The sequence below is a fragment of the Seriola dumerili genome, unplaced genomic scaffold, assembly GCF_002260705.1.
Source record: "Seriola dumerili isolate Sdu_G_001 unplaced genomic scaffold, Sdu_1.0 BDQW01000216.1, whole genome shotgun sequence".
NCBI lineage: Eukaryota > Metazoa > Chordata > Actinopteri > Carangiformes > Carangidae > Seriola > Seriola dumerili.
In genome coordinates this window covers 3404160-3548338 of record NW_019174471.1, presented here as the reverse complement: position 1 = coordinate 3548338, position 144179 = coordinate 3404160, and the positions used below count along the sequence as shown (strand labels likewise).

At 41.5% G+C, this 144179-nt stretch overlaps 6 protein-coding genes across 12 annotated transcripts in view; 2 read left to right on the top strand and 4 right to left on the bottom strand.

Moving 5' to 3' along the window:
* Nucleotides 1–64851: 64851 nt before the first annotated feature.
* On the top strand, nucleotides 64852–67522 carry fzd8 (frizzled class receptor 8). The gene has a single exon (XM_022754054.1). It carries the CDS (start codon nucleotides 65281–65283, stop codon nucleotides 67024–67026), a length of 1746 nt encoding a protein of 581 aa, XP_022609775.1. The 5' UTR covers nucleotides 64852–65280; the 3' UTR covers nucleotides 67027–67522.
* Nucleotides 67523–74278: 6756 nt separating this feature from the next.
* LOC111228224 (cytochrome P450 2F2-like) lies at nucleotides 74279–78743 on the bottom strand. Of its 3 annotated transcripts, none has more exons than XM_022754051.1 (11): nucleotides 78582–78743; nucleotides 77861–78020; nucleotides 77602–77768; nucleotides 77335–77436; nucleotides 76204–76272; nucleotides 75927–76031; nucleotides 75694–75832; nucleotides 75478–75563; nucleotides 75024–75125; nucleotides 74742–74883; nucleotides 74279–74654 (listed from the first exon to the last, which is right to left on the bottom strand). In XM_022754051.1, the coding sequence occupies exons 1-11, from the start codon at nucleotides 78741–78743 to the stop codon at nucleotides 74449–74451; spliced, it is 1440 nt and encodes a 479-aa protein (XP_022609772.1). In that variant the 3' UTR covers nucleotides 74279–74448. The 3 variants fall into 3 exon arrangements, with proteins under 3 accessions (XP_022609772.1, XP_022609770.1, XP_022609773.1); XM_022754049.1 differs by having other exon boundaries at nucleotides 77335–77495; nucleotides 77616–77768; XM_022754052.1 differs by lacking the exon at nucleotides 75024–75125 and having other exon boundaries at nucleotides 77335–77495; nucleotides 77616–77768.
* Nucleotides 78744–81863: 3120 nt separating this feature from the next.
* Nucleotides 81864–83365, bottom strand: gjd4 (gap junction protein delta 4). Its single transcript, XM_022754142.1, has 2 exons — nucleotides 83302–83365; nucleotides 81864–83086 (listed from the first exon to the last, which is right to left on the bottom strand). The coding sequence occupies exons 1-2, from the start codon at nucleotides 83363–83365 to the stop codon at nucleotides 81864–81866; spliced, it is 1287 nt and encodes a 428-aa protein (XP_022609863.1).
* A 4547-nt stretch (nucleotides 83366–87912) lies between these two features.
* ccny (cyclin Y) lies at nucleotides 87913–126120 on the bottom strand. 4 transcript variants are annotated; one of them, XM_022754088.1, is made up of 12 exons: nucleotides 125441–126120; nucleotides 105516–105590; nucleotides 104114–104134; nucleotides 102558–102592; nucleotides 102395–102418; nucleotides 101333–101433; nucleotides 101142–101177; nucleotides 100251–100308; nucleotides 99717–99836; nucleotides 96246–96412; nucleotides 93053–93215; nucleotides 87913–91460 (listed from the first exon to the last, which is right to left on the bottom strand). In XM_022754088.1, exons 1-12 carry the CDS (start codon nucleotides 125592–125594, stop codon nucleotides 91344–91346), a joined length of 1071 nt encoding a protein of 356 aa, XP_022609809.1. In that variant the 5' UTR covers nucleotides 125595–126120; the 3' UTR covers nucleotides 87913–91343. The 4 variants fall into 4 exon arrangements, with proteins under 4 accessions (XP_022609809.1, XP_022609811.1, XP_022609810.1 ...); XM_022754090.1 differs by lacking the exon at nucleotides 102395–102418; XM_022754089.1 differs by lacking the exon at nucleotides 104114–104134.
* A 2357-nt stretch (nucleotides 126121–128477) lies between these two features.
* On the bottom strand, nucleotides 128478–133412 carry LOC111228228 (cAMP-responsive element modulator-like). Its single transcript, XM_022754057.1, has 3 exons — nucleotides 133309–133412; nucleotides 131145–131289; nucleotides 128478–129803 (listed from the first exon to the last, which is right to left on the bottom strand). The coding sequence occupies exons 1-3, from the start codon at nucleotides 133337–133339 to the stop codon at nucleotides 129659–129661; spliced, it is 321 nt and encodes a 106-aa protein (XP_022609778.1). The 5' UTR covers nucleotides 133340–133412; the 3' UTR covers nucleotides 128478–129658.
* Nucleotides 133413–137790: 4378 nt separating this feature from the next.
* The window catches only part of cul2 (cullin 2), a 13483-nt gene continuing 7094 nt past the window's right edge, over nucleotides 137791–144179 (top strand). The window contains exons 1-8 of one of the 2 annotated variants that reach the window (XM_022754055.1): nucleotides 137791–137871; nucleotides 138976–139112; nucleotides 139482–139584; nucleotides 139703–139797; nucleotides 141566–141671; nucleotides 141859–141941; nucleotides 142275–142371; nucleotides 142592–142702. In XM_022754055.1, coding sequence (XP_022609776.1) covers nucleotides 138994–139112; nucleotides 139482–139584; nucleotides 139703–139797; nucleotides 141566–141671; nucleotides 141859–141941; nucleotides 142275–142371; nucleotides 142592–142702 — 714 coding nt within the window. In that variant the 5' untranslated portion in view covers nucleotides 137791–137871; nucleotides 138976–138993. Of the gene's footprint in view, nucleotides 137872–138975; nucleotides 139113–139481; nucleotides 139585–139702; nucleotides 139798–141565; nucleotides 141672–141858; nucleotides 141942–142274; nucleotides 142372–142591; nucleotides 142703–144179 lie in introns of those variants that run through there. The other variant, XM_022754056.1, reaches the window with a different exon arrangement.

Sequence of the window (144179 nt, the reverse complement as noted above, 5' to 3'; positions counted from 1 at the left end):
CATGCAGACTACTTAGGGGGCTTTTTGGGCAACAGTAATGGACTGTATAGTTAAAGTTTAAAGGTTATAGTTGTCATTGCAAAATGTGCCAATTTTAGGGGCAATCAGGGGGGTCCTTTTCTCCTATGGAGCCCCAAACATTTGCCTGGGTTGCCTCTCCTGAAGGTGTGCCTCTGCGGTGATGAAAAAGTATGTTACGATTAGCAAATGGCTAATAGCATCAACCACACAGCATCAACCACACAACTAACTTCCGTTCCAATGTATGTTGTTCATATGTGTGTTGGATGTTATGAACCATTTTTAGTTTCTGCCCACACAGACAGTGAATAATTGAAACTGCCAGTACTGACATTGTCAGTCAAAACTTGAGAACACAGATGTAAGGAGAGCTATAACTGCAAAAAGATGAAAAAAAAAAAATAATAAATTTCTGTTTGGCAAGTATCAAAATTGAATCTTAATGTCAGTTTTACCTGAACAAATACTACCAGGTCCTTTTTTACATGTCTTCATAAGAAACCAAACATGAAGCTGCTGGAACCAAACAGGAACAGTGTGAGCGACAAATGAAAGGTCAGCCTCTCATCTTGGGATAACTGTTTTTCTAGCTCTTATTTAGTCAAGGTGAGCCCACAAGCACCTCTCAGATGTAATTCTTAGAGCTATTGATTTTCTAATTACGTACAGCCACAAGGATTTCCATGAACTGCTCCGAGACCAGTTGTCTAGAGAACCTTCAGATGCTGCGCCTGGCCCTGGAAACAAACCTTGGGAAAGTGTTTGTGGGAGGGTTAATGAATTTAGATCAGTGTTTGCCGCAAACACAGCCCCACTATCCATTTCAGCGGCCTTGGAGTTGGCGGGCCCGATGTTAGAGTTGGGTCATCTCCGAGACAATGCAGCTGATTAGGATGGCAAACACCAGAGACGGTGGAGCAGTGTCTCGCAGCCAGAGACTGGCTAAATGCTAAGCCACAGTCCACACTAACAAAGCCAAGAAGCACTGGTAAAACAGAGAAAAGCAGATAAAGGCTTGAAGGAACATGATTCCCCATATGGTTTACTCTGCAACTGAATTAGATTAGAGTAGATGTTAGCATAGCACAAGGAAAACTACTATGAAGAGCAGGTGACAATTCAAAACTTTCATTGCTCAAACCTGTCTTAACAAAAATGGAACGATCATTCCATAAATGTTTGATTTACTAATGCTGAAATTTTTGTCTAGTAAATCTCAATACAAATGACTGTAAAAATCGAACCATCCTGCAATAATGATTTGTCCTCTAGGGGTTAACTGATTTAAAAAAAAAACACCTGATTGATTGTATTACTACATGCCCGGCCAACCTTAATCCAATGAACAGTGTTTAAAGGGTTTGTGTTTAAGTTTTCTCTGCTGCCGATCGTGGCCGGTAGTAGCGATTGTTGCTTGACAAGAGCTTCAGCCGTCGTTGTGTTTATAACACAAGAGGTTATAATACACCCTCTGAGCAGCGCTACGTCTTCAGGGCAGATTGGAGTCGCTATCAGATGGTGAAGAATTGGGCCGTTGCTAGCAAGCATGCTAACTACAGTAGAAGAAAAGACATGATAGACACAAGAGTTAACATTGCCATTGCTTTCCAGCACTGGAGACAGCTCTTAGCGAGTAAAGGCTGGTAAGTAAACAGATGTTAAACAGTTCAAGTCCAGTGAATAACATTAAATGGTACAAAGGTTAAAAGTAAACTTCCTACCAGTCATGTAAATTGAGAAACCTGGGTTCTTTCATCAATTTACAGGATGGTTTTTTTTACACAAACACTTGTGGACAAAGAAACATGAAAGCAAAGATCGTCACCTGTAGTTATGAGACTGGCCTCACAAGAAAAAAGATCTGTCTTTAGTTCAAATACCTACATGGATTGTATGGACTTGCATTAACAAGGAAATTATGAAAAGGGAAACATTTTGGATTTTGAAAAATATTGTTTTGTTGGAGGGTCAGATTTCCGCTGCATACAGTTTATTGAAATATGAAGGCAAAGGCATCTACTATATGAGGACCAGTTGAACAAATGAAAACATCTTTTAAAGTGAATTTACTACACAGCAATGCACAGTTAATGTGGAGATTATTCCTTCATGAAAGGTTAAAACAAATAAAAATGGCTTCTCCCGGGGCTGTAGCACTGGCTGAGGCTAAAATGTGAGCTCACTTTCACACACTCACAGATGTACTGGGGTATTGATGCAAGATAGTGACTGACGTCTAGATAGCGTGAACTCAGCCAGTTATTTGAAACACATTGCACAGTGCGAGTCGTCTGAGGGGTAAAACCCATCGCTGACAGATCACATTTCACAGCTGGGAGCCAAGACGGAGATATTAGACAGCGTCCTGGCTGAGGGAAAAGCTTTTAAAATGTATCAGTTTATAAAGACAATCAAAGGTGATGAATCATAACTACATGTCTGTTCTGGGACCAAAAACGCCAACATTTTCTTCCATGTTCAGATTCCTCCCTGTAACTCTGAGAAACTTACTTGTCATGCACAGGTCTGTCCCTGTTTGAGAGCAGAGTCACTGCACATTTACACTGGGATAAATAGCATTTCCTGGGGAGTAAGCCAGCTCTCATTGGAGATGCAAGTTTGAGCAGGGATGGCAATTTGTGCCCATCATGCAACACTAATTTATAATGACACCCCTGGAAACGCTGCTTCTCGTTTCATTTGCAATGCTAACTTGCCTCCAGACCACACTAACATGGCTCAACAGTCGAATACGGAGGGGGCTAATTGCGCAGAGGTGGCCAGTAGCAACATGAGAGCCTATAATTGGAGGACACGCTCAGTGTGTGTGAAGAACCATTTGCATATCACATCCACTGTCTCTGTGAGGTGATGGAACATTATTAGCTGGAAAACTCGCAGTGTCCACGGTCAGAGCTTCCTGCATTTATATATTTTTGCCTTACATTTTCTGTGTCGGTCTGCCTGTCCAGATCACTCTGTCCAACTCCTCCTTGTGTGACTTTCTCTTTCTAAACTTGAATTGATCAAGGAGATGCACACACCTCCCCTTTAGTTGTGTCTTCCCCATAAGAAGTGCGGGAGGACAAACGGAGCCAGGAGATTATCATAATGATGCAGGGCTGCTTTGCATGATGCTTTTTGCCATGATGTTTTGTGATATTAAAATGGTTCCAAATGTTCTGAAAAAAAGTCATGTCTGCTGCAACTACCATATTTAATATGAAAATTAAAAAAAAAAAGATGTGGATTTGTTGCTAATTAGTGTGTGACATGGTGCTTGTGGGGATATGGGCGACAGCGACTCACCACCCTACACATGGGCATGGACACTGACTGAGAGCTGGTAGTCTGAGTACATTTACTTGAGTATCTATACTTGACTTGAGTATTTTTTTGGAAACTTATGACTCTTTCTCCACTACATTTCCATAAAGCACTCATTACTTTGAAGCAGATATTTTTCTTTTTTCTTTTTTTTCATTTTCTTGTGTTAATCGCTGGAGAATAAAACATGTTGTGTTTTCTTCGTTTCCGAACAGCTTTGAAATTGGCAGTGGGAAGTCTGACGATGGCTACGTTAGATTCAGATAAGAAGATTCTTCACCAGATCATTCAAGGCCTTATCTTTTAGTTTGCTGTGTTTACTATGACCAAACTTTATGCCAACAGGTTCAACAGTAAGTCAGCGCATTCAGTTGGTTGTTTCTGTAAATGTGGAACAATACAACAGTGAGATGACATTAAAAAATATACTTTTGAATACTTAAGTATTTTTAGAGCAAGTACTTTACTTTAACTCAAGCAAAAATTTGACTGAACAACTTTCACTTGTATTGGAGTAATATTTCACCAGGAGTATCTTGGACTCAAGGAATGGAGCTATGTACTGTTCAGAGCGCTAACATGAGCAGCTACTGTCAGACTCTTATTTCCTCACAGGGAAGTCTTTGGTGCTGTTGCACATTTATTGCACTTTGTGGGAGAGTCACTGTGCTGTAGCTGAGCTGACATTATATACCAAATATATGACTTCATGTGCAGTGCAAAATATAAATAACTACATCAGACTTAGAGTGGATTTACTCGGATAGGAAGTTGCACAATGAAGGCCAAAAAGAGCAGCATCATTACTTGGCTTTTAAAAGAAGAGGACAAACTTTCCCTTCTCCGTGTGAGCAGTCCCCCTTTAGACCTTATGGGGCTTGTTAGGGGAGACCATACACCTAGGAGCAGCAGAGTTGTCCAAGCCTCCTCCCTGCAGAACAATGAGCCTGTTGTGCTTCCCTCCGTCGTGAGGAGAAGTCCTGGGAGACTGCAGAAGCAGCTGTGGTGGGATCCTGGGACAAGGGCTAGGACTCGGGGAGGAGGAGTGCAGCAGAGGGTTTATTTGGGGAGGGGTGTGAGGTTATGGAGTGTAGAAGGCCTGTGTGTTGTGGGAACCCCCGATCTCCCCCCCACCCACCCCCCACCCCCTGTCCAATCTTTTCTGACTTCAGAAAAGGCCAATGCGACAGAACTGCCATTTGCAATGCAGATCATGTCCAGGAGGAAGGAAAAAAGAAGCTGGGAATCAATGGTCCTGTATCAATCTGCTGACTGCTAATGTTCTCCACAATCTGATTCTTGACCCCTTCCCTGCCGTCCCTCAGACAAACCACCATTGTCCCACAGGGCCCCACCTTTCTCTCTCCACTCTATTGCGTGGCCAAAGATGCCACATTAGGCGAGGAAAATCCACAACTCGAGATTTCTTTGAGGAGAGACGCAGTAACTGTCATTTAGAAATGTGTTTAGCAGGTTTGGGGCCACAGCATAATGGGCTGAAAAGAGAAAAGAGTGAGAAGGGGGAGGGTGGAAAAGCAGGGGAACCAGTCAGTGTTTGGCGAACACAACATTTAACCCTTGTGGTCATTGTCATAATATCCCAATTTGTGTCACAAATCTGGTTAGAGTGATACGGTAAATCAGGAAAAGAAAAGGAGAGTGTCAGGTGACAGCGCTCGGAGACAAAGAGGAGGACGTTTGAAATCTCACGCTCGACACTCATCATACCTGGACCAAGAATCCACCTCATTATTTTTACATGAAGCTGAACTAACAGCTTTATCACATCAACCTGTTAAATAAACACACCAATTAGCAAATCAGAGCATCCCCTTTTTCTTTCATCTCCAACTAGTGATAACTTCACAAAGATGTTTTACTTTTGATGGAACATTTGAGCGCTGCTCTCATTATACCCTCGGTAGAATATATTTCAATTTGCAGAGTTGATTACATATCATTCAAGCATGATAAGCAAGTATAGTGAGAGTATTTTCTCTTTCGATTGCTACACAGCATGATAAATTTTGTTTCATCTCGCTAGATGTAATATATTATCACTCTGACTCCCCCAGAAAAACTTGGAGAGATAATCAGCCCCTGCATATTCCCTAATGCATCCAGATGCTAACAAGCCCACATGAAATGCAGCGCACGGTGTCGCTCTCAGCTGTTCTGGCCAAACAGACGGAAATGCATACAATTAGCAAACCTGCGACTCTTATGGAAAGCATCCCAGCTATTTCTAGCCATTAGTGATTTGGTTTGAAGCAGCAAACTGCTTCCAAGCCCTTGACCTCGGGGTTGGAGAGGGGGGGGGGGTGAACAGAATAGAATACCAGCGGGGGAGTAAATTGGCCGAGATGCGATTCTGAAGCCAAAAGTTCAGCATGTGCAGGGCGGTTGGCTTCAGACTATTCATTATGTTGCAAGGCTGAGATGGAGGGTCGTCCTGTGGCACCTTGGCTCTCATTTGGAGGAGAACAGCTGAAGAAAAGGACCACATATGGATGCACTGACCCCTCAACCCGCTCAGGGACTGGCTCGAGACTTAAAAATCATAATATTGCCCCAAGGTAATGAGAGAACTAGCAGCATTTAGTTGTTTGGTTCTGGTTTCCTGTCAACTGCACATGTGGATGACATTTTACTCTCTGGAAGAGGTTTCATGGCACCGTTTTAGGCATGGACTCATTTGTATTCCCTCTGTGTTCACAGTTTGGACAAAAATGAGAGCAGGAAGTTGATTGTATGTATTATAAGGGCATGTTCAACTCATCTACTTTTACACATCCTCATAGTGCATATGCATGATTTCTGGCCAGGCTGCTCCTGCATAAAAATGCTATAGCGTGGATTAGCTACCACTGAATGGTATGATTTAGAAGCCAATCTGTCAGTTCTCCCTGTCCATGAGAAGCCTGTTCAGTCCTGTTGCCTGCTGTTTATTTATGAGCAGGTCTAGGCCCAGCGTTTTTAATCATTCATGAAACTTCGACGGGCCGCAAAAAGTCAGCACCACGCTGGATCCTTATTCCAACCAATGGTATGGGTGAAAAAAAAAAAACAGGCAATTTTCTCTGAGATTGTAAAATGAAAATAGATCGGAGAAATAGGAAGAAAATCCATAAGCGACAGTCAGGGATTCATAGTGAGCTGTGTCAGTGTTATTGTCTCATTTTGTTTGGATTTATTACTTTGCTCTTAAGCACGAACGGGGATTGCTAATGATTGGCATGCTCATGTAATCTCCCATGTCTGATAATTCAACCTCCAATTATTCATCTATTCAGCTTGACCTGGTGTTTTCCCTTTGAGATAACCAATCAAATAACACAACTCGTTACTTCCAGAGCAGGGATTCTGCAATCTCCTGCCACTCGCTCCAACAGCAATACAGTTCCCAAACCCTAACTCCATTCTCATTAATAAGTGAAAATAAATTAAAAGGGTGGGGGGAGCCAAATAAATTGAAATGGTCCTTAGAGGTCAGTGGCAAAAATCGCCGTTGTAAATCAAGGAGTTGAAAAGTTCAAATTAAAATTGTTGACATATTTACCACTGGGCCCAAAGCAGTCAGATATTAAAAGTGGAAGGGAGAAAATAATAACTTGATTAACAGGAAATAATGTGGTCTTTTTATAAACTAATGTGCTTGACCTCAGTGCAAGCGTCTGGAACCAGGCTTGGAAATTTTCTTACGAAAGAGTCGAAGACAGAGCGGGTCACTGCTGGAGACCTTTTTTTTTGGCAAATGGAGGTTTTGTAGAAGGATTGGGGGGGGGGGGCTGTGTTAAGGACTGTGTGCATTTGTGAGAGCGAGAAAGAGAGAGAGAGAGAGAGTGTGTGTTTGTATGTGTGTGTGTTGGGGTCATCTAAGCTCTCCTGGATCTGTTTAAACAGTGTGAAGATCATAAACCTATAAACCCACACAATTAGCCTCTATTAAGACACTAGCAAATACTTCATAAATCAGCTTCTTCGCTGACAGCTGATGTCAGTGAGAGCAATCACACCTGCTCAGTGTTCTTTGTGGTATCATCCCTCAGGTTAGAGATTTTGGTGGATGATCGTCATTAGGATCCATCCTCTGGGGACATGAATGCACCACATTTAAAGGGGCTTTTTGTAAGTTTTCTCTGCTGGCGAACATGGTGTCTTTGTCTAGAGGTTAGAAAATGCTACGTCTTCAAGGCAGACTGGAAGCTGCAGCGAGTCACTATCAGTAATTGACGAGGCGGGCCGGAGCTAGCTGGTCAGCATGCTAACTTCAGGAGAAGAAAAGACGTGATAGAGACATAGAGTTAGAGCTAAGTTTGACGCTGAACTCGCAACATTTCCTCTAGACTGCTAAATAACCAGCTGTTAATTTAATGCTAACGCTGGCTGTGTAGAGATAGAATAACTTTCAAATAGCTCCTTTAATTGCAATCCAGCTAATAGTTGGTGAGATATTTCATTCTGGACTGAACAGACTGACACACCAACAGACAATGCCATCCTGCTAACATTGCAAAAATAAAAAATACTGATCGAGGTGATACGCATGGACTCAATTCTGCAAAATTCAAGCCTCTTAGCTGTAATTATTTGCTCTGAGCTAAATGAGAAAATTATTAAAAACCTATCAACCATTAGACTCACTACTTTACATCAATAGTTTTATCTTGTTTTATTTGGCTGTAAATGGTGTTTTACTCACCTGCCCAAACAAAGCCAACGGAAGGAATGCGATTAATAAATTAAAGCTCTGCTCCAAACGTGTTTAGTATGAACTTGTCCTAAAATGTGTGAGTTGACCTGTCAGTTGCACTCTGAGTTCTCATTATGCATGTTTCACTCCTGAAATGCTCCATGTTGTGCGTGGATGTGTGTATATGTGAGTCCCTGCTTGAGTGCGATGTAATCATGAGCAAATTCTTCAGCCTTGTTTCCGCCACTTGATGACAAGATTTGACAAATGTTGAGGCACAGCTGCACACAGAAGTGCTGCAGCTCTGTTTGGAAATATTTCTGCCGCGGCTGTGCCAGCATCCCAGGATTAGGCCTAAGGAAGGCTGCATTACTCTGGAGATGGAACATCTGTGTTTCTGAAGGGCAATCCACGAGATACCCACCGGTCTTGGAGGAGAGATGAGCTCCACCACTAGCCATTTCAAAAGGTTAGCCAATTTGCCTTAAACCAAATGGAGCCGATGGCCTCATGCTGCACTGTGTATTCACCAAACGCTGTGGTGATTGGTGTGCAAACAAATTCCGCTGACTGAAATAGAACAGCGCACAATAGGTATAAGAAGCCAGAAAATACATGTAAATTAGCCTGAAACTTTACCTAAGAGTGTTGTGAAGCAGCTGACTAAGATTGATGAGCAGCAATAAATTACTGTACATTAAAGCTTTGGGAAACCCTGATGGTAAAAGTCTCAAAAATCAGTATGAAGTCCAAGTATGAAGTCAACACAAAAGGTGGACGCAGTATAACATTAGGAAAAAAGTGTCCATTTACATTTCAAGAGTTGCCCGAAATGAGCGTGCATAACAGCATGAAAACATCAGTTCAGTGAAAACGCCTTGATCTTAGTGGGACAACAAGCGCCCAACAGGAGAAAAGATGGATTGGGGACTCAGAGGGTCACCACTGTTTGTGTGTTTGCTTTTGGTGTTTGCAGAGAAGGCCTCTTTTTTTTTTTTTTTTTTTTACGATGCCATCTGCGCCTCAGCAAGAAAGGCCTGCATTGTCTGTACATGCAAGCCCCTTGTGAATGATCACTGCGTTGAGGCGTTAATGACAATACCATTTGAACTTCCCACACGGCTTTTCTTTCATGGTTTAAAGTTCTACTCCGTGCGCCAAGGAAAACAAGAGCGTAATGGACATTTTCTGGCTGAGCAATTATGTGAAACGAGACTGCCCTCGTGTTTTGTTTGTGATGGTTTTTGTGGTGGAGCAAACGCTGGTCAGGCTGAGTAAAGTGCAAAAGTTCAGTGTGCTGGACGCTGGATTGAACTGGACCTCGGCACACTGATATTTACATGTAGGATTCTGGGAAAGTCAGTTTCAACAATGACAGTGCTTGTGTTAAACAGGAACCCATCATTGTTTGTGAGTAATTGAAGCAAGAGTCATTGCACACTTGACAAATTAGGGGGATGACATTGAATGTAAAACTAGTTTTAGCAACTTTGACCTCATTTATTTCTTGTGATGCCAATAGGAAGTAGGATTTCCCACCTTACAATGCCTCTGGGACTTATATCTATATAGCATTTTCTGGCAGATGAACAATCAGTAGAGACATCAGAGACTGTTAGACCCTGTAATGGATCATTATTACAGGAAAGGACACAGTAAAATGATGACGTTGCCGTACATGAAAGTCCATCCAAATTAAAAAGCCCTTTTCTTGGAGGGAGGGAGAGGGCCGTCCCAGATGTCACCATGTCTTCCATGTCACTCCTTGTTTTGTCTTTTCACAAATAAAAAAAATGGAATGGATCATTACAATCACAGAGACTGATTTACAGTACAGGATGCCAGCCAACCCTGGGGGGGGGGGGCGGCGTGAAAAGAGAAAACTTTGTGGTTCAGAGGTCAAGCACATCTCATCAAACAGCTGACGACTCACCATGTAAACTTTTCCATATTGCAAGTCATCCGCAGCTGCACGCTCTCAGCACTCCAAATATGCTGGCTCTGCATCCAGCCCCTCACACAATAACTGTCATTCCCACTGGTTAATCACATCAATTTGTGTTGCCGTGGCTGTATAGTTGTTGTTGTTGTTGTTGTTTTGCTGTTTCCTGAGCATGCCCAGAGGAGGTGTTCTCTTGAGCAGCCACAAACAGGGGTCCTTCTCTTTCTGCGGGGTTGATGCAGGCAGCTCATTAGCCGCCTCTCTCCTCATCCTCTAAACAGCTTGGTTTGCATAACCAAATAGAAAGTGAAGGTGTTCTAGGCAGGAAAGGGATGATGGGATTCCGACTCACTTCCTGATTGGCATTTTTCTGCCAGGGCCTCTGCGTTGTAGATGGGGAGAATAACAAGTATCCCCCCCACCCACCCCCCACCCCCCCACAAAGAAAATACATTTGTCTACAGTGCTTAGGCCCTGGATTCAACTAAAACACACTCTCTGCTGCTGTTCCTGCTGTGGTTGCATTTGCTATGAATTTATTAACTGCATTTATGCACAGCTTCTACTTTTGTTGGTAAAATCAGTAAGCAAGCAGCGTTCATCATTTACCAACATGATATAACAGTGTAGTTAGCGAAGTGTTACACTAATTCAGCAAGGCTAATGAGATGATGATGCAAGTCAGAGACGACGCTAAAGGAAAAAATACAAAGGTGGGTAAAGCTCTGCACTTCACTTGATTATCATAGGGAAAACAACCACTCCAGATGATGGTGCTTGGAGTGAGGTACAGTATGAATTAACATGTATGTCATGCTGAAAATTGGGTTATGGAAGCTCTAAGGCGACTGCAGAAAGAAACAGCTAGAATTAAGGGGAGCACTGGGTGGCTGATGAACAGGGCTGTAACCCAGATTATAGAAATATTGAAGTCATGTCCAAGTCCAAGTCCCCCTGCGCCAAGAAATTATTTGATTTGTCATATCATTAAAATGATTTGTATTTTGTAAAATTTGTAAATTTGTTATATTTATACAAATATTCTGTTCGAAGCTTTTTGTCAAGATAACATTTTGGTGAGAAAATACTGAATCCTTTCAGTTTATGTTTTTTATTTTTTTATTTTTGGCTTTAATGACCTGTAATGTGAAAGGTTCACTGGCAGTGACAAACAAACTGAGAATTATACAACTCTGCAGTTCCCTTTAGCTCTGCTGAGTGTTTTAGTTTCCTTCAGCTAACTGTTGGTTTTATGGACCACAGCTTTACTGTCTTACTGCCCCTGTTTTTTTTGCAAAAAGGACAGTTGCCAGTTATTTCATAATGTTTTAGAAGGAACCAAATTAATGGACAAGAATGATCAATTACTGCTGCTTTAAGAAGAATAAGACATTATGAATAAATCAGCTCTCAGCTTCCTCAGTGATAGCTAGCACCCTGCTGCTGAAATATATTTGAGACACTGAATCCTACCAGCAGTTGACCTTGACCTTTGACCTCGCTGTGGAATGCAAAAGAACAAAAAAAGTAGAGTATCATGTCCTCATCATTTACATATTGCACACATTGAAAAATAAATAAATACATAAATAAAGAGCTCAGTTTTTAAAATTTTATTGTGTACAGGGTTAAAATACAGTATGTTTCAGCTACCAGGTATCAATGCATCAAACTTTTGTGTCATATATTCATTTATCTATTCATCAATTCATTTACTTGTTTATTTATGTCTTATTTTAATGTTGAGCATATTATATAAATAGTTCCAAACTACAATATAAAAAGTTCAACATGTTTCAGAAACTGTGAGCACAAGTCCAATGTAAAGTTGGACTTCAGCCGCCTCACTTTCAGGTCCTCACCAGGACACGAGACACATGACCTCCAAAAATATATTTCTTTCTCATTGACAATTTCATGAAGTATCGAGGGGGGCAGATGTTGAGTAGCAGGAAAATTAGCATGAGGCTCCATCAGAGGCAGAGAGAGAGCATGGTATGGCTTTCTGACGGAGAGGAAATGAGCTGAGAGGATAACCTGGGCCATGGCTGGCCTTTGGTTGGCAAACGTGAAGGAGAAGGAATTCCAGGCCTGGAAAAAGTCATAACTCCAGAACGAGTGTGAATGTATGGATCCTTTAGAGTCTTGGCAGACCTTTTCAAAGTAAACGAGGTCACTGTGGCTGCTTTGTCCAATTTTCCGGAGGTTTTCAAAGACCAACTTCCTGTGTAAATTACGTTCCATGTTAAAAGGGGTTTTTTTTCTACCCACAGTTAACATGAGAAGTGTTGATTTTACATGAAAGTCCTCTCTACCTGTGTGCGCATGAGTCCATTTCACAGAGTTTTGATTTAAGTAAATATTTGGATTATAAAGAGGGGCTTCAGATTACATGCTGATCATTTTGTCACAAGCTCCCCTTCCTCAAACCAGGTCCCCATTAAAATCAACACATTTATATGGTGGCAGCTAGCATTTAGAAACACACTTCTCTGTAAAATTTGCACACTATTTTAGCATTAATTCGAGGTGCTGTGAGACATAAAGGAATCAGAAACTGAGAAAGTGAAGAAAATAAAAACACTTTTGAAGTTAATCATGCAAGAAGGTTGTCAAAGATGTGTTGCGGCAAGACCCCAGGCGAGACCAGAAACATCTTTTAATCTGCTCTGGGGACATGTAAACAGTCATTAAGACGGTGGGAACGCTATTCATTCCTTTCAGCTGCCTGATAGATGCGGGACGCCTTGCCAATGTCTACACAAGCAGAGCACCAATGCAAAACCGTCGTCACTTTCAAGAAAAAAAAAAAAGAAAAAAAAAAAAAAATTGGGAGCTCATGTGAAGAACTTTGTGCGCACCTTTGCGATTGACACGCATACACACAACACAACACACACATCTATTCAGGACTGTGTGCAAAGTGAAGGGATCCACTCAGGCTGATGATAATGTAGTTTTTCTTCTCTGGAGTTTTCTATGGCAGATGTGCTAGCGCTGTAAAAGCGGAAGGGATGCATTGGGGGCTTGTTAATTAGCAGAGTGTTTTGAAAGGCCTCGCGTCCCGCCTTGGCTGGCAGGTTGGCAGCACCTGATTAGTAGGGAATAGCGAAGCGCTGAGACGACGCTCTAGTTCCCCAAAATAAAGAGGAAAATCTCACTCACTCTCTCAAACGTACACACGCACACACACACACACACACACACACACACTCTGGGGGCCCATATGCTGGCCTCATTTTTTCCTCGGCTTCACCTGACAAATTGCATTCACATTGTAAAAAGCGCAGACACTGAAGAGGGAATACATGTGTCTAAAGCTTCTCTTTGAACTGGAAATGCGAAGGAGATCATTAGACATACAACATTGTTTTCTGATGTGAAACGTGTTCCATGGAAAAGGCTGCAAATTACCTCACATGATGATGATATAAGCAGATGTAAAGTTTACAAAGTTTCAGAACTTGTCCGTCTGGTTGAAGTGAAATATAGTTTGATGTTTTGGTTGTTTTTTTGGCACCCAGTGACCTTCATTCCTACACTTCTTACACATACATTATTCCTGAATGACTGTCCTTGCATAGGCCTATGAAACAGACATGTGCTTATCAGTAGACAGCCAAACAGGCAGGTTGTGTTCATGGTGTTTATAGAAGTGGCTGAACCCCTCAATCTCTGAACGACAGCATTTCAGCGAAGGCTGAAATTACATCTCTGCGAGGATACACATTATCGTCTCTGTGGATCCACACAGAGAGAGAGAGAGGGAAGTTATGGGTAACTGTAGGTTGCAGATGCTCACAGGGAAGCCTATGTACACACCTCCCAAATCTCAATAATGCATCAGACAGGGTTGTGTCAAACAAGCTGATTGATTGATGCCATTTCCTGTCAGGAGGTGTGTTCGAAAAGAAATAAAAGCTGTATTCTTGTTCCATAAAAATAGAAAACAAGCTAATGTGAACTTCTCTGAAGGATCCATAAATTCATACACGCTGTCTTGTTCTATAAAGAGCAGAAGAAATGCAGGAGAAAAAACTGTAAATGCGCATATGTGATGTGCTGTGTTTGGCAGATGCTAACTACCGTGTGGTAGACTAGTAGTGGGGTCCTCATACAGACATTATGAGGTCCCCCAGGGGTCTATGATTTCAGCATATTTGTGTTTGCAGGCCATGTTGTTATCCGCCTGGTGCCCTCAGTGTCAGGACCACCATGGGTCCTTCCCCCTGGGGAATACCACTGATCAGGGCCTCAACCAGTGAAGCTCATTTCATGATTCCATCTCTTGAGGTCAAACAGGACCAAGTCAATTTAAGAGTTTGTGGATTTAGTTTTTTTTCTGGTCTTGGTTTGACATTCAAATGTTCGGATAGTGAAGTTTTGTTGTGTTGATTCTTTGAAATAAGTCTCTTAAAATCTATTTTGAAGCACTCTCCCCACAGAAGAGTGAGGAGATCCCTGCCAACTCCTGGTATAGAGACCTCTGACCTTTCAGTTCATGAAGTACCAGGAATGAAAGAAGAATAAAACATAGATAAAGTAGGTAGAGACATACACGCGGGCAGCCGTGACAAAAAGAGTTGGGTGTTCCTCAGTCAGGCCTTGACAGGAAGCATAATCTGGAAGATGGGCCACCAAGTTACCATGCAGCCAGCCAGATGGGGACCCCAAATCTGGGGTGGTACAGGTTACCAGGACCTCCCTTCCACTGGTCCCGAGTCCAACTAATGGACATCTGTCACAGTCCCACAACAGCAGACCCAGCCACTGTCAGAGCCGTAATGAAATATGTATGAAACAAGGATGTTTAGCACTCGGCCCTCCGCTGCTAATCAATGATTCGATCCAGGGCGCCCAACGCAGAATACATTTATTATACATTATCTTTTCATGCAGTCAATTTTATGCATTCTGATTCCACCTCCAGACATACAGCATTGAAATGAGGCAAAGCTGAGATTGTGTTTAAAATTTAAAGTGGTCCCATTGCCCCGAGCTACATGCCCTGCTCAGTGTCGTGCACGCGAGATTGTTGGAAAGTGAGACATTTCTTCCCTCGCACTGCTCTCTCCCTCTGAGCATCTGCTGCAACAATTGCACAGCCGGTCCGTCCTCAAAAAAACAGCAAACATATTTGTGGCACAAAGTCATGTCACTTAAGTTTTTCTTTCTAATTAAGTGCAGGAAAAAAAAGAAAAAAGGTGTCCTGCGCGGTGAGCCTGAGCTAAGTGACCTGAACAGGAGTTAGCAACAGCAGCCAAGGGCAAAGCTGGCTAATGTAAACCAAATCCTGTACCTGGGGAGCACAGCCTATTCAGGCTAATCCACTAGCCTGGAGGCTGCTGCTTTAATAGGGGCACTGTGGACCTAGTCATTGTCCTCTCTACTCAAGGTGCAACATGTTAGCCCCACTGAGCTCCAAAAGCCCCCCCTATCTGAATATTTATCTAAGGCATATGGGAGGGGGGGGGGGAGCTGGAGGAGGGAGGAGAAAGGAAGAGAGATTTGTGTCTGTCTGTGTCTTCCTCCAATGTGCCAAAAATTGATGATTTGCTATTTTTAAGGCAACAACTCGTAGCCGACAAAAAGGAAGAAAAGTGCATTTCACATGCGAGGCTTGTAAAACAGCCCAAGATGCTTTGACTCGAGGTTAGCGCGACAACAATGCAAAACGCGGAATATAAATAGACTGAAGGGAACGAGGATCTAGTGGATTGCAGCGGTTGTATTATCAAAACGCACCTTTCTCCGCAGGCCTGTCATTTGGCACCAGCCACCGAGGGAGCAATAGCAGCTGTCAGCAGCAGCTCTTTACATATCTATCCTCCCAATACATCTCATTGGATTCAATTCATTTTACCTCAGGCATTTTTGTCAGTCCTCTTTTCAGATTCTTCCATTATGTGTGTGTGTGTGTGTGTGTGTGTGTGTGTGTATGTGGGCTACGTGCACATACCTACAGTATGCTCGCAATTTTCTATTTGTTCTTAGTGTGTTTGTATGCAGGTGCGTGTGTGTGTGTGTGTGTGTGTGTGTGTGTGTGTGTGTGTGCGTGTGTGAGCGTGTGCGAGTGCAAAGCAAAGTAGTATTTACACACACGTTTACCCCCTCTGCCATGGGAGCCCGGAGTACGCCAGGGGCTGCTGGGGTTACACAGCAGGGGTGGAAGCCTGTGAAGGGCTGCCTCAGTAAACCCACTGATTATCTGTACCATTAATTCACACCTCCTTGACCTTGCCTCTCAATCTATACTCCAGCAGTCATCTCAAGTGGCACAGTAGAGGTGGCCAGGCTCACATATCCTAATCCAGGGCTGGTACAGGCCACAGTACCAACGCGCCGATGTTTTGTTTTTTTCTTTCTCTCTTCTTTTCTGCCCTCATCTCATTTTTAAGCCGTTGTCCCTGTTGACTCGGGCACCAGAATCACTCTTTTCAATATTTATCAACTACATCCATTGACACTGATGACTTCAATGTACCAAAAGGAGCGCTTTTCCTGTGATTTTCATTTTGCGACATTTTATTAAGAAGCAGCATTTCTCTCAGAGGCAAGTGAAGGAGACTTTTTAGAACTGCTTTAAGGGTGTGGGGGGGTGGGGGGTGGTGGTGGTGGGGGAGTAATCACTCTAAATGTAAATTAAGATTTGCTAAACGTAAGCGATGTTCCATTCTGTATCCTTTGTGAGGTAAAAACTCCTCAGGATCTGTGTGTCCGCAGTTATGGCTGAAATATAGGGGTCAGTTTCATAATTAACCCCTTATACTTTTTTAAGAGGAGGGATGGTAGAGGTGGGACATCTACTACTAATGTACTTTATTGCAGGTGAGTTATTTTTCTTATTACTTTATTTCTTACTTGAGGAAAAATTATTGAAACTCCTCACACAATTTCTAGTTGAGGAAAAGAGGGAAGGGAAATTTAAATAAAGTGTGTATCTGCTGATTATTAGTGAGCACTGACTCGTGTCCCAACGGTTTACTTCTGTTGCTACCGCTCATCAGCATCAGAGCCGTGTCACCCTTTGATGGCTCAGTTTTGGTGGGGTAGGGGTGTGGGAGTCAGCGTCAAGCTGGGTTCAGAGGTTAATTGTCAGTATTTTGGTTTGTTACTCCATGTGTAGCTTCCATCCACTTTGATTCCCCCCCTTCAGCTTTTGACTGGCGTGGAAACGCTTCACGCCGATCGCATTTGGTGCTCATTAACAGTCATAATGTGAGGGAGGCTGCCGTCGTATCGACAATGGTATGTGCATCACTTACAGCTGCCCCTCCTTCACTCCCTTCCATCCTGCAGCTCTCTCTCCACCTCGCCGTGGTGGACGACGGGCAGGCAGGCAGGCAGGCAGGCAGGCAGGCAGGCTGGCTGGCTGGCTGGCTGGCTGGCTGTCTGGCAGGCAGGCAGGCTGGTGGGCGGGCGAGGCCGGGAGCTCTCGGCAGGTGATGAAAATGCATTCTCCGGGCTTAATTGAAGGTAGAGCTGTCATGTTCCACGCAGACAGCCACATGTAATTATTCCAGTCTACCAGGCTTCAGTTTGCCTGTCAGCTACCTGCCTGGGTTGCCTGCTGCTGCTGCTAGAGGGTGTGTAGAAACAGAGCAAGGGAGGGGTAGATAGAAGGGGGTGGGGGTAGTGGAGGAGAAAAAGGAAAAAGTGTGTTTCTGTGTGTGCTCGGCCTGGCTGGGGAGTTTCACTGGAGGGATGCATAAAAAGCAGTGATCTTCCAATTTGTCTCTGCTGCTCGTCCTTTCTCTCTCCCTCTATCTTTAACTCTCTTTCTACCTACTTTTTCCTCTTGTGCCGGCACCCTCCAGTCAATCTTCTCTCTCTGTTTCTGTCTCCATATTTCCTCCTTCAGGAAGAGACAGAGAAAAGAAGAAGAGAAAAAAAATACAGAAAAGCAGAGGAAGAGTGAGCGACAGTAAATGTAGGCCCTCCACAGATAGCCCAGGCCGCTAAACATAGCCTGCTTGGTTCAACATCGACTTCAATTTGGGGAACCTCAGAGTATTTTGTTCCTCCATGTGGCAATTAGGATGTCAAATCAAACTGAGGAAGGCAAACAGCACAGCAAGCCTCCTCGCTGCTATTTCCAGACACCACATCTATGTCTCAAGCACACACACACACACACACACACACATGCACGCACATCTTTCTCTCTCACACAGCCATGCAGATCTCCGAAGGATTACACAAACTCTAGCTGCTCAGAAAGAACTTCTTTCTCCCTCACTGGACACACACACACATACACACAGTGTTATGGAAATGATCACATCCCTCAACAATGCCGAGTTCCTGACCCAGCGGTCCAAGGAGCCATAAATCGGGGTGTTTCAGCGAAGGCCTGACCCTTGACCCTTCCAACACCAGGCCTGTCCTTACTGTCAGTCAGGCCTTTATCTCCCTCTGACCTTTAAACATTACCCAGACAACAATGGGGGGGAAGCCAGAGCCCTCATCCCCAATCACACGCCTTTTTTTCCAACATTTCACACCATGACATCAGTGTGTGCTCTCAGCTTCAGGACAAATCGCAGTAGACTGTGGTGTCAGAAATACTCATATATCACTTTTAATATCAAAATCCATTACTTTACATTACTCAGTATTGTTTTGCTGATCTTACCTCAGCTATTGAAACAGTTGATCACAGGATCATCTGAACAGGCTGAGAGGCCTGTCAGGTTCTGCTCTGTGTTAGTTTATATTGTAGTTATCAGACAGTTCTCTGTGATAAAATGTCCCTCAAGGGTCCGTCCTTGGCACCTTTCCCCTCTTATTTATATGCTACTGATGGGCCTTTTGATTCAATTTTATTCCCTCACCTTGTTACCTTGACACAAATGACACAGATGTATTGTCTAAGTGTTATGATATCTGACCTAAAGGACTGAGTTTAGAATTCAATGTAAATTATTACCAGTCTCCTGTTTTGATGCACTTATATTTTCTTGCTTATCTTTTGCTTTTTTGTTGATGTAATTTGTCTTTTTCTTTTTTTTTTAATTCTCCATTATGTTTGGTACATTCCTATCTGAATGATATTTCCTTCTTTTAATGGGAAGCAATTTTAACTTTTGTTTAGAAAAGTGCCATATAAATCATTTTTTCCCTCCACCCAACTGGCAGCATTTCCATGACTGTGACATGTTCTTTCTGGTTTGTCAGCATTGTGTTTCTAAAGAGTGAACTGTCTGGCTTCCACGCTAACTGGACTGACAACCATCTAATGCAAGAAACGTGTAAGATTCCCCAACACAATATGTCAAATTTAATCAAATTCTCTGATGTCTCCTGTCTGATATACACCTCTCTAAATTCCATACTATTCCATGACTAGTGGGAAAACTGCATACAAGATAAATATTTAAGCCCTGGAGGTACTGTCAATTCAGCTCAGCACAGAACAAGAGACACACTCCTCTGGTTCATGGAGGTTTTCAAATGCACAACCACATGAAGGCACTGGCTGCTTTATTCACCAACTGTTTTCTTTTCATTTTCCCTTTTACCATCAAGCGTTCTAAATTATAATTTCTCTGATCTCATTCAAATGCATTTAATGGCAGACCAATAGGGTAAATGACAGCTTTTGAAAACACTTTGTGAATCAGTAACCAAAACCTCAATCTGGGTGTTTGCACTCGTGCACGTATTCCTGCACGTGCATGTGATCGCATGAATGTGTTGGTCCTGTGCCAACATGGGGCAGTGTGCGCTAAACAAGATAAGAGTTTTCTAAGAAGCTCACTAAATGGAACTTGGACCCCGCTGTTTGTCTGCACACAAGGCTGTCCAGAGGCTGGTAGACGCTGAGGAATTTGGGGCTGAGCAGGGCAGGACCACTGGGGGACATGGGACTCACTCTGGGTCACTGCTTCTGAGGTCACCGCCCCCTACCACCACCATTCCTCCCCTTTGTGTCCCCATTCAACCTACAATATGCCATTGGCAACAATATTCCTCTACACTGCAAACAAATCCACCCGCCCAGCTTAACAAGTCATTTAATCTGGTATAGAGCAGTGAAATCTTATTTTATCTGAAAAAAAGTAAAAAAAATCTGACCATGAGGGTGAGATAATTTCATTTGTTTCCAATGCAAATCTTCTTTTAGGAGTTGTAAATAGCATTGAATGTAATTCTTCTTGAAATAAATCCATGATGGTTTAATCATCAGCTGATGGTGAAAGTGTTTGGTCCTTGCAGGACAAAAGGACATTTCTGCAGTTGACATGCGTTATCCCCTATCTGACTCACGTTGAAATCCCCTGAAACCATGTTCTGTTCAGTTCAGGGACTGGGAGTGACCAAATGACTTCTAATGTAAAATGTTCATCTTAAAAGAACACACTAAGTTTGTCGTTCAGTAATGAGGATAGAACTGATCCCTGTGTTCCTCGTGGTTCCTGTCATATTGAGTGATAAATAAGATACTTGCACACAGCATTTAAATCACATGACTTAATGATTCACGATGAATAAAAAACATAATTCTATTGGGGTGGTAACACCCCACAAAAAGCAGCAGGTGTTTTTACTTTTTTACTTCAAATGGGATTATGAAAACTGAAGACAGGGGTTCGCACAAAAATGGGACCAAAAACAAAAAAAAACAAAAAAAACAAAAAAACGGGACAGTTCTAGTAAGGAACCCCCACACCCTCGCAACACACTCCACCTCTCAGTCCCCTAAACACACACACACACACACACACACACACACACATAAGTGCCATAACTTCTTGTTATGCATGCAGGATGCACTGAGGCACACCTGTGTTAAGTGTCCCCTTAACAAGCAGAAGACTTCAATATGACTAACGACGCTCATGGCCTGAAATAACACCACAAGCAGAAACAAACGACAGTAAATAAAAACTCCACCAGTAACTCTGACCCAGATAATAATTTTGTGGAACATAAATTCTTTTTTGTTTGTTGAACATGACAAGAAAAGAAGAAAATGAGTAATGAGCAAAATATCACTGGTCTTAAATGAACAGTTAAGCACTAAAATAAATCAATTTTGGGGAAGAGGACCTTGCAAGAAAAACAAAAAAAAAACAGACAAGACAGTTTTCACATATTTCAATATTTTTTGTATTGCCATTTATTTTATGTATTATTTTAACTGTACAAAAACATATTCATTATGCACCACCTTCATTTCTTATGGAAACATAAGAAGTGCCAACTCTCACAGAAAAACAAACCATTTCACTGGGAGGTTATTTAATTAAAAATCTATTTCATCTAAATTTGATCAATTGTCATCATAAAATTGCTGTTTTTTTTTTTTTAGATCAATCACCTTCGCTTTAGAGATATATCACTATGGAGATAATGTTTCTTAGCATAACATCAATCAGCACAATGCTGTTAGAATGGAGTGGAGTTTAGTGTGTCTGATGTTTCCCTTTAAAAATGTGGGACTTGATTTTTTTTATTTGATTAAAGTTGATTTACTATGAAAGCATGTGTCTCAGATTTTTACTCATTGAATGGATTTGAATTGTAGTAATGTTAGGGCTAAGGTAACATATAAAAAAACTGTAGGCAGCTTAAACAGCCTTCTCTCCTCTTGTTTTTCTCTTAAGCGCATTGTAGTGTAGTCCACTGATTACGGGGTGGTTGCTGTTGGAGGATATCTGCCGCTGCTGAGCAGCCTCCTCCCAATGTGATGACAAGCTCCAGAGAAACCCTTCACACAGCTGGAAGCTCGAGGGGCCCCCAGACTTCAGAGGAGTGCGCCTGGCCCCTTCGACACAAACCACGCCAATGTACAGTTTTGTCTCTTTGCTCCTCTCCCTCCCATTCCCTCCCTCTTCCCCTCCTTATCTGCCTTTTTCCCCTCCCTTCTCACTCTGCCTGTTTTTTTTCCTACTCCACTTTGACACGCCTTCTCTCTAGAAGTCTTTAGCAGCTCATTTGATGTCTGTTTTCACAGCAGAGCAAACAGTTCATTTATGGAATTAAAAGCAGAGCTGTATTTCGGTATCTGCAATGTACACTTCATGAGCTATGACTTGTTTGAGTGTGGCCATTTCAACATTAATGTACACATGATCATCTGATCTACAAATGACACAAAGGAATCATATGGATCCAGCCTGATTAGTAGTTTTCAGGTATGGCAGTGTCGGTCTGGTGGTGGGTGCGTCCACCGCTTCTGTCCAGATCAAAACATCTCAACTACTATTGGATGGATTGTCATGAATCATCCTAGAGGATGAAGTCCTCTGACATAGGTGATCCCCTTTTTTTTATCACATTTTTGGTTTTGAGTGAAATATCTCCACAATTCCTGGACCTGGATTTTTGTCCACGATATTTAACCTCTGCTTTTCTCTCTCTCTCTCTCTCTCTCTCTGGTGTTCATGTTTGTCCTTGTCTCTCTCTCCTTCTGTGGGTTTGTGGTGGAGTTTTGCCTCTTGTGTGTTTGCATAGTCTTTCCTCTTTCCAGATCTCCATAGCAGAGAGGAGTTCTTGTGGCTCTCGTCGTCTGGCTGTTTCCCCGTACCTGGAAGCTGTGTGACATCCTCCTGGATCCAAAGTCCTCTTATATGTTCACAATTTCGCCATAATTCGCCATATCGTCCATACTGTAATTTTGTTATGTTGTTTTTTTTTCTTTAACACACAAGTATTGCGTCTCTGTACATTGTTGAAGAGGGATCTCTTCTCTGGTGCTTCTCTTCCTGAGGATTCTTCCATTCTTTCCCATTAAAGGGTTTTTTGTGTGATTCAAGGGTCTAAGGACAGAGGGTGTGTGCTGTGCAGATTGTAAAGCCCCTTGAGGCAAGATAGTGATATATAAATAAAATTGACTTGATATGACTTGATTGAGCTGTTTACTTACCAGTCTAGAAGAATCGTTAAGAGTTTAGCATCAAACTTCTTTCCTTTACTCACCGAGAGCTGTCTCCAACGGTGGAAAGCAACAGCAATGTTACCTCTTGTCTCTATCACGTCTTTTCTTCTACTGAAGTTACCACGGTAACTAGCTAGCCCTGATAGACTCACTGTAGCTTCCAATCTGCCCTGAAGATGCTCAGAGGGCATATCTTAACCTCTTGTCTTGTAAACACAACGATAGCTGAAGCTCTTGACGAGCGACAATCACCACCACCCGCTCTCGGCAAGAAACCACGTTCGGTGTCAGAGAAAACTTACAAATAGCCACTAAAAAAATAGCAATCTCAACATACACAGCAAGGTTTTCTGTAATGCTCTCTAATGCAAACAAATGTTAGCGAATGACACAGTCTCAACAAAGTCTGAAAATCATAATCTTCACAAATGTAGAGTTTTGTATTGTAGGGTTGTTGTATTATATTAGGTGCATTATAAGGTGTTCTTGTTATTTTGATTAAAGAAACAGTTCACTGAGAGAACTGATGAAACGCCCAAGTGGCTTTGAAAAACTATTAAGTCCATTACAAGTCAGAGTTTTTTTTTTCACATTCAGAACTTTGAAAGTTTCACATATCAGCTAAATTATTAATTCATCAAATGTCTAATCAAAGTTCACATGTACTATGATTGTCATCATGCTCCTGAGAGATAGTAGTAGTTTCTTCTGCCATCATATTTTCCATTTGAATTAAGTGAAATGGAAACATTAGTTATACTCCCTTTTAATCAGGGCAACTTGGAGTGTTGAAGCAGAGTGTCTACAAGCAGAACAAAAGTCACTTCTTCCCTGTAAATAAGCTGCAAATCTAGGCCAGCCACCACCAAGACCCAGCATTGGCCCTTGGGCTCACTTAAGGAAGGCCTGTAAAAACCATGACTGATTTACATCCCCGCTGCCTGGGCTTCTGCAGAGCAGCGCCGACCCCCGTCCCACTGTGGGTGCTTCAGAGGGGTGGGCTGTGAGGGCACAAGAACCACAGAGGGGAGGGGGGCCGAGAGAGCAATAGAGAGAGAGAGAGGCCAAGAGAGAATAAAAGTGTAGAAAAGAAAAGAAGGAGAGGAAAGAAAGGGTGGGGGCATAAGAGGGGGGAGAGGTCACAGGGGCAGTGCAGGGCGCTCCCAATCAGCGCTGTGTAAACAGGCCTCCTCCTGGAGTGGACAGGTTGCAGGGGGGAGTCCTCCACGGGCCACTGGGACTGTCAGCAGAGCAGATAACTGATGGCAGGAATGTGGCATTTGTTCTTAAAAAGAGGGAGAGCGGGAGGGAGGGAGGGAAAGGGGAGGAGTTCAACTAGTGGCAGAAAGAGGGGGCCACCAATTAACATCTACTTGATGCATTCATACAACCGGGCCTCTGGCTCCTTAAGCCCTGCAGCTGCATTTCTGCTGGCAGGCAGCTCCCTGCTTCCCCGGCCCCCGTACGTTTACACACAGATCCCCTTAACTACACAACGGCACCGGCCTCAGGTCCACGGTTGTACAGTGCTTACATTGTCAGACGGTTCAGTCATTACTCTGTAGACTCGTGGTCATCTGGTGAGTTCTTAACAGGACTTGAATTCTGAAAACTCATGGGAAAGTTTCCAGTTTTTATATCCTCAAGAATTTGTGAGCTGCAGTTTTGCTTGTAACATATGAACAGGCAGCTGGCAGTGTTTTTGTTGACACTCCAGCTAAACTCTTTGGTAAGCCCTTTTACCTGTAACTGCCTTTTAGTCTCATATTGCATTACATCACAACATGTTCTGTCATTTTCCTAACCACCACCACCGCCCCCGTCTGTCTGTGTCCTCTTCATTCTGCATGAAGATTGTGGTTAGGTAGACTGACATCAATTTAGGAGTTAAGCTGCAGCGATGGGATTAATGTGATCCACAAGTCAAGTCCTGTCTGCAGCCTCTGTGTGTGTCCTGTCTGCCTGAGATGGGTGTTCATCTCCCTCTGATCCCAAAACAGTTATTAGCCTGTCCTGCCATCAGGAGCATATAGAATCGAGATCTGAGTCCACTGACCTCACATCTGCGCTCTAAAGAGAGGCAGAGCTCTCCCTGCGTGCCTCTGCAAATGAAGCCATGATCCCTGTCTTTGACCCTCCCTCTACCACCACCCGTCGCGGTGGCCTTTGAGGCCAAGTGAGGTGTAAACAAATCCAATATACGCTGCATTGTATGGCACCCCAAGGGTTCCAATGAAGTTACTCTAGAGGTACAAATCACTTCGGGTCACGGTTTGCTTGCTTTTTCTTGCTCTATTTCCCCAAGGCTTGCAGTTCCCCACGCTGAGCGCGCCACGCAGCCACCCACCGCTGCCATCATACAGGTTTATTTACATTTGGACGTCTTAGATTGATTGAATGGAGGCCTTTTTGGGATCGTACCTCCACAGGCCTGCTTAGTGTTCAAACCGGAGACCACCATGCACAGAGGGAAAGGTCCACACTTTCTGTTCCTTAAATCACAATGCCATCCTGTTACACAGAGTGAGGATGTTGGTCCTTAAGCTTTGCCATGTATCTGTGTCATCATAAACTCTGTCAGGAGTTACGACTCTGAGGCAGTGTACAGGATCGTGTCTCGTCAGTGTGACGGTTGCCCTGCTTTTTAAAGGCTTTTGCTTGAAATTTGAAGTAAGATTTCTTTGCATTTTCATATGTATCTTAATATCAACCTTTAGATGTTATTTTCCAAACATCTTAGTAAAACATAATCATGTGGCTCACAGTAAGTAATGTTTTTCAGCATGAATAGGTTATTTGGAATAAAGAGAAGCAAATCCTGGAGGGCACCATGAGCAGTGATCACTTTTGTTCTGAACAAACAAAGAAAATCTGATGAAAAAAGATTCAAACAATGATGGTATTGAGAGGTTGTCTTTGGAAATTTTAGGCTAAAAACACAATGATTGTAGTGCATTATCATTATACCTCCAACTAGCTGGTGTTGATTGTGAATGGTCAGGCAAGAATCAGAAATATAGATGTTTTAATGGTTTTCAAGAGCAGATGTCCACCTGCACTGCATTCCTATCAAGTCATTTTTGTAAATGGCTCCAGATTCCTGGCAGTTTTTCATGATTGCTTCACTTTTCAAGGACACGCAACTGCGCAGTGTTGTGTAAACAGGGGTGTGTAAATAAATGGGTGTGCAAACAGCACTGCGGGTCAGCAGGCCAGAGGACAACTATCCATTTCCTGGAGAATACCCTCCCCTGACCTGGCAGGCAGTTATCAGGTCACTCTAGGTTCAGCCTCCGGGAGTGGTCCACTGCCTTTCTGCACGTTACCTAAGGTATTAGAGAAGTACATAGGAATGTGAGACAACCCGGCATGTGAAAAAAAAAAATTACGACTGGCCAGTTTGAACTGGACAGCACGGACAGAGCTTACTGCTGTTATCTGCTGGTCTCTGACACTGGCTTTTGTAGGTTATCCAGTCTTTCATATGAGGCAGCTCACTAAACATATAATACACTGAAGCTATTGACAGTAATCTACCTTAGTATCGTGGTGAGTTTAGCATGTATAGAAGGAATGACAAAGGCAGTTTCAGTATCACTGGATGCCAACAAAAGCTCCTTTGTGTCCAGTTATGTTTCCATGAGCTGCTGCTCAAAACACAGGAGTGTTTTGGTGGAGTCCTCACTTCCACTGAGGACCTGTTGTGGGGTTGCACAGTTCAGTGGAGCAGTGGCAGGTTTATTTGTGTGTGAGCGAGAGAGACAGACATACAAGCATCTGCCTGTGTCTGAACACATGAATAAGAGATTGTGTCACGGGCCAGTGAATCAATTCACATAATATGATGTAGTGTAGTTGTAAGATGGCAGTTGCTCCAGATGCATACCACTTAAGTTCACTCTTAAGGTAATTGGATGTGACACGTCTGTGAGGCTAGTGACGACCAAGCTAATGTGAGCAGCAATGCAGTCTGACTCGTCAGCAGGACTGACACTGTTTAGTCAAGTCGCAGCCCGTGAATATTCCCCTTGAATTACAGACGCATGATTTACATCAGTGGTTCCCAACTGTTGTTTTGTCAAACGCAGCCCCTCGAAGCCCAGTTAGCTGAGCTCAAGTTCCCCTTCACTGACACCACCAATCATGTTCCAAAGATGTGCATTGCACCGATTTTACACTGAAAGATATTCAACATTGTTAATTATGTAACCATGATTTCTTGGTCAGTAGCGTTCTCCAGGGTCACTGGACTGTGGGAAACAATTTTCTTTAATCCGTCTTCTATAATCATCATCAATTTATTCAATTTATTCTGTTCTTTTAGAGGTAAATGTGCATCCCAAAGACTTGTCACATTTACACCTGTCCCCCTGTAAACAATGGCAGGTAGGAACCAAAAGTACTCCACATTAAAGGGGGTCCTAAATAAACAACGTGTAAAAATTTTACACTTACAATATAAAATAATAAAGTGCTGCAACTGATAATGAAATTATATAATAGACTCAATGAGGCAATATTAACTAATAATATAATAAACTAAAATAATATCGCACCACTTAATAAACAACACAAATTAATATGGTAAACACGGTGAACCGGCCATGTTTACGTTTGTATCTCTGCTATTTGTAGTGTAGTAGTTTCAACTATTTAATCATTCTGTTTAAATATTTTACTATTTATCCATGAGGCTACTTTTAGCAATCTTTGTTAACCATTTCTAAATTCAGTTGAAAAATGTTGACTCAATATGAGGATTTTTTTTTTTTTTTTTTAATCAAATCATAATTTCCATCTTAGTTAAATTACTCCACAATCTTTCCTGTGCACTAAATACTGTATATCTGTGGTGTTAGTATCTCTGGTTGGGAGTCATTTACGTCCAGCATTTGGCAGAGGTGAATTGAGATTAAAACATCAACCTTGTATGAATTAGTCACAGTTGAATGAATGGTTTCATTCCCAAAATTTCACATACTTTTAGCCTCATGGATCTGGATCCTAAGCTTTTAGGCCTAACCGTCAACTATGAGAGGCAGAGGGGATTTAATTAAGTTGGTCTTGGGAGATGTAATTAAGCAACATTGTGTAGCTGCTCTTCCCAGACCCAGTACGGCTATCGTAAGGAAGGTGGGTCTGCTCAGCACGTCCTGAGGCTAGCTAGCTAGCTGGTGCAATTACAGTGCTGTCTCACAGTATCAGGTATTTTAAGTATAATAGGGTTTGGCCTGGTTTCTCTTTGCCCCAGTTAAGGTTCCCTTTCTGCTCTGCCTAATTAGACAAAAAGCGTTCCCTCCTGTACTATAAGCCTTGTCATCCTAACGTTACTGAGGCTTTACTGAGGCTCTCATTGGACAGACGGAGAGCGTGTACATTTAGATCATTCACTGTACTGTACACTAGACATAGACGGGAAGACAGTGCAACACCTGTGCCTTTATTACTGATCAAAGTTGCACATTCATATTTTAACAAAGAGGGACCAGATCCAGCTTTGACAAAAGGGACCTTTGCGTATCAACAGATGCAGCTCTGTTCATTATCTATGTGGGAATGTCAGGACTCAGATCTGTTGAAATGCCATTTGCTGAACGCTGTCACACGCTCCAGCACACTCCACAAACTAATTAAACCAAATTGACAGGATTGTTCAAACCGGTTTGATTTGTTGTGCCCCCCCCCCCCCTCCCACCACACACACACACACAGACACACAGACACACACCACAGACTCTGCATTGGATCTTTTTACAAGCAGTACTGTCACTGGATTATTCAAAAAACTGTGTGTGTTTGCTTTTCGAGTGTAAGCCATTAATATTAACTATGGCAGGAGCAGGCTGTGTTTGTCTGAGCTTTGCTGTGGTTTGTTCACTATCTGTAAAACACAGAAGAGAGACGGAAAAACATAGTAGTATTTCTGCCTTTCAATCTCTACAGTACAGTAATACAATATGCTAAATGTAGATATTGTTTATTGTTTGTAATGACAGCACAGCAATGATTTCAATCACCTTAACATGATGCAATTTAAAGGGATTATATGAATAAGTTACATGTCAGACATTTAGCATAGCATAGATGTCTGAATCAAATACTCCTATTGGGGACATGCATTTTTAATAACATGTCAATGCTCATTGGTTTTTCATACCATTTACAGACCCACTGGGGTGCAAATTAACTTTCCAAATTAAACTTGCTTTCTGTGTTTTTGGATGAGAATATTTAAGTATGCTGTTGGATCTCCATGCTGACAGGGCCTGAGGAGATTATTTTTCCAAGAGCACAACCTCAGGGTGAGATGTTTATTGAAAAGTCCATGAAAAGGGCTCTCGCTTAAGGAGCCAAAACAGCCTCCAACACTTTACAAATGAAGCAGATAGTGATAACAATCTGCTGTTATATACAGAAGGACATTGAGATCATTATAATGTCAGAAGAATGGTTTGTTTTCTTGCAGGATTTGGAACTTTTCAATGTCAAAAAAGGACAGAGTAAAACCCAGATGTACTACCTCACGGCCTTTACTTATTTTTACGACTTGATGAGAGGATACAATATGTCTCTATCAAAATAACTCTCAAGCAATATTTCTGTGCAAGTCAAGTTTTCCAGACAAATCCCTGAGCATCCCAACACAAAGTGACATCAGCCTCTACCTCACAGACGCAAGGTTTCAGCTGTGGTCAGCTGTGTTTTCCACCACACTTTTGTCTGCAGCAGCTAATAAGACTCTTTCAGCCTCCTACCTGCAACTGATGGCTGAGATGCACTCCTCAATAATGCATTAGACAGGCAGGCCTGCACCCCTGGGTCTCCTCTGTCTCCCCCTCTCTCCCCCCCTCCCTAAGACATACAGTACAGCCAAATACAGTGATGATGTTGCCTCTGCAGCCTGACTCAAAGGTGAGTAAGGCCTATTGATTTGTGGACAGAAAGCACCACTTCTCATCTTCTCCCGGCCTGGCTGCGGAGAGAGGAGGTCAGAAGGGGGGAGGAGAGGGGAAGGAAAGAAAAATAGAAAAAGTTGAGGCGAGCAGAGAAGTGGCTGTTTCTCTAAGAAGCTACGTTTGTGGTCATCTTAACCTCTTGGGCATTCTGCAACAGAGAAAGTTTTAACCCTTGATATCTGAAATATTGTGATGTTGCCCAACAGTGTGCAGAGTTTTATTTCAGATATAGAAAGAGAAACTGTTTTTACTTATTTGACACAGATGACTCAGCATCACTGCAAATGCACAAAACATAATCAAATTAATGCACATCTTTACCGATCTGACAACACATGCACAAGATAAAGAAACATGCTGAAACTTTACACAACATAACCAAATACAGAAATGCGCTTGACTTTGACAAACCGTCACCGGTGTTGGAAAGTATCTGATTTAACATTCAGACTGTGTGAGTCAGATACTGTTGCAAATATTTGCCGCATAACCAAAGCAGTGGGTATTATATATGTTTATGCTATGGCAAATATCTGTACTGTACAGCACTGTTTCACATCAATTACCCCTGAAGTGACTCAAATTAGACCATGGGCCCCCCTTTGATAAGATTTTTGCTTTTAGGTGTTTTACTTACTTACGTGTTACTTATGGATGGAATTATAGTAATTTTTGCTTGGAACCCCCAGGAACCCCCTCAAGGACCCCTGGGGGTCCCCGAAAACCACATTGAGAACCAATGCTGTACAATATGCTGTGTACAGGCTAACACAGCCTGTATCACACTAAGTCACACAAACCGTGGGGACAACTTTCACGCCTGGGCATTTTTAGTGTCACCTGGAAACATTTTTTTGAAACACAAATTTTATTTGTATAGCCCAATATCACAAATCATACATTTGCTTCAATGGGCTTAACAATCTGTACAGCATTATGACACTCTCTTTGCATTTTAGAACTTAATCTCTGCATTTATGTGTCTGGTTGTTTGTATTTTCGTTTGGTTAGGCTGCATGTGTGTTGTTAAATTGGTGAAGACATGTCTCTTCTTTTGCTTCAGGGTGATGAACTCTCAGGACCACTGTAAATAACTGATTGAAGTTGATGTAATGTTTGGTATGTTACATGTTTTAAAACCAACTAATATAACTCTGGTTTAAATGCAGAATTTTACATACTCTACTTTTGTAAAATTGCCTGATAAACAGTCATGTTACTGAAATGAACCAGAGTGGAGTTGAGATAAAGAGCATTGTCTCCTCATTTGTCTCTGTCCACCGGTGGCTCTCTGAGTGGACTCGCCCATTGATGACTACACAATGCTTCCCTTCCCGCGCAACAAAGACTCCCTCAACCAGATGGCAAATTAGTGCCAATTGTTCAAAAACAATGTGGACGGCTGATGACAGACGCTCAGGGTGCGTGGCGGAGACAGCAGCAGGCCGTTGTTTGGACAGAAGATTTTTCCATTCAGACTTCTCCTGCACCGCACTCCCACACCGAGGGAGCGAGGAGCGACTGGGAATCATTATTTGGTACTCCAGGGGCCCCGGCCGTTTAACACACATCCGCTAAGTTCAGTCTGCTCCAATAGACACATGGACTTGTGATTTCTCTTTCAGTGTGTTAGTGGAAAACAGATGAGGTGCTGCTGATACACTCGCTCGGGCACAGTTTTGACAGCAAGCTCTTTTATTTTGCATATAATCTGTCCACACTCCGGGTCATTGAAGTAGCACCGACTTCAGAGCAATGCATTATCAGGCTGACAGCTGAAAGTATTAGTTAGTTCTTCGCTTCATTTTATCACAGCTTTTCACCAGTCAAGTGTGTTTTCATGAGAAGCTGCTCACAGATTTTAACATTGGATGGTTCAGACATTTTTTTTTTCCTGCTGTCTTGCTCCAACCAACCATGCGCAGTACTTACAACACTTCGCTGGAATGAAACAATGTGTGTTGTTTCTGGCCATTTCCAGAGGTCTCCTCGATGTTAATGACTTCAGCAATGGAGCTAGTGACACGTTTCTGACAGACTGGAGAATTTGTGCGAGCTGAGGAAAAGCTGGCAGACGTAGATTTCTATGATGAATTGCACCACTTGCTCACTGGCGTCTGGCTTTAAGAAAATAAAATCAGCCAGTTACTAATGCCCCGCAGAAGTTTCCAAAGTCTTTTTTTTTCCCTTAGTAAATTAAAATGTAAAAATGTATATGTTTGGGTTACAATGGCACAAGGGGAGTGAGATGAGGTAGTGGTGTTCAGGATTATATTTAGAGAGAAAAAAAAAACAGGAGCTCTGCTGAAAACCACAAAATGAAGAGGCCACAGCTTCTGTTCAAACAAGCATAACAAACCAGGACTTATTTTAGCCTGACTGGTGAGCAGTCCAGAGGACACACACTTCTGAGTGGACAGCTGCGGTATTTACCAGAAACCACAATCTATTACCATTAGATAATAAATCAAAAATAAAAGACAATGCCAAGAATAACAGCCATAAAATAGAAAAAGAATCACCCCATTACAACATAGCTCGCTTTGAGAGTGTGCAATTAGTTTTTATTTTATATGGCATGCTGTTCATACATCAGAACCGAAGAGGAAAAATTTATAAAGCAAAATAGGAGGCATAGGCAATCAGGGAAGACTGATCATAGAGGACTAGGGAGAGGGAGGTTGGCTCTTTCTTTTTTCTTTTTTTTTTTGGACTTTCGGGACACACTCCTAATCCTGTTTTCCTCAGCATTTGAAGCATCGTCCTCGGCTGGTTGTGAGGTGGATGTGCTGCTGTGGTTGAACAGTAAAAAGTAGAATGGTCCTGTCTTTGTCTCCTGTCTTATGTCATACGGTAACTAGTCAACCCTTGAGGAGTGAGTGGGAGTGTGTCATTCACCAAACCTACAGTCTAATATAACAAGGGTCCGCGGCCATGATAGCAGCTGCTGCTTTCATTTTAGAACAACAAAACCTCCTTTTGCTCTACTTTTGGAGTACTCAAGCACTATTCTGAAAACTATTGCTATGGTCGCATACTTTATATAGGCTAAATTAGCTACTTCGTGTTATTATTAAGCAGTTCATTGGCAAGTGAAACCAGATATGAACATATAGCTCCTTTTTAATTTGCTGAATAATCTGCTTTAGTGTTAATATTGTATTTTGATTTGATGTTACTGCCATGATAAAGGCCATCGCAGCCATTTTGCCGACAATTTCATGGCACATTCTTTTCACCGAGTGAGTATTGTCGCTATCAGAAATTTCCAATATCTCAAACTACAACTTTTCCCTTCCCAGCTGCCCATAATTACAGTCTCAATAACATGTGAATGCTGCATTTCAGCCAAATGCTAACATTATCCCAACATGATTATGCTAACATTTAGCAGATCATTTTAATCAGATTCACCATCTCAGTTTAGTATGTTTAGCATGCTAACATTTGTGAAATAAAAAGTACAGCTGACACTGAGACAAATGTCATGGGTTTGGGTCATGAACCAAACAACAACTGAAATTCTGAAGTGAAGTCAGAGGAAATGTTCGAGGATCACCAAAGACATTCAAATCTATCCTCTGTAAATCTGAAGGAAATGTCGTGGAAATGTCGAGGATTCCTGTGGGGGACATGAATATCTGTAGCAAAGTTCAATCTGCTGGTGTTACTAGTGAAAAGGCGGGCAGTCAGTGTCATTATGATTCATCTTCTGGTAACCAAGAATGTCTATACAAACTTTCATGCACATCCTTGTAGAAGATGTCAAGCTATAAGCTGAATAATTGAAAACTTTAACCTTATGGTGGTGCTCGAGGAAAAGGTCAGAGGATCAGCAAACTGATTAGAATTTATTCTGTAGAGACGTTGAATGACTGTAGCGAAGTTCATGACAATCTTTATGATAATTGTCAAGATGTTTCACACTGACTCCAAATGTAAACTTAAAAGTCATTCTCTGGGGACCACGAATGTCTGTACAAAATGTCATGGCAGTCCATCTCATTCTTGTCGACTGAGAGACTAATATTCCTCTGATCCATGCTACTAGTGTGGCTAAAAAACACCTATACAAGAGCGAAAAAAAAAAAAAATCAAGGTAACTTTAGCTCCTTGCTAATTCTTCCCTGAGACATTATTTATAAAGCCACATATTCAATGAACTCCTGCAATACCACAAGGGCAGGTTTACAATGTTTTTTGCCAGGTGCACAGTGGTGATGGTGGAGGGGGGGTGTCTTGAAGAAGAAAACATCGACTGTGTCTTCTCATTACTCATAGCGAGCCACTCTCAGCTTGAAAAATATCAATTCACCTTCCCTTTCATGTGAATCTGAGAAATGTCCCAATTAAACACAAACACCATAAATCAAAACACCTGTTAGTGACGATGCAAGATTTTCAAAGACGCTCTGAACTTCTTTGAACATCTCCCTCCACTCTCCATCTCCTCTTTTTAGAGCATTGATTTACAGCCCATGACTTCATATAAAACTTGATGAATAGAGGGGTTGTGGGTACAGAGAGATAGAATGTGTCATGTCTGCATCGACAGTGGAAAAAGAAAACCTCTAGGGTAGCGGAGGGGCCGACGTGTTTGGGCATGTCGACTTAAAAGCAGGTATACGGAGCCCCTCAGCACGTCCTGGCACTCCAGTTCCTGCCATTTGTTCTCCGTCTCTGGGATAAAAACCCGGCTGAAAGCACAGGATGTCGGATGTAGACAGCTCCCCTCGTTTTGGACACGTTTGTCTGCAATTACTGTCTGAGTTCTTGCTGGGGGGAACCTGTGAAGGTATCCCTGCTTCCTCTCCATTTTCTCTATCCCCTGTGCTTCTGCCACTTTACCTGTCTCACAGCCTGTGTCCTCAGTGATTTCACCTGTTGAGAAAAGTGAGCAGAGCCATAGGAGACCCCCACCCCTGCCTTCTTCCCTTTTCTTTCTGTCATTTCACCTCGAATCATCATTTGGAAATCTACCCCACAATTAAGTCATTTTCCAGGAATTCGGCTCCCTGGTGGTGAAACACTAGATGGAGCCACTCTGGTTGGGCCGTGCTAAGCCAGAGCGAGAGAGTGTATTTACTCTCCTCTTCCTCCAAAGTGTCATTTGTCATCTTCTTGGCAGACAAATGCAGCTCCGGAGGAAACAAGCGAAGGCCTCCTCACTAACAAAACCACCACCGTCACCAGAAGGAGCAGCAGCAGCAGTGAAAATAAATAGCTCACCTGTCCCAACACTTCCTTTAACCGAAGCAAGGCTAATTCCCCACTTGAATAAAGCAGCGGCGATCGGTTTACCACCAGCATCAGTCATCCCGTCTGACATCTGTAATGATAACAGAGTTAATGCTAAAGCCTCCCCGCCTCATCTCCCTCGTCCTCTTTACACGCAGATTAATTTCAGCTCCGGTTTGATCGACAGACACGTTGTCAAAACCTGCCCCACTATACAAGGTTACTGAGTCAAGGCTGGCATCAGGAATGTGCATGCACCTGCATGTGTGTATGTGTGTGTGTGTGTGTGTGTGTGTGTGTGTGTGTGTGTGTGTGTGTGTGTGTGTGTGTGTGTGTGTGTGTGTGTGTGTATGTGTGTGTGTGTGTGAGAGAGACTGTGCATGTGTGTCTCATTGCCTGCCTCCTCTACACCGTCTGCCAAAGCCACTTCCTTAAACATGTGAGACATAATCCTGTCATTGCTGCAGGGGAAATAGTCGAGGCCGGCAGGCAGGCAAGCCGGAGAGAGGGTGGAGAAGTATAGAGAGAGAGATGATAAATAGTCCAGGTTATATGTCCAGGTGCGGCTGTCTCCACCGCACACCTGTACCAAAGACATATTTAGAAATAAGCTAAATTATTCTTTCCAAAACCCGGTGTCTGCTGGAGCGAGGGTAGGTATATTTTTAAAGACACAAAGCCGCAGTAGCAGTGGATAGTGGATGTGGGTTTGAGGTGTTCCTGTCTTTTGGCAGAGTTTCTCTCTAAGTGGAAAAACACAGATGTCAACAAGCCTTTTCTGGAAGCACCCCGCTCCTTTTTCTCACTGACGTTGGTAACAATTTCAAAACCAGACTCAGACATAATTAGTCACCACAAGTGGCCGAAGTTAAAGGATAATTCTGTAATTCAGAATTTATTATAAGTTGAGTCTAATTTTGGTGGTTTTTTGACATGATTTATATCAGTTATGATAAAATTGTACTTATCAAAGTAACAGTAGAGATCTGATTGAAGACTGGACATTGCAACAACAATGTCCACCAAGACAAGAAATATGAGCCGTGCGATCAGTCATGCTGGAAGCAAGTGACCGGATTATTGTATATAAACCACTTTATTTGGATGCTCTGTGTTAATACAACTAATATTAAAAGCCTGTATACCTCAAAACACCTTTTCTCTTGTAGAAAATATGTAGGACATCCTTGTGCTCAGCCACCAAATATAAGGATTTCAATTACTCATTTCCTGTTTTGTTTAACTTGCTTTCAACTTTCATGCTAACATCATCATTCTATTTTTTATTTGCATGATCTATAAAAGCTGCAGCATGTTTACAGAAGTTCACTAGATCAGTTGTGGGGCTGGCTTAAGCTGTAGCATTAGCATCCTCCAGCATCATTTTACCCTCGCTGTCATAGCAACGATACATTCTCATTGGCTGTCTCACATTTTTCAGTACCAGTTTGTGGGTCAAATTAAAACATGTTCATCAAAGATAGTAATGTTATAGCTTAACATGTTGGTCTGTCCAGCAAAGACCGTGGTCAAATGATTTCTCATGATGAACTTACACATTTTCCCATCATCCATTTGCTGCATGGAAAAAACACAGTAATGTCAGGCTGTCAGTAAGTTTGTGTCCAAGACTGTGGTGTTTAAAATATTGAAAAGGTTGTTTGTGTTTCTGTGTTTTTTTCACTATTTTTAACAATATATAAAATATAAGGACTAAATTTTTTAATTACTTAGGTTAACACCTGCAAATACAGTATGAAAATTTGCTCTTGAAAACCACAAAAGGGCAAATTTATTACATATTATAGTTCTGAGAACTTTTTACCCCAATTGATATCATTTTAAAATCTTGATTTAAAGTTGAACACTAGAGTAACTCAGTGTGTGCATCAGTGCAAATGGCAAACAACAAGAGGTTTTTTTTGTGTGTGTGTGTGTGTGTGTGTGTGTGTGTGTGTGTGTGTGTGTGTGTGTGTGTGCGCTGTAGACATGTATCATTCTCTCTAGCAACAGCACAAAGTGAAAGCCTGTCCCCCTCCAAACAACACGGGGGAACCGACAGAGAGTGAACCGACAGGCTGGCAGGAAGAGTTAGAAGTTACCGTCCTTAAAATAAAGAAATCAGCCTCTCTACCCCATCTGCCACCGACACCAACCTCCTGTCTCCTCCGCCTCAGATCGTCTTAGCAACCTCTGCCTCCCTCGGTTTATGTGAGGGAGGGTTTCCTGGCCGACATGCATTAACCAAATCTAGTCTTCTCAGTTTGTTTTTTTGTTTGTTTTGTTTTTTTTTGCATGACATCACAGTGATGTGACATCACAAATCGGAGAATAAACTGAATTTGCCATAACTTTTATAATTTTACACAAGCAGGGTTGTGCCCATTAACAAAGAAATGTATGCTTGAGGTGCAGGGGGCTTGTGCTGGTGTTATTTATTGTAGTTTGTCCAAGTTTGATTGATTTACAAAACTCAGTTTCTTGACTTGAATTTACAATAAATAAATGCATTCAAATATTGATGCATATATGATTTGCATGATCCTGGTGTCTTTGGAAATGAAACAATACAGTTGTAACGGTTTGAATTTGCAGCTGACTGTTTCCTGCCAAACTTGCATTAGTTTCTATACTGTTTTTCCATCACTAAATCCAAATTCTGAGGTTTCTCCCTCTTGACAAAAGGGAGGAAAGCATTCCAGCACTTCTACCATGCAGCTGTAGTCCAACATTAACAAAGCCTTCCGAAGCATATATCACCCTGCCATGGAATTCAATCTTTCCCAGAGGTTCAAAAAACAAACCATATTCCCCCAACCAAGGCTAGAAGTAGCATCTGTCAATAAAGTATAAATGAAGGGCTTGATTATACAGCTGGCTGGCTGGGAGCCATCTCTCCGAAGACAGGAGAGGAGGAAGAGTGAAAGAAAAGAAGAAGAAAAGTAAGAATTTGGTTGTTTTACTTTGGCCCGGGCCCTTCCTCGCCCATGCAGCTGCTGTAAACGCACCAGTCAAAACAAATCTTGGATGCCAAGGGCTATTCTGCTTTCTGCACACACCCTGGCTACACCTATACACACAAACACAAACCTGTGTAGTATTTCTTCTCTGACTTCTCCACTCCCATGTATGCGCTCCGTGTGTTATCTCTCTGTGATAGTCTTTCTTAGCGTTGGATATCGTGTGAGGCCTGTGGCAGAGTACAACGTTGTTGACTCTGTGTGTGTCCATCCTCTTGTGTGCTGCAGATTGAATTTTCTCATGTCAATTCAAACACAAAATAATCCATTCGTGAGCCGCCATGTTTGGTTTAAGAGCCGATGGATGCAGCAGAAGGCTCTGGAATGTGAACAGAATGAGGGGGCCCTTCATTCAGATATATGTGGTTTGTCTTTAAAAAAATTACCTGTCTTCTGTGTATGAAAGCCATTTCGGGTCAATTGCACACTTCAGACCCGCCTGATGATGAAGTTTGAGAGCAAAACAGCAGCTAGAGATGATGCATAAAGCAGAGGCCAGCTGTAAAAATGTCTGTAAATACATAAATATACACAAACAGCTTTAGAGGAAACAAGACAGGTATGGTTTTATGCTGAAATGGCTCTTTTTTTGTCTCTCATGGGTGCTACTTGAAGACAGGCCTGGCAGGCCGCTCAAAGGCAGTGCATGTGTGTGTTTGTGTGGAAGATCCACAGCTCCTCACCCAGCGGAGCCAACTGCGCAAGCTGCATGAAGCGCTCCAACATCCCACCTAGCAAAATAAACTGGACGATTAAAAAACAACACACAGGCCCAGTTCCACTCAGGACCTACACCTAAACTTTTCCAGTGCCGCTTCCCCTCCGCTCTTCACCCCCACCAATGCCCTCTCTCCCCCACCCTCCTATCCACCTCCTTTCTTCTTTTTCACATGCTTTTACAGTGAGGTACGCTGAAAGCTCTCTTTGTTGCCACGGTCTGTGGCGTTTGAATGGTACCAAACAAGCGCCCAAGTGCACCGAGCCCCCAAGACGGTCACTGAATAGAATTCCTCCCCTGACTTCTCCCTGGCCGAGTGACAATGAGTGGGACCACTCCTTTCTAGTCAAGCCCGCACTAATGGCTAAGACAATATTTGCAGGAATGAGGGGGATTTAATTTGCATTCAGCCTGTCTCCATTTCTTTTCACAGGATTTGGGCCTGCTCAGTTCAACTGTGCCGCAGCCTGTGAAAGTACGCATTCTGCCGATTTCGCTTTGATTTTCTCTTTTACCCCCCTCCACCACCACCACCACCAAACTCCCCAACCCTGTCTTTTTTTTTTTTGAGGAGGGTAGGGGGGGTGGATCTTTCAAACACCACTTACAGCCCTGTGCTTGGTTTCTCTGATTCAAAACGGAAAAAGAAGAGAGAGAGGTGGAGTGGAGTTGGGGGGGGGGGGGGCTTGGGAAGGAACAGGTGGGGGTCAGAAAAGGAGAGGACAGCGTGTGTGTGTCAAACAGGAACAAAATGCTATCGTTGTGGCTACTGTGTATTGTTGTCTTAAATATTACACTCATCCTTGTTTTGTACCCTGTCACACTAATTGCATTGGTTTTCAGATTATCCTCAGGTGCAATACAGCTATATCACAGTCCCCGTGATCTTCGAGGGTCCACATTAAAGTGCAACTCGAAATGTGCAGATATAACAGCCTCTAGGATTAACTATAAAAGCTTTTTATCTTAAACTGATATTCAAAAGCTATTGTTACAGGTTCAAAATTAGCTCCAAGCTACAAAAATAATTTCTTGGCCGGCACCCGATTAAGTAAAGTAATTAGCAGAGTCGCTTTAAAAGGACGGTGCTTTAGATTACAAAAGAAAAATACAACAGGCAAAAACAGCCCCTAATGCTGACTGACAGCACAGAGAGTGGTGAGATGTCGTAAAACACCAAACTGTGTTTTTCCTCTAGGCTTTTTGAAGTCCTTTAAAGCAGGTTCTACACACACACACACACACACACACACACACATTAAGCTATGCACACAGTGCTAATTATCACGGCTACGTTTTTACCCATTTGATGCTGGAAATGAAAATGTTCCTGAGGATTGTTACCATAGAAATCGCCTTACTAAATGCCTGTCGCATCAATTGCCACCGTATAAGTGACTTTTTTGTTTTGCTGGCCGGCGAGAGGCTCAGCGCAGCGCAATAACAAAAGGACGGCGGAGCGCAACGTCAATTTGGGTATTAAAATGAGAGGGCCTGGAATGCAGCCATGAGCCGGCCATCTACTGACAGACCGTCAGATCGTTTGCATACTTAAAGCTGACAGTGAAATCTATATTTGGGATGCTGGGCTGTAAAGCAGTGATCTGCTGTGTGTTTACTTTGCTCACTGGCAGTGAAAGCAACAAACGAGCTGTTCAAATGTACTCACATTCAAGTCAGTTTTACCTGCATACATGTGATATTCAGTATACTATGTAAAGAGAACCTTAGTTAATTAAGGTTCTTAAAAGGTAAAATTAAGGTAATTAAAAAAAATTCCTCACTTCCTGATTAATTTGACCTTAAAAAAGAGTTTGACATTTTGAGAAATGCTGTCAGAGTTAGATAAGAAGATAAAAAACACTCTCATGTCTGTCGGTTAAATATTAAAGTGGAGCCAGGAAAAGGTTAGCTTAGCTTAGCATAAAGGATACTATGGGAATCAGCTAGTCTAGGTCCGTCCAAATATAAGCAAGACTAAGAGTCTACAGCCATGCTAACGGTCCTTTAAGGCTGTAGGGAAGCTTGCTGGTGCTTTGAGCTAAATGCTACTTTCAGCGAGCTAAAACCCGCTCACATCTGACTTTTGTCGTCAGTGGAAAGGTATGGAAAGGTAAAGGCATTCACTTCCGGGTCAACACGCGAATTTCCCCCTTTTCCGAGCTGTGAGGTCTTTCAGAGCACACACACTGTAGACAGACCTGACATCTGGCCAGCACGGTGCTGTTACACCAGAAACACCGCAGCTACACCGCGCTCGGGGATGAAAGAGTGAGCTGAGTTTCGAAAACACACAATCACAATCACAGGTCTCTCATGGAGCCTCCGACACTTACAGGAGCACCAACCTGAGGATGAGACACAACAGATTCATTTTACCAGTCTGTGTGTGTCCTCTGAGAAAAGTACAATCAGCTGGCAGTGTAAAAGAAGTCCATCATCTCCGTTTACCTACATTTTAAAAAAAAAACCTGATTATACCTGCTAATTTTGGTGTAAAAAGGGAATGTCATGCTGATGTTAGCAGTTCATTTAGACAGAGCCAAGCAAGCTGTTTCCCCGTTTCCCTTCCTGACTCCAGCTACTGTATATATTGAGGGGACGGACATGAAAATGGCACCAATCCTCTCAGTAAGAAAGTCTCCCAAAATGTCGACTTGCGATCTCACCAGGCTGAGCTGACCAAGCAAGTGTGAAAACATTTAAACCTACCTTTCCACCATACTGCATGGTGCTGGGTTTAGTTTGGTAGAAAAACACACAATCTCTTACAAGACAATGTTACTTTGACTCTAATTTGCCCTCTGAGGTTGCAACACTGACACTATTCCCACTTTTAAAGCACAGACAACAAAATGCTGGTGTTTTAAAGACATCTTTCAGAAAGAAAAATAAATGTAGCCTCTGTCAAGAGGTTTGTGCCTCTGGGAACATGAAATGGTAAACAGACGTTTGACAGGGCGGTTCACACACACACACACACACACATACACACACACACACCGCAATAAAGCAGTTTGTGTTCGTGTATTCTCTTTGAGATGTCTACGCAGGGCTCGATGTGGGGAGCTTTTGCATGTACGCAGCTGTGCCTGAAATTTGTCTTTTAGTCATAAATATTCAGTTGACAAAATGAATAATAATAGGGGTGGATACACAAAACAGGATGGGATTCTGTCTGACCCTGTGGATGACCCCTTCAAAATAATGACTGATGCTATTCAAATATTGAGTATCAGTCACTGGTAGAGGATGTGATAAAATCTCTCTCTCTTTTGTTTAAAATCTGTTTTGGTTTCATTTCGCTCTTCATTATGTCACTTATGAGTCACCTGCCCTCTGGAATTTTCATGCGACACTGTTAATTATGTTTTGTTTTTTTTCACCATGCAGAGAAAAGGTGTGTATCGGCATAATGTGGGGTGAATGTGAATGTTGTCCTCTCTGACTCCACAGTTTACTTCTAATCATTATTCTTCTTCAAATTGCCATGACTGAACTTTGATCAGCTCTCAAAGGCAAAAAACAAAACAAACAAATAAAAGAGAGGTAGGAAATGATGAGTGAACTTGGGTTGAGAAGCAGCGCAGCACATTACCACCAAACTCCAGCAAATAAAAAGGTACTTTTAGCCCAAATCCACCAGTTGTTTTCCCCCGACCCTCTCTACATTCTGGTCTGCAGGGTCAGCAGAGAGGGGAAAAAGGGGGAGCCATTCGCTGTCAAATCAAATCTGGTTGTCAGAATGCTTTGCCACACACACACAGGCACACACACACACACATACACATACCATCACCTCTCGCCTTCACAAAATAATGAAAAAAAAATCATGTACAACTTACAACAAAAACAAGGAGAGGCTGAGTGAGAGCCAGAGAGTTGGACTTGGTGAAGTGGGAGAGCAGAGCTGAAAGTAGGTGGTGAAGGGGGGTGGGGGGGGTGACATGGGCTGAAGTTTTGAAATGAGCATTGGTGTGTATGGGGGGGGGTGGGTTTGAGGAGAGAGGCTCACTCATATTGAATGAGTGCCGCGCTGGCTGTTTGCTGCCTGAGCCAGGTCTCGTATTGAGGGACCAGCTCCACCACCATTTTTTCGCCTGCGGTCATATTGACTCCAGCCAGGCTGCTGGGTCTGATATGACTGCAGGCTATGTGTGGGCCTGGCTGCCTGGCTGGTTTCACTGGTTTCTCCATGGACAGAAAGGGGGGTTGGAAGGTGGGAGAAACCCTGTGAGTGTGTTTAGTTTTCCACAGGGCAAATACTCACGCTCCCATCTACCAAATTAACGAGATGAAGTCCCAACGATAACGATTCTGACAACTTGTCTGTCTGCTATCTGCCTTACCGAAGTGAGAAGGAGCCACTAGTGTCTAGGAATTCCAATGAGCCCGGGCCGAGGACTGTTTGCATTGGTAATTGCATCCCCTGAAGCCATTTTAATGAATCCAAATTGCTAAGACCTCTATTCCTGTTCCACTAATCATGATAAGCTGATGTAGGCGGGCACTAGTTCATTATACTTGTACATTATAAAGAGCGAGAACTCAAAAAAATAACGTGTTTACTCAAAAACAGAAATAAAAAATCCATTACTGTAAAAAAAAAAAAGCCTCAACTTTTCACATTCCAATCCTTTCTTATACCCCTCTGTAGGGGGCTTGCCACAGGTGAAATCCTCCTGTGTAAGAGCTATACTTTAAACAATGACAGGTGTCCACCCTCAGTGCTGTAAAATCCTGCAAGTACGCACTATAACAGCTCTTTTGATTCATGGTTCTGCTCTGAGAATTTACTTGACGCTTTACAGCTTCCTGTCAATTCAAATTCTGAGGTGAATTATGATGACAGTTCTTTAAACAGCAAAGATCCTGTGTCTCCTTTTCTTTTTTTTTTTCTACACAGCAGCTCTGTTTAAAGGCCACGTGCTCCTGATTTTTAAAGTTGGTTTAACTGATTTGATTCACAGAAGAGAACGTCCGCACACATACACACACATAAATATGTCAAGGTTGCAGTGAGTAAATGTAAACTGAAATGTTTAGAATTGCAAATGGTGCATTAGGGTATTTCAAAGGGAGCCTGTGTTTGCTTGCATCACGTTCCAAACCCAGCCAGTGGCCAATCAGATAGGGAATACCCCCACTCATTTGCTTCTTGATCCCTCTCTCTCTCACACACACACACACACACACACACACACACACACACTGGAGTCCCCCAAAGAGGAAACATTAGCAGGCTCAAATGTGCTACTAGTGAGTATTTCCCTGGGTACCGGATGCTGGATGCAGGAAAGCCACTTTCATCTGCTGCTGTGTCCTCGTGATCATAGATGTCTCCGATTGGATCATCAAAGTGAGGATATGTCAACAAATGACAACATCTATCATCTCTGCTGGGGTGGAGATTAATGGGTTCATAAAGACATTTCTGGCACGGGCAGGAACAAATATTTGAGTTTTATGAATTATACAAGTGCAAAACCACAATCCAAGCATGAGGAAATTTAACACACAATTTAACACACAATTTCGGTAAATAAATGGAGCCATAATTTTTGCTTTCTTTGTGTGATAGCTGGAGTGGAGAGATGACAGGAAGAATAGTTACCAAAACAAACTCATGACGGCTATTTAGTGCAACGCCGGCACTTGTGATCGTATCAAGCAATCTTCATCAGCAGACAGACGACGTCCAGGGGATTTGAAAAGTTTTCATTTTTCTGAGCACTTTAAAGACTTCTCAAAGATCATTCTGGGCTTACACAGTCAGACTGAAAGATGGATTGAATCTAGGAGATATCATGTGACATGATTGAAAGCTCCAGAACAGCTACTCAACAGACCTTATGTTGATTTAATTTTTTCAACTATACTTTCAGGCCCAACTGTTAAGACGATACAGACAAGGAGCACTTTTACGGCAGACTCCAGCTACTGAGGAATATCATGTGATGGATTCAAAAGCTACAGAAACACCCACTAAATAGTTTTTTTGATGAAATTGTTTTAGCAAATATTTCTTTACTAAAAAAAATCTAGCCACTACACCTCTGACTAAATATATTTATGTGACAAAATATCACACTCATTTAGATAAAACATCAATGTAGTCTTCAGATAAGTAGATTACATTTGAAAACTGCTTAAAGGGATAAAGGGAGTTCACAATTTAAACTAGAAAAAACAAACACTCTCCATCTGCAGGTGCAAAGAAGGATCATGTTTAAAACTGAAACGGCTCCTCCAGTGTCCTCAGGTCGGTTTATTAGGCCAATAACTTTTTTTAATGTCTGCGGATGGCCACACAAAGTTTGATGGCGTTACATAAAACATGCCTCTTTGTGTAAAGTCACTCCTACTCCAATACTAATAGAAATATTTTTTAAAAAGTGTGAACAGTTCATCTTTGCCTGGTGATAAATCTTTCCTCAAAGTGCAGATATCTGTTAAAGACCAGCTAATTGTCAAACAAAGAGATGTAACTGTGATTCAGTGCAAAACAGTGTAATGACGTACAAGGCTGGACACAACATCATGCTGATTCCACTGTGTTCATTTGAAGGCTGCACTTTATACTGCTGTTGTATTGCATTGCATTCAATTTTAAGGGGTAATTCCAATATTTGTGGTGGGATAAAATAGTATAAAGCCACAGCACTATCAAGTAGTTTTCAAAATACACAAGCAGACTCCCCAAAGACCACTAACAGAAAAGTCTGTTGTTATGCAGATGCAAAGTTTTTCTCATTTGTTTGAATAGAATAATAACTTAGTGTATTGGTAATAATATTAAATGAAAAAATGTGTGCAAAGTGATTTTCACTCAGACACACTTACACACTTCAGGAAGAGTAGTGTGTTATTTTTAAGATGCATGTTTAGCATCTTTTACCATGTGGAGATGTGAATATCCGTCCATAGGTCATGTTTCTAAAGTGTCGACCAAGAGGCCACCAGTGTCCACTGTGTGAGAGAGTGACAGTTTGCTGGGGTGGTCTCAGCCCTGAGACAACGGCTCTATACCCCGGACATTGTCTCCAGCTTTGTAAGAAGGCCTCGCTGAATTAGCCTCTGCCACCTCTTGCAGCCCCCTCTGCTCCGCGAACCACCATGAATAGATCTCCATTGTTGCACCACATAATGTAACAATCTCAAAGTTTGACTCACGACCCAGACCTCGGCAAGGCGGCAGGCGACGTTCACACAGGGATGAGGAAGGCGACCGGGGATGTGAAGCTGCAGCGGTGGCCGGATTCAGCACAGGTTACCTCTGAAGACTGTTCTATCAACCTCCAATTAGACCTAATTGGATTGCTAGTCACCCCTTAAATTAGCTTGGCTAATAAGGTTTCCTGCTGTCAGATAACTGTGTGCAAAATAATGAATAAATTGTGTATTTGAGGTATGAAGCTCTGTTGTTTCACACTCGGAAAAGCTCAACAGAAATACCAATTAAGCGGAAGCCTGGGCATCAGAGTCAACAGGAGAGAAAGAGAAAGAGTGAGAGAGAGAGAGAAAGAAGAAAAGAGGGAGGCCAGGAAGCAACAACACACGACAAGGCAAAGACAAAACTAAAGGTAAAAGAATGTAATATTTGCCTACCTGAGACTGAATATTTAACGAAGCGCATGGTTAAAAAGTAACACAATGCTCAGGCATTGACATTCCTATTAATTTTTAACCAGCTGAGCAACATATTCAGTGGTGTGTTCTCTGGAATCGGTTTTGCATATAGAATTAGGGATGCAACATGAAAGCACAAATTTAAAAATTAATCACACATCCAAATGGACATGTTTCGCACAAATCATCTAATGTCTGTGTTATGGTGCAACAGTTACACTACACTGTTTATCAATAAACAGTCAGATGCTGTTTTGAGGGATGTCAGCTTATGCTGTGCATGTGTGTATGTGAATGTGTGCGAATGTGTGTGACCCAAGGGGCCAGTGAACCAGAAGATATTCCGGTGACCTCGAATGTCACACCGTCCCTCCCTGGTTAGATGTTTTGTTTCTGCACAGTGGAAACCTCCAGGGCTGAAAAATGAACCCAGCACAACTGTACACGAACAACTCGCTCCACCCACCTCTTTGCCCATTTTTGGATTAGCCGGGAGTTAGGTGGAGTCGGGCACTGCCAAGATGGCGACGGCAGAACAGCTCACTCAGAAAAACAGAAACCTATAAGTGATGTTTCAGGGGCTACATCCATCTTTATTTACAGGCTATGATTTCTACGCATGTTTGTGTTGTGTGATGTAAAATGCCTCAAGCAGATACAATGAGATACCTCAGTACACTGTCATAGGAGGCAGGTAACCCAGACATAGATGATTCAAGCGGCTAGAGAGAAATAGAAAGCTACAAAACAAATGTCAGGCAAAATTCATTATATGTTTAATTTTTCAGGACACATCTGCAGCAGTTGTGCGAAACTTTCTCTCCACTTCTTCTCAAAATTCTATACAGCAGTAATTCAGAGAAAGAGAAAATGGTCATGCATTTAACAAATATTGTATGTGGATATGGAGGCTTAATGCATGAGCTGCAGAAGCCCTGGAGCCCGCGAGGATGTGCCATGCAGCATAGCCTTTTCAATCAAATCAAATCTCCACGCACCGTGGCAGGAAACTTTGGCCCTCACTACGGAGGGAGAATGTCTTATCCTGATAATTACACTGGGATGTAGAGATTGCATTGCCACAGGGCTAAGATACTCCCATCACTAAAACTTCTCAGCAGTGCAGCAGGCACAATGAGCCTGAGAAGTCGCACCGTGTTTGATCCTCATAAAACGGGAGAAAATCAAGCACGGGCATGAAGTGCTGAAATCCTATTCAAGCTTTCAGCGCTTGAGAACGTGTGAGTTGGATGAACATACCAATGCATGAGAAGACACAGCTTTAATTTAACTAAAGACAAATGTGAAATCATTTGAAACTACTGAGAACAGAGGGGATTTTTGGCTTCTGTAAATGTGAATAAATTGCTGATGAACTGTTTTCAACGACATTAGAATTTTTTTTCACCTCTAATTGGGAGGCTAAAATAGCTGAAACTATGTTTGTACTTTGGAATAAGCACTTTTTTGTTTTTGCAAAGAACAGCCTTTGAAACAGAGCAGTGCAGGAGGTGTTGTGCAACATTAGGCAACTCTACATTGTCAACTACTACTACATACTCTGCTCCCTCTGTTAGTTTAGTGTTAGACTGTGCTCTGTGGAGGTGTTGACTGTGCCAGGTAATCTGTTCATACTGGGCAGAGGCATTAGCAAGACAATAGGTCATGTCTGCAGCGTCAAATGAAGCACTTTGTAAGCACTCCTGCTAATCATTTGTTTGCACTGGCAGTCAAACAATCACCAAACTGTGATGGTAACGGTGTGAATGAACTTATCCTTATCATCTTTTTTTTCTTTTCTTTTTTTTTTGAGTAACTGCTGGAGACATTTCAAGGATAGGTGTTTCAAAATGTTGGCTTCCTTAAAAAGAAGCCAAAATTTAAAGATAAGTGTTATCTCGGAAAATACACTTATTTACTTTCTTGCCAAGAGATAAATGAAAGGACTGAGGACTCTCATGTCTAAACACTAAATAAGAAGCTACAACCAGCAGCTGATTAGCTTAGCTTGGCAAAAAGCCTGGAAACAGGGGGAAAGGTTAAAAAAATGGGGGAGACTAGGGACGGTTGCAACAAGTCTTGTTTCTCCAATCAGAAACAGGCCAGAGTGATCACAGTGCACATGGTCAGTTAGACCCTCCCCCCGCCAGAAAGACAGAAGAAAACATCTGCTGTTGTGTTTTTTGAAGGTATTAGAGTAATTTTTCTCTGAGCTGTATTTCTGTCATACTGTCCTGACCTTCTGTACGAGTTAATCAAAACATACATTTATCGTTTTCCACGGTGAGCACCTTATGTTCTGTCATGGCTGATAGCATGGGGAAGGTTGCAACGTGTTATTGTAACTGTCCCCAAGCTAAGCAGCCACATCAAAACAGTTTGTTTCAACAATTTTAGTTCAAAAAGTAAATATATGCAGTTAATTAGTGAAATGTAATGTCTTTTTAATATGTTGCAACTGTCCCTGATGTGTGTTGCAACTGTGCAGAGGGTCGGAGTCAGTTGCAACATCTGAGTTCTTCCATTCAAATAAATATTGTGAATGATATGTAAGAGGAAATCATCTTTAAATTGTATTTGGCAGACAGATGTAAGTTCAGTTTATAAAAGTTTGGTTGGTCTAGTCCAAATAGTCTCTGAGTAACTGATAGGAACGTGTGGACGTTCATACTACAGTTGCAGTCTACATCCGTCTGGCATTTCAGGCATACACATTTTCCCGATCCACACTCGAATCCAGTTGATGGCAGTAATGTGCCACAACGTTGTTTGGCAACTGCTATAAAAATCTACAAATATCCTAGAAGAAGAGAGCAAAAGGAAGGAAAAAAGAGAAAATATAATGTGTGACCAGTTAAGAAGACAAGGAGAATTCACAAATTTAATACCATTTGGCTGCCTTTGTATTGTATTTGTTATGTGTCCAGTCCATGCGGTCTCAAATTTTGGGCTGCACGTGGATGTCCACATAGTTAGTTAATTTGCCTAGCCTGTCCGTGATACTCCAAGTCCCCAAGTCCATTTATTCCAAATAAAATTGTCAATCTTTAAAAACTTATCACAAATATTTAGTTTAGACAAGATATATCAGGCTTTGGATACGCACACTTGATAGTCGGAGATGTTCAGGGTTGATTTTGGTCTTTTCATGCAATTTGTTGACAATAAGAAATATAGAGTATATCATTAAACTTATCGTTCAGCAGAGATCCCATTATATCTGGCTTTTCCTGAGGCCTCAGTGTAAATGCAGCATCTGTCTGCCACACAAGCACACTGTGTTCACCCATAATGCAACTGCCTAATGAGGCATGGAGGCCAGGGTGTAGGTTATGGTAACCTGGGTCGTGGTCAGACCCTGGAACTGTGGACAAACAGGAGGACACATACAACAGGTGAGATGTGATACTGGCCCCATTCACTCTGAAAGGCCAGGAGAGAAGACACCACAGAGGCACTGAAACCTGACAATCTTTGACCCTGATGTCACTTCCTCTTTACTTAAAAGTTCAAATTTCTCCCACTTCCAATGTAAACCTCCAGTAACTAAACTGCTCTGGAATGATCTCACCCAAACCATTACTTCCTACTGTGTATCTTTGGGTTTCCTGAGAGGAAGGTTTGCCATTTCCCTTCCTGTCATGCCTCACTTTCCCACATAAACACCCAGGAGGAGGGAAAGAAAATATTACAGCTTAAAAGCAGTTAATATCTCCATTCACTTAAGCAAAAACCACATCTTCTGTCAGTTTAAACTCTCGGCTGCGGCTCTGCCTGCTCTGGATGCCTGCCTCGGTGTCAGATTAGGAGCGAGTTGTTCATGAATATACAGCTGGTTACCCTCATTTCGTAACATTAGTCCCTGTTTGGCTTAGAGCCAGTACAGTAGGGGTAAATAGAGTAAATACAGACAGGCCTTGCAGATGCTAATGTACTTAGCGTTAGCGGTAAACAAAATGAGATTACTGGGGAGGGAAGGCAAACTCCGAATTTGATTTACTCAGGCTTAGCGTAAACAGCTTGTCAAACTCCTGCTCTGCTGCTGTGAAAAGGCTGCAGAATGTGTATTTGACTAACAAGCACAGTAAGTGTTTCTTGCTATTCATAAAATTACTAAGGCAATTGTCACTGTAATTGGAAGTGAAGTGTGAAAAGAGAGTATGTAGGCACCTCGCCCCAAAATATTGTACACTTTTTCTCTTTTTTTTCTCTTTCATATTGTTTTTGTGTTTTGAGCGATAGGGGATTAAGGCAAATAGTTAGGAATCAATCTGTTCAGTTGTTATAATAATGGAATCTGCATAATGCTAAATGAAAACACATAAACAAGTTTAGCACAAAAGAATGTACAGCAGGGGGAGATCACCTAAATGTTAGTGTGTCCGCGTGTCTCCGCGACATTAACATAATCCACAGTATAATCCAGAGGCGGCAGCACGGGCCTCTCCATAACGAAGCAGATAACGAGCGCAAGACACCACTCCTTATGGGAATAAAACTCAGCTAAATGAGATGGAACCAGGCTTAGTGCTCTTATTATGTGATAAATAGGATTTTCCAAGTCAGAATTTTCTGGCAAGTAAAATTTTTCTTTAACACTTCCCTTTTTTTTATTTTTTTATTTTTTTATTCTGATGGCTACAGCAGTCATATTATTTCTCCCCTCTCACTGTGGGGAGAAAGTTTCTAGTGTCTCCCCACAAAAAAGGCAGGCTAATTGCATGTCAATAATTCAATGCTTAATTTTAATGACCAGGAGAGTTCATTTATTCTCCGTCTAGGCTGCCTGACGATGTGATTAATAGGGATGAAAGATAAAGCTTGCAGTGGGGAGAGGGGGAGAGAGGAGAGGGAGAAAGGCAAGGGGATAGATAATGTTGGGATCTTCTATTCTCTTCTTTTCCTCCACCCTTCCCAGATGGCAGAAAGGTCTCGCAGACTCCTGAGTCGACAGTTTGGAGGAGCGTTTGGGCTGCCGGGGCACATACCGAGCAGGAGGAAGTGGAGGTGGAGGAGGGCCGGCGGGGGGGCGGGGGGGGGGGGGGGGGGGGGCGTCTCTGAGCGAACTTGACGTCCATGAGAGCAGCCAATCAGGATTTTCTCATACAAAGCACTTTATGTGGATCCTAAGTGGCTCCAAGGTGTGGGGGAAAAAATGATTTCAAGTTTTGTTTAGTTTCGGTCAGGAAACCCACTGATGATTTTGCATAATCCTGAGCAGGATGCAACCTTTGTTTATGCTAAAAGCTGATGGTATTACAGGCACATTATTATAAACTGAGCAGTGAAGGTTTAGAAGTGGAGGAACCCCTCCTAAGGTTTCTCCCCCACCCGGATTGGATGAAGATGAAGGCATCGCAGACCACTCCTTACAATGGAAGCACTTCCTTTAGGCCTAATGGCCTCTGAGCCGCAGCTTTTGTCCCCTGATTAGCCAGCCTATTCAGGGCTCAGCCCCTTAATTGCGTAGCCTGTTTAGCTATCCAGCATTACAGTAAGAATTAATGAGACACAATTAATGCACCCAGGAAATCTCCCGTCCCAGCGACCACTCCGATCTGCAGAGAGACCTCAATGAATAAAACCTCCTTGAGTCTAGAATTCAACCTACTGTCAAAAAAAAAAAGTGGAGCACAAGGTTTTTTTTTCCCCCCACGCAGGAGAAAAAAATACATGTATTTATTCGAAGCTATCTCATAATTAGGCCCTAGAGTGAATGAGTGAGTGAGGGAGAGCAGCGGAGGAGATGGGAGAAGGAGAGAGAGGAGAGAGGGGTGGGGGTGGGAGAGAAAGCGGCATTCAATAGCAAAAAGGCCCATAGATACAAAAGGCAGAAGAATGACAGGCACAAGAGTGAAACCTGCTCGGAGAAATGAGGAGGAGGGAGAGCGGAAGAGGTGGATGAGGGGGGAGGGGAGGGGAGTGGAGAGGAGAGGTAGTCAGACCTACAGTTTGGCTCCAGTTAACGGTTCATCAGTGTGGCTTTGTCAGAAAATATGGAAGCAGCTCGGGGTGGGCAGCCCGGCCTATGCTAATGACATTTTGAAGAACCCCTTAAAATGAGACGGTGAGTTGTTGCTTGGAGCCAAACACATGCTGTTCAAACCAGGGGGAGAACTTTTTAGTTCATTATGTTTTATTTACAACTCTGACAGTTACGAAGTGGTCACAACCTTTTTTTTTCTTTATCAGTTTAGTTAAGTGGATTGGAGGGGAAATAACCTAGCGTCACGTATTGTAGAGGGGCTCATCCACCAATCAGAAGGTCGGTGGTTCGATCCCCAGCTCCTCCAGTCTACATGTTGAAGTGTCCTTGGGCAAGATACAGAACCCCAAATTGCCCCTGATGGCTGTTCTGTCAATGTATGCATGCATGTGTGTGTGTGTGTGTGAACATGTGTAAAAATAGGTGCAGTCTGTTTACCATTTACCAAATATCCTCAGTAGGTGTCTGTCATTAGTGAGTGAGTAGTGAGTAGTTTAATATCCATCTGTATCCCAGCATGCACTGGGCAGAACACAGGGGACCACTACGCAGAGACTGTGTGTCCATCACAGGCCTCATACAAACTGACAGATGTACATGTACTCATGTTCGTACCTCTGGGCAACTTAAAGATTTTCTCCTCTTGAGAGTGTAAGAAATGAGAGAAATCAGTTTCCCCAGCTTAAAGAGAACATGGACAAGATGCGACTGCAAATAGGCAGTGCTCTGACATCAAACATTGGGGTTCGGGTGATGAGTGGAATGATACATTTACCTTTAGCTAACCGTGACTAAAATCTCACCCAACTCTTATGCAAAGTTTTTCTTTTTTGAAGGAATAGTTCAGCATTTTGGGAAATGACCAGTTTGCTTTCATGCCAAGAGTTAGATGAGAGGATCAATAGCACTCTGATGTCTGTGCGCTGAATATGAAGCAACAGCAAGCAGCCGGTTATCTTAGCTTAGCATAAGGACTTGAAAGCTCAATTATTCAAGGAATTTATCTGTACAAAAACAATAAGTGTAAAAAAAGTGACAACCAAACTCCACAAAGTTACCACAATGGGCCAAGAAATACTCCGACACATACTATGCCCCCCTCTTAAAACCACATCTTGTCATTGTCACACTCGTACAGATTAATGAAGAATAAGACACAGCGTGTCAATTAGTGAGCTTTGGAGATTCTTGGTAGGCAGATTTTGTTACTTTCTGTTACTTTCCAGGAAAGCTGTTTCACTGGTTCCAGTCTTTATGCAAAGTTAGTCTAACCAGCTTTGTATTTACTGGACAGAGAGTGATATCCATCTTCTCATCTAACACTTGGCCAGAAACCAAAAGTGTGCATTCCTATTCTAACCTTCCCCAAACTTGTTTTATTTTTTTTGTCACCTAAGCTTTATCTAGCCTTGTTACATGAAAACCAGGTGAAAATTATATCTATTTATCGTGACATAATCCAGTTAAAAGGGAAAAATATATAACCTTATACGTGTCCAGAGCAAGTAATCTGTGTTTAGGATTTTATGATGCATTCAGATAATGGTGAAGCTTTCATTCACCCTTGTACAATCTTGCCAGATGTTAAAAAATCTACACTTTTTGAGTCCCTAAAGAAAAGCTTGTACACTGCATTTTACCCGTCCAAACTACACAAGATGAATGGACCAGCTCTGGTCCTGAGGTCCTGAATAAAGAGCTACAGCAGGAGTATTCCTAAAACCTGACATTCATGACTTTTGGGTTTGGAGGGAAACCAGAAAACCCAGTAAAAACAAAAAAAACACACAATACAGGAAGTACATGCTAACTCAAGAAGCCAGGACTGTTTATACTGTGACAGTATTGCTAATGGTAGAGTCATCAGCTCTGTAATTATAAGCACATCTGTTACAGCTGCTGTATCAGCTGCAGCTAGTCAGTCCCTCAGCAAGAGTGGACCCGTTAGGTAGATGAGATAAGGCTGAAAGGTTGAAATCTTCCAGCTGCAATTACCGTGGACGTCTCAGTCACTCATCCTCATTCCGTCTGTAGCACTTTGCTGAAGGGGTACTAATCAAATACAAAGCATATTGATTCCTCGCGCAGAGACGTGTGGTCCGCAAATGCAGTTTGGAGCGAGGGAGTGTATAGAGAGCTTTTCAAGTCCTCTTATGTGGTTTGTAAGTTCTGAATTTGCCCAAGATTAGTCTCCATAAAGAGGATTACTACTTTTGCATGTATTTTCAACACTGGTGTAGTCATTTCAGGAATGTTCAGTGGGGCTTTCAGAGCACTGTGTTTACTCACCTGTCAGTCTGTTTTTCCTTTTCCTCCACTGATTGTAATAACTGACACACACACACACACACACACACACACCTTACCGACCCTAAGCACTGAGTCTGGTGGCATTGACTGTGCTAGTACATTAGTTTCAGTGTTATCTTCAGTGGGAGCCTGTCTGTCTCAGGCCAGCTCAGAGCGGTTTACCTGAATGGCCTTTGTTTTCAGGTGACCCCCCTGAGAGGAGGTCGCAGCCTGGAGCCATTCCACCCCTGGACCTGGCCCTCCTCAGGTTTCCTGAAAAAAAAAAAAGAAGAGAGGGAAGGGAGAGAAGAGCAGCAGCGAGATGTAAAAAGGGAGGTCAGAGGCTCAGGTGAGCTTAGCGTGTAGCCTGTCAATCAGACATCATAGAGTATAGCTCAGGGGAGGCTCACTTCAGTGCCCCCTATCCTCAACCTCTGGTGCTCCTTTCACCTTTATACGTCTTTCACAGCACATTAAAACATACTCAGATTCAGCCAGAGTTCCACTTTGTCACATTTTCCTTATGCAACTCACGATTATTTTGACAGTGGGAATTTATTACAGTTTTCATGCCGCTGTTATTTTGTATCCAGGTTGACTATGTGGCCTGAAACTAACCCTTAACGCATAATCGAAGCGTTATACCGGAATTCTTCCATATATTCTTAGTGGTATGTCAATATCAGAGTGTGCTATGTAGACTTTGGCAGTATATCAAATATAAGATTCTACAATAAATCATCATTTATTGTAGAATCTTATATTATTATTAGTATTGAAAGCCAGCACTTTCAATACTTTTCCTCATAATGGCAACACACACATATAATCTCACTCTGAGTTTTAAAAAATGACAAATTTGCAAAAGCTAAAACAGCAGGAAATGCTAACTAGCAAGTCACACAAACAAAGCTTTAATAAGTGTAAAAGCTCAATAAGAATGCGGTCACAACCCTCATGTTTATCCTCCCTGATTCCACAATTAGTTTAGCAGCCAACTATGCACACTTGCATTGTCTGGAGATGCCGATCTTAATGGTGTCATTGGCTGATAAAGATGTCCTCGGTCTATTTGAGGGGAGATAACATCACCGGCTGGAGAGGTGAGGCATTATTAGGCCGTTCCTTACCTGCCTGATGCAATCAGTGAAAATAAAACAAAGCCCCCCTCAGAGGAGCTCAGTCCAGCCCGCTAACCTCATTTCAGCAACACAATGATTTCAATTGATCCAATTATCGTTTGCTGGAGTGGAGACCCTCACACTGTTAGAGGTGGAAGAGAGTGTCGGGAGTGAGCTTTTATCACTCGCTGTTGTTGCACATTGCACAGTTAGATCTGGAGTGGATGCAAAGAAAAAACACAACATTAAGTGTGTGGGTGCATTTCCAACGAGGAAGTGGGAATCAAAATGTCATCACCCATAGTTACAGACAAGGAAAAATAGGAAGAATTTGGTCATAGTATGTGATTCGTTTAAGCTAAGATACATAGAAACATAACCATCTGTAGTGGTATGCTGAGTTGAGTCTTCAGCGAACACGCTCTTCCGTGAGCCTGGATCCAGACCTCTGAATCACCATCCTCTGATTTGTAGAATAATTCAAATAAATGAAGTGAAACAAAACAGCAGCTCTCTCTTGATTATCAGGCTATTCCTTTCTCCTCATCTCTGCGAAGCCTGAAGGCAATTGCTAACTAGTCATATTTGACATAGTGGTAAGATTCATGTGTCCACCTACCTATATCTTGATATGTTATACAGATCGTTATCTTTCAATTTGCCAGCAAGGACTACTACAGGAGCCCAGTGGGTCCATTCTTCAGATAAAGCGTGATACATACAGCGTGAAAATACCGATCATGTATAATTAACATTGGGTAACAATGCAGACATTCGGGTGTTAATTTAACCACTACTTGACATGATGGCTACATTTCTTCACTTGGTATAAAAGTCTGGAAGAAATGTTCCAGCTCAGATCCCTCCTCTCTTTTCTTATTGATGCTGACTCGCCTTTAACATTCATGCCTTTACAGTGTAAGGCCATGTCTGACCTCGTGTCTGTAACTCTGTAAAAGCATTGTATGTGGGTAATGACGATGTTCATTATCAATTCATATTAAATATTAAGCTGGAAACGACATGGCTGCCGGATATGGGGGGGGGGGCATTCCAGTCTGTGGAGAGATGGGCTGTATGTAACGGATAAGGTCATCAGTGTCCCACTATCTGGCCTTGGGGAGCCTGAGTTTTCCCTCATACACACACATATACACACACATATATACACAAACAACCTCATCCCTCCAGCTCGTTGCAGGTGTTTTCCAGGGAGATTTAAATAATAGCCTGTACTCCTGGAACTGTTCCCAAAATTAAGCCTGTCAGACAGCGTTCTGTGTAAACCCAGTGTGGAGGCTAGATAAATACTGTAAATGTCTTTGTTTACATAAATAAGCATGTCCTAATCGGACTGCTAATGAGCGGTATAGGATGCTCACCAGGGGCGTCCCTCAGCCTCTGATGTGAACAGTCAGAGTGTTCGGGGGGGTTTGATCGGAGCTCGCCAAGAACGAGTCGCAAACTCCACAAGGTCGTTTGCGTTTTACACATCTGCTACCTCTCTGCTTCTCGGTCTCACACCCCCTGGATATGGTTTCCCACTTCCCTACCTTGTCGTTTTCTGCCTCTCGCTCTCCCTCCTTCCTTCTGTCTGGCGGTCATCCTTGCCCTCGCCATCTGTTTCGCAGTATGCCACACACAGAGACGGAGGGAGGTGGGGAGGGACGCGGTGCTAAAGAGGAGTAGTGGAAAATACGGAGCATATACCGTGCATACTTCCTCTCTGGAGTCATGTAATAGGGCTGCTTTCACAGAGATATCTACCACAAATTAACTTCATGAAGACGTCTAAATTTATCTGGTGCAAAGCTGTCCTGTTTTTCACTATCTTAGACTATTCAGGACTAATGTGCCAGCTGAGTCTTTTCAAGCCAGACCAAATGAGCCACAACATCAAACTGTTTGTGAAAGATTTTAACATTCAGAGGACATTTTTACTTAATGACATTGGCGACGAGTGAAGCAATAGCAGATACAAAGTCAGCAAACAACAAACTATTTTGTCAGCTATAGGTGACACTTTGCCAGTGTCAGCTAATTTTACGATGATGACATGTTACACAACATTACACATATATTTTTGTGAAAGCAGTGCCTGCATCACTTAATTCTGCACTGTTGAAAAAAGAGAGGAAGTCCATTCTCTTTCAGTCTGGGCCATAATTGACTAAAGCTCATGCTAACTTTGCACTCGCAACGTGTCGGCTAACCAGACTAGGTGTATGTTGATGTGCACATGCTGGTTTGTTTTCATGCATTAGGCTGTGGGTCAGCGTAGACTTAACGTGGGCATGTCGTTTGTTCCAAATGAGAAAGGATTCACTACAACAACAAAAACAACAACAACCCATCCACACACGTCTGTTACCTCCTGTACAGGTTTTGTTTTTGGATTAATCCAACATGTTTGCTTTTCTTCACACATGCAATGGAAACTTTTACCCTCTTATTATTCCATAAATATTCCTCTTCCTTCACCATTAACTGTTTAACATTCGTTTCATCCACCGTGGCTCCATCCTGAAACAGGACTCCAACAGGGCGTATGGAGCTATAGGAAGATACAAAGGGTTCATGTGCAACACTGGCATCCATTTTGTTTAAACTACATTATAGATGAAATGCATAACAGCTCCTACATTTGAATCAAAGCATCACCAGCTCTTTCTGAATCAAAGACAGAGACAGCACACCGTATTATATTAAAGCCTGCACCAGGCTGGAAAAAAATCTCTCAATAAAAAATGTCGGATGTCTGTGCGACCTACAGATTATGAGTTGAGCAAAGCTGCACATACTAATGTTTTCATCACTGTATTTTAAAAGGAGTTTTTCTCGGTGATGGAGTTCAATAGACGTCCCAGGAGTCCCTGCTGACACTGCAAGATCTAAACAAGGGATTTTTAGCTTATAGCAGTTGACATGAAGAGACATTAATACCTTGAGAAGAGGTTAAAGGAGCACAGGTAGAGGTGGAATAGGGTCTATTCAAAGACTGCATGAATAGTAATGAGATGAGTTAATTAGCAGGACTCCGCTTTCTCGTCCCTCCCTGTAGAAATGAATGCAGACATCTCGTGACCCCCGTGGCCCCTCTGCAGTCTGGTCAGAATCAGCCCTGAAGCTACCAGCCCAGCGCTTCCACAACATCCCACTGCTGCACGCTACAACAAATGACAAGCAGCAAGAGCACGAAAACGAAATGACCACCTTCAGGATCCAAAGACAAGTGTTCCACCCCATGTGTTGGAACCAGATGGCAAGTCTACCTGCTTAAGTGCCTCAGTGTGTTGTTCCAGGCACGCAGGTCTCATCTCCTGTTACACGCAGGGGTTAAAAAAATCAGCTCCCACTATTATATGGGCTAGTGTGTGTGTGTGTGTGTGTGTGTGTGTGTGTGTGTGTGTGTGTGTATGTGTTGTGTGTCTGTGTGTGTGTTTCCAGTGCTGGAGAAATCTCTGAGGGCTCGCTTACCTTTCTGGCCGGAGAGAACAAGTTGCATGCTGTTTTACAAGAGGGGAGATAAATCTGACAGGAGTGTCAAGTAGCAGGCGTCATAGCAGCCAAAAGCAGACCTCTGCTGGCTGGCCAGATTCTTGTGGCATCAGATGGCTGAAAACTCCAAACAATCAGACGATAACACACACACACACACACACTTGGCTCAGGGACAACAGCCAACAACAGCCAGTTCTTTGGCTGCAGGAGAATTGTTCAGATTCTCCTCGTGGAGAAATGTTGTTTTTTAATTAGTTTTGAAAGTGAAAAGTGAATCTGCTTTTCTCCAGATTTTAGGAATGACCCACCCCACAGATGGTTGAGACATTATGTAACAGATTCACGTTGCTGCGTAGCAACTTATATTCAGTTTCACTGTTTATGTCAAATGAATTGTGGCCAATTTTATGGGTGGCTACAATTTTTAAAGGGTTGATTCTCCCAAATTACAAATAAAAACATACATAAACTGTCCTGGTTTGGACATATCCCTCCATTTTTGAGATTTCTCCTGCAACCGAGGGGGGGGGGTTGGAGGTTCAGGTACCACTGTCTAATAAGGCAGCATTTATAAAGGCTATATACTGTATGATGCAACTAATTTCTTTATTATAGGTGAGTAACCCATTTACTACTGCTTCATAAATCACTTCTAAACTAATAATATATTTTTGCTTGTTTGTCAAAAATCCCTTTAGATGTGGTGTTTAAGCTTTGGTAATAATGTCACTGACCTGTGGAAACCATGTATCTCCAAACATAATATTTCCAGAGCACAGACAAATGGCCCTGTTTCTGCTTTAATGACAATGTAAGATAAGCTGATGTGTTAATGGTTTGTTTAAATTAAAAAGTCGGAAAATCTTCTCATATCATTAAGGTCCACTGAGTTACAAGGTTTTCTTTGGAAACAATGTCACAAAATGTTGTGATCATCAGGTCCGTAGTCTTACATGTTAATAAATGTATTTTGGTCCAAGTGAGAAGTCGAAATCACTGAAAGGATTTTTTTACAACCTGAAAACCCAAACACATTTATCATTAATGGCTTATAACTGATCTATAAATCATCAGAAAAAGGTTGCTTAATCCTTAACAAAGCTGCAAGTAACAGCGTATGAACCCTAATCAGCTCTATTTTGTTTGCGGTACTCACAGATTAAAAAAATTAAAGAATAAGTGTCCCATACGCTGTAAACAAAGATGAATGTAGCCTCAGTGACGTCAGCCATAGGTCTCTGAAGAGTGGCTTTGAAGCTCAGTGTGAGCTGCCCAGCCGTTGCCATCTTGGCAGTGCCTGATTCCACCTAAATCCTGGCTAATCCAAAAATAGACATAGAGGAGGGGCGTGTGTTGACCAGACATTTTGGTGCATGCTGGTTTGTGACAAGCATACACTCACCCACCTGTCACTCAAAGTGACACGCTAGTCTAAATAAAAATGTTAATGTGCGAGTTATATTAAAATTCACCCCTGTACAGCTGTCATGAAGGAGGAAATTAGCTTTACAGACCAATTTCTGTTGTAAAATGGGAATTTTAACAGTGGAGTCTATGGGGATTGACTGACTTTTGAAACCAGTCTCAAATGGTCATTCAAGGCACTGCAGTTTTTAGCACTTCCAAGTGGGCTCCATTCTACAGCCCTGCAGGTTGCTGCTCGAAGTATTCACAGGTTTTACTCTTTCTTTGGGAGAAGGTAGCTCCAGATCAAGCTCAAGCTGTGATTTGGAGGCAGAGATAACCTGAGCAAATGAATCCAAAACCTCCTGCATGGTGAGATACCACTAGAGATGAATGAGAAAATCTGGCTTTTTATAATGTGGATGAACTGACCCTTTGATAAAAGCAGCTGCAACAAATACTTTTCACTCTTTCTTCCCTCTGATCCCTTCTGTCTCCTTTAGTAAGAAGTGTATAGGGTATATACTGTAAACATGAGTGCAGTGAGTTCAGTTTTGTCAAGCAGCCTCCTATTGTTATCATGTTAAGTTGACTAGTGCTGCTTCAAGACTTAATTCTTTAGTTCATAGTTTTTACTTTCCATACAAACACACACTCACACACACACACACGTCACCCCTGGTCACTCAGAGAGGGACAGTGGGTGTAAGCAGGGATTTACAGGGGCCGCCTGTCCTCCCAGCAGTAGGCTGATTGGAGGGGCCGGCTGTGTTTGTTAAGGTAATGGGCCCAAGGTGAGCTAATTCACAGGGTACACGCTCCATGCTCTGTCACCTCAGGAGTACCCTGGTGGAAAGAGGGCTTTGCTGGCGGGGGGCTCGGGCTGGGGGGAAGGTTTTCAGCTCTCCAGCTCTCCTCACAATCCCCTCAGCCTTGCTCCGGCTCCTCCAGCTCCACCTGAAAGTGATTACCAGGCCAGCCGTGAGCAAACAAGCCCCATATGGAGTGTCTATAGTGGGGCTGTGGCTGGAGCCTGGGGAGCCCTCCTCCACCTCTTTGGAGAGGAGAGGCCTGTGCAAACACAGCTAATGAAGTCTTAACAAGCAGCCCCGGGTTAGCGCGAGCCCGCTAAATGCCACCGAGGCTCTTGGAATTGTGTCCAGCAGATTGGCTAAATCTCCTCGAAGCCTTCCTTTACAAGATAAAGTTGCATTAGCATATCTCTGTCTCACCATCTCAGAGGTAAGTCCAGGATCTGGCAGGCAGTCACACTTGATGGGCTTCCTCTCTTCAGCGGGAGCACTTGATTCCGACAGACAGAATGGGGCTTTAAACTGAACACATTAACTTTGGATCTTGATGTGATTGTGGATTTTATTCATTGGTCACAGAGTATTTCTTTTAAGGCTTTGCTCTGGGGAGATATTTTCTCACAGCGTGCAGCCCTGCGTTGCAAACAGGAGATGAGTGGACTTCCTCAGAGTAAATCATTATCTCTGTACAGACACGCTGCCCTCTCTTGCCCTCGTCTATCCTCCCTCCGTTCCCTCCATCAATCTCCCACATCGTGACCAGCACCTTACCCTCACTCCCTTTTTGTTATGTGTCCTTTTTCACACATCTCAAATACCAAGGTTTATTATTGAGAAAATATCACACCATCCATTGTGTGCACAAACATACACTCACATACCTCCACAGCGCTGGCTAGCCGAACACTTGTTTCCTAATCAAAAGCAAACAGCCATTAACAGAGCTCCTTCCTTGTTATCCCTCACCGGCGAGTCACTTAATCAATCTCTGCTGATGCTCAGCTCACTCCAGGTTATTTTATTCGTTCAGTGGTCCGGTAACATAAAAAAAAATAAAAAAGCTACCTCACATGATAAAGCACTGGCTCCACTCCAAACACAATACCTCTAAACTTAAACTCCAACACCACCCTGGCCCCACACACACAATGTTGCATTTTGCTTGGGTGGGAAACTGGGAGGAAGACGCTTTTTTTTTAAACACTGTAAGACCACACATTAGCTTCCTAGCACCCAGGCTCTGCAGGAACTGTGTGTCTGTGTGTGTGTGTGTGTGTGTGTGTGTACAGTAGAGGACAAAATGTCTATTCAAAAACACATCCCTCATGTTGTTGAAATGAATATCGAGTTTCGAACAGATGTGCCGATCACATGTCTGGCCTTGCGCGCCTCGTTTTTTTTTGTTTTACCAGGAGCTGCTTTAATTTAAATTCTTGAACAGTCAGTGATAAAGATGCTGATACTGATACCCGTGATAATACAGCATCAGTTACGCATCCTGTTAGTTTTAGATGTGTAAAAACATCTTTTTAACATCACAGACAAAGATTATCATGTGCATTATATCACTATGAAGTTCACCATCTGAGATAGAATGAACATTGAAAGATTTCAGCCTTTGCAGCCCCAATCCAATACTCGGCCCACAAGTTCTGCTCATGTTGGAAAGATCTCTGGGAAAGCGATACTGGACTAAATATCCAGATCCTTCACTGTTGGTAAAGGTAGTAATATCAGATTTCAAAAACACTACATTCACTACAGGCACAACATTCCTTGAGTGAAAGAAAACAAATATCAGAAGGTTAAAGTGTGAAAAGTGAAAGTAGCAGAATGACCCCTGGGTTATATTTTATGTACATGAAGTCTTTTGATTTTGTAGCAGGTGGAGCTGGTGAGCTTTAATTTATTTTTTCATCAGATGTTTTGTAGAGTAACTATAGATGTCAGATCAATATGGTGGCCTAAAAAGTGCAATATGTCCTTATGTTATTACAGTTCAAGTCTCTCACAACTACTACTTAAGTACTTAAGTGCACTACTTGAGTAAAAGTACTTAGTTACTTTTCACCACTGCAAAAGTACACAGAAATCCATAAAATCAGATGTGTATAAATGTAGTGCTGCAGTCGGTTTGCACAGCTGAAGCCATATTGCAGCTATAGCACAGGAAGTATGAATAAGTAACTCTATACAGCAAGACTTTATGGAGGCGTTGTAGGGAATTTTAAAACTGACCGTATCAGAGATAATAAAATGCCGTTTAACACAATAAGATTACTGTCAACCGACTACACAGATCCCCAGACAGACTGTGGGCATGTTCACACTGATATGAGTGCTCTGCCCAGCGTCTCAAGTGAGCTCTGCTGCTTGGTCTTTGCCTCGCGCAATTACGCCTCCCGCGGAGCTCTATGCAAGCGTTAAACGAAACATTAGCACCTCATTTAAAAAATAAAACAGCTTTTTCACAAGGACAGACAGCTCCCTGGGTAGTCTTATCATGCGCAAATTAGCCAATTTACCAAACTGGCCTCTCTCTCTCTCTCTCTCTCTCTCTCTCTCTCTCTCTCACACACACACACACACACAGAAACAATCATCTTGGAGCGAGACGCATCCTCGCCTAGTGTGTCTGTGTGTGTGTCTGTGTCTGTGTTATCATTGTTGTGACACTATCAAAAAAAAAAAAGAGATTGTGTGTCAGAGGAAGTTACAAGACCGTGAGCAGAAAGTTTAGTCACTGAGGGGGATTATGAAAACAGTAGCTGAATATTCCTCTGGTGTAGGGCCTACTTCATTTAAAATATATTATCATGATTATAATGTTAAAAAATGACAGTGTTGCTACTTGGAATGGGTTTTTGGGGAATTCATTACAGGGTTATTATAGTTTATTTAAGACCAAGCATGGCCCTGGGCTTCACATAAAAGTATAAACACAGAACCTATAATCTGAACTTTTATGAAAACTGAGTCTTTTGGCAGAAAAATGCATAAAGGTGCTTATTTCCTCTCAAAATGTGGTTGTTTCATCTGTGGTGATCCTCAGCTGTATAGGTCCCCGTTCTCTACATATCATCCACATCGGCGTCCTGTCTCCCGGTGCCACAGACACTGGCTAAACTGGTATGATCACGAGCTATATAACAAAACATTTTTAGGGGGGAAAAAGTTGATTGACACGCGGGGAGCGCCACCCCCGCCGCTCTGTGATTGGAGGAGCGGCTCCGGAGGTGTAGCCAGTCAGGCTGTGGTATATATTGGCACCGCTTCGTCTCCAGGCTGATGATTTGTATGGGAACCAGGACTAAGGTGGGACGAGCCGACTGAATGTAGTCGTTGTGTTTTGGAGAAAGAAAGGAAGGCCCACATTTCTCCATTTGTATCGATCGGACAGCAACACTCTGGTTTTTTAACAACGGGCTGTGTGAGGATACAGAGAGCAGCCTCCAGAAGAAGGTGGATTCTTCTCTCAGCCATCTTGACTGCTGCTCGCCGCCCTGAAGGCTGTTTTCTCCTCTCCTCCTCCTCCTCCTCCTCCTCCTCCTCCTCCTCCTCCTTCAGCCGAAAGTAAACACGGCTTGCACATTGCTTGCAACTCCGTGCAAGATCCTGAGAGAAGCGAGATGGGCTCGCCGCGTAACGTCTAACCGGACTGGAGCCAAAAGCAGACGGCTGGGAGGATTTATTGCTGTTTGTGCCATAGCAGAAGAGGGGGGACGCGACGCGCCGGAGAGATGGACCTGTTTGGGATTTACCTGCTCCTCTCACTCGCTCTCCTTCCCCGGTCCAGCTGCACCACGGCCAAGGAGATCACCTGCCAGGAGATAGCCGTGCCCCTGTGTAAGGGGATCGGTTACAACTACACCTACATGCCCAACCAGTTCAACCACGACACGCAGGACGAGGCGGGACTGGAAGTGCATCAGTTCTGGCCTCTGGTTGAGATCCAGTGTTCGCCGGACCTGAAGTTCTTCCTGTGCAGCATGTACACCCCGATCTGCTTGGAGGACTACAAAAAACCTCTCCCGCCGTGCCGGAGCGTGTGTGAGAGAGCCCGGGCCGGCTGTGCTCCTCTCATGAGGCAGTACGGCTTTCCCTGGCCGGACAGAATGAAGTGTGACCTGCTGCCGGTGCAGGGCAACCCCGACACCCTGTGCATGGACTACAACAGGACCGACTCCACCACAGTCTCCCCTGTGCTTTCAAAACCCACCAACCATCCCGGTAAGGGTTACAATCCATCTAAAAATAAGCCCGGCAGACCCGGCACGTCTGGGAAATACAAGCCGCCCGCCGCACCGTGTGAGCCGGGGTGCAAGTGTTTGGAGCCCATGGTGCCGGTGAACACGGACCGTCACCCGCTTTACAACCGTGTCAAAACGGGACAGATCACCAACTGCGCCATGCCGTGCCACAACCCCTACTTTACGCACGACGAGAGAGCGTTCACCGCCTTCTGGATAGGACTTTGGTCCGTGTTGTGCTTCGTGTCAACTTTTGCCACCGTCGCCACTTTCCTCATCGACATGGAGCGCTTCAAGTACCCGGAGAGACCCATCATCTTCCTCTCAGCCTGTTACATGTTCGTCTCAATCGGCTACATCGTCAGACTCATCGCAGGACACGAGAAAGTTGCGTGCAACCGGGAGTTCGACGTGGAGCACATCCACTACGAGACCACCGGCCCCGCGCTCTGCACCGTGGTCTTCCTCCTTATTTACTTTTTCGGTATGGCCAGCTCCATCTGGTGGGTCATCCTGTCCCTGACCTGGTTCCTCGCAGCCGGGATGAAGTGGGGCAACGAGGCGATCGCCAGTTACTCCCAGTACTTCCACCTGGCCGCCTGGCTCATCCCCAGCATGAAGTCCATCGCGGTGCTGGCGCTGAGCTCCGTGGATGGGGACTCGGTGGCGGGCATCTGCTACGTGGGGAACCAGAACCTGGACAATCTGCGGGGCTTCGTTCTGGCCCCTTTGGTGATTTATTTATTCATAGGCACTATGTTCCTCCTGGCCGGATTTGTGTCCCTGTTCAGGATCCGCAGCGTCATTAAACAAGGAGGCACCAAAACTGACAAACTAGAGAAGCTGATGATTAGAATAGGCATCTTCACGGTGCTCTACACTGTGCCAGCAACTATTATAGTGGCCTGTTACTTTTACGAGCAGCACAACAGGCAGACCTGGGAGATCACACACAACTGCTCCAACTGTTTATTAGAGCGGGACCGCAGGAGTCCGGACTATGCAGTTTTTATGTTGAAGTACTTTATGTGCCTTCTGGTGGGCATCACGTCCGGAGTGTGGATCTGGTCCGGTAAAACTTTGGACTCCTGGAGGACTTTCTGCACCAGGTGCTGCTGGGGCAGTAAAGGCACCAGCGGCTCCATGTACAGCGACGTGAGCACCGGACTGACGTGGAGGTCAGGCACGGCCAGCTCCGTGTCGTGCCCCAAGCAGATGCCATTGTCCCAGGTTTGAATGAGAAAACAAAAGCAGCTTATGAGGACTGCTAATTGTTTGGGAGATAACCCATCACTCCCTGTCTTAAGCAATTTGCATAGTAATGAACTGCTGCTGAGGTGTCTCCCTCCTTCCTCCCAAACATCCACACACACTGCTGTGGGGAGAATTGGCTGAAACAATGTACCTGGCATTCACACAGGTTAATTCCTCCCTGTTTATATGTATCAGAGGTACAGGCTGAGGCTTTTTACGCAATCTGGGCATTACTTGTTTTAGGCAGAGAGACACTTTTCTTCCTAATTAGCTTCATTCAAAGAGCATTTGGCTTTTTTTATTACCATCTTATCTACATAGTGCCAGATAACATTGTATAATTCAGTCACATCAAAGATAGTTTAAATTAAGCCTTAATAGTGCCCAAGTATTTTACGGGTCATTCATTTTGTAATTTCAAATGTATTTATATAAAAGTTATGTAAAAACCTGTACATTTGTGTATAAAAGAAAACTTTATAAGCTATTGTAAATTTGTACAAAGTGTAGATGTCTCTTTTTGTGAGAAAAGCAAATATGACCTTTATTTTGACAATAAAACATCTGATAAATCCTAAGAACCGGTGTAACTTTTCCAGTGTTTTCCCATGTGAGGGAGGCTCTTCTGTTTCCCCTCAGCCCATGCAGGCATACTTTGTGGTTCCTTGTGGTCACCGTGTTGAGGATGGCAGCAGCAGCAATAGCAGCTTTTGAGAGTCCTGGCTAAAAAGGAAGCCCTTTTAACCATCAGAGACTGGTAATTAGAGGCAGGGGTTGAGTTGGAGCATCTCCATAATTGTTAAAGTCCTCTTCACATGCCTGCCGAAGCCCGCTTTCTTAATTTAGTAAAAGAGGGAGTGGGTGAATGGGGGTATAAATGCAGGGAACGGACCCTTTTCATCTGCAGAAACTTTGATCTTTCTTTTTTAACAGCCTAGAATAAAGGTGGTGTGTATTAGGAGTGTCTGTCTGATGTGCCAAGGTTCCCCCTAAACGTCCCCATTTGGATGCTTTGATGGACGTCCTACAATTGAAAGAACATTTTGGAACCCCTCTCTTTTTTTTTTTTTTTCAGGTTTGTTAGAGCTGAAACCTGCCAGAGCCCCTGCGTCTTGTGTTTGGTTTTTTTCTCGCAGAGCCTGAATTGAAACATCTTCTCCCCCGGCTCAAGCTGTGTCAGCGAGTGCAGGGGCCTTGACATGAATGATATTGAAATAGCAATGAAAGCCCCACAGGTGGTCTGTTCACATGATCTCACATCTTAGGGCCCCCTAATCGAGGCATTTTTGCTACAAATGTATCTGGTTTGGTCCCAATTAACCCAATGCGCTGGCATAAGATGATACACTGTAAACCAGCGTAGAAATGCCTTTGATTTACTGGTCAATAGTGACAGTGGGCTTTGTAGTGTCTGCTTTGTTCCTGCTTTATTCCTTTACGGTCAGACTGCAGATGTGAAACCCCAAAGCTCCTTTTCAGCGTAGGCCAGGCAAGCATCTGTTGGGAGCGTAAATCAGCCATATAAATCTTGCATCTCTGTTGTCAGCTAGGACAGCAGGCAATGAAGATGTACTGTAAGAAATAACTAGTCTGTACTTTTAAGATGAAAAGAGCAGCATCTTTATCATTTCACTTCCACCTAAATGAGCAACAGTTCGGAGCAGTTTTTGTGTTAATGTGAACTCATGTTTGAGAGTCTTCAACATGATTTTGTTTAGCTGAAAGTTTGAAATAAGTTGTCTAAAAATTGCATCTTGGTGACGACCAGTTAGTGGTTTTGGAACATTTGGTGGCGCGCTTCATTTAAATAGTCACATTTGCACCCAGGCTTGCTGCTTGTTTTTTCTGTTGTTTACCCCCAAACACCTCAGACAGGCAGAGTGCAGCCCCAGCTCTGACCGCCTGCCTCCCAGTACAGCAGTGACATTAATGTGCAGCCCCATCTAGTGGTGAAAGCAGCGCTGCACACCTCCACATGCCTCAGTGCTTCTGTTCACAGCGCCACAGAAAAGCTGCTCAGAGTGACATCTTTGCTCTTAAAGGATGTCAAAATTAAAAGAATGACACAGAAGACTCACAGCAGAGGTTGAAAAAGTATATAAGGTTGTTCCCAGTACTCACTGTAGTGCTGTCAGCCCATATCAAGGCCAGCAGGTCTGTTTGGCACTCGGAAACCTTGAAGAAGCAGGTTAGGAGGTAAGAGTTCATGCAAAAAGTGGAATTTATTATAAACAAAAATATTAATGAAACCTGGGAAATTCAACTGAATAACTTTAGGGGGGGGGGGCGGTGGGCCGGGGAGGGGGGGGGTGTCTCCTGCTCTGTTTCTACCTACAGACCAGGCATTTTACCTCAGCCTCACCTCACTGGAACCTACCACCTGCTCAGGTAAGTTTAGGATGCACTGAACAGATCACAAATATCAAACCAAGCATCCAGTTATCTTTTCTTATGCACAGACTCATGAACCAACTTTATCAGAGTTCCACTTACTACAGAACTATTTTTATCTCAACGCTGCCTGAAGCCCTTAAACTGAGCATAACTCTGTGAAACTGATGATGTTGGTTTTTCGTAACCTGACTGATGAATTAATAGATCAACTGAAACACTGGGCTGAAATGAACAATTTAACACAAATAAATGAAAAAGTATAAAACACAGGGAATGTTGGGAAACAGCCTACAGCGAAAGGGAAGAGGAGCCACCGTTCCTCAGTCATATTCACAACATGAAAAAGTTCACATCATGATGGATTCAACATGAATACAATCCAATAGCTTTTTATGGAGTTGTGTGATTTATGTATCACAAAGAAACAGAAACAATTAAACCTGTTTGATTCATATATAAAACATAACTAACCAATGAATTTAATATATTTCAACACCTTATATAGAATATGCGAAATGTGTTATTCAAGCCATTGGCTGATTGGGTGTTTGAGAATGGACAATAATTGTAGTGCTTATTTCACAGCAGGCGTCTGCCCTCTTACCCAACTACCTGGCCCCACAGACCAACTGTCCAGGCACTTAAAAGCAGCATGTCCTAGCTTGGCTCTTTAACATAAACATTGTAATTAACAACCCATTTCCTCCACTCATTTAAGTGCATTTTACAGGGGAAAGTATGAGAGCGTCGTTAAGACGTGCTTCACACAGACAGGGGAAGGGCCGTCGCTGTGGCTCTGGCTATTAACTGGTAACGGCTCAGGTCACGTCTGAGTTTATGGTTTGGTTTTATTAGGAAGTATTTTATGGACGCGTTACTTATCCGATCTTGTTGAGGCTTGCTCTTGTGGCCGGTAGCAAACATACAAACATTGCTGGCTGTTGTCACTGGGCGACACTGGTGCAGAACTGTGACTAACAAAGCTGGTTAGAAACGAATCCCTCAAACCATTCAGAAGTGTAAGAATAGATCCTCTCTTTGATTGATTTGTCTTCTTTCCTGATCACTCTCTGCATCCAGGTGTTAGAGCCTCACTCGTGCAGGAGAAGCATTCTGCCTATCAAATATTGCTAACAGTGTTTTTTGAGATGCAGACACAGAGGAGGAGTGATTGGATATTGATCTGATTCACTTGGGTTTAAGTTTTTATTCATTTTTTTACTCTCTTCATTCATGACAGGAGATATCGCAGCTGTGGACAGAATTTTGTGATCTGCATTACAAATGTATCAACCCATATTTAGTATTTTCAAGTTGGACCACACAATAGAAGCATTTTGGATGAATAGATGTGATAAAACCATGACTTAACAATGTTACGATAAAGTCACCATGTTGGTTTGTTTTGGTTTTTTTGGGGTTTTTTTTGTAGCTGTGGACTCAGTGTGGACCGCAGTGTGTTGATCAAAATTGTAGTTTAAAGAGCCTAAACATGTGATTACATGTGTTTTTGTCAACATGAAGACTGTTGGTTAGTGGTTTCTCTTTATTTTCCAGACTATATCTGACCGTGCAGGATGAGCAAATAGTACTAAAAGCCCAGAGTTTCCACGGTTGTATTCTTCTGTGCATAAAGCATGACAGTGACCTTGGGTTTCAGTGACCCATTTAGATTCATGTTAAAGCTTCTGACCTCCAGCTCAGGCACATTATTCTCAGGTGGCCATTTGAGACGCCAGATGTTGGAAAATAGAGGAGCTCAGCATTTCTGAGTCCTGTCAGGCTGCGTGGTTATAGTTTCTCGGGGACGTGGACGTCACTGATGCTGTTGCAGTTTGGACTGCACATTTATAAAGCAAGCTTAGGAAGATGGCCAAGGTCAGTCCTGGACTTTTCCTCCTCATCTTCTTCTGAATATTGTCCTTAACTGTATTTCTGCTGTCTGTGTTTGTTATGGCCGAATCAAAAGGTGAAATCAAGATGAAATAGAAAATGGATGTCAGTGTCAGTCATGCAGTTTTCCAACAGATAAATGCTTCACTTCAGCACCATGACTGAGCCCAACAAAGATAGCAGCATAAATGGCTGGCTCCCCATTGGCACAGTAACAATGCCTCTGTGGTTTAGTAGTCCTTACAGTGCACCCCTGCTGCCTCTTCCAATCCAAGGACCCCCACCTCCACACACACTCACACACTCACTCACAGCAGCAGAACACTGTGTTCCCTCAGTCCTTCAGTGACTGACTGACATGTACACAAAGGGAAAACTTCTTTCATCTGAAGTGCCAAGTGTTTTCCCAGATTCACTCTGGGTATGGTCACCTCAGTCCAAAGAAATGGCTCTGCACTCAGCACTGAAAAGGGATGTGATGTCATGGTTCTGATGATAAATAAATACTGAGCATAACGAGTCAATGAGAGCAAAGCTGCCATTTAAAGTCTACGAGTGTAATATAAAAAAAAAAGGGTGATGTCACAGGGTGATGGGCTTGAGGGACAACTGCATTCTCCGCTTATAGGAGGATGTGATGAAAACTGTAACTCCTAAAGTCACAGCAACCATGATCTGCCCCCCCCCCCATCCACCCATTCACTCACACACATAGACTTCCACCACATGGGCCGATCTGAACTGAAACACACGCACACGTTTGTTTTTATGATCTATATATTGACCATTTAATTTATATATTACTTTTTCTGATTTTTGGTTTTTTAGGTGAAACATTTCTTTGTATGAAAGTGCATAGAAATTATATATAAAGAAATGTGAAATCTTAAACTTCCACTGATATCAAAGAGCAACTGATAATATGCCGTATGTAACAACAAGAAACATTGCACTCTAATAGGAACACCTGCTTATTCATGCAACTATTCATGCAGTGCGGTGCATACAATTCTGCAGATACAGGTCAGGAGCTTCAGTGCATGTTCACATCAAACATCAGAATGAGGAAAAAATGATTGTGGCTTGATTGTTGGTATATTCTGAAACTGCTTATCTGCTGGGATGTTCACATGACAGTCTCCATAACATTAACATATAAAAACAGCAGTGAAAAGATCATCTCAGGGCGCCTCGGTGGGTCACCTGGTAGACTGCGTACCACATTGGCTTAGTCCTAACCGCAGCAGCCATGGGTTCAAGTCTGACCCGTGGCCCTCTCTCACTGTGCTGTCACAATAAAGTGACTTAAAAGTTACTTAAAAAAAAAAAAAAACATCACCCCAAAGGTGAAACATGGTGGAAGGCGCGTTCATGATTTGGGGCTTTGCTGCCTCTGGGCCTGGACAGCTCGACATCATCAAGGGGGAAATAAATTAATCAAGTTAATCAATGTATCCTACAGGACAGGGGTCCTCAAACAGGTGGCTGTCGATCACCAAATCATTACTTTGTTTACATCAGATATGCTGTAGGCTACATGCAGTGATAGTAACTCTTCTGATAACAGAACCGATACAAACTAAACTTTACCAACAAACAGGAAATATGTTGCCATGGATGAAGTGAGTTAAACTGTGAGCTTCGACTTGAGCCCAGTTTTTTTTTTTAGCCCATGTTTATTTACATGTCTGGAAAATGAAGTGTACCGAATTATCTATTTTAACTCCCTGTTTGTTATGTACTGTACCATTGGATGTACTGACAACTATCACTGGATTACTGACTGAGGAGCTTCTTTTTTCTCTGATTTCTCAGCAGATTTATTTATGATTTAACAGATTTATGGACGTTTATTTGCAGCAGTGTTATCATGTCTGTGTTGTGTCACATGTCTGTGTGTTCAGGTTTGACTCAATCATGACTCAGATATTTGCCTGATGTGATTTCAGATGTGTTTGGTACACAATGTGAGTTTTGGATGTTGTTATTCATCAGATTCAGTTTGGAGATCAGTTTGAATGTTTTGATACAATATGTGAATAAAATGTAACCGGTAATATAAGACATGAGAACGGTTGGAGACCCCTATTATAGAATAATGTCAGGGTGGCAGTTCATCTGCTGAAGCTCAGTGTGCAGCAGGACAATGGTCCTAAACACTGAAGTAAATCTAAAACAGAATGACTTCAAACTAAGGAAACCTGCCTTTTCAAGTGGCCCAGTCAGGGTCCAGACATTCACCCAATAGAGACGCTGTGAAATGACCTCAAGAGTATGTGAGAATATGTCAAAGCTGAAGCAGTGAAAGGTCCAAAGTTCCTCCTAAACTTTGCATAGGTCTGAACTGCAGCTAATGGAGGAGCTTGTTTGAAGTTCAACCAGTTATTAAATCCAAGGGTTCACTTACTTTTTCCACCAGCACTCTGAACGCTTGATGTGTGTGTTGAGTAAAGACACAGTTTTTGTCTGGATTTGGTACTTAGAGGAAGATCAGATCACATTGTATGACCAATTAATGCCAAAAACCTGGTAATTTTCAATAGTTTCACTCTTTCTCTTGCCACTGCAGCTAAATACATACTTTTCCCTATTGAAGCTTTGCCATGCCACTTTTCATGTAAGGAAACTTTATTAAATGCAATACCAAAACTTGACCACTTGAGGGAGCTGTTACCCAGATTTTTTTCCCCCTAGACTTACAATGGCAAGAACATTCTCTCAGTTTGTTCATCAAATGCCACACAATAGTACCATGAAAGATACTAAGCTATTAGATATGAACATTTATTTAATATTATTATTCATAATAAAGATACCAATGATTAGGAGCAGTTATTAGGAAAGAATAATTTGTTTTGTAATCTATACATCTATGTTAAAATAGTTTAAATTCACTCACCCGCAACAGAGCTTGCATACCATCACTTCCTGTAGCCTTTTTTTCACTTCTCTCTCACTCACTCACACACACACACACACACACACACACACGGCAGACTGGATTATCCATTACATTACCAAGTAAATGGTAGCACAACAGCCCTCTGTTGTCTCCACTGTATTCGTCGTCACTGGGACTTTGGTTTACTGGCCACTTGTATCCATTTGGATTAACCTTCATTGTTTTTGCAGATTCTGTTGTGTGGCCCTGAGTTGGACCTTCATGCAGTAAGGTTTGGGAGACAGAGTGACTCCATAAACTGGCGTGTAGTCTGGCTGTCCTGCATCCTCAGGCCAGATGAAGTTGAACTTCCTCAGCAGAGTCACCATGATGAGGAAGAGCTCCATACGAGCCAGGCCCTCTCCAAGACACATGCGAGGACCTGAGACATCATTTTCATCCAGTAAGTTGTGCACAGTTCTTAGAATAGAAGACAGAACACAAACACTTGGGGTCCAGGCTCTCATACCTGCAGAAAACGGCATGAAGGCTTCTGGTTTAACAAACTCTCCCCGGTTGTTCAGGAAGTTTTCAGGGTTGAATTCGTGAGGAAATTTCCACTGTCCCTCCTCATTCAGCACTGAGTTCAGGTTCTGGATGATCAATGTACCCTGTGGGAAAAAAATGGCACAACAGTATGTAGACAGAGGGAGAGAGAAAGAGTTTTTCTATAACCTTAATCTTTCCAATAAAACTTTATGCACCATCAAAAAGGGACAGCACATTCGACTGGCTTTCAGTTGCTTCTTACCCGGGGTAGCGAATAACCCATGAGCTCTGTGTCTTTTGTTGCACAGTGGAATACACTAAGAGGGACAGTGTTGGCTATCCTCTGGACTTCATGGATCACAGCCTGGATTCATGGAGATCAGACAACATGTTCTTATGTTTTATCACTCTGGGAAAAGGTCATCATTCAACCTTTGCAGGAGCTAAATCACAGAGAGCAGAGCACTGAACTTGTAATGCAGGAATCTGCTGTGAAGATGCTGGATATTGGCATTTCTTAAAAACAAAAAAGGACCATAAAGTTATGTCAAAAACATGGGATCATTGACCCAACTTCATTGACAGTTGGTTCCCCAGTGTCTCTTATAAAACAAAAGTACAAAAGTATTTTTGAGTAGAGAAGTTTTAGCAGTAAATGCTGCTACTAAGACCCAAGTCTGCATGTGAAATATCAAAACATCTGTCTAATAATGTACCTGCATGTAAGGCATGTTGTGTCTGTCATCATAAGTGACCTGATCCTTCTTTTCCAAAGTGCGGTCTATCTCTTGCTGACATCGCTCTGATAGAGACAAAGACAAATACAAAGAGCTGTTGAACAGCTCATCAAAACATTACAATTAGCAGAACAACATACCACAGCTAATGTGAAAGAACTGAACAAAAGCCAGAACGATAGAGCGCAGGCATACCTTGTACAAGAGGGTATGTCATGAGGTAGAGGAAGCCAGTGAGCAGGGTGTTGGATGTGGTGTCAGTCCCAGCAAAGTGAAGATCCAGAACAAACATGATGAGTCGATCCTCACAGAAAGAGGAGCCATCATCGCTCCTCTGGAAAGAGATTTTTTGTCAATATTTGAGTCTCTCTCTTTCTTTCTTTCTTTCTCTGTTATTTACGTAAGTACTTTATGTGCATGACACGCACCTTATCTAGTTCATCCAGATAACAGTCAAGGAAGTCTCGTGGTTTCCCAGGGACTCTGGTTTCTTTGTGCTCAGTAATCAGACCAGTTGCAAGTTTCTTACATGTCTAAGAAACGAGAAATTCATTGACCGAAAAAGAGGGAAATTTCCAGGAGAAAAAGCCCCCTCATACAGGATTGTAACATATCTGACCTTAGTGACTGCCAGAGTGCATAGTACCTTGATAAAGCTATAAGAGAAAAATGGGAAGTTCTTCAGGAACCAATGAAGATACTAACCTCAATGTTCTTAAAGGCCTTCATGAACGGCAGCGGTAGGTTTCGAATCATGGGAACAAAGTCGTACAGCTGTAAGGAAAGCTGCATTTAGTTTAACAGTGAAAAGGGAAGAGGTGACATGTTTAAACTTTTGTTTCAGATACGTAACTTCTGTGTACAATAAAAAGGTTGCATTCCAAACTAAATCTGTGTTTTTTGTGCATTTTATTGTTTTAGAAATCACTGTTCTATAATGTTTAGACACTGCTTTTGATTTTGAAACAGTATTTTAAGGCAGGTGTGGTCCATCCTTCTTCACATTAGTATGAGGAACAGTACAGGAGTCGGTCACTCATGGATGCTAAGTCACTTGCTAGCCTACGTGACATCAAGTTAGCCAAGGTTAGCTAAACATGACTAGGACATCTGTGTAACTTTTCTGTGAAAAGCCGGAATTTGCCTGAATCTGGAGTTAAAAGCACACTTTTTCATGTCTATTTGAGTACCCTTGATATAAAAAATTCTGAAACCCTATTTTAATCAGATATCAAAATGAAACTTGTTGTCCTAACTAAGCCTGACTTTGGCCCATATACTGACAGCCAGAAGATTTTCTGTGTCTTTACCAGAATTGGTTCAGATATGGAAGTAGCATCTGACAATCATGCTGTATATGGGCTAGATTTGCGCCGTGGAAGTGGGCATATACTGGGCCAGAAGAAAATGGCCAAAGTATGGGCTGGATTTATTTTGCTTTGTAGCTAGCTTGCTAACATTCCAACTGCACTGCTAATATTGTATACAAAAGTTGCTTGCTTATGTTGGTAATTTAGAAAAAACTGTTAAATTAGAAATGGAATGTGATTAAAAGCTTTATGACTTTCATTTCCAAAAGGGACAGCATTTCATGTATCATTGCATCAAAACAGGACAGAGTTGGTACATATAACAGAAGCTCAACTGTCTTTCAAACTGTTTCTGCATAGTTCTGCCATATACTGCACATCAATTTCTTTTTGTTTTTAACTACTTTCCATCACTGGAACAGGACAAGCATCAGAGCTCTAGGCTGTTTAAATAACATCACTGGATCTCACTACCACTCTGACTAGCAGTATTTTTTTGTTATCTTACAGACATGTTGTGACTCACCATAGCCCAAGGCCCATTAGCTATCTTGGAGTTTTCTTTAAAGCACTGAACAACCACTTTGATGAAGTCATCATCATAGTCAAAACGCGTACCAAACAGGACCTGGCAGATGATGTTGGAGGCTGCGTTGTGAAACATAACTCGAGGACTCAGGATTGTACCTGTGACAGACACAGTGCGGTGACACAGCCCAACACAGATTCATGTAACTGTAACAGAACTTCACATAAACTGCCCACTGTATCAGAGGTCACAGAGAGTGCATACCACACACGGCATACCAATGCTCTTCTCCAGTGTTTCCACTGTGTACTGTATCTCTCCCAGAATCCTCTGCTCCATGGACTGCTTCCCCAGACCAAAATTCCTTAAGGTCATCAGAGCAAAGCGGCGATGCTCCTTCCAACTGGGGCCATAGTCTGCAAGAACCATTCCTATAACAGACATGGATATGGACACATGAAGCTCGGACAGAGTATCTTAAGTGATCTGCACTCTGTCCTTTGACACCTCATCTCTTTCTTACCATTCTGGGTGAGATCACTGACAAAAATGTCTTGGGGTCGTCCAGCAAAATCAACAGCCTTGGTCATCATAGCCTCCTTCATGGCCTGCACCCCATTAATGACAACAGCTGGTTTGGGACCAATGAACAGGCTGTAGACGTTTCCATAGCACCTCCTCAGCTAAAAAGAACAAGTATGAAGCCCTTAAAATGATCATGAAACATTGCCAATGAAGCATGCAAAAGATCTGCTTTTAAACCACAACCAAGTACTTTGAAAAATACTGAGAATATTTTTTGTCTAATCTGTTTGAATATTCTAGGGAGGATGGTTTGTTGTCATCAGATTTAGTTTACAGCCAATCATCTGTACAGTCATGAAAACATACTGTAGAGCAAATTTACTCTTAGACAGAAAAACAATTTCTTCCAACAACCATAGTGGCCTTTACATATGTTTTTTATCTTAAGCCTCCTCTGCCTTTAATTAGAACAGATCCTCCAAACATTTTAGTTGAGTTAATAATGAGCATTTATAGTCAGCCAGTGTCACTTGTAGCCCGGAGGCAGTAGACTGCCCCAGTAATTCATAATCTGCAAATTTAATTTGTGCACTGCTGTGGAGTGTAACACAATGTGTGGTGTGCAGTGGACAGCTGCCAGGTACGAATGTGTGCGGCTTATGATCAGTAACATAACCATTAAAGGCAATGTCCGAATTAAATGTCAGTGTTTTTCTTACCTTCTCAAAGTCCCTCATGGGGTTGTCCAAGCTGAGGTTCAGCAAGTTCCCCAGCACTGGCAGTGGAGGAGGTCCTGGCGGAAAGTTCTTGGGTCTCCGACATTTGAGACAGAGAATGAAGAAGACAACACAGATCCACAGAAGAATGAAAGAAACAAACATGGTGGAACGGATTGTGCTGATTTGAAGAGACCCGACGCTTAACTGGCTTTAAAAGTGTTGCTCAACTCTCAGCCCTGCCTCCTCCGGATGTTTAAATCTAAATGAGCGGACACACAGTTCCAACACCCAGGAAAGCAAAACACAGCAAGTTCTGACAGGCTTTGGTTTGCCTTCATTATACAACTATATGAGCACTATAACAGCCCCTCTGTTTCGCTTGCCCTTCTTGCTTCTGCTCTGTTTTTTTGTCAGGCTGCATAATCAGCAGCATGGGACACACCTGTGACAGTATGCATGTTATATTTCTCTGCGTTCCACTTTGCATGCAACAACCTGCACAAAGCCTGAAAAAAACACTACCATAGTCACTGTTGTTATCTATTAAGGGTCAACTCTGACCACTGCCACTACCAATCTGCGCATAAACAAAAACAAATAATTCACACTCTTGCCAGACTTGTCAAAAAAAGTCAAATCTGTTTTAGATGCTTCATATTATAGAAATGTGTGTTTAATCACAATATTTGAAGTATTCATACATGAAATCGCATTGATATGCAATCAGTTAAACAATCAATATCATCTGCAATAGCAAATGTTTTGAGAGAAACATAATCTGCCTGAAACATTTTTAATTAACACAGCCAAAATGCAAAAAAATGAACATTCTCAGTCAAACATGTCATTTATTTTTCCAATAGTATTCAAATCTGCAATAAAATATCCACCTCAAACTTCTTCATGAATGTGGCCCACACACCTCAATTTTGCCCCAGGTAAATTCAGCCTTACCTGCCAGTCTGACCTGTATGTCTGCATTTTAACAAAGAGCTTTCAGCCCCCCAAAACCTCTGAAGCACTAACTTTACTGTTGTTAATATTAATCAGGATGGCCTGAAATGAACCAAAGGAAAGAATTGATGTTTAATAGAGCGAGTAAAGTGACATTGCACCTCTTGTTGTCAGTTGAAGCTACTTAAGTGTTGTTTTAAAAAATCTACAGCTCAGGAATTTCATGAAAAATATTTTAAAGTGTCTTTGCCTGATACACCATAACCTATATTTATGAAAATGTATTTTATAAAATAATGTCACAGCCACAAAGTTTTCAGTGGATACAAATATTCATATAACAAAGTCAGTCCTCACATTACCAGAGCCTCTGATTTCAAGTTTTGGATTCAAACATACAGCAGCATTTCACATTTTGCGTCACTGGAGGGCAGCATGACTTCAAGCTACAATACCGATGAAACGACCACAGTGCGACAGACTGGACAAAACATGAATAGTTACAATAAAGTGCTTTGAAAAGTTACATCATCTTTAACGTCATAGCAGTTTATAGAATTTCCGTAACACTGATGAACAGCCATAACAGTTGCACACACAGAGATCACGTCACATTAGAGAGTCAGTGAGTGAAACACATTGAAACAAAAAGGATCAAACAAAAACTCACTTTATAAAGAATGTAACATTAGTAGTGTATGAAACTGTATAAATTCATTTGATATGAAAGATAAAATTTTATTGGAATATGATTTGATGTAAATGTAAAATTAGGCACCTAATGTATAAATAGTAATATTATCATGGAAAGTGAGCACAGCACTGGTTATTCAATATCTTTAATTGTAAAATAATCAAATATATCATATATATAATAAAATAGCACGTAGTGAAAAATATTATTAAAGAAGTCATGGGTCTTCATTATGGCTTTAAATTAACAATCACCAATAATCACCAAGTGTAACTGAGTCCAGCTTTGGCGAAGATAGTCACAGGGCATATGAAGAAGGTGTAGCAGCGTCAGACCTGCTGTGGTCTGATGAAAAACCCCCTGTGGTCACCCTTGTGACAGTCAGGGTGCAGCACTCTGTAGATAAGTGAGATATGAGGCCGGGAGCTTTTTTTTTCAGCTTCAAAGAGCCCATAAGAGGAGGAAGATCAAAAGCTATCCATTTACACAAAGACTGGCCCCTCAGGTGTAGAGCGACAGTCGAACGGCGATGCCACTGATTTACTGAGGGAGTCTCAGGGTCAGGGATGTTCAGAAACTAGGCTGACAGGTTACACTGCTGGAAATATTTCAGCAAAGGAACACATTATAATGTCTATGATTGACATGTGACACAGTAGGATATGAGTGTCTGACCCACATTAGGAAGTGAACTTTGCTCAAGGTGAAACCAAAACCACAGCAAGCCGGGTGCAGATGTCCTGAAGGGCAACAGACAACGCTGCTCCTTTGCAGAGCTGCGCTGTGCTCTATTTCTAGTGTCAGTGTATGTTAAGGCTTGTATTCCTCCTAAGCTCCATGAGGCCCTGAAATAGAGTGACAAGCTGTCTCCATAAATACAGAGCTCCTATGGGGAAACATAATTGCTTTGTGAGACTACGTCGGCTTTAGGGGACTTCATAGTGTCCTTCACTTCTGACAGAGGAATCCTATTCTCTAATATGAGCCCAGTAACAGCATCTTAGCAAGATTGTCTTTAGTATCAGGCTGACCTTCTTAGTCCAAAAGGTCATCCAAACATCAGAGCACAGGGCCTAGAGGCTACCTGCGTCCACCATGACCCTGTGACCTACGCACAACAGAGAGGGTCTTGGTAGTATCATATAGAATAACTGTGGTAGGGGGGGAGGTTGTTCGTGTATGTGGTGCAGGTCAAGGCCTGCCTTTGTTTATGTACAGTCTGTCATTGGAGGTGGGGGTAAAGCCAACAAGGGAGCAAACAGGTGGGCTGCACTCTTTTAGATTTTCTCAAGGTTGAGATTTGCCCTAGGACGCTTAAGGCTCGAGTGTCCTCTCATTCCTTGTTAAAAGAGTCTGAATTTGTGACTTGAATTCTTGTTGCTTTGCATCACCGGGCGAGAAAATGCACTCTCCTCAAAGGCGATGTGATCTGACGCCGCATATGTTTAAAGGTGTCTGCTGAATGTACCGCTGTTTTGGATTCTCCCGGAGTGACAGTTCAGTCTGTGTTGTAAAATGAGGTAGAGGGCATGGCAGGATGTCAGATCCCGTAGTTTCTGCCACTGTGTAAACCTATATGCCTTATTCTTATGTTCCAAAATAACCTGGAAATAAAGTGGTCAAACCCTCAACAGTCAAACCCACTCTGATCTTTTCTCCTGTCCATCATCGTTGGTCTGTAGCTCTGTACTGCTGCCCATCTCCACCAGCGTATACTGACCCACCCTTCTGGTACAGATTGTTGCTGCTGTGGAAACATCTCCAGTGGGCCTTGCTGATGCCCCAGGAAGCAACCCGAGGTCCCGTCTGGGCGGAGGTGGCGGTTTGAGTCGATTGCGTTTGCTAACACGAATGGACCTGGGTGTCCCCATTGGCTCTGGAGGGCAGAGAGCCACCTCGCTGCCATTCCTTTCTGGAGCCTCCTCTTGGGTAACAGAATAGCCGTTGTTCCCATTGGTGTTGAAACCTGGAGGTCCTGGAGAGCGAGGAAGAGAGGGGTGCTCCAGACAAGGTGGTTCCGGACCTAAAGCAAGCACTCCTGCACTGCAAGAGCCCTTGCTGCCTCGCCTCTTCCGGAAGCTCCCCAGCTGACCAGCTTCTTCTGAATCCTGCTGAGCCCCTGAAGCGTTTAGGTCCATTCCCCTGGAAGCTCCTCCGGTTGACAGGAAACATTGCTCTTCCTCATAGATTTTCTTCACCATCATCTTCCTCTTGCTCTTCTGCCTCACAGAGCGTTTGATGGCGCAGAAGAAATCCAACACATTTAGGAAAAGGGACAAAGCAGCAGCACCAAGCATGAAGTTGAGCATCACAGTCTTCTCAGTGGGCCTGGAGATGTAGCAGTCCACCTGGGTAGTGCACGGTGGATGCTGGCACAGGAATCTCTTTGGGATGTAGAAACCAAAGAGATAGTAGTGAGCTGCTCCAAACCCTGCCTCCAGCAAAGTCCTGAACATCAGATGTAGGATGTATGCTCCTGTGAAGCACCGGGCCCAACCTTGCTCAGCTACCAGAGGCATCTTATTTACGGGCGTCTTGCTGAGTGGCTCCTGGTGGATCTTGAACAGCGGCATGGCTTTGATGTGACCGGAGGAGTTCAGGTCCACAGTGAGGCCATTTGAGACCTTATGGACCACGTAGATGATAAAGATGATGTAGGGGAGACACAAGGTGACAAGCTGCACCAGCCAGAAGCGAAAGAGAGAGATGGGAGAAAACAGATCATAGCACACATTGGCACAACCAGGCTGAATGGTGTTGCACACAAATCGCTCCTGCTCGTCCTGGTAGAGAGGGTAACCAGCAAAGAGGAGCATCAGGACACGGAGGAAGATCATCACAATGAGCCACACCTTCCCTGAAAGTAAAGCAGGTTCAAATTTTTTTCTAAAAATGTGCTGATTTGACACTGATTTGTGAATTAATGCGTGTTTTTGCAGATTTCATGCTAAACTCGAGACCCAATAAACTCATAAAAATGAATATTTCCATGCACATAAACATAATACAAGAGTGTTTTTTTATTTACGTAAGTCAGAAACCAGCTAATCTCTATCAGTGAAGTCAACTCACCCATCAAAGTGATGCTGTGATTGACAGAGATGAAGATGACCTCAGAGGCACTTGGTCCTGCCATGCTTGCTGTGCTCAAGGTCCTCCAAAATCTTCCAGTCCTCCAGTTCTGGGCCACAGGGTAAACTCTTAAGACAGGACCTCACTCCCTATCCAGCTACTTCTCCTTTTTCCACATCTACCCTTTCTACCCAGAGGCACAGTGATCTCCAGTAGCACAATAACCTCCAGGTGGCCGCAAACAAAGTTTCCAGTGGCAGTCTGAAACTCCAATTCTCTGCTGGATGGAGTATGTCCCATGTCCGGCTTGGAAAATTCAACCTGATACACTCCAGTCTCTGAAAGACTGGAGTGAAGCAAGTAATTACTCCCGTCTTACCTCTTCCTCTGTCCCTTGCAGACAACTGTCTGTCCTCAGACAACAGAAGACGGGAGCGAGCCCCATTGTGGGTCTATTCTTATCACACTTCTAAAAGCACGTCGCCATCCTGGCATTGCAGAGATATTTTGGTGCTGCCGGTCGTCCTTACAGGAGAGGAACAAGCCTCCTGACTTGCTCACTCTAAATTGCTGTATTACGTTCTCAAGCACAATGGCAAGCATGTTCATCCCGGCCGCTCCATGAAAACCTCTACTCTCCGTTGTTCAGTGATAAATCAAGATAACATGCAGACTGTGGATTAGTGCTCATGAAATGCAAATAGACTGTATAACTGTATTTTCCCACAGCTGATACAAGTTTATGACTGATAAGCACCTACTATAGCCTATACTTGTTTAACATGGGTATGAAATAAAGCTAGATAAAAGTAATGTAATTATTATCAAAAACCCAATTAACACTTCAGTTTTTTTATCAAAATGAGATTGAACTTTAAATGAGGTTCTCGCCTGTACTTTTCTCACATGCTGCATGCACCCTCTCTCATGTATAAGGTCTCTGCTGGGACACATGGCTAAACACAGTTGGGTCTGTTCATAATCACTACAGATCAGTGGCTATTAGCACTTCCATACTGGCTCACAGTAAAAACCCAAGAGGCACATTTTGAATGGTGGACAAGGCTGAGATTGGCAATGTAACTGGTTCTGTTTAATATTCATTCATGTGTGACAATGAACTTTTGACTATAGGACATAGAAGTATTTTACACCTGCAAATCATTAAAAAGAAGTCAGTAGATGTTGTTTGGAACTGGGAAACATTAAAAGGGAGTTTTATTAACAAAAGTTTAAATATGACAGATCAGAGGCAAATCATAAGAAAGTTCAGCAAAATCAGCTTTAAGGTGAAAATGAACCCCACAGCCTCACAGCAAACTGCCAACCTTACACCCACTGCAGAACAGAGACTAAGTTTTCTTTACTTAAACTGGAATGTACCATCTACTCAGTTAAGCATGGGGTGAGCTAAACAGGTGCAACCTTTCCAAAAACACTCAATAACAAATGAAATACAAACAGATACGCTCAACATTTAAAGTTGGCTATTAGCACACATACACACAGAGACACACACACAACACACACACACACACACAAGCTCACAAAGACCTTTAGAATTTTATTTCCTGCAGGACAGTGTTACCCTTCCCTTCCCTCAGCCTTGTCAGACTGTTTGGTCACTGCTAACAGGATAATGAGGCACACCTGTTATTAATTCCACTGATTGAATGTGTGCTGCAGCACCACACTAAACATTTACATTCACACAGTAATTATGAACCATGTGAACCATGTGAAGCTTTGTACACTTTCTAGGTATATATTTTATGTGTTTGGCAATTATCAAAAAGTTATCAAAATCTTTTTCTTCCCTGATGTAATATTAAATGCACTTGTTTGTCCTCAGCCACTAGAAGAAGACTGTATACATCCTGTTGTGTGATCAGCTATCACAGGTGTATTGTATTTGCAACTCATCACACTTTCTTTCTTCCTTTGAATGATGGAGCCAATATTAGCCACTGATCTGGGCTCCACATCGTAGAGAAATTGAACAGGGACAAACTCTTTGTCCTCATCTTCAGTTTCATCTGCTGCCACTCATTTTTATCACAAAGGTAAGTTGCATCAAAGTTATGAGAATATAATAATAGCTGCCATAAAGCGTCTGAGCCCTGGCTTATCAAAGAGGTGTATCTGCCTTTCAGCTCATTGATTACTAGGCATGAAAAGGAGCATGATTGCCCTTCATGGTTGCGTTCGATGTCATTCAGGCACTCTTCAGGCAAAGTTTTCTAAGGGAAGTTTAACACCCTCCTACCCCTCCTCCTCGCCTCCAGCTTCAGTGGTTAGTGCCATTTCCATGCACACTAACTATCCTTTCATTTCAGACTCTGCCATTCCCCACCTGTCCAGCAGCTGCTACTTGGTTTCTCGATTGCCCACCTCAGTCATTACGTGGCTATCCACCTGATTCTGCAGCTGTTCCCCATGCCCCTATTAGCAATGAAGAAATGAGCATAATATTAAGATATGTTTCTGTTGCACCTAAAAAGCTGATCCCTTGAGTCAATGCACAGGTCTGGCACAAACATCCCAACACAACTTAAAAAGGCTTTTATAACAGGCCAACACATTCCGCCATAGGGCATAAAGATCATGATTAAACATTATGATGCAGAATTAGAAACTGATGCTCCACTTCACTATTTTCTCTACCAGGATCTTACTTTCTTTTGCCAAACTGTTCATTCATCAACAACCACGGAAGACTCCTTCAGATTTAAAAAAAAACATTTTTTCTTTTTCTTTTTTGTGTACATTTTTTACAGAACCTGTGGAACACTAATGAAATGGCCTAAAAGGAGCTATTTGTGAGTTTTGCTATTGCTATATAGCCAATCTTAGCATTAACAGCTGTATTACCAGTCTTGCCGAGAGCTTCAGCCATCATTGCATTTACAAGAGGTTATGATAAGTCCTCCGAGCATCACTATGTCTTCAGGACAGACTAGACACTACAGTGACTCGGTATCGGAAAGTGAAGAGATTGGTGGGCCAACCGAACCAAGGCTAGCTGGTTAGCATGCTAACTTCAGTATAAGAAAATAAGTAATAGAGATAGAGGCAAAACAAGAGGGTTGCTTTCCACCACAGGAAACAGTTTTTGGTGAGAAAAGGAATGAAGTTTGATACTGAACTCACAACGTTTCTACTAGTCTGGTAAGTAGACAATGGCTATGTAGCAATAGCAAAATGTACAAATAGCTCTTTTAAGAGCTCAAACACAGTTTCATCATCTTAAAGCTGCACTAATCAATATTTTTATATTAGCACAAGTGGCAAAGTGTAATATGGTAGGAGTCATTCCGAATGATGAATCCATCCAGAGAATAAGCACTTTACACTGGAGTTCCCATCAGCTTCCAGCAACTGTAGGAAGCTGTTCTCAGCAGAAAGATTCTCATAAACCCACTGGGTGGTGAACACGTTGTGGAGGAGACCAAAACAAACCTAAAAGGGGAGTGAACATGGGACTTATATTTGCCATGTTGTCTGAAATACAACTCCAAAATTAATGCTACTGTTGCTCCATGTCTGAAGATTGTATAAAGGCAACTATTTGCTAATGCCTATTTAGCATCTCAAAAGCATAGAATATAGCTAAACAGTAAAGCCTGACTTTAATAATTATTTTGTTTATTTCGCTACAGCAGTTTGCCTTCCCATGTTAGAGATCTAACTCCACCACATGCAACCTATTTCTCCACCGAATGTAGTGATGCTGAGCGCCAAGTGTTTCCATGCACCCATGCATTCTCGTTAGTGTCTGACTGTTATTTTTGAGCAGATCAATGTGTGCACACAGACATATGACATGAAGGAGAAAAAAAAGCCTCAAGTCACAAATGTCACTTGAGAGAAAATAAGCGTAGGAATAAGTGGTCTTGATGCGCGAGGCTCCTCTTCTGTTAAGGGAGGCTCGTCCTTCCAACTTTTACACAATCAGATGTTGTAAATCTGGAACGTTCAGTCTGAATAAAAGCTTTTGTGCCAGTATCCATTATCTAAGGTGGATGTGGATTGATAACTCCTCAGACTGAATCTGAGACATTGAGAATGAAGCTGGATTGTCAGCTGAACAGAAATATCAGAATGTAGGCTGTATGTGTTCTTTAGCTTGAGACATGGTTTCAAAGGTGAGTTAGTGTCTCCACACGCAATATATATATTCTGTTTTTACATGTTTGATGTAGTTCATGAGAGACATTTGGCGTGCTCTTTCACTAAGGCTCACAGCTCACAACTCTTCATTGCACTGAATTGACTTTTATAGCAATTACCAGCGAGGCGATTGAAATGCAAATCAAGGCTAATATGGAGGATTAAATGTGTCCCTCAGTGACAATATAACAGAGTGTAATCTCTGTATTACCATTTGCTCTAAACCATTTAAATGGTTCTCTCTGGGAGAAGAAACCCTGCTGGATCACATCGGTTATACAATACAGAACATGTCGAAATATTGTGCTACAAAGTGAAAAGCATTTGTGATAATGATGGTTTGAAGTCTCATAGTATGTGTGTATTGCTATTACCTCTTCCAAAAGGTGAAGTGATCCTACACATTAAACAACAAAATGTACACTAGGTTTATTGCAAGGTTTTAAATTTTAATTCTTGCACAGGTTTTTCTAAACATTGCTTCAGAAGAGAAGGATTGGGAGCACTTGTTTAAATCATAATAGAAAACATACAGAGAAAAAGAGAACAGAGAGAGAGAAATCCGAGTTTGGCAAACTGAGAACAGGAACAAATGACTGACTCACTAAAATGGAAATAATACACGGACAATAAAAACGGAACACAGTACAACTTGTTGAAAATATCAATGAAAAAACAAAACAAAAAAAGGTCACAGCTACAGCAGTTGACTGACGTTAGGACAGGAAATCGTCATGATCAAAGCTGAATTTGTAAAATCCAAAAATTGTCATCGAAGAGAGGAAGAAAAATCAAGGGAAAGTAAAACTCTATGCAGAGGTAGAGTTCAGTGCACAAGGCTATGACACACACCTAGTAACCAGCCGACAGAACGCCACAGGCCCAAGGTCTTTTCTGTCGGGAGTGAATTCTCCATCTCAGGACTCACCATAGTTGACCGTACGGCATCAACGCTCACTTCTGGGTCTAGAGAACACCAGACTGGGCTGTATGCACACATACATACAATAAATAGGATATACAATCTTTGAATACCTCTAACAGTTTGAACTCACAACAGCAACTCCAGTAACATTACTTTTCCTAAAGACACATTTTGCACTTTATTTTCCACTCATTCAAAGCACCATGCAGAACAACAGCTCTCTTTCCAAGTCCTGACCCCTTTTCATTTACTTAATGTGCAAGAGAGCAGGTTCAGAGCAACACGTCCAACAGGATCATCCTTCATTTCTCCTCGACTTTGGTACAGTTCTGTCCCTTCTCACACCTGCTGGTCAGGGGTGGAAATCTCACTGACCTGACTGACTGACTTGACTGATTCGCTAGTAGTTTGACAAGACATAACTTTAAATCACAGATGTGGAAGCTGCTGATGAAATGCACAAAATAAGCTAGAGGCTTGAAGGAGGGTACGCTGATGTCACATCTGAATTAGACCTTTTTCTGACCTTTTGCTTAATGAAGAAAAAACGCATTTTTGCGTTTTTGTTCATTTCTTTTTAGATATTTCCAGGTTATGTCATGGCATTTCTAAGCATAGAGTGATGTAGTGGAGAATAGTGTGAGTCCAGCTGATCATAAGGCGAATAACCACTATTATAAAGCATGAAGTATTCGTATAAAAGTAGAATTAATTAAACCAATTACCTTCAGATGTTTTGTAGGTTTATCCTTTACTACATTCCTGTATGTTTTCCTATTTCTGATTGAAGAAATGTCAAGAAAAGAGCAAATCAGGACATGATTTGTTCGTTTAAAAAACTGTTTATGGCCTTTTCACTTATTTCTAGTCAATGCAAAAAAAAAAAAAACTAGGGGGCCCCAATAATGACAAAATGTTGTAGAGGTTTGATAATATTGCTGAACAATTAAAATGTTGAGTAAGGTTTTGTTCTTTTCCTCTAACTAAAGATTTTTAAACATTATTCATTTACTCTTCTATCTTCCACAAGCTTTTTTGTTTTAATTTCAAAAAAATATTCTATTCTATTTTAACTATGTAACTAACAAAACTATTTATTGATGTTCTCAGTTACATTTTTTGATTATTCTGAGAACTCGTTACTCCATTTTGTCAATTTCAGGGCTCCGTAAGGAGTTAGGATTATTAATCACAAACATATGAATCTGGCAATGTTTCCACAGAGTGGGGATAAAAAAAAATTGACAACAAATAATACAATGAGCCTGAATTGTCTTGTATTATCTATATATCATATACAGTATGTAACACATAAAAACTTGGCATTTCCTGCTGTGCAGAAACATCAAAACAAGAAAACAGACAAAAAAAATCTTCAGTGGTGTCTCCCATTTAAATCTTAATACTTCTCTTATTTACTGTCCCCCTCATTTTCAGTAAAAACTGATCCAATATAAATATTCTAACATCATTCTGGTTTTTGTGGGTTTTTTTACAGTACGACTTCAGTCTACAGATTTGCACACTGGCACTGTATTTACACTGTACAGAGACAATTTAGCAAAATTTTCACAATCTATCTTTTCGTGAGCAGTGTCTGAATTGTCACTTAATGCGTTTATTCGTTCATTTAGGTCCCTTCCAGAACAACATAAAAAAACAAACAACCCTGAAGAATCATGCTTTTAGTGGCTTCTAAATGTCGATATTCCAATTGTGCTGTTTGTTTGTAAGCTGGAAGAACCATACAAAATGTTAAAGAAAAAATACTTCAGTTATTTGTTCTTTTCCTCCAGTAGAAAGGGGAGAAGTGTTAAACTAGCTTATTACAGGCACCACAGGTCAGGACAATGGCAGTGAATAAAGTACAACAGAAGCTCTACAGTATGTCTCACATTTGTCTCGGAGTAGTAGACCCCCCCCCCTCCCCCATCTTCCAGTCAGTCTTCTCCCAAGTGCACATGCTTTATTGTATTTAAACCCAACAACAAAGTGATGCATGAATATTGCTTTAAGTGAACAGCTGTATCTGGATGATGGCTGGATGGCCTTGCTGAAAGACAAACCGTTCTGTGACTGGAAGTTGAATTCCCGCATCCCATCAAAGCGCCCTTGAGCTAAACAGTGAATTGCTTTTGACAGAACTTTGAGAACGTCAGTTAAATGGCTACGATGAAAATGGGATGTTTAGCGAAGGAGGAGTTGATGATATGCAGTCCAGTCAAATTTATCAACTGTGCTCTGAAGTTAATGGTGGAATGTACACGTCTCATCTTTGTGCTTGAGGTTTCTGCTGGATGGGAATGCAAACAAACAGATAGAGAACAACAAAACACTAAAACAAATTGAGGAAAATTTTGAGCTTTAAAATTTTAGATGTGCCTGCAAGCTGTCAGAAACCGATGGCATGCTTCAGCTAAGAAAACAGACTGAGCCAGAGGATTAAAATTAAAGGAATGTACAGGCCTCCGCCAATCAACCGTACTAGCCAGTCGAGCCTCAAAGGGAATTATAGAACACCGTTGCTGCTGTCATGAGTTGTATTTCGCATTGAACTCGTTCCTGTTTTCTCTTCCCAATGTCAAACAGTCTCTTATATTCTCAGCTGTATTTCCATTTGGCCTCTTCTTCTATTCTTCAGTCAAGGTCGTCATTCCAACAACTTTCACTCACACACTTCAGTTTGGTTCAGCTCAGCTCCGTTTGGTTCAGTGCAGGCAGCCGGTGGGACTTCTTTTATGTACAACAACCCAGAGAGGGTGCAATCACACTTGTAAAAGTGCCCAATTGTGTAAGTGTGTGAGTGTGAGTGTATGTGTGTGTATTCCAGACAGACCCACTGATCCACAGGACTGCTGCCCACTTGGTCTGTCTGCTTACCAGGCAGAGATACACTATGTCTGACAGGTCTATCTATTCCTCTGCTGCGTGCTGCCGGCGGCCAGTGTTAGGAAATGATGGCAGGACACCACCGCACCACCATCAGGTTGTCTGCGCTCACTGACCGCTTCTTAGCCAGTTTCCTCAAGTCCTTGTATTTGTCGTCACACAACCGTGAGATGGCCTGAAAGTCAAAGCACAACAGAAATGAAATGAAGATGAAGTAATTGGTTGAGATCGTTGTCAGTGTGTATGAAAGAAAAGAGACAGAAAACAGAACGAAACACAGGAAATATTTCAAAAGTTTCAGAGGAAGAGAAGAGTACTGTCATCTGGAAATGACATAATCAAGCTGTAAAATCCTATTGGTTTGATTGAGAGGACACTCGCTCATTTATTTTGGTTTTGGTTCATCTTATATGATTATTGGCTTTAAGTGTTTAGGTGTTCTGGGGTATTTCAAAAAGAGATCCAACCAGATCCATTATTGGCAGTCTGTTATATTGAGAAGAGTTTTTCATATAGAATTCAATATGCATTAATGTGAGGCATGGTTGCAGCCAGGAAAATTGTAGTCTTACACTGGAAATCATCAGTTGCTCCATGTTTTAAAGGAGATATTTTAATTTAATTTAATTTTAATATTAAGTTTTCTCTGCAGCTGTACGTGGTTTCTTGCCGGGAGCAGGTGCTGGTGATTCGAGCTTTGGCCAAGCCCGGGGCTAGCTGGTTAGCGTGCTAACTTCAGCAGAATAAAAAGACATGATAGAGACAAGAGTTAACACTGGTGTTGCATTCCACTGGTGGTGACAGCTCTTGGTGAGAAAAGGAATGTTGATGCAAGTTTGATACTAAACTTGCAACGTTTCCTCTAGACTGGTAAGTAAACAGCTGCTAATGCTAACTTTCATGTTGTCTGATGACACCTCTTGTCAGACAAACGGGACTTGATCGGCATCTCCCTCACTCTCTTGTTTTGTTGCACCTGTTAGGACAGCACACCTTACCCTGCTACCATTTCTACTGGTCAATAGACTCATGTGAAATCCCAGAAATCCAGGTGTACCTGTACCCAGCTTCGATCTGAAGAGGCCTGACGAGAGGTCTCATCAGCCAGAGCAACTGAAAACACACACCTGTGTGGGGGTGCAGAGCCTCTGGCACTTGTTCAGTACATTACTCTGGTAACATATGTTTAGAGCAGCTTTTCACAGCGGACATTTTGACTCATCATAGCAGGAAAAGCACTGGTGAGCTAGGAACATTAGCAAATGTCTCTAATCTATCAACATATAAGAAAGGCATACAAGTGAGATATCATGCACACTGCAAGAAAAACAGGATGGGATGAAGGCATGATTAATGTTGTTAATTAAACCAGTGCTTTGCTGCTTTGAAATGTCAACATGTCTGCTGTGGTCTATTTTAGATGAAAAGAGAAAAAAGCAGGCAGACGCATCCGCCAGCTCCATCGCTGTGGCTGAGATGTGTTTCAAACGCTAACTGGAGTGAGGCAGAGGGACAGGGAGGGGAGAGACAGATGTTGAGGCAGAGAAGCTAATTACACAGCAACATAGCCTTACATCCTATCCTTCACCCAACTGTGCTTTGTGTGCATGTGTGTTCTGTTGTTCAAAAATACTAATTACGCAGATGGCCTTGCTTCATTGTTAGGCAACACCACATTGGACTTTTTTGTTTTTGTAATTTTTCTGTATGACCTGGACTCAACAAAATGTAAATCTGCTTCCACTTTCCTGTGTGTGTACTACTCACCTCTAGTTTCTGGGCCTTGTCCCTGCTGAGAGGTTCCAGGGGGAAACTGAGGTTGTTGGCCTCAGCCAGGGAGCGCAAGTCAAAGTAATACTTGGCGTAGACGCTGGACGGCACGTTGATGTTGAACTGCAACAGCTCCAGGAACTGACGCTCCAGCTCATTCCTTTAGCAGAGAGAGGGGGGGAGGGAGAGAGCGAGAGAGGAGGTGTGAGGTGAGAAATGCTTGAAAAAAAGATATTTACAAAGAGCGAGATTCAAACAGAATTAGTTCGACCATGTCTACAAAGAATTCCTGTACAGAGAGACTGAAGAGGAGACAGAGGATACTCATGAGACCATCTTGGCAAATCCATCACCTATTACAGACAGTGGGTGTTAACCTCTCATGTACAGTGCCAATGCACAAGCACCGAGTAAATCCCCAGTACGCCCACCAAACATAAGGCTTTCTTCATAACGACAGGGAACGCAACAGCAACGGAGCCCTGAGCATTATGTGCGAGAAAGAATATTAATCCCACATCTTGAAAATGCTATTGTCATGCATTTCCTCACGCTCTGTGATCCCCTGAGCAGCGCAATGACAGCCGCTTTCATCTATTTCTTTTCAGTCATGACCGATTCATTTTGCATGGTAACCTGCAAAAGAAGCAAGATCCATCTCTTCCTCCTCGCCTTTGTTCCCCAACCCATGCACATTAACAGGCGTGCAGCAACAGACAAGCTAAATTTAGACTCCACTGTAGCCAAACTGCCTAATAATACTGCTTCTTTTTTATCTGGCTGTGGCACTCATTCAAGTTATTCTCATCTGTTTCTTTGTGGGTTTCTCCACTCCTCTATAATTCTTCCAGTTATTTTACGGCTGGAGGTGGAGAGGGGAATTCAGCAGGCTAGCTTCCAGAGCAGGGATTTAAAAAAACATAAAACTGATCTTCCGAGGAAATCTGTGGTCAAACACTGAGTCACTGTCCAGTAAACTGCCATTTGGGCGCGCGGCAGAAGCACATGCCGGGCTCCTCCCGCTGGAAAGCGTCCCACACAGGTGGATTACAGTCAGTTGGCTGAGTGAATCTGAGCCCAAGGACGAGAATATACAGCCACTGGTGCAGAAGAGTGAGAATGTAGCACAAGTCAGAGGTTGTAGCAGTGGCAACACGTCTACAGTATCATGTTCCCCCTCAGATTAATCCAACCATTCCTGTGGATTTGAGGCGGATGTGGTACAGGACAGTGTTGGCTCCTCATGCTCATGATACCTCTTCCCCGTCTTGAGTACTCATTAAATATTACACACAGCAATGTCCAATTGCATTTTTAATCTAATCGAAAAACTATTCAGTCTATTGCTTCAGAGGTCTTTGCTCCAGAGAGACCCCTTAAGTCGATGTCCAGTAAGTGTATCTCTTATTGTCAGCTTCTGAGGGACTAATAAACGTGGCGACTCGATATTGTGGATTATTGACTTTTATTTATAGAGAAAGATGCAAGAAGAGCGGATATAAGCTGTGAGCTGCATAAATCTTCTTCTAACAAAGGATAGACTGTATTTTCTGCGTCCTGATCCTTTATCATACTGTTTCTTGGCTCAAGAACCAGTCTGCGAGCCACAACAGATGACAGCCAAAGAGTGCCAGACAAAATGGGCAATGAGGTCGACCTGAGCATGTCCAGACCACCACACAAGTGACTCTCAGCACCTCTTGAACCCAGGCTGACCCCACAAACTCAGGCTATATTGAGCACAGAAAAACCCTGACTGTTTGTCACAAGCTGGGGTGAAGACAAGTAAAGTAGAACAGAGGAACACTGAATAACAGTGGCTGAAACCAAGATACCAAGTAAGGTCAGAATGCTTGTTTCAAACAGAGCTGAAGCAAGTCAATAAAAATTCAGCTTTTTTTCCAAAGTACACTGAATATCTTGCAGTTTTGGACCCCACAGAAAAGATGTTAACTTTGGCTTCGGGACAGTTTTCTTTTTGTAAACATTTTAAAGACCAATCAGCTAATTAATCGATAATAAAATAATCATTAGTTACAGCCCTAGTTTCAAGGCAGTTATGTTTTGAGCTGCATAAATGTGACATGAACAGATCCTATCCATGGCCCATCTGTCTTCGACTTAACGCCCTCAAGCTGGGAACATAAGCTTCATTTACGATGGTATACATACACATGTGGTTTGAATGCCTGCAAGTTCTGTTTGTAAGCACCACACACATACATACACACACACACACACACACACACACACACACACACACACGCAAATACACGCACATGCACACACACACACACACACACACACAATAAGACTTGTGGAGGCAGCCGGATCCTCTAGACAGGGCTGGTTTCAGCTGGTTGTTAACTCCTGTTGCCTCTTCTCTGGGGTTCTTCACCCCTCACTGAACTGTTTCTTACTATCTCAGAAAATATGCTACAGTATGTTCTAATATGCAAATTTTATTTAAGCCTTCGTATGGTATATTCAGTCATGTGAAGCTGCACCTCCCACGCAAGCCGCTTTTTTAATGTTTTTTTTTTTTTTTTTTTTTTTTTTTTTTTTTTTCCTTTGAGAGAAGCTGTTGTGATGGAACCTCTCCAGACGGCTCTTTCAATCACAAAATCACTGCAGCACCGTGCCACAGAAGACTGCTTCCACAGGAAAGAAAGAGAGGTGATTGTTGTTGATTTCAGCTCGTTTCACACCTACTGATAATGTGTTTATTCTAATACCACCCAGTTTCCAACTAAGCACATGTTGTGCAGCGCATTTCTGGCCAGAAATAAAACCTCAGAATCAGGTGTTTTCTCAGTCCTTACTGTAATGGAATTAGAGTGCGATGCTTAGTGTTTTTTTTTTTTCCAATGCCTGTTAATAGCATTTACCAGCAGCATAACTCTTGGCTTCAACACAAAAACAGAACCAGGAAGCTATTATGTGAAATATCAGCTGTAGCCAATTTACTTTATGTTCCCAATAGAAGTTGAGTAATGAAAAGTTGGCTATAAAGGTCATGAATTATTTAATTTATATCTCCTGCCACCTTCATAACACAGAAACATCAGCTTAGTGTAACTGACCTGAATCTATAGGCCTTTCTATTGTGTGTGCATTACATTTGAGTTCCCTTTCGACTACCTACATATCAACAATATGCAATTTTGTGAGCGTTTTCTCAGCGACTCACATGTCCTCCACAGTGATATCCTTGAGAATTTGGCAGTAGTCCACATTCCAGACCGCCTGGTCGTCCCACACCTTGGATGCCAGGAGGATGGCTCCTAACACGATGCGCTTCCAGTTGGCAGGACAAATGTCGATCTCGGCGTAGGTCAGGAGCCTCTCCAAATACACCTTAGACAAACACGTGTCACATGTAAGTATCTCGTTAAAAGTTTCAAAGTTAAGTTTGAACATAAAACGATTATACTGTACATGACAGAAGCCTGTTCTTCCCAAAGATTGAACACATTATTAAAACAACAATAAAACAAGGTCTTGCAGTGAAATGAGAGATGGTCAAACTGGGTCATGACTTCGGTTTAATCAGTACAATGTCCGACAGGCTGGGTCAATCCACTAAACTGTCCATCAGTGTACTTCATTTCAAGTAAATGAAATAATAAAAAAACACATCAATCCATTTCCTATGTAAGTAGCATGTGTCTACAAATCCTTGGTAGACTTAGTTTTGCTGTTTTGCTGTTTTGTGTTTTCCTGCCTACTTCACCTCCGGGTAAAAACCACAATAACAAGATGTCAGAGGCTGATGAAATCTTCCCTGGAGCGTGTTCATAAAATATCCATGTGGATCGAACCCCTCCATCTCTCTGCCTCCCGCCCCATTTCCATTTCTCTCTCTCTCACTCCCTCTCTCTCTCTTTGAGTAGCCAGAATTCCCACTGTGCGCAGATCACAAAGCACACCGAACCCGCAGGCACCTGTTCCTTACAAGCTGGAATAATTGGACAGAAGCTCATCCTTCTGATCCACTGATCATCATTTTGTTGGACTCTATGAGAGAATATATTCTATTACATTTTATAGTGGTTGCCAGAAGGAACCTGTAGTGAGTTTTCTCAAAAAAAGCTGCATAAAAATGTTCAGACTTTATATTTATATTAATAATTATATTATATAATTATATTATCTTTTACATATTTAACCTAAGTGTTTTATATTACAATCTATGATTTTGTGTTACTGCCAGTTGTAATATTTTAGCGTTTGACAATTTAAACATGCAATTTTTAAAAATCTGGAACAATGATTTTAATCCAAACATTACATCATATTCTTGTAGTTACACTCATTTTTCCATAACTAATTAGCGACTTCATTTTTTCATTTTTCCATGAGTGAAATTTACCGCAGTCTCAACAGCGATCTGAATTCACAGCCCTTACAGTAAAACTAGCAGAGTTGAAGTCTGACAGGACAGCAGTGTAATTGGGTTAGCAGAGATGCTGTATTTTTTATGGCAGAGTGGAACATGCTGTGCTTTCCACTTGTTATAACTCTGTCTGAATCTGCACAGTGGCAGAACTGTCAGTATTATGGGCAGAATCCAAGAACACTGTTAGAAAGTAAATGGTCATGTGCTAGAGGATCATTACTATGTAATTACTTGACATATAATGGTCCCTTGTGGTTTGGACAATAGGAGGGGCAGAGAGAAGGGTGTGATTTTGTGAAAAAGAAATGAAAATATTCTTTCATCCTATTTTGCAGCCTGGTTTGACTTGCCCATTCGCACAGCTCAGGTGGCTAATTGGACAAGTCATGCTGGGTCGGGCTCCGTGCCTGCAGGCAATGCTAACCTATCTCTGTTGTGGCCCAGAGACTGCCAACAGACACCACATATACACTCATCTGGCAGCAGGCGGCAAACACTGAAGACAGCCCTCGTGAAATGAGAGCCAGCCCACATGCTAAGTGATATGAATGCAACAACACACAGAGAGAAAACTATACAAGCAAGCACAACAAAGAATATAGAGGCAGTGTGGTTGGCAAACAGCAACCAGATTAAAGCCAAATGATTCAATGTTGTGATTCCTGGGCAAATAATGCAGATAAGGTTTTACTACTACACAGATCAACTGGTCTCCATGGAGCTCAAAGGTGAAATAAACCTTTGAGCTCAGGATGAGACTCATTTCTGAAACAGAGTATGTTCTTACTGGATAAAAAACTGTCAAATGAAAATGTCTGATAATGATTAAACAACATAATACTATTAAGCATTTCTGTTACTTCTAGAGATTTTGTGCTTAAAAAGTAACCTGCTCCTTTAAGAGTACTACATCACATCTATTATTAATACCAATGGGAAACCAAAGCAGCCAACATCTGATTTGAAGTTTATGGCTCACTCAGTTAAACAGAGGAATCAATTTGATCTCATCACCAACTGGTGGTTGTTTTTAACTACTATACACTGTTACTCAGAAATGCATATGGTTACTGATGGTTTGGAGTTTATACTTAAAATGCTAAGACATTTTGGTGAAGACCATCGGTACACAGACGCCGAGACACAAATACAGTCATGTCATAAGTACAGTATGCCTGTGTCACTGCTTTCCAGTTAGTCTGGCCACAAACGCACATCCACCCATATATGCAGTTCACACGTTTGTGCAACTGTCAAGAAGCAGTGCAACCCAATACTGGGCCGTTCATGTTAACCCTACGCTTCCCAGTCTCCAGGGACACACGTGTCAGCAAGAGCGACAAAAAGTGGAAAGAGATGTTTCTGGGCAGATGAGGGGGGGGGGGGTTCATTTACTACTGAACTTGGCACCTAAAAGTATATATATATATATTTAAAAGAAAATGTTAGTATGTTAATTAATCCTATTATGTATTCATTTAAGTTTTACTTTAAGTTAGTTTATACTGCGGTAAAACAGGAAGTAAAGCTCGATTGAATAAAGGATTAAAACTTACCACTTTTAAATCTAAATCATATTTTAATCCAACCATCCAACTGTATGAATAAATAAAAATATAATAAACATCATAGTTACATATTAAGATTCCTAATTACTACATTTAAAGCTTTTTAATGCTTCTAATCGCTCCATGATGAACAGAAAGCACATGTAATATGCTATAGAAACTTTTTCTCTCCGGTGGAGGAAAAAAAAGAGGAAAATGAGATATGAGGTGGAGAACAGCTGACTTTGTTTTTCACATTTTCAACACAAGTGAGCACTGCAGGATGTCATAAGTGTTGGAGGGAAAGCCTAATGTACATTAAAGTCCAAACTGTATGCTTGCTGCAGATACAGACGAACTGTACGTTACACAGTTCTGAGCGGAAAGTACACGGATCAAACCAAACTTGTCATAATTCCTCTTCTTCTTTCTATTCTCTGCTGTGAGAACTTAACTTTTCAACAATTATGGGAACACAACCTCTGGAGGAATATACTGAACATTTCATACGATTCCAGAAGAAGAAATGAGGTCCAAAAATAGATGGGAGAAAACAGTCCATGGATGGCAACAGAAACAAGAGTGAATGTCCCCGGAGACAGCACAAAAGAAAATGTGGAAGCAACACTCCCTCCTAGTGTGAGCACTGAAATACAGACACACACACACACACACACACACACACACACACACACACACACATGCATACACTCACCAGTGTGACGATTGCACACTCAGCGGTGAGCTGCGCGGCGCTGAACAGCGTCCTGACGAAGCGGTAGATCTGCTTCTGCTCAGGGTCGTGTTTGTCATAATCAGCAGGAATCTCAGACTTCTACAATGAATAAATAATCACAATACATTCAGTGAAATGGAATAAAAACAAAACACCAAAACATAAGGTTCAAATTTGATCTGACTGTTTACCACAATGGAAATACAAGCTTCTAGTTGAGACTTTTGCTTATAGATGAGTATTCATTTTGAATGGAGTGCTCTGTAGCTTTGGATATGGAGCATCGGGCAAAGTGGTTATGTAAATTCTTGGATTAAAACCCTGCAAAAATTCAACTGAAAATACATCTGAATGATCCAGATGGCTCCAGAGATTACTAGACAGATTTCCCAACTGTTTGATCTGCGTGGGCTTATTTGCTGCTCATCAGTTTGTGTGGTTTGTCTTGTTGATGAATCCTGACAACTCTACAGCATGTGCGTAATGGAAATTTATCTTCAGCTAAGGCCTTACAGACAGCGGATGCAGCTTCTCGTCGAAAATGTCTAACAGCATTCTTCCGTCGACATCTCTGAAACGACAAACGGAGAGGAAGAACATCAGAGTGTGAAAGAAATAAAAAAACAGATGGTGTGAAACTCATTTCATTTAAAATACGACTTCATCTACCCTCTGAAATATTTCCTGTTCAATCAGCCTTTTATGGGCGCACGTCTGCACTTCAAACAACTGCCTTACATCAGATTCCTGCCAGTTACAGTGAATATAGATACTGATTGCATATGACAGGTCTCGACCACTTGTGAATTTCACTCACACCAATAAGAAAATTGGTGAAAGCCACAAAATCTTAACTAACTCGTACATACATATCTCTTAAGAAAATATCTGTCCGTATGAGTGTTTCTTGGGAGGTCCATTGTTTTACGCACTGAACAAGAATATATTTCTTGGAAAAACGATGCCCTGTTTACTCGTGCTTCATATGGAGTATCTAAAGAGCTTGACACTTCGGCTACATCAACCCTACGTTTTAATTTTAAAACACATTTGTTTTGCTTTACGCCTGACATCCACACTACTCTGCAGTTTTTGAGCTACTAAAATGGAGACTTTTGGAAACACTGCTGGACCCGTTTTAGTTTGAAAATTCCAGGGTTGCGTTGTAGTCTGGACTGGACAACCCAAATGCAGAGTGGACAGTCCGCTTCTTGTTTACACTGGCACGTGAATGCCCAGTATTTGGAGCTAATACGGTCATCTGGATGGAGATCGTTTTTGTTTTAAAATGAAACCGTAGTAGAGTGGATGTAGCCTTCAACATAAGCCATAAGGGGCATTTTTCTCTGCTAAGTTTGGCTTTGTCTGTCAGCCTGAATGAATGACTGAAAACACTTATCATACCTGTTCTTTATGTGGTAGTATATTGCGAGGGATACACTGTAAAGACAAAAAAAAAGAGAAATGAAAATTAATTTCAAAATAAAACTGGGATAATAGGAAAATGAGCCACAACACTTCTCCTCAATGCTGAAAGAAATTAATTATCAGACAATGAGCTACTCCATCTTTGGCAGAAAAGGAGACAAAGTTACCATTTGATGGTGTATTTGAGGTTGGGCTGACTGACGGTGCTGTCGTCAAGGAATATGGTGGAACATGAGCTGTACTTCCGTCTCACTGGACCTGGATGATGCTGGAGTTCACAAACAAAAATACAGTACATACAAACACACACACAGACAGTCACAGAAACACACACACACACACACACACACAAACACACATGCATGTCAATCTCTATTTCTGTCATACTCAGACCTGCCAAAACGCCTGTAAACAGCCATGGAAAGTACGGCACCTGTAAGCTCACAAACTAATTCTGTCTGACCTCAGTCAGCATCTGACATGGCTGCATGCGGCAATGGCATTTATGGTGAAGTCCATCTTTAGACAAACCCCCAAACTTCTATTTAGTAGAGCCCGACCGATTTTGGATTTTTGGGGCCGATGGCGATATTAGGGAGTAAAAAAAATTCCGATATCGATATATTGGCCAATAAACTTTATTGTCAAATATGACATCAGTGCACTGAAACGGTTAATTTCACTGGGAATTAAATAAAATAACTATAAAAATAAATAACTATAAATAAAAAACATAAGAACAGAATTGTCCTTTCATTTCATTTTGTTCTGGTTTATTTTCTCATGGTGCATTTTTGAACAAGTGTTCTATCAGGTTAAAAGCATTATTGTATTGTTGCTGATAAAAATCTCAGAAACCTTGTTTTCTCCCTTACATTTAACTATTCAGGTGAACTTGTCATCTGATGCAAAAGTGTGGATAGTTCAGTTCTTTCCTCCAGGAACTGAATAATTGCAATTTATTCAAAATAAAAAAAACAATGTTTATTATTTTCAGATAAAAACCTTACTGGTTCATCATTGAAATTGCATATTTTGAGGGAGTAATGGGCAAAGATGAACTACACCATAATGTGATGAAATAATTTCTACTACTTTTATATAAATAATGGCATTGAAGTACATCTGGGAGTAAGACTATAAGTGGAATCTGTGGGGGAGGGGGGTTTGGGTGCAGGACGATGACAAAAGGGTTGGATTATTTTTAAGGTTTATTCTCAGGACTTTACCTTGTTCTCCGAAATGTGTGTGAACTTGCAAAAAATACAAGACATTAAAATTACCATCTGCACAATTATAATTACCACAATTCTAAATGAGCAGATCTTTTCACAGTTAAATAATGACACTAACATTCACTAACTCTTTCACAATGTCCCTCATCTTACTTACATGGTTGATGTAGAGGCTCTTCCGTTTTTCTCGAACTGAAAGAAAGATGGAGGGACAGGTCTCAGTAATGTAGCAAGCGGTAAACACACATTCAAGCTCAGTGTCAGTGCAGTACACTGCCCTGACAGACAGGGAGCAGCATTTATCCAGGGTTAAAGTTCCCCATCACAGATATTGAGAGGATATTGGATGAACAGTTTTTTTCCTCTAATTATACTACAGTGCATTAAACAAAGCAAAGCACTTTCAGCACACAGCTGATGCTTTACTCAAATGCCTTCATCCCCTGATACATTGGAAATTGTCTTTTAATGTGTGGGAATGAGAGTGAGCTAACTAATTAATCCATTCATCATTTTGGCCCTATGTGAGTCCAAATTAAGTCAAGCGTACTGACTGTTTTAATTCAAGTGCAGATTGTCATTTGAGCTCATCTATTTTCTTTCTGTTCACAAGAATCTGTTCATTTGCTAATTCTGCTTAGAGGACATAACGATTTGTTCATTTTATAGAGCTGTCGTACCGGGATGAGAGGTGTAATTCCAAATATTGCATAACACACACACACACACACACACACACACACAGCTGTGTGTCAGTGCGGTGTCTGTTTGTGTATCCATGTGTGTCTATAAGTGTATATGTTTGTTCGCTCTGATGTAGGAAAACACACGAGGGGAAAAGGAAGGCAAAGACAACTGGCGCAAATACAGAGCACAGCGTCACACACAGTGACGTCATCAGCTGTCTGGCACCTCTCATCCTGGTAGTCTGTCTCTCACCTCTCTGACACACACACAAATAAACACACACACACACACACACACTGTAATGCACATTTTTTCCCACTGAGTGACTGTGTGTGCTGCTTTCTAGTAAAAAGCAGCCGGCTCTTATGTCATAATTAGGGCTGCATATTTTTGTGAAAAAAAGTCACATTAACAAATATATATATATAAATATATATATATAAAATATATATATATATATAGTATATATATACTTAATATATATATATAAATATTATAAATATAATATAGTATATATATATATATATATATATATATATATTTATATTGATATATTAGTATATATAAATAAATAGATATATATATTATTATTTTTTTATATATGTTTGTATATATATATATATATATATATGCACATATATGTTTATATAATGCTATCATTTATTTATACAACAGGATGAACGCTGTAAACATTCACATCTTCTCAAAAGCAAAGATTTCTTAAACACTGCTAGTGAGAAAAAATAAGATGACACGTGACATTTCAGTCATCAAAACACAAGGCTATGCAGCCCTATTAATTATGGCCCAACATATACACACACACACACACACACACACACACACACACACACACACACAGAATATCAGTAGCTCAGCAGCAAAGACACATGACCTGCAAACAGATGACAATACAAATCAAGTACAATAATACAATAAAGCTTGAGACTACATGAAGTGTCTAGCCCAAACACACAGTGAGCATACTGCTGCCTGCCTACTGAGACCACACACATTCATGCTTACCTCTCTTGTTGGGCACGGCAACTGAAAAACAAAAGTCCAAGTTGTCTCTATGTTTACTTATGACACAGATGCACAATGGATTCTCAAGTGTTTCCAAAACTGCCCATATTGTGTGTCATCCTGTGTTGGTATGAATGTGCAATACGTTGAGAAAATAGGCCAGCACACATTCACACAAGAGCTTGATAAGGCTAATAAAAGAGCGTGGAGAATCAGCCCCGAATATCAGATCAATATGTCAGCCTTCAGGCTACAAGCTTTTCAGCTGATCCAGTTTTTCTCCAGAGTGCGTAAATGGAACAATATTAAGCCGCTTATCCTCACAGTAAAGAGATTACTTCTGCACTGAAAGGTGGTCTCAAAGAACAACTTCATCATATCTCACTTGATTAAATGTGATATTGCTGTCACTCACAGGCTCAGACAGTCCCTCTGCCTGACGACAGATACATAAGATGATCAAAACACTGACGAAAAGGCAGCTGGTGTGAAGCTTTCACAGGAGCCTGGAGTCTTTATGGAGGATAAAAGGATGCTGGTCAAGGGTACTTTTGTGTAGCTGCATATTGGAAATCTCTGCATCAATGAAACACCTTGCTTTCCCACAAAGTAGGAGTCATCTCTTGACTTGAATGAGTTTGAATTTTGAAGATACATCTTTGCAAGCTGCCCAATCGCTTGATGTGCAATCGGCCACTTATGGCATGGCTGCTCTTTGAGTCAACAGGTGCCACACCACTGAGGCCAACATCAATTGACAAAAACATGCATGGTCAAAGGCACACAGAGTATATCAGGGGCCAAAACTTAAGGAGAGGAATATTGGGAACAGGGGTCCTGAGGGAGTTAGGTCATGTAAAGTGGTGAGAAGCTTTTCGATCTGAAGCGTGTGTGCGACATTACTGATGAGTCACATAATTTGAAAGCTGTGGGGAAGCAGTTTGACATGCACAATTATCCATAACGTAGGGTAGGGGTCTTACTTATTTTGTAACAAACTAGTTCATACTTGCCATTTCAAGGTACTAACACTGCATTAGACATGTATAATTTCACTTTTCTTCAAAAAGGTGTGAATGACACATTTTGGTAAGAATCACTCGTAAATGCAGATGTTTCCTTATGGGCATTAAAGCCATTGTCAGTCACATTAAATTCTTATTTTTGATGTGCATCTAAATGTGTTCCTTACTGCAGAACACACAGGCAAGTATTAGACAACACAGGACATTTCTTCACTCTGGATTAGACCACACACACCTGGTCTGAGCAGGTCACATGCATTCCTGATAGAAATACTGCTTCACTGACAGACCAACTGTTTGCAAATCAAGGAGTGAGAACATTTCAAAGATAGAGTTTGAAGAAATGCAAGATGCCAACAGAAGAGAGTAGAACTCACCATCAGTTTGTGACTTGCTGAGGAAGATGGTGCTGGCCCGGGGATGATCTGAGGGATTATACTCCATGGGAAGATCTGAAAAAACAAGAGAAGAAAACTTAAATGTCACAGGCAGTTCACAAATTATAGATTCATTCCAAACTGATTTTTGTACAGCATACTGTGTAAACCCGGATTCATCTTTTGTACAAAACTAATTTCACTTTGAGTCTGCAAACTGTTTGTTCAGTAGCTGAACTAATTCATGATCTTCTTAATGTATGTACAGCAGCAGATGATCGGAGCTGTAGAGCCCCAACAACTAAAACTGACTGCTGTCAGGCTCATTTGACAGAATATAATCATCATCAGACCATGATGTCTCACCAGTGTAACTAAAACACACTGTGGAGTGAAACCTTTCATTCTGAGGTTAAAGACATGGTATTGGGTTTAGGGGTTAACCACCCCTCTTGTAATGGACTGAGCTGAATGGAAAAACAATCTGTCAGCCGATAGTTTGCTGCACCAGCGCTGTGTAAACGGCGGTTTGTAAATCAATGTGCTAAACAAACACAGCAGAAAGGTATAGATTTGTTTTAGATCACTGTCTACACACACATACACACCACCTAGGATCAACCCCTGCATCAGACAGTAGCTGCGAAGAGAAACTGCAATAAATCACAGATAAAAAAGCTGAGCACTTTGAGCACTTGAGAGCTGATAACATCTATCTCCTGCCTGTGACACTGAATGCTGCAGGTACAGCTCTGTGCCACCAGGTGCTTCCTTACACAAGATGTCAGCAAGGTGAATTTACTTTTTTAAAGTAGGTTGAAATGAGATATAAGACTAATGTCCGAATAAAGTCGAAAATTACATGTGGTGCATGTAGAATAATATGTCTAAACTGATACGCACATATTCTATCAACATCTTTCTTCTCACAGCCTCGATTTACTTTTTTGTTTTCCCGGTGAAGATGGTTCTTTACCCTGATTAATTCCCATGGGCCAAATTGTGTTGAGATACAAGTTTTTATTGTTAAATTATAAACAAGTTTACAAAAAAAGTTGTGATTTGGTTGGTTTTTACACTGTATTCTGCCTGAGTCCTGAGCCTGCAGACAACATGTTCATACTACACACAGTGGATCGGTATTATACCCCCTAGGTTGCATGAGTTTTATGGCGGCCAGGTGAGTTGATTTAATATCCTGAAAAGCCTTAGATGAAACATTTGTTGACACAAGGTTACGATCATTATCATGTTACGGGATGAGATAAGCATTAACATTAAAATGAATGATAACACAGGGATGTAACATTACAACAACATATCCAATCATCTAAACCTGGGAAGAAACTAAATAAAAATGTAATGTAGACAAGCAATGTGTGGTGGTGGTGACCCCACCAGCAGCTTCCTGGTATTTTGGATGATGTCAGTGAAACCAGAATGGTCATAAAAGGCCAACACCCAGTACACTAATAGAGAGAAAGAGGAACAGATGCTGTGAGACAGAAACAGAAGAAGAGAGACAGAAAAGGGAAAAGAGGGCAAGAGAGTAGAAAATGAAGTCATGAGAGTGACAGTTTTGAAAAGTGATTGACAGGGAGAAGACAGGATCAGAGAGGAGAAGAGAAGAGAAGAGGATATGATAAAAGAAAATTGGAGATGAGAGCAAAGGTTAGAGAGAAACTGGGGGGGTGAGAGTCTCTTTCGGTACACTACAGGTTACTCATACAAGCCACCGCTATTGTCTCCATACTCTTTTGAACTACTGTCTTTTTGTGTTGGAGAGCCACTTGAAGAGCCTCAAAGGACACTAACACATACACATGCACGCACGCACACACACACACACACACACGCACACACATACATTGCCATGATGTATGAGGAAGTGACACACGGTGCTGAATAAAAGATTGGTGTGTGGGAACGAGCAAGGAGCAGCGAAGGACAACTGAAGGTGGGTCAATGATGCTGCACACACTTCCGGACTGATTGCACGCTCACACAAACATCTGCAACACATCAGACACAAATGACTGATGAAAGCTGAGATTGTGTTTTGTGTCGCACGAAATCCCTGCTCTAAAAATGCGCTGAAATAATTTAGAAAGTATCACTGCTTTCTCAGTTTCTGATGATGTAATGTTTTTTTTTTTAAGACAGGAAGCTGCCTCTCCACGGACCCAGGGTGTGTCCCTCACCATGACTGGTGTCAGTGACCTCTGGTGTGGTTGTACCCTCCCCAGTTTTCCCTCCCTTGCTTCAACCTGGGGTAGAAGAACTTGCACCCAACTTCCTGCATTTCAGGAAGCAGAAAGGAAATGAAGTAAGGGGTGGTGGTTACACATTGTTAGGGAGGTAGGCTAAACAAAGAGTGGAGGGAATAGGTCAGTATGTGGATTTAAGACCGACATGTCCAAACCTCCACCACTTCAGAAACCCAACAGAACACACCTATAATATGGAAAAATGAAGGACAAAATCAAAAAGGAGATGAACACTAAAAACAGCCACAGTTCATTGTTCTTCTTCCCATAGTTTTCTTCTGATAAATGAATACACTTCTGCCTGTTTCCCTTATACAAGCCAGAGGACCATTCCCATGTTCCATTCCAAGCAAAGGAAATCCATCACGATAAGTAGAAATATCGCCTCGCGGTTGTATACCTCTGCCATACCGTCAAGTTGCAGGAAATATGTTCACTGAATAAGTGTTATTATGATCATCATTTTATCCTATTAAAACATTTGGGTTAATATCACCCACTCCTAAGGGGTTGCCTGAATCAATGTGATTGTTTATTTTCCATATGCATTTATTTATGGTGGGGATCTTTATGACTTCACAAGTGGATCCACTTCCATCCATGACCCATAGTTCATTACTTATCATTTTAACCAATATGCCTTTGTATATTCATTTTTTTTTCAGATTACTGCCAGTAATAACTAATGGCAATAACTTTCACTTTTTCAAAGAATGAACATAACTCTATGCGTTTCCCTTCCTACAGCTTTACAGTTAGCAGCTACACTGACCTCCCTGCAGTGCGAGAGAGAGATTCTTTGTTGTTCTATTAGGACAGCATATTAAGCAATAAGATTCAATAACAACATCACAAGAATAACAAGAATCTGTTTTTGGAATTTGTGAAATCATAAAGAATGATTAAAGGTAATCCATAGTATTTATTATTATTTTTAATATTTATTTAGCCCACATCCCTACATTTAATTCTAATTCAGTGTCAAGAAGGTCACCGGCATCTGTGTAGGACCTGGCCAATGTTTGAATTGTCTTATTATTACTAAAAAAAACAATCATGGTTCAGTAAATCGTAGTTGAGGTGGCATCTGTGCCTCATTCAGAACCACGAAAAACCCTGAAAGATGCACCACAACCAGCTGCAACCAACTGCCGTTAGTTACACTGTGAACAGGAAGATCTGTATTAGTGTGGTTAGCAGTTAGCTGGCGCTCTGCCCGCTCACCCCCAGGGCCTGTCATGAGGGTCGCCTCGGGTTGCAACATCAGCCCAGACAGGAAAGCCCTTTGCTGGTTTTTGGCTGCCCCGCTGAAGTGCCAGCCTGAGGGGATCCAGATGGCACAGCACAGCACTGCCTGACTGTCAACAGCATGCAATCAAACAATACACCCACACGGTTAAGATAAGAAGCACGCAGCACATCTTGTAATGTGTGAGTGTTTGAGAGAAGAGCACAAGATGTAGCTGGTGTCTGAAAATAGACAAGTTAAAAGGAATGCGGTGTTGTACACTTGACCACTGGTCTATTATGTGCTATTTTACCAAATAGTTTCTATTGATAAGTGTATGGGGCAAAGCAAAGCCAAGCCAAACGTTCCTCAGTTTGCATGTCAAGTGTCTAAGAACAGCTTTAATATGGATTTACCTTGAACAATTTAAGTTCTTGCCCCATTGGGCCAGTGTTTCACTCACTCTCGATCTCACCTTGGATCACATGTATCTTTCTAGAGTATCGTTTTGAGCTGAAAAGCAAAACTGTTTTCATCTGATACTTATCACAGCGCAATCTCTATGACCTCTGCACTACACAAAATTTTGAGCTGGCCCTGATAGCATTCTGTATGAGTGTGAGTGTGTGTGTGTGTGTGTGTGTGTGTGTGTCTCGTAATACAAGAATGAAGGAAAGTGGGAAATCAAAGAGAGAGGAAGGAGCCATTACATGCACAGTGGCCACTGTTACAGCACAGGCTGTGAATGTGCGACAGAGGGCAGGGCAGATCTCGACAAGTTAAGAGCACAGGTGGTGTGGACTTTAAAATATTATGAGCTCTGCTGTTGCACTAACCCTGCACCTCTGTGAAAGTATGTTATCTGCATCATGGCATTTACCACTCTATGACACAGCTGCCTTGTTTTACTTTAAAAAGCGTTTGTGATAAGAAGGAGCTAAAGCTGTAATGGTAAGATTTTTCTGTTCAGAATCACCTTAATAGATTTATCCCATCTGTTTACATTGAGGAATGGTTACAGTCAGTTATAAGTTATAAGGTTTTAGTACTAAATCCGCACCACACAATAAAAAAATGGCATTTAAATTGCTAGTTTCTTTAATTGTTGTAAAATCCAAAAGAGAGACAGGGTTCATGGTGGAGACACAAAATGAATGAAAAACTATGCTTAGACTCAGTCACCTTTTAGCTTCCTCTACACCTAACACACACATACACACACACACACACACCAATGGAACAACACCCAGCAGCACCATCACAACTCTCTCTAACAGCTTTAACCACCCCTGAGCTTGTATCACTGATTGCAGACATCTGCCAAACTCTGTGCAGTGATGCAGGCTCATCAGAGGAAAAGAGCTGAGGTTTTATTACAGAAGAGCCAGCAGGCACAAGAGGATGGAGGGGAATGAGCTGAGATAACGCTATAGAAAACACATTCCCATTTCCATGACTTCAATGAAAGATGTGCTCATTAGTGTGCTCTCTGATTTTGACCATCATACCAAAACGTCCACCACTAAAACATAAGTCACCAATGTTCTTGTGCTGAAGATCAATACTCGTTTCTATCACTTCTATATATCTGAGACATATGTGTGCAATATTAAAATAATTTAAACGCAGTCAATAGTAAGTAAACGCCACAGTGGCCTGACAACATTTGTAGGAAGTGTTGCTGTGTCACTTGAGTGAATTACTTGGAGAACAAAAAATGCTGAGAAGAAGCTTTTTTTTTCCATTTCTCTGCATTTCTGTGCTTGTTTGAAAATGTTGTGTCATTTTGAGCCAGTCAAGAGGCGGTGAAAATCACTGGTAAGAAGAGTAAAAATACCACAGACTAGAAAAAGAAAGAGAAGAGTCAGGATTGAGTTAAAAACGTTCCCTTTCACTTTTACATTTGGTCAGTTCAGGAGTGCTAAATCAGGCCTTTCCTGATTTCTTCATTGTGCCTGACAATTAATATAAGTGTATTCTCAAATCTAATGACAGGATTGTCAAACACAATGCTTTTATATCCGTTACACACTATATGGTCTAACAAGGTAAATAGTGTCTGTGAAGCTGTGGTTACTCATAGCAGGTATAAAGTTTGCAATGTTGAGCATGTTACCATGCTAACATATGCTGATTGCTACTAAAAGACAAAGCACAGCTGAGGCTGATGGAAGTATCATTAGTTTTACAGGAATTTGGTCAAAAATTGGACATATGGACAATTTAAAATGTTGACAAGGTAATGGCACTAGGAGACTGTTTGTACTATATTTCATGTGCAAAAGGAAAAACCAACGGAACATCAAAGTCATTAGGGCTCATCCTCTGGGCATCACAAATACCTGCACAGAATGTCCTAGCATTCCATCCAAAAATTGCTGAGATACAGTATTTCAGTCTGAGCTTGACATTATCTGTCTGTTGCATAACTGACTTGTGGGTCGCAGAAGTTGACTGAAACTTAGAAAACATTAAAACATATTCTGTTACTGTGAAGAAAGTAAGTATGAATAGGAGGTCAGTTTCATGGATACATTACCAAACAAACACACCAGACCTCCCCTGCACAGCCACATCCTGTTCGGAGAGGGGAAGACATCCTGGACTCACACGAGGAAAGGAACTACAATAAAGTAGAGCCTTACAGGTCTGTGTTGGAGGACTGCATTACAGCACCCACCCAGTCCCAAATTCCTACAATCCATCACTGTGATTTGTTAAAGCGACATTTCCTGGCAGTGTAACTGGCCGTGTATACTGATGTGTCAGATGTGGAACACTGCTGTTGATTACTTTTACACTTGACAGATGGCTGTAATTAGGTGAAGCTGAAAAGAAACAGCACAGGGGAGGGAAAAGGAGTGACGAAAAAGAAAAGTGTTCCCAAAGAAGGCAAAGAGCACCACGACTGCTGCACAGAGACAATATACAACACTGTACAACAGTTATATTTTCTGTATAAGTCCATGCTGGGAGGCTATACTGATGCACAAACAGGACAAAAGAAGAATTAGTCAGGGTGTCGAGTGGCGCAGTGGGTTGAGCATGCGCCCCATATGTAGAGGCTACAGTCCTCGCTGCAGTCGGCCCCGGTTCGAATCCCGCATCGGACGGCCCTTTACTGCATGTCATTCCTCCTCTCTCTACCTCCCCATTTCCTGTCTCTCTCTACTGTGCTATCATAAAGGCATAAAAAGCCTGAAAAAAAATGTACTTAAAAAAAAAAAAGAAGAAGAATCAGTCAATGATGTTGCAGGAATAAACAGATGCAGATAAAGAACAAAAGATGTTTCAAAAGCAAAGAGAGAGTGGCTAAACTCCAAATTGTTAATGATGTTTCATCTAGCGAGGCCAGTAACTCGTAGTTTTTTTCCCAGGCGCTTAAGTCTAACAATCTGGTTTTAAGTAATAGCAGCATCAGCGATTACTTAGAATTCCATCTGTTTATTGAGGGCATGTATAAAAAGTGAAGAATTATTGATGACATTGAGACTTCAGAGAGTGTTATACCGTTCACATCCGCGCCTATGCGACGGTCCACTAAGGTCCACATGATGTAAATTTCATCATCAGAGGAAGTATGGAGGCTCTGTACGGACGATCATGTGGCCAGCAATTTGTTGTGTCCATGCCAGCCTGCAAGGAAACTACTCTACAAGGGCACCAATGCATCCGCACCTGTCCATGTGCGTGTCCGCAAGGGATTATAATTGAAGCCAAAGATTTTCATTGTCTGACATTAAATACTGCCGCCCAACAGCTGACACTTTATGACTCAAATTCATGCTATTCCACAAGCCTTATTCCAAAGACCTACTGTCATATCATATACACAATATAGATTTCACAAGCACAGTTCAAAACCTTCAAAGTAGAACACTCTGTTTTGATGTGTTCTGTGTGCATGTGTATGTGTGTGTATGTGTGAGAGAAAGAAAAAGACAGAGAGAGGTGAGGAGGAAAAAGAGAGAGCAAGATTGAGACATAGAAGCGAGTGAGGGATGTTAGGGGTTGAAGAGTCCATGAGCAGGAAGAGGGCTCATTTACTCTACACCCTGATGACAGCCTTAAACCCACCCTCCCTCTTTCTCTCTCCTCCCATCCCTGCATCCTCTGCTCGCTGTAACTAGGCAACGCTGGCTTGAAACGATTCAGATGGTAGAGGCAAGCTCATCAAAGGCAAAGACAGACAGCTGGGCGCGCTGTCTTTCTATTCCTTTCTATTGCTCTATCTATCTCTCTCTCCTTCTCCCACCTGCTTGTACACTACACTGTACTAATAGCTGCTGAGTCTTACTGTGTTTGATGATGCGGTGACACTATACAACACACAACACTGATAAAGAAACCACTGCACTGATTTCTTACATCACGTGCACACCTTCACACATTGCCCTAGAGATGATGACAGGAAGTCATTCTTTTGATGAAGGGTGAAAGACAGAGAGTGAAAACGTGCCACCGTCGGAAGCTGTTTGCAGAAAGCTGATAAATACATAGATATTCTCAAATTTTGCATCATAACCAGACCATTAGAAAAGCAGAAATTTAAGTCATACAACTTCTGCTGGAGAGGTTCTTTAGGGAAATCTTTGCCTGTGGGAGTTGCCAGTTTAACTTTTGCACTGCTCTGGGGTCAGGGACAGTGGTGAGAGTCAGAGTTTGGTAAAACCGCAAGCAAGCCCTGCTGTCCAACATACTGAGAAATCTCACAACTATAATTCTAGATACACATGTGCACTCACACAGACATAAACCCACGGACAAGAAGCACAGGCTCTGGCAAAGCACTGTCATGACATCCATCAATGTATGCACAGTGGGTGATTATGGTGCAATAATGGTGCAAAGGGGCAGATGGGTGAACAGGCACCTGGGTCATATAGGTGGGCAAGAGATGGCCAATCAGGGGCAACTGCATTGGAGGGTTTGAAAAATGTCAAACATGTAATGTTTAAAAAGGAAACATTACCCCTCACAGCCCTCTCCTACCATTTCCCAACAACCCTGCACAACATGATCCATGCACCACTAGCAGGGATCCATATCATTTCTGTACATTTGTTATGTTTCAATACATAATGCAGTACAAAAGAATCCAAAAGGGAAAATGCCACTATTCAGCAGCTAGTAAATCAGAGCCAGTCACATCGCACATCTTACTATAACAGCTTCATGCTCTTGCTCTCTTTCAATCTAAAAGGCTACAGCTACATTGACAGTTTATAACCCAGCTCTGTGCCAATCAGCACTCCTCTGTCTGCCCTGACAGCAGCCACACCGCCGCTCCCTCACTGTCGCTCAACAACTCACTACCTCAGCCAGTTTACTGTTGGCCAAGCGGTACCTATTCAACATGGCCCAAATGTTGTGCTCTGTTGGGTTTCTCCAACACAACTGCTACCAAAACTTTCTGTCCTTGACTTTCAGTTACCAACACAAAGTTGTTTATACTGTCTTACCCTCCCACAGAGGAATCCGCTGCAGGCCGCTGCTCAAGGGGGGGGGCATAAAGGAGTGGTATTAGCAAGCCACTTCATATTTTCAAAGCTTTTATTTTACACATCAGAGTTTATAAAAACGCAAAAACCCATTTTCACGATATGGGACTTTTAAGGTGAGATATATTTATATTACAAACATGTTTGATAACAATAAAAACTGTTCAGACGTGATGCATTAGCCTGCCACCACCCTATGCTGCTCTCAAAGTTCCTTTTTAAATCTCTTTTCTTTCTTTCTTTCTTTCTTTCTCTCTCTCTCTCTCATCTCTGTAGGGTTCATCCGGTACCAAGCTGTGGAAGGAGCCAAGGATGACAGGAAGGCCATCTGTGCCAAGCTCTGTCATACTCTGTGTTTACATTTCCACACAACGCATATGCATGTACACACATGCAGCAATCAGCATAAACACAAACACACACACTAGTTATTAGTGAAGCACAAAGACACATATGCATACAGTATTTGGGTGGTTAAAACAGACTCAGGGTTAGCATCAAATTACTGAAAACCTAAATGTTATGATTTAAACTACAATGAAAAATAACACATTTTATCCAGCCCTCTTTATAAGTGACAAGTGGCAGATGGCACATTATCTGCACCATAATTACACAGAACCAAACCATTGCGATGAACCAGTGTCCAGTCAGGCTATCTGTTGTTGGCTGTCAAGTGTTGCTGTGCCAAGACTGGCCGTCCAGGTCGACTTCCAACAGCCAATCAGCAGCATCTAATTACCTCCACACCTGCTCACCAAAGCACCAGCAGCAACTCCAGTGGTCCCATCTGATGGCTGTATGCTCAGTTAGCTGGCTAAATTAGCCCTGACGCCACTTGAGCCACCATAAACAACAACACTCACTACTGTACCCTGCTGCACCAGAATGAGCTATTCCAACCCGGGGAGAGCGATGTATGATTGTAATTACCAGTACAAGAGAGTCACATGAAAGCCCACATGTGAATTCAAAGCACATGTTGGTGTTAATGTCAATGTGTCAAATATGAAATATGAGAACTGCCTCCAGTATAGACGTCAGACTGATACTGACAGTTAGGCAGTTATTTCTGTTTCTCAATTACCTGTGTGTTAACTTGGTTTCAAATGCTGAGGTTTAATAGGAGATTACATTAACATAGGCTTTACAGTGAAGCCTTTGCAGAGGGTCTCCGCTGTTAATAAATTCACCCTATGAGTTACAGTTTACCGGCTAAGCAGAGAGGAAAAACTGTATGCTACTGCGTTCACACAGTGCAGTTTATGCAGAAAGTCCCAGCAGCTGCAGCTGTAGGGCTGATGTCATGAGAATGGATGTGTGAATCTCTACAGTTCCACTTCCTTCTGTTGCCTTTAGTCAGCATGGCACTCTAATTTTGGAAAAACAGCGGCAATTTTGTTTTTCTTGATTGAGGTTTAACTTTGAGTTTGATCATTGTATGTTGAATTTCTTGAGACACAAGCAGTGCTTTGAAATACAGCTAATTATGCCACTGTGATCCAGATAGTCTGTTTGATTTAAGGAGATTAATGATTGATCTCTTTGCTGTTCACTGACAATACTGAATTTCAAAGGACATAAGTTACTCTGAGTTTATGTTCTCAGATAACTTGAAAGATTTTATGCTCCATTACTTGCTGAGAAAAGTTTCCTAACTAATAAAACCAAATCAAAACCCACAGAGTCTTTTATAAATTGAAAAAAATAAGAAAAAAACAAAAAAGTAAATAACAAATTTAGACTTGTATCACTAACACATTTTTTCTTCCACTTGTTCTCTCCAGACTTTTACTTTTAAAACACTTTAGAGGTTAAGTGCCTTGCACGAGAGTATTTCATCTGTGGCTAATGAGGCAGGTAAAAATACTGCTTGTGTATCTGGCTGTTTCAGGCTCAAACAGGTGGCGGTAATGTGTGCAAGAGAAAGGGATAGCATAACACCATCCATTAGCTTTAGAGTTTTCCTTAGTAATTACTTTTAACAAACCATCTGAGACTTGGTTCAGATTTGTTCCTCAAGGACTTCAGTCAAGGCCGTGACTCACTCTTGTCTGTTTCATTTAGCCAGAATAGGGTGTGAGGTAATAAATGCAAATCTCTGCTTTAAATCCTATTGTGAAAAGCTCAGTAAGGTCAAACATGGTCGCACAGATTATCCCTGTAAACCTCATCTGTCTTATAGAATGTGGGTGTCTCCGTCCTCTCCACTCAAATTAAGACAAAATATTATGGCAGTTTGCAGTGCAAATTTGCCAGTAATGCAAGTGGCATGCTGACAGCTGTGCCCAAATGATCTCTCGAGTCCCGTTCCCAAGCGTGCACGCGGATGGAAGCACCACTTCAGCAAGCAACTAGACAGACTGCATTATGTAAGCTGATTTCTGATTATACCATTCAAGAGCACTGATGGGAATCTACTTAGACTCTCAACCATGGGCATTCACTGATTCTTTTTTTTCTGGATTTGGGGAGTACACTCCTAATGAAGTGAAGACTTTGAATCACAAAGACTGGTGGCATTCCCACACTTTACGACACAGCCATCTTGCAAAAGCCTGAGTTTAACACTTTGACGGCAAAACGAAAACAAACAGAAAAGTTAAGCAGTTTCATTACACAAATCCTTCAGTTTTTTTCTTTTCAGCAGTATCAACTTCCTCGGACCAAAATACTAACAGTAGCAATGAGGGTAAACCCAGGGCTGACTTCAAACACACCTATCAATAGCTCTGTGTGGTAATGGCTGGACCTTATGAAATGCTGACATTCAACATACACATTCAGCATTTACTTCTGTCATAATGTACTACCCATCTCCAAAATGTCAATCAGTTTGAGAGAAGAAGTGTCCCTCTCATGTTGATTAAAATTAGGGCCTGCTAGATATGCAAAAAATAAATCATACTGCAATTATTTTGGCAGATGTTGCGATTGCAATCGGAATGGTTATTTCTGCATTTCATTTTCACTCCAAAAAAAATTCAAAATCATGATATGATTTTTGTTGGGCCTTGCACCAAACAAGCATGTTCCCTTACGTCTGGAGAATATGATTTGTGGGCCAGGGCATCTCTGTAGCACCACAATGCTCATGGTGCTAACAATTCACAACAATGATGTGACACATTTTACCTTTATCAGAAAAATTGCAGCTCCTGCTATTTGGCTATTGCACTTGGCCCTATTGCAATTTCAATTATATTTCTGATTAATTGAAATGCATTTGTGAAACTTTGCTTTCCATTATTATTTTTCTTCTATGAATACAAATAAAAGCCAAGTCCAAGGAAAACTGGAGTTAAGTTTCAAGGTTTTCACATAATGGGAGCATTATTCTGCAGATGTGGAGTGTCAACTTTTGAACTTCACTGTGAACTCAATTGATCAACCACATTGAGGACTGCACCTCTCATGCACCACTCATCCTCACTACACTCCAAACGAGATGGATTTCATACCACAGACTACGTATGGGCGCTTGGTTGTTGTTACAACTGAATAATAATGAAAGCTAATGAATTTGTGACATATCCTTCACACAGAGACACCCTCTCTTATTTTAATGACTATTTTCGATGTGTGATCCACCAGTCTCCTCCCATCCCTTAATCAGAACTGGCAGAAGACCATTACAATGTGAATCTCTCAGGAAACAGGGGCACTATGAGTGAACACACTAGCAGGTAATTTGTGGGCAGTAGATTCATCTCCCCCAGCGTGGGCCGAGTCGAGCCAAACGAGACACCAGAATGAGATTGTCACAGCCAATTGCATTTTCATTCAACATTCTGCAAATCAGTTCATTTGTTTGTTTAATGGAAACTGTTCCCTCTGAAATGATTTGCTATTCCTTCTGGGAAATTACTGGCTTTTGTGAGCATAAATGAGAAGTGGTCGAGTAGATGAATAGTTTTTTATGAGGCAGTGACTGTGAGAGGACATGATTCAGAATCTTGCAAACAATCACAACCACTTCTGCTATCTGCGAGTTGATGCAGCTCTTGCGCTTAAGAGGTTGGCAGCTTAGAGCAAGCTTCCAGTTTGTCTCCTGTTTTAAACACTGTAGCTGTCCTGTCAGTACAGACAGTCCTAAACACAACCACCATACACAAAAACATGAGGAGAGAGTTGTAGGTTGAGAGGAATACATCCGAAATCATTCGGTTTCCTAGCAGCTACAAGCACTTTAACCACAATTTCTCCAGCAGTAATGCTGAGTAAAGGACTGTGGTTGCACAGGTCAGCTGCCAGATGTCAACATGTGTCTGAAATTTCTGAACATAACTCAAGGTCTAGCTGTTAAGCAGGGCTTTCCATTTGTCTTCAACCCACTATCCCTGGATAAACAAAGTTTCATACACATACACAGATTAGATAACCCAATGAACAGGGTGTAACTGCACTGATGGTGATTTTTGATACACAAGTATGTTTAATACAACTGTCAAATTAACTGTAAAAGAAGCAACAAAAAAATAAAAGTACCATTTTATAAACCATACATGTATGTTTGAAAAGCTTAAACATTTTGTACATATTTGTACTAGAACCAATACGCATTAAGGATGCACTAATCTGACTTTTTCTCTCCCTGGTAACAATCAGGTTCAGGGTATCTGTCGATACAATTCTTTTTCAGATCAAAATCTGTAAACCACATCCACTGTGTGTAACTCAGTGGAGTGACTTTAATGAGTCTGCAGCCTGTCATGATTGAATGAAGGTAATAGATAGACTGACAAAGAAAACTGTTTGTAATGTGGATCGGCCACAGCTGGCCAATACCCATCATCAAGTTCGGCATCAGCACAGGTATGGTGCATAAGACTGTTGCAACCCTAACTTACTCCAAAAATCATATCAGTGTATCCACAACTTAAAATCATGAGGCAGCGGGAGGGAAAAATGTGGAAGTTCAGACTGAGGGACAGACCGACTCAAGAGTGAATTACAAAAACAAGGTGCAGTGCCACTGACACGTCACTAAACACATACTACTTTTTCACTTTTGTAGGTGCAGCTGCTTTCACTCTGCCCAGAAAGTTCAGATATATCTGCCCTCACCTTGGCTCCATGGCTCCAAATCCAGAGGTATACTTCCTACCAGTCCAAATGTCTTACATTTCCCAGAGGAGTATGCATGAGCTTACTGTGGCAAAATTAGACAAAGTAAGAATCACACTTCATCAAACACTCTATTTAAAACCCAAACTGTTATTGCTGCAAGCTGCATCTTTTATGACTGCTTCCTTCCTGAGTAATTGTTCATTAGCTGTATAAAACAGTGGATAATGACTCAGATTCTAACTCTGACTAGTCATTTTGCTGCACAGGATTGTTTTGAAGAGCTTTACTCTCCTGGTTTAGTTCACTAAAAAAAAATTACCATAACGGGGAGATGCCAAAATGCTGCAAATGCATCCACCATCACTTGCACTGTTTGGCCAAATGTAATGCTTAAAGCTTTATATATTAACTATAATCCACAATTTGGTTGAATACAAGATGATTTCACCTCAAAACTATTAAAACACACAAGTCTGCACAGGGCAAGATTGCTTAGTCAATCCCAAAAATAGTTGATAATTCCTTGCAAAAATATTATTTCAGAATCCTTTTAATAGAATATTCACATGATTATTCATGTTCTTCACCGCTCAAATATTTTTACATGATTTATGCATTCATAATTTATTTGGTCAAAATGTGATGCACATGCAGTTTTTCATAATAGCTGTTTGTAATTATGTCCATGTTAGAAAAGGAACATGTCAATTTAAATGTGTACATCTTTACCTGAGACAGAGAAACAATAATGAGCATTTTTCACCTCATCAACAATGAAAACATCATAGTATCATTCACCATACATGTAGGTCAACTCGTCTGGAATTCATAGTTAGGAGACTCCCCAGGCTCATCAACCAGGCATGAATAATCCATGTCCAGATTTCAATTAGCCTGCTAGCGGGACTCATCAATGTGTGTGTGTGTGTGTGTGTGTGTGTGTGTGTGTGTGTGTGTGTGTGTGTGTACTCCAGAAATAACTAACTTTAACACTGATGAGACAGACAAATGCTGGGCCTGGAGCCATTGCTCACTTACAGATGTCGGTGTTAAGTAAAACCCAAACAGGGTGAGAGATCCATCTGTTTTGTCTTCCATATCTCTTTCTTTTCTCTCCTATTTGTGCGACATCACCTTCACTTAGAGCAGCTGCGCAGAAATATAACATTACAATGTCTTCTGATCAAATTAGGCTAAAAATAGCTCAGCTGTTTAGTGGGTCCCTCTTTCTTCAGAGCGCTGCAGTGGCACTGAACCTGGTCATGTTGAGCTAAATGAGATACATGTAGATGACGATATGTAATCGCTGATAATCTTGTCCTCCATATCCCTCTCCTATTACTCTAAACTTCCTCGTCTCCCTCTGCTGCAAAAATAGATGTTCAGTTGGTCTATTTTTTCTCAAAAGGACCTAAGAAAAGAGCTGTTGCTGATGCAGTTTCCCTTGTGTTAAAAATAAGGTTAAATAAGGAAAAAACTTAGCAAATTGCTCAAGTGAAAATGTCGTTATCATCAAGAAATGTAGAAATTATTTTTAAATATCTTTCTATTTACCTTTAAGATTTTGCCACTTCTTATTGCTGGATTCCTTAGCTTCAGATAAAGGTGTAAAGAGGTATTTTGTGCTGTGTGTATGGCTTTATATCCACATCACTGCTGCCGTCTGACAACATCCAATATCCAAAAAGCCACCATTTATAGACTTTACTTTCCTTATGTAACTACCTATGCATTTTTCATATTAAACACATTTAGTTTGGAAAGCACCTCGACTGCGGAATCTGCTCAGTGACCACACAAACCACCGGTCGAACAACACTTGCTGGAAAGTGGGAGTATTGAGAGTGATTTCCTCCCTTTGGGATTCAATTGCTTAACCTTTGTGTTGATAGCAACCATAAAGTTTAACTACCCTTTAGGCCTGTATATCTGTAGTAGTCGACATGTCTTTATCACAGTCAAAGAGAAGTGATGTGAAAAGAGGCCCATTCTCTGGTATTGGCATACTTATACGTGCTGTGAAGTAGGATATAAATTATATAGCATGACAAACTGAACACAAATGGGTATAGAGATAAACTGGCTTCCAGAATAGGCACGAATCTGCAGCCTCTACCTCTGACTGACATAAATTATGATCAGAACACAGGGAAATATACAGAAAGTGAGCAACTGCTCTTGCAAATCAGATTTTACTGCTGATTTGTGTTAGGGTCCACTTGAAAGACCCTTTTTACATGAAAGAAGGCTTCTCAATGAGCACTGTGTGTTGTGTTTGCGCACACGGGAGAGTGTCCTCGTGTGTCATCACCACTGTCAGCAGTTCTCATGGCTGATTTTCTGTAATCACATGCTCAATGTATCCACACAAAAAACACACATTCATGCACTATATGGAAACAATACCACTGTATTTTGTTTAGGTAAAACCAAATCAAACGAGATTAGGGCAAAACCTTGGACCACGTAGTAGTATTTGCATTCTGCCTAGTTTTAGCCGGTTTCAGCCCTTTATGTCTGCTTCTCTCCTCCTTCTCATTTACATGTTTTTCTATTTCTGTTGCCAGAAAATGAAACAAGTTTGAAAAAGGGTTAAGGTCCTGTCCATGGGTATTTTCTAAAATGTAACCTCTGAAGCTCAGTTTTCAGTTTAGACAGGGAAAACTGAGTTTTTGGCTTGTAATGTCATTGTTGTTTGCCTACTGGAGCCAGTGATATCATTTCCAAGCTGCTGCTCTGCACTGCTAAAATCCTGATTTTATAACCATGACACTGTCTGACAAAAATCACCAAACACATAAGTTAAATAAAACATCTGTGCAGTGATTTTAACTACATATAACTACTAAAATTATCACTCAGAGATAGTTAGAAGCTCATTAGCTGCCATGCAGTCAGCAATGAAAGGCTTGTCTGCGGATGGAAAGCCCGACCTCGAGAACTTAATCACCATCATGCTGCCCATCTGTATGAGAACTAACAGGCAAGATAAACATTTGAGCTTCTATGTTCTCACTCATTCATAAGAAAGATATCAAATCTCCTTGAATCACATGATCTCCTTGCACGTTTCAATATTTACTGTTCACACTGTACTCAAGATTATACCAGTTCTTTACTATATCCAGGCTTGGGCTTGATGACCTACAGTATATATGACTTTCTCAACTATCAATTTGCTTGGACCAAGCTGTGTTGCTCCGCGGTATATGTTCAGGACTCTTCTGGCTGTGGAATGCCATTAGAGGTCCAGTGACAGGGTCAAAGGGTCGTTGCCTAAAGACTTATGTAAACAGCTTAGGACAAACACTAAAAAACCAGCTTGAGACCTGCACTTGCCCTCCCTTTCCTTTCATCATTACATTTATTGTAAACGACACAATACGGTGCTTTGTGTGTGGGTTTGTTAGTTAGTTTGAACTCTAGTCCATTTATAAGACAACAAAAGAATTATCCTTGTGACTCACCTTGTGTTCTGGCAATAATTGGACATGCACTGACTATAGGGTTACACAGACATTTTAGTGAATATATTGAGGAAACATTAAATATGATTCAGTTAACATTCTTTGTGCTGTGAACACAACCAGCGACTATTTACCTTCATCATCGGTTCATCTTCAGATTATTTTACCAATTATTTTATTTCATTTTATCATATATGATGAAACAAAAGCAAATCTACACATTTGAGAAGATGGAACCAGGAAATGCCTTCACATTTTTACTGGAAAAATAACTGATTGATTCTCAGAACAGTTGTTGATCTTTTTTTTTTTCCATCAATTAATGAATTAGATGTTTCAGCTCTAAACCATTGAAAAAATGGGCTAAAATTTGATTTTTTTCTGGCATTAAAGGGGTCAAAAGAATACATGGATACCACAGGCACTAATGATTGAAATAATGAGACTGTGGATACAAGCAACCAAACTTGAGTTTCCTTCTTCACATGGAGAGGAGCTGGTTAGGGTGGGGCTCTGACACCTGGTTAGGATTCCCCCTGGACGCCTCTCCATGGAAGTGTTCCAGATATGTCCAAGAAGGACAGCCCTGAGTAGACCTGAACATGCTGGGAGGGATTATATATCCATGGGGCCCAGGGGTGCCTTGGGATCCCCCAACAGGAGCAGGAAGAAGTACAGTAACTAGGGAGAAAGGAGATCTGGGATACTTTGCTTAACCCTGCTACTACCCTGACCCAGATCAGAAGTGTCAGCAAAAAAAAAAGCTGTAGTCCAAAATTACAGTGTAAATATCCATCTGGTCATTAAAAACCACACTGGTCAACCCACATTCGACCCATTCCATGGCTGCTCCGTCAATTACGAAGTTGCTGAAGAAGGCACTGTTCAGACCCTGAGGCTTTCCTGATTACTCACTACAGGGAGTCCAATCCTCACAGGGAGGAGTACAGCGAGGCTGACTGGCCCTTTTTGCAGTGAGAAATACAGCTCTGGGAAGAAACCTGCCATGCCAGAGAAAGTGAGACAGACATAAGTCCAAGTGACATTTTGACCTGCTTTTGGCCGACATCATACCACCCTGAGAGGGGCTGTTTGTGCTATTCGTATCCACTCTGCTCTGCACTGCAGGACGAAAACCATGGTCTTGACTCATTTTGAGGACTGAGACAATGTGATGCCAAGTGGGTTGATGAGCCGTGACCTGATTTGATTATGCCCAAACAACTATCATTGGGACTACTTCCTGTTAATGTTTCATGTTTTCTAATAACTGCACATTTCGTTAAGCATCACTGGTAATTTCTTGACTGTGGTGGCATGCTGGGATGATTTCCTTTCTGGCGTCCCTCTCCTTCCCATTTCCTTACGAATCACTGGGGTTCCTAAAGTTTTTATTTGTCAATGACACACAATTAGACACACTTTACACCTCATTAGATCCTGATGAAATCGACACAATGGTGCTTCAAGGCATCCCTTCTCAAAATTTTTTATCTGTTTGGGTAAGATCTACAAACTGTAGATCTAAAATGTACAACAGAATGTGATTGTGCTGGTGTTAATGAGGGTTAAAATGTGTTACTGATCATTTTCTACTCAGTTCCCCAAAGGAAGAGAAGGGGCACCCTGCCATAAACACTATGCATCATTATCACGTCACCACCCACTGGAACACAAATTCACACTCACCCTTCAATACGCTGTCCCAACCCTGCGCACCCTTTCACACATGGATACATTGTGAAAAATGACGCAAGCTTAAGGTCAAGTCATCAAGTCATGTCTCCCTCAGCAAACTTCCCTCTGGACTGTGAAAATTACAACATCCACACCTAACAGACAGGTTAAAATTTTCTTAAGCAAACAAGCCAAACAAAGAGACAAAGTGGACCACAAATCACAAGGTTTTTAATCAAACCAGCACCAGCTACGAGGCTTGTTATACAAATAGAAGGTAACAATGAACCTTGAAATGATCATAACACCTTATTTCTAAAAGCAGACCTGCAGCATATGGCTCAGGGAACCCCTGTTAATTTGAAACCCTGGAAACCACTGCCCCATGGCTGTGGCTTCCAACATGCTGGAAGTTCACTGAGAAGGAAGCCTACAGTATTGTAGTTATTGGTGTAATGGATGAGTGGGTGGGTCCTTTGCACAGATGTTGCAAGTTTTCATTATCTGTTAATCCTGCAGCCTGAATCTGCAGAGGCATAAGTATTTACAGAATACGAAAATCAATGTCCACATCCATTTTACCATGGACCTTGATGATGATGATAATAACAATAATAATAATAATTTTCAGCAATTTCTGTGAGTTCTTCTTATATTAAGCTATTTAAATGTGATTCAGGCACATCAGTGAAAAGAGGGTAAGTCTGCATCTTACCATCTATGTTTTCTCTGTCGCTGATGTGCTGGAGATTGCAGCCCGTGTCCTCGCGACTCAGCTCCGGCTCCGGCCGGTAGGTCTCCAGCCGAGAGTGGTTGTTCCTCCGGTGTTTTGGGCTTGACGACACACAGCAGGAGGTTGTATTCCCCATGGTGTAAGCAGGTTTTGGCGACTAGTGTCCTCTCCCAAAAGTGTAGCCTGTCTTCAGCCCTCTGGCTGTGCTTTTAGCGCTACTACAAGAGAGAAAAAACGGGGCGGTAACGCGGATAGGCAGACCTGGTGCAAACTACAAACTGGCCCGCTATCCGTTAGCGTTACACGCCCTTCTCTCGGTTCTAAAATGTGCTTAGATGGATAAGTGGAGTCATTTAAAAAGCTGATAAAACGCCAAAGTAGAATAATAAATCAAGAGTAGCCCACCGTCCCCTTCCAAACCTCCAGGCGAGGGCAGATAGTGCCTCTATATTAACAGGCTTCGGTTTCACTGTCGACTCCGTCGCCTTGTAATTCCCATCCGCGAGTCCGGTTTTCTTCACACACACATTTTGACACACCGTTACTTTATGGCGACATGAATGAATAAGAGGACATGATCCTGTAGTTTGTCGGGAGAGGATGTTTTTGCTCTCAGCGCTACATGGTTGCCGATATAGTGTAGACTGCTGCTGCTGCTGCTGTTGCTGCTACATCCGCTGCCGCGTTGCTTTCAATTGCATCCTGTAAAGCCGGGGAATTAAGATAAGAAATGGCTTCGCAAATTTATATTGATTCCATATAGTGGTTTTTACGTACGAAAGATCGACAGAAAACAAAATAATTGTGTTTTGAGAGAGTAAAGGGGAATTTAGCCACCGTTTTGATTTAAACCTCTGGATCTTGTGGTATTGTTTGAATTTTGTATGTTGTTCAACTTTAAAAATAATTTGCTCAGAAAAAAGTACAGTAGCAGAGTTCCGTTTTAGCTTCTGTTGCTGACTCTGTAGTCTTAGTGTTCGCTTTTTATACCTCTCTTGCAGTTTATTCAGGGAAAGGGGGCGTATATGAATGCAAGTAGAAATTACAATATGTCCGGCAGCAAGTAAACATATCTTAAAAAACCTACAGCACTGTGGCTGTAATGGAAAAGGTTCCGGTTCAAGTGGGTGGTTACAAGTGTGTAATAAATGGACAATTACGGCAGGGGATCTAATGGGATAAAATAAATAAAATAAAATAAACACAGTGTATAATGGAATAGAATAGAAACATCTCAATGATTCAAGTGGGTTCCTGTGGCCCACTATTTTCGATTTGTTCCTTTTCATTAATATTTATCTACAGTTATTATAATAACAATAAACTAAGCATATATTGGAATTTGTTCTTGCTTAACCAGGTGGGTTGGCACCACTGCTATATCTGTAGCAGTGTCCCTGTTTATTTTTCCTGTTGTGAACCCAAACATGGACATCTGTCGTTTCCTTCTTACCCATATTTGTGTGCCAGTTAATTATTTGATCTTGTCTGATGACTGACAAATCCATTAGGGCTTTGCTTTGCCTGTGTCAGAGTAAAATGGCTGCTCAGTCCAAATCTCTCTGCAGTATTAAGTTGGATTAGTAGAGGTTAACATAAACAAAGTGGAGTCCTGAGGAATATCCTAATCCATTCACATGCTCGCTTGACATGTGGGACAGTGTGTGCTGATGCCTAAGACTAATAGTGATGATGCTGGAGACTGAGGGATGTATGAGAAAAGATTGGCTTGTTGCATGATTGCACAGGTTGAAATGCTGTACTAAAAGATCAGGCATGGTGCTGTAGTGTAGCCTGCTGGTACTACAGCTGCATTGCATTTAATAATGACATTACAGCCTGTTCCAGGTTTTTAAGAAAATGCATTTTGTGATCTGAAAGATGTTTTTTGCACCTATGACGCGAGGGGTATCTGTCTCAAAACCTTCACTTCTCATCTTAAAATTATAAGAAGGAGAATCCAGCAAACCAAGAACTCAGACTAAAGAGTGTGCTGTAGCTGTGTTTGGAAGCATTTTACATATTATAGGCAAATCAATTTGTGTAGTGATGAGCGACTTCACCAGAGACAATGACGTTTCATTTGCTGTTGTCTCTGTTTACACTCAGACAGTATTTCCTTTTCCCCACTGCTGCATTCCACAGTTTTGTCTCTATCAGTGTGGAAGTTGTCTGTGTTTTGTTATACGCTGGACAGGAATAAGGTTTCACAATAGGCCCAGGTGCAAGGCAAGTCTCAGTGGTATTAGATTCTTTCTTTAGTTCCTTTTTTTCCTTCCAATTATGACTCACCAATAAACAGTGCATGGGAGTGAAACCAGGAGACCCACAGTCACTGCAACCAAACACAAAGCAGTGAAGATGAAGCACAAAAAAACAATAAGAGACATTTTAAACATCTTTACTTGAGGTGTTACACTAGTCTTTTTCTATAGAAATGCAAACTTCAATTATGTCTTTACCATGTTCTTTTGGTGTTAAATCTTCTCATATCAGGATTTGTTGGCCAATATCTGACTATAGAACCTACACACTTTCCCTTTTACTGCAACCAATTCTCGAGGAGAATGCCAGTGTTTAAATATTAACATTTTTCCAGCATGAACTGTGTAAACAGTGTGGCTCTACCACAACATGCCTGTCATCTACAAAAGGCAACAAAAGATGAGTCAGGAGAAGATCTGCTTTTCCAGTGAGTCCTTGCCATCAAGTTGAGTTATCACGGAAGGACAGCACATCGTGCTCAGAGCAGAAACCCAAGGTTGAGACTCCGCACGGCAATGAAAGCTTTATCAAATACTCATAATGGAACTTTTACCTGGGTGATTGCTTGATTAATTCAAGGTATAAGTGCTTTGGTATTTTTCTTTCATTACTCTCTCAAGCTCAGGTTAACAAATAAACTCACTTGTTTTGACTTGCTTTACAAACACTAATCATGTAGGCCCTCTTTTCTGTCAGTACCCTAGTTAACAGTGAACAATGTGTACAATGTGTGTGTGTGAAAACAACATAGAAAGACAAGTAAGAACTTTATTGAGGCAAATACATTTTTAAAAAACATCTGTCTAAGACCTTTAAATACGGCGTGGTGATGACAAGACAACAGCTAATGTGTTAAATAAAACCGACACTGAAGTTAAAAAGCTGGATTTCAGCATCAACTTTGACATTAAAACAAATGAGTTACATAAATGCACTTCTAAGTTCAGCCAGGTATACTGAGACTAAGCAAAGTGAATTAAAACAGTAAATTAATACAATTTCCACAAACGCATGTATGTTGTTGTTGTGAACTAAATGTACACCTGTTCATATTAAGACAAGTTTTTGTTTCTATTTTTTCCAAACTATGCAGTTGTATTCAAAACTCTAAAAATGCAGGGGAAACCTGCCCAAATAAATATTGATGCCACAGGTCAGAAGCAGAAAAGTCCTTGTAGAGATGCACAACAGATCCTGGTGGGTCTGTACGTTAAATATGAGGGATGGGTGGTGGGTGATAAATGCAGTGGGTGTTAATTCCTGTTAGTGTGCTTGCATCAGGAGTTCTGAAGTGGAGTAAAATAAAACACAAACATTGCAATTTGATCAGATTCCCTTTGAACATTTGGTTTATGACAGTGTTTCCCTTAATAAACATCCATAGTAAAATAGACCATCACAAAGGCTTTCAACTGACAGTACATTAATAGAGCCAAATTATACAACTAATCAAATTAGAATGTAAAATGCAGTGCAGTTTAGGTGATAAAGGCATTAGTAACTATTTGGTATTTGGATGTTCAGGTTTTTGAAGCACTGCAGCTGGGCTGTCAGGTTCTGATTCTCCTGCTCCAGTATTGCAACCCGTAACTTCAGTTGGTCCTCATATTCCTCCTTCCCCTCCTGCATGCTCTGGCAGCCTGCCCGTGCAAAGGGACCTAAGCTCCTCGTAATACTCCCTGACAATAACCCTGACCTGAAACAAGGTTCATGTTTTTCCTGGTTGTGGTGCCTGGGTAATTCAGAGCCAGAAACATTGACATCATCATGTAAACACATTTAACAGCAAGGACAAGGAGTGTTTTGTGTGAGTGTGTGTTCATGTGAGTGTTTGTGCGTGTGTCTGTATAAGCAAAACCAGAGTCCTCAAGACACCCCACAGAAGCAGACGACACAGTTCCACACAGTCGTGGTTCCTCCTCTCTCTTTGAGGAATCATTCGACTTTGTGTCGATAGATGTCCTTTAAGGTTCTAAGCTCCTCAATCAAAGTCTTGTTTTGATTTTCGAGCACAGCCACGCGATTTTCAAGGCATTTGACATATTCCTTCTTCTTTCGTCGACACTCCCGGGCGGCTTCCCTGTAGGCAACAACAGTTACCATGAAAAAGAAGCCTTAACATTTGGCTTTTCTCCCAGATACAACAGAGAACTCATTCTATCCATGAAATCAGTTTACATCAAGGGGGAAAGAGAGCTCCCATTACAAAGCATACAAAAGATTTTCTCGTGTGGGCACAGAATGTTTGAAGATTATGAACATGTTTGTGACATTAGACGCCTTCGGGATTGGACTTCACATAATGGAGTCAAGCCAAGGAGTAGGATGTCATGAACCAAAAAACAACCAAAAAATAAACAAGCATAATGATTCAGTGGTGACTGATCGTAGTAAAAATCATCATGTGGGATGACAGGGAACATGCAAACAAGAAAAGTAGGAGTCAGCGTCAGCAGCAACACAAAGTTGTTTACAGCAAACTGAGCTCAAAGTCTTCCACAGACAGCAAGCAGAAATCACACTGAAAGCAGCGGGTAATCAATTTCGCTGACCAGCAAATCAGACCTATCCACATACAACTGACCTACTTTCAATGTCCTAATAGTTCATATCAGCGAACTCACTCTTCCCTCCAAACATACCATACGTTACAGAGCAGATAATGGGCAGACAACCTAAAAATTAGCAGCTTAAGACTCTGGATGGTGTAGAATCATGCAGGAGAGTGATGATAGGCTTGTGGATCTTTTTATGACATGCAGCTATTGTCATCCAGTGGCACTAGGTATTTGCCAGGTGTTAGTGTACTACACAGCAGGCACAGCAGAAAGGATGTTGGAAGAAAGTCTCCGAGGGACATACAGTGAAGGTGTCCAATAGAGCCAGACTGCTGTGTCCAAGGCCAATACCGATATTAACATTTGAGAGTTCCAACAATAAACTGGCCAATAGTCATTTTGTTATACAAACATAGAAAATTTTTGGGTAAGGATCCCTTAAATGTGTTAGTCAGTGCACTCTGTTGGAAAAAGTCATGTAACAGAGACATTGTTCTTAAATAAACAAGATAAAACGTCTTCATTAATGAGCTTAAGGTCCTGGCACAGTAGGTGCATTCCCTACTTCCAGTTGTTACGCTACGTTAAGCTAATCAGATGCTGGCTGTTCCTTTCCTCCTCCACTTAGCGTAGACATGAGAACGGTATCAATCATCTCATGTAGCTCGCAGTAAGAAAGCAAATAAGCTCCTTATTTTTGGCATTCTGTACCGAAATTTCACTTTAATTACGAGCCACTATATACACTGATACCAATATATCTAATATAGCCAATATCAGCTGATAATATCTGCTGCTAATATAGGTATGGCTCATTTATCGGTCTAATGTCAAGGCTCATGAGTGTGAATGGTCCTCTCTACCTGTTCTTCATCAAGCGGAGCTCTCTCTTTTGTAAGGCGTCTGCGACAGGTTTCATTGGGGTATGAGCACTGGCTCCTGCCACCCCCTGTGGGAGGCTGGAGCTAGGTTTATGCAGCTGGCTGGCAGTCAAGTCACCTGTGGAACCTGGGGAGACACAAAACAAGCCCATTACAAATCTATTAAGAAGCATGTGTATAAAATTCTTCCTAAGAAACTACTAAACTTGCTAGTTTCAAACTAATGATTTCCTAAACTAGGTTGCACCAGTCAAACTAAAGTTATATCTTATGTTTTAAAGACTTCAGTAATTTGTAAGAATTTGTTCCCAGGAAACATCTGTTGTGCCCTCCTATTAAGTTATCAATTGTGCATACAGCAAATCACTATTGTCACAGCAAGCCTTAAAATAAGTTATGTTACAGTTTAATGGGGCAAAGCAATTAATTAAAGATTAAACTTTAACTAAACTTTACTGCCAATGCTTTGCAAATGAATGGACTTTTATGGACTTTAGTTCTATTCAAACGAGAATGAGCAGGAAAATTATCAGATTATGCTAACTTAATGAATGCTATTTTTGGCAATTTAGGCTAATGTTATTAGCATAACATATGGAAATTTGAGTTAAACTATACTGTGTTATGTCTTTCTATTAAACAGAATTTTATAGATATGTCAGCAATATCTTATTACTAATTTTACTGATCAATATAAATGGGTCTTATATTAGCAAGCTAATGTTGGTAGTGTGTTTGGTGCAATAGTTGCACTTAGTATAAATATTTGTAACAACTTATCCCTATGCCAGTAGATTGCGAGGTGCAATGGGTTTTATTTAAATTTTTAATAATTGGTAATAACGTACAAATTTCCACTTAGAAAACATTTACATTAAATTTAAAAAGATCTGGTGCACTGTGTTTAGAGACAGATAAAACTAGCATAGCCTAAATAACTTCTTTCAGTATGACTTTTTTTCTCTATTAAAGTTGAGGCTCTCATTTTCAAAGGTTTCATGAGGATGTTTCAGAAAGTCATTGTAAATTCACTGTAGTTTCACTAGATGTTAAAGATTTCAAAGATTTTGTCTATCCCATGCTCATAAATAATGTGCTGTGAAATTAAGTATCGCATATGAGGCTGTGGTAAATAGATAATGATAATGACAATAATAAAAATTATAAATGTATATAATCATATATTATGCGTATAAGTGACTGAATTCAACATTTAATTCCCTCTTCTTTTATCTCTCCAGGGTACATATAGTTCTCTTCCTCCAAACTAAATCAACCACATATTGTGTTGTAAAGGTCCTTGGGATAAGATCTTATCAAATGTGTGGCACTGAAAAAAAAGTACAGAGTTACAGATGGTGAAATTTTTATCTACTTATCCTTCTGTTCACTGTTTGCTCAGTGCCAGTAGAACTCACTGCTCCTCGTATTATAATACACTGATAATTAATTCTGTGATATGTTGGAATCAAAGGGAACTGCATATTATCACAGCATGGCCAGCAGCTGACGTCAATGTACATCGTATTCACTGGTTCACATTTACATGTCGCTGCTGGGGGCCTGTTCCAGGAAAAGCAGTGACGTCAGCTACTGCTGCTATGTGCTGTGAGTGGGCAGAGCACTGAAGCATTTCACAGAGGGGAGAGAGAGAGTGAGAGCCAGCAGGTGAAAGAGAAAGAGAGAGAGAGAGAGAGAGAGAGAGAGCGAGAGCGAGAGAGATAGATAGAGAGAGAGAGACAGAGAGAGAAAGACACACAAGCAGGGTCAGTGTAAATGTTTCTTTCTTTATAAGCTTGTTACAGCTGACTGTGAGAGAAAATGAGGCTAATATTTCATTGGATCCTTTGCTACTTTTGTAATCAGAGATCAGCTACTCAGAGAAGCCAGCTTATTTTAAGGAACTGTTGGATATTATAATGGTGGTGGTGTAGTCACTGAAAAACATGTATAAATATGTAAGGAAGCTCACAATAACTTTTTAATTCCAATACTCCTGAATTAACTGAATTTTCCCACACTGATTGCTGACATTAATTACCACTAACTATATTTTAAGACATTCATAAATTAATATTTCAATTTAACAAGAATGTTTAAAAAAAAAAAGACTTTTAGGCAGCAAAGAAGATGATAGCAAACATACCTGTTTCTGTCTCATCCCCAGTTACAGCCATACTAAATCTACTCCCAGCTTTTCCAAGAGAAAGTGTCCCCTTCAGAGTCTTCTCTCTGACTGAAATGTTACCACAGCGAACAGCGAGGCTATGTGTGCAATTTACAATTAGAGGCATTGACATCAGCATGACATCACTGGCCTCCTGATGTCAACAGTATGGTTTGCTCTCTACTCAACACAGCACTATGAGTCAGGGGCTCTGCTGTTTGTCTTTGGGAAGGAATGTTCTTCAGCGAGACTGAAGGACAACACTGAAGATATGGCTTGCTGAAAATGGACAGGCAGTAGAGCTTTGAATCATTTGGGCTCCAACAAACACAGAAACCTCTTTTATGATTAAAACTTTGTGTGTGTAAGCCAGAAACAACATTTGCTAACATACAGTGCTTTTTAATTGCTAGAAATAAAAATGGTATATCTTGATAGAAGTCACTTTGAAAATGGTACTTTAATACCACAGAGTGTCTGTATATTTATTCACCACCACAGCAAAATATTACCTCTCAGCTGATAAACTTCACAGACAAAGCTAAAGGAGTTGGCTCCCTCTGCAGGCATGACAGAGGAACAAAGAGGACTTGAGTTCTGTTAAAGGAATATGAAACAGTGGGGAGGTGGTGGAGGAAGTATTCAGATCTTTACTGAAGTGAAAATACTCTGTTACATGTAAAATCCCTGCATTAATAATGTTACTTAAGTAAAAAAAAGGACTTTAAGTATCAAAAGTAAAAGTGCTAAAATAAACCCTGTGAATGATAAAATCTTCCAAGCTATATCATACCTGCCAAGATGCAGTTTTCCCTGGACTCTAGCGTATTTTAGGTAATCTCCCGGCGTCCTCCCGGAATATGCATGGCCCTCAACCTTTATTATAAACATTCATCGTACATGGATCCATACTTTTTGTATGTCTGACGTTATCCAAGTTGCTAGACTTGGTACGAAACACAAGCTGGACACAATCCACACACATACATACAATTTCAACCCATCTGTTACTGCTACAACCTGGTAACACACAACCCAAATCAAGTGTTGTGCACAGCTGTTCTCTGTGCAGGCAGGCAGGACATTCGAGTGCAGAGTTAATTAATTGTTGTTAAATTAAGTTTAACAAAACCTGTTAATTCTATATTAATTGGCATGTGATGGAATTTAAATTAAAACATTTAAATGAATCTTATGTGTTTATTATGTATGTATCTAATCCATCAGTGGTCCTGCTCACATGTGTCCCTTTCTGTATGATTTAGTGGCTGTCTCTTTACCCCGAAGGTTGATTTAGTTTCACATCATTATAATAATTTCATCTGATGTTTACAGAGTTGATGCAGGAAACCCTGAACAACTATCCCTATCTTATCTTTTTTCTACCCATACTAACATTTCAGTTGCAGTGGTCTGTGCAGCGTGTTACCTGACACTGTTGACATTCTATTCGTCTGGAGGCCATGCAGCATTTCCCTGTTGTACACAGCGGTGTCCACAGGTGCGCTTGGCAGAGGCTGTACTGTTTGTGTGCTGCTCATGGCCATAGACATCATTTTATGTGTCCCCTCATGCAGAAACTTGATGGGACCCCCTTGAAAAAATCCAACTTTGAAACGTAGAAACATAAGGTTACCAAGAACGCAATTATAGATCAGGCTTTTTTTTATGGCAACAACAAAGTTTCTACTCTCTTTTTGTGTATATTTTTGCACAGTATGACATTATTATTGTTATTTATTATTATATAATTACTAAAGCTCTGAGACCATTGCCTTGATCGTGGGCAAAGAACCAAGTATCATTGCCCTGTCTTTTGATGGGGAATTAACTGGAGGACCCAGAGGACACTACACAAACAGAAAAAGAAGGGGAAAACTCCATGCAGAGGACTAGGGTAAATAATCAAACTCTGGACCCTATTGTTGTGACAGTGATAACTGTTGAGCACCATACTGCAACTGTATAGGTTCTGATACTTTTACAATACACCCAAGCCTGGAAATAAAGTTAAACAAAGTTACCTGGCATTGGAGGCATAGAATAACGGTTCGCGTAATTCAGAGTCTCCCCATAGTATTGAAAGGTGCTTGGTGGAGGCTCCGGTGTTTGTGTGCCGGTCATGGCCATAGAAGGCTGGGTCTGTGTCCCCTCAGGCGGGAAGTTGACAGGTCCTCCTGGAAAAAACTCAACTGGGAGGATAAACAAGTGAAAGGGCCAAGTAAATGTTAATAGATTAGGCAATTTAATTACACAACCATAATTTTCTCAATGTAACAGTTTATTATTAACTACATCACCATGGCAAACCATGTTAAAAAAGGTGGGTTGAGATTGATCAAAGTGTCTGTCATCTGCATAATGATATGATAGTGTATCCGTGTCTGTTAGTGTCAACTTGGGACTATTTTTCTGATACAGGGTTTTTGAGGAATTTTGAGACTGTTCCCTTGACATATGAAATTATTTACTAGTACGAAATATCAGACACAAACAATTACCCTTGGCTGTTGGTCGCACATTTCAACATCTAGCAAGCTAAAGACTTACACCCGGAATCTCCCTCAGGAGTTGTGAAGACCACCAATAGAGAGAAAAGGAGAGTGAATATTGGACTGGCATTCAATTGGTGCACATAAAAATTACTGTAACAGGATGATAATGTTGCTCTGTCTCTGCTGGATGTGTACAAAAGCAACTGTTTGCTAACACATTAGCCATGAAAACTTTATAAGACAAGGAAGTGGTGGTGGCGGCTGTGTACATGTAAACTTGTTTTTGTTAGCAGTATCAGTGGTGGTTCTATTAAAAAAGACTATAAGTTGCAGCAGCCGTAGTAATGGTATCACTATTAGTAGTAGAAGAGGTAGTAGGTGTAGTTGGTGCTATTGCATATGCTTTCAGTCATGCTTACAAGACTGATTGCAGCTGGTTTGCTGGCACACAGGTGCATCAACGTAAGGCACAGGTCCAGGTGGCTGACATCTCTCTTTTATCTTCACATGGTCCATTCTAACAGGCACTGATGGGGCTGCTGATCAGGGTGGTCACTCTGATTTCACCTTAGTGATTAAAGAGAATTAGAGTTAGGGTATGTTTTAGCTGAGATTTAAGGCAATATAGATACAGTAAGACAATTAAAAAGGAGATGTTTCTGAGCTGCCACTATCTGCCATACCATTATTTGCCAGTATCTTAAAGAAGTTTGAAGAATAAATTAAACTGGTCACTGGGGTGTAATGATTCAACCAGTTACCTCAGTTTATGGAGCATTTATCTGTTTTGCCTCACTACTTTCTGAGTCAAAGAAAGAATGGGAGAGGTCAGTTTGCAGTTGGATACTGCTGCTGCCTGACATGAATGCAGTTTGTCAGAGGGACAAAATTCTATCATGAAGTGTCACTTGTAATGTGATGAAAACAAGTGGACAACAAACACTTGTTTTGGATGGCTCCCTCTGCTGGTTAGATCAAACGATGAAGGTTTTTCTACCTTGTTTAGTTGTAGGTTAAGCTAATAATCATAATAATAAATTACATAAGTGGATGATTTCGGTCAAGCTAACTAAAACGGATATTGCTGCTATAGTGTGTTTAACTTTTACATAATGACGAGCTAGCTAGCGTTGTATAACTTGTTAGTAAACAAGTTAGTTGTACTCAGGTTAAATATACTATAGCCTACCTGTTGAGCTTGAGTGACAATCAGAATAAAAAGAAAAGACAGTTAAACAATTAACTGACTAATACATTGCCATTAATTGTGTCTGTAGTTTGCATTGTTTAAAATCTTGGCTAACCCCGATAAACGTTAGGCAGTAATTCTTTCGACGATTCTGATTGGCTGATTTTTCTTCCATTCTTAGTTAGCTAAGTAAGTAGTTTTCATTCAACGTTGCAAACATCCATATATGTTTTTTTAAGGTTCCTTTGGTTTAAAAAGTGCATACACAATTAACACCGTTATTTGCAAACGACTTTTTGAAAAAATGCGGATATATACCTCTCACAACAGTAAAGTTTGTGTCAATTACTGAAAAGGGATTTCAGTGAAAATTTCATAGGACATAGAAAACAAGCAGCTGCTTTGTGAATAAATATAGATGTATACGAGGTGTATAATTTCAGCAGTGGGGAAAATTTTTGAATTTTCTTTCTTTACCAGACCAGACACAAAATTCACTAAAATCTTTACAACGTCTGTGGTTGTATTTTTAATACTCAAGACCTAAGCGGTTTCCGTAGTTTTAGACGATACCATGGATATATGGGTGTTCTTATGGTTAAAATATGAGTGCGTTTGGTCTTTTTCTCATCAGTATATATAAATATCGCATACGTTGTTTCAAATCGAAAATATCTCAAAGACACTTTACGAAGACAAAAAGCAAAAAGCTTCACGCCTAATTTAGTCTTATTCATGACACACCCCCATATGAGACATGGTATAATCCAAGAGGTAGGGAAGACCTGTAAGTGAGACAAACCAAGCCTGTGACAGCGGTGAAACTTGAGTTTTATAACAAGTAAATACTGTACAGAGGTACGTATTATTCAAAAGTCCACACTTGACCTCAGTAACCTGTTTTGTTTAACAGCAGCACCATCTTTTGCCGAGCTGTCAGTGCAAATGTGGGGAAATTTCAAATAAGATGACCATTTGCTAGCGATAGCTGAGCTACCGTTAGCTTCCTGCTAGTTGCTAGCTGATGCCTTGAAACTGATGGGACTTGGGCAGGAAGAAGTAGCATGCTAGCTATAAGCTAGTTAGCCTTTTAGCTAGCCATCCTATTTTGGGGTTGGCATCCCGCAAGCTAGTACCCTTAACTTAGCTCCCTTTATCATGACTGTAAGAGGGCTGTTCACCTAGTAACGTTAACACTTCCCTTTGAAACACGGATATCGGCATACGTGGAGTGGATAGTTAGAAAAAGTGTGAATGATGATGTTGCAATGTTTTCTCTGACGTGAAATCAACTGGTATGAATGACGAGAAACAACACAGGGCCTAGTTTCTCCTACTTGCAGGTGATTTATGATTCTTCTGACATACATACAGAAGTTGTGATATTATTAAATGTATCAGTCCCGCCTTGTAAATTGCATAGTATTGATGCCTGATGGTTATCCCAATGTTTTCACTGTTGATGACCGTTAAAATTACCTCCATGAACTTGAGTACAATGTTTATCTCATCTGTTGCTACCATAGTAATGTGAGCAGCTGTTTTGAAGCAGGCTACTTATCATTACACTAATTTCTGTCCTGTCCTTTTTCAATATAGTTACTCTTGTTTAATGCGGTTTTCAGATCACTATAGTGTTAAATTTAATTTAAAAGAGGGATAAAACAACAAATTTACAATTAATCTTGTAATTACTATATATTTTGTGTTATGGTTTACATACAAATAATGTGTCACCTTGCCAAGGTGTCTTTTCTTTGTGTTTCTACTGCTTTATTCACTCTATATAATGTCATCTTTTCATGGAGTTTACATTATATTTCTTTTAAACTTTCCAAACTGCAGAATGTGAAGGTGGATGTCACAAGATAATAGATTGAAAAGAAATTGAAACCAAAAGCTGAGCAATTTTTTTAAATTCCCTTTTTTAACTCATGTATTTATGTGTTTCTTCTCTGTCAGGCTGAAAGAGAAACTACAATGTCCTTAAAGCCACGGGTGGTGGATTTTGACGAGACATGGAACAAGCTACTGACGACAATCAAGGCGGTTGTGATGCTTGACTATGTGGAGAGAGCCACGTGGAATGATCGGTTCTCGTATCCTCTGCCAACTTGCTCCATATTAAAATTTAACCTACAACACAATATGATTGCAGATTTTTCAGTTCAGGGCTGTGGACAGGAAGTCACACAGCTGTTCTGTACTGTAAATTAATTTGAATCTAGAATGGCTAGCCAATATGGCCAGACAGTTGTAATATTAAATATGTTCAATGTTAGTATGTAATTGTTGTTAATTCAGGCAGAGACTAAGTATTAAACGATTAATTTATTTTTAGGTATTCAATAACTTGCTGTATCCAATATTACACATATACTAAAGCTTTACATCTATATATATATTATATATATATACAAATTGAAATTCTTTTGGACCTTTTTATTTATCCTGAATGTGGACACCAGTGACATTTATGCCTTGTGCGTTGCATACCCAGAGCCTTTGGGTGAAAGATTATACACAGAGACCAAGGTGTTTCTTGAGAATCATGTTCGGCAGTTGTACAAGGTAAGCACTCACAAAAGCTCTCCAGCGGCTGGCAAAGAAAAACGTGTTGAGTGCATTTTCCTTTATTCCTGCATGATGCTGCTTTCTGTAACACCTGTCATGCTTATGTGTATTTTAGAAAGTCCTGGAATCAGAGGAGAAGGTTTTAGTGATGTACCACAGATACTGGGACGAGTACAGCAAAGGAGCTGACTACATGGACTGCTTGTACAGGTAACTTTCCTGCCTTTTATGGGCTTTGATTCCACTTTGTGTGCTGATGTAGTATTTGATATCAGTGAGTCAATAGGATGATTCACCATTTAGTGTGGTCTTTTTTTTCTCCTCCGCCTCTTTATTTTCACAAACAACAAGCTGAAAACAGTGCAAAATAAAGCAGAACTTTACATTGCCTGTTTCATTTTTTAATTATCTTAGTTTTTGTTGGCTGGTTTGTTTGTCTGTTCAATGTTTTTGAAGAACAAATCAAGGCTACCAGGTGTGGAATGTACATAAATGTCCGCAGTCAACTGGCCATTGGCTGTAGTCAATGTGTTGTGTTCAAGTATAACTTGAATAACTAGCAGATATGAGCTGACATAGGTGGCTGTCTTTGTCAGGTCTATTTAATTCTTTGAAGTTGGCACAGTGTGTTAAAGTCCTTAGATGAAGAGTGTACTAATTCTATCACAATATTCCAGCTGGCAGGTTTTGTAAACTTAAAGTATTACCTTTAAAAGCTAAGTGTCAAGTGCCAACAGACATTTGGTGTGTCCTGATTCATTCTAAATCAATACTCCCTTGGAGAGCTTTCAGGTCTATTTTTATGTGTACTTCTCACCAGACTGTCTGTGCATACATATGCCTTTGTAATTTATTATGGCAGCATGAGTGAGAGAGAAAACAAGGCTCTTGGCTCAAGTAGTGACATAGTAGTGTTCTTTAAATACAAGAGGATTGCTTATTATCCTAAACAACTCTCTATACATTTATTGATGGGTGTGTTTTCCTCCTGTCAAACACAAATCATCATGCAGTGGAGGTTGCACTGAAGTGCCAACTGAATTGAAGCAACACTGTTAAAACTTTCAATCACTATTCTCCAGGTTTTGGAGTTAGTGGTGCTGAACACCAGCCGTGATACATGTAGTAGCCGTAATGTAACACTCGATGCTCGTGTATTATACTTGTCAAAGCTTCAGTGTATGAGAGAAATCTGGCTGTGCGTGATCGCCCAGCCGCTGGTAGAGGCAGATGGTGCAGCTGTGAAAACTACACATCATTTCAGGTGGACTGAAACAGCCCACATAGATCAGCGTGATGACCACCATCAAAATGTGAAAACTTTTTCACTTTTTTGTTACTATTATCAGAATAAGTTTAATCAGTTGGCCCATTATTAGGCTGTAATAGAAAATGCATTAACTGTTTGACCAATTTAAAAAATCAATTTCTGAAATGGAATTTAATTAGGAGTAGCTGTATCAGCTAATCTCTTAAATAACATACTTGGTGGTAATGTTAGGTCTAAAATTATGAATGCCAATGCCTGCTGGGTAACCATTCTGTGTCACAGAGCAGAGCTCTGCTATTTGCTAATTGCTATTTAACAACCCTAAAAAAAATAATAATAATTTTAAATAAAAAAACATGAAAACTTCTTAATATACCAAGTCTCAAGTGACTGCTTCGTGTATTGTAAAAACAGGTATGATCTTAATGAATGAAATCTTTACCAAAAAACCTTCATGTCTGTTCTGGCTCAGGCATCCTGGATAGTCTTGTTTTTTAATGGCTAACTTGACACCAAATAGCCACTGAGTGAGTGATTGACCATTAGGGTAACCAAAGAATGAGTGTCTCACAAAGCCTCTGTGGGTTAATGAACTCAATTTGCCACTGCGATGTTCTGGTATTAGTGTTTCTAAATGACATTAGATGATACCTACTTCATCTCCTTGAAATACAATTGATATCTCAACCCCCTCCCCACTTTGTTTAGGTATCTCAACACTCAGTTCATCAAGAAGAACAAACTAACAGAAGCAGACCTACAGTACGGCTACGGGGGAGTGGACATGAATGAGCCACTCATGGAGATTGGAGAGGTACTGACTGACTCACTCACAGTGCTATAAACATTTCTTGTGCACACATTCACTAGGAGTATTAGATACAAGTAAGGAGAGCGTATGCACAGAGCGATCAAGAGATTAGTGAGATTCAGCTTCTGCCATCCAGCGCCCACATCAAGATTTCACTTTACACCTCCTGTCTTTTCATTTGTTGATGCAGTTGGCGCTAGATATGTGGAGGAAGCTAATGATCGAGCCCCTTCAGGCTGTCCTGATCCGGATGTTGCTGAATGAAATCAAAAAGTATGTTTCTCATGCAAGAAGTTATTTTGCAAGATCCACTTTTACTTATCTTGAATTAATATTTCTGTCCTTCTGCATTTCAGTCCTGGTATTTTAATGAATTTGGACTTGGTTTGCTTATATGATTTACATGAATTTTTATTTTATTACCATTATTACAATGCCTGATTTCCAGTCCTGTGCACTATTAATGTCTGGCCATGTAGTCTAATTGGGCTGCAGTGTTTAACCTACAGTTGAGCCAGTGACCTACCAGGCTAACAAATGTAGTGTACCCCTCAGCAGTTCTGTAAAATAATCATGTCTAAAAGCAGCTTTCTCAACATCCTACAGTGATCGTTGTGGCGAGAACCCCAACCAGAAGGTAATCCATGGGGTCATCAACTCCTTTGTTCATGTTGAACAGTACAAGAAGAAGTTTCCACTAAAGGTGAGACAGCAATGATCTGATTCTCAGACTATTTATCCCTTCTTTTTTTTTTTTACATCTTAATTTGAACAGCCATGAGGTCAAAATCCAAAGTCAGAAATACTGATTATTTTGTATTATTCACAAGATTTACAGTATAATAAACATTCATATAGGTAGGTCTATGTATATTCATGTGTAGTAAATCCTATGTGTACCACGTCCTCTTCCTGTGTTGCAGTTTTATCAGGAAATCTTCGAAGGGCCATTTCTGACAAAAACGGGAGAGTATTACAAACAGGAAGCCTCCAATCTACTGCAAGAATCCAACTGCTCACAGTATATGGAGAAGGTAGGATAGATGGAGAGATAATCCAAGTATGTGCATGTGCTGTATGTACAGTAGATATGATCAGAATGCCACGTGAGCCGTTTTTTTTTTTTTTTTTTTTTAAGCCTTTTTTGTTTTTTTTGTGTCGCTTTTGTCAATATGGCTCAGCTGGTTCGCTTGTGGTTGGAGTTTATTACTAACACTGCATCTAGCTACAGATGATTGTGTTGTGTTTGTCTGTTTATGCACCAGCATCCATCAGAGTGTACATTCACCCAGGGCCTGTGTGTGTGTGTGAACTGTCAGGTCATGTCAGTGTGGTGACATAAGAGTTTTAATCTGAGTATTAGCTCTACTATTAACCCACTAAGGCTGAGATCACAGACCCCTGGGCAACTTCAGCTGCCCTGACCTACTCTCTCTCTCATTCATTCAAACCAGCAATAATCAGATTTCTCTGAGATTTATCCCTCCAGCCTGTAAACAGGATCATCATTAAAGCTTTACCAGGCATTATGGGAGTGTGCCTTGCCTTCCTGTTTGATCTGTCACTGTTTAGCCAAGTTAACATGAAGACTGATGTTTAATATGACTGTGAAAGAGCAGTGAAATAGACTCTATGGTACAGTGCAGTCTCCTCCTGTCCGGACAGGCTCAGACACAATTGTTGATCTGACCCAGTTTTAGGGCTGAACGATATCATATCATCATATCACGATTATTTCGGCAGATATTGCAATTGCGATATGAGTCATGATGATTATGTGATTTTTGCTGGTGTTTGTACCAAAGAAGCATGTTCCTCTACATCTAGAGAATATGATTTGTTGGCTGGGGGCATCTCTGTAGCACCACTGCGCTTCATTTATGTTGTGACATATTTTACCTTTATCCATCTTTATCCACCTGGCCATATTGCGGTTTCGATTATATTTCCATTAATTGTGCAGCTCTACCCAGTTTACAGCTGTAGGGAGGCAGCTTTTTACCCTTATTTTGTTATCCTCACTTTCTGTATGCTTAAAACTACATGGAGACCAAAAAACAACATCAACAGTTTAGCTATAAACAAGAAGGCAGCTGTGTTCCTGTTGTGCAAATTGGTTATGAACGGTGGGGGGGATTGATATTTGTTACCATTTCCTCAGAATTCATGGTTTTGAGTTTAATCTGAACCAATTCATATTAAGAGTACAAAAATTCAAAAATAATTTGTTAAAGTTGAGGTGATCCGGAGAGTTCAGTCTGTCTCATTTTGTCTGAGACCAAACAATTCTGCATTTTTTTTTCTTCTTTTTTTTCTTCCTTAATTACAGTTTGGCAGAAATAATAAGAAGACTAACAATAGTTACTTCTATTTTTTTTCTTTGACTGACTTGATGGTCAGCGTGAACAGCCGCTGACTGCAGGGGTGGAGTATAAAAAGACGGTTGTTAAGTCTGACACATTTTACATCCTGAGCTCACAACAGTGTCTGATCTTGCAGCATGTACAACTT

Coding starts and splice junctions, on each gene's coding strand:
- fzd8 (XM_022754054.1), top strand. CDS start 65,281: ATGGACCTGTTTGGGATTTACCTGCTCCTCTCACTCGCTCTCCTTCCC.
- LOC111228224 (XM_022754049.1), bottom strand. CDS start 78,743: ATGTTTGTTTCTTTCATTCTTCTGTGGATCTGTGTTGTCTTCTTCATT. Junction 74,884..75,023: donor TGGGTTATTCGCTACCCCGG/GTAAGAAGCAAC, acceptor TTTTTCCCACAG/GGTACATTGATCATCCAGAA. Junction 74,655..74,741: donor CTTCATGCCGTTTTCTGCAG/GTATGAGAGCCT, acceptor ATGATGTCTCAG/GTCCTCGCATGTGTCTTGGA.
- gjd4 (XM_022754142.1), bottom strand. CDS start 83,365: ATGGCAGGACCAAGTGCCTCTGAGGTCATCTTCATCTCTGTCAATCAC. Junction 83,087..83,301: donor TCACAGCATCACTTTGATGG/GTGAGTTGACTT, acceptor CTTTACTTTCAG/GGAAGGTGTGGCTCATTGTG.
- ccny (XM_022754088.1), bottom strand. CDS start 125,594: ATGGGGAATACAACCTCCTGCTGTGTGTCGTCAAGCCCAAAACACCGG. Junction 102,593..104,113: donor TGCCGTGCCCAACAAGAGAG/GTAAGCATGAAT, acceptor TCTTTCTTTCAG/TTCGAGAAAAACGGAAGAGC. Junction 102,419..102,557: donor AGAGCCTCTACATCAACCAT/GTAAGTAAGATG, acceptor ATTTTTTGCAAG/TTCACACACATTTCGGAGAA.
- LOC111228228 (XM_022754057.1), bottom strand. CDS start 133,339: ATGGCTGTAACTGGGGATGAGACAGAAACAG. Junction 131,290..133,308: donor TGGGGATGAGACAGAAACAG/GTATGTTTGCTA, acceptor GTGTCTCCCCAG/GTTCCACAGGTGACTTGACT. Junction 129,804..131,144: donor CTCCGCTTGATGAAGAACAG/GTAGAGAGGACC, acceptor TGTTGCCTACAG/GGAAGCCGCCCGGGAGTGTC.